At 42.1% G+C, this 103,439-nt stretch overlaps 3 protein-coding genes across 5 annotated transcripts; all 3 read right to left on the reverse strand.

Annotated features, from left to right (window-relative positions):
* Positions 1–1,449: 1,449 nt before the first annotated feature.
* apof (apolipoprotein F) lies at positions 1,450–7,123 on the reverse strand. Its single transcript, XM_062970941.1, has 2 exons — positions 6,610–7,123; positions 1,450–3,060 (listed from the first exon to the last, which is right to left on the reverse strand). Exon 2 carries the CDS (start codon positions 3,037–3,039, stop codon positions 1,954–1,956), a length of 1,086 nt encoding a protein of 361 aa, XP_062827011.1. The 5' UTR covers positions 3,040–3,060; positions 6,610–7,123; the 3' UTR covers positions 1,450–1,953.
* A 141-nt stretch (positions 7,124–7,264) lies between these two features.
* Positions 7,265–81,159, reverse strand: timeless (timeless circadian regulator). Of its 3 annotated transcripts, none has more exons than XM_016991216.2 (30): positions 81,006–81,159; positions 41,586–41,711; positions 41,057–41,210; positions 39,721–39,835; positions 39,310–39,372; positions 38,600–38,701; positions 37,372–37,527; positions 35,289–35,422; positions 34,545–34,632; positions 32,949–33,128; positions 30,848–31,065; positions 30,601–30,704; positions 29,539–29,708; positions 28,098–28,223; positions 27,278–27,429; positions 26,165–26,262; positions 25,174–25,297; positions 24,583–24,784; positions 23,762–23,910; positions 22,030–22,115; positions 20,916–21,039; positions 18,911–18,993; positions 18,038–18,180; positions 16,498–16,741; positions 15,317–15,385; positions 14,951–15,069; positions 12,388–12,496; positions 10,386–10,422; positions 9,714–9,802; positions 7,265–8,255 (listed from the first exon to the last, which is right to left on the reverse strand). In XM_016991216.2, the coding sequence occupies exons 2-30, from the start codon at positions 41,680–41,682 to the stop codon at positions 8,176–8,178; spliced, it is 3,615 nt and encodes a 1,204-aa protein (XP_016846705.1). In that variant the 5' UTR covers positions 41,683–41,711; positions 81,006–81,159; the 3' UTR covers positions 7,265–8,175. The 3 variants fall into 3 exon arrangements, with proteins under 3 accessions (XP_016846705.1, XP_062827010.1, XP_062827008.1); XM_062970940.1 differs by lacking the exon at positions 81,006–81,159 and adding an exon at positions 79,411–79,618 and having other exon boundaries at positions 16,498–16,738; XM_062970938.1 differs by lacking the exon at positions 81,006–81,159 and adding an exon at positions 79,411–79,617.
* Positions 81,160–86,014: 4,855 nt separating this feature from the next.
* Positions 86,015–100,339, reverse strand: mip (major intrinsic protein of lens fiber). Its single transcript, XM_003216939.4, has 4 exons — positions 99,862–100,339; positions 94,845–95,009; positions 93,639–93,719; positions 86,015–92,483 (listed from the first exon to the last, which is right to left on the reverse strand). The coding sequence occupies exons 1-4, from the start codon at positions 100,219–100,221 to the stop codon at positions 92,298–92,300; spliced, it is 792 nt and encodes a 263-aa protein (XP_003216987.1). The 5' UTR covers positions 100,222–100,339; the 3' UTR covers positions 86,015–92,297.
* Positions 100,340–103,439: the final 3,100 nt, after the last annotated feature.

Below are 103,439 nucleotides of genomic sequence, written 5' to 3' on the forward strand. Positions count from 1 at the left end.
TGACTTTGGGTTGCTGTGAGTTTTCTGGGCTGTATGGCCATGTTCCAGAAGCATTCTCTCCTGACGTTTTGCCCATATCTGTGGCAGGCATCCTCAGAAGTTGGGAGGTCTGTTGGAAACTAGGAAAGTGGGGTTTATGTATCTGTGGAAGGTCCAGGATGGGAGAAAGAGCACTTGTCTGCTTGAGGCAAGTGTGGATGTTGCAGTTGGCCACTTTGATGAGCATTGAATAGCCTGGCAGCTTCAAAGCCTGGCTGCCTCTTGCCTGTGGGGAGATGTTTGTTGGGAGATGTTAGCTGGCCCTGATTGTTTCCTGTCTGGAATTTCCCTGTTTCTGAGTGTTGTTCTTTATTTACTGTCCTGATTTTAGAGTTTTTAAATACTGTTAGCCAGATTTAGTTCATTTGCATGGTTTCCTCTTTTCTGTTGAAATTGTCCACATGCTTATGGATTTCAATGGCTTCGCTGTGTAGAGCCTGACATGGTGGTTGTTAGAGTGGTCCAGCATTTCATATTGTATTATAATATTTTATATTATATTCATATTATTTTGTTTTTATTCTAGTGTTTTTTTAAATTTCAGTTGAAAATTAAGTTAAAAATTCCAATAAAAATCAGACTTCAACATTGAGAAGTATAAACCAAAAGCAAACTTTTTTTTTTCAGTAGATGAGTATTTCTAGTATTACTCCCCCCTTTGAGCCAAAAATCCCATACCAGGACCAAAAATTAGACTCTGCTGCAGACACTCATCCTTGATCTAATACATAGGCCTAAAAGGAACAATAGTGAGCTTAGATACCAATTAAATGAAAAAAAAATAGTGCAATTGGGATCAAACTGTGTGCAAAATAAGCACAGTCACCATGCACTATGGCCTCATTCAGCTATCCCAGCACTCAGCTGTTAACTGATAGCTGCTTTGCACACACTCAGTCCTCGGTAGGCTATTTCTGAGACATTCAATTCCACCCAAAACCACACTCTTGTCTTTGCACTTCTGTAAACCTCTTGTGTGGAGATGGCATTCCTTGCCACAACCAAGGCACGACGTCCTGACACTGGAGATTTTAACAACAAAATTTGTATCTGTTTGCTTAGGTCTCTGCATTTAGCTGCATTTTTTTCTTGTTTTTGTAAGCCACCTTGGAGTCCCAGTATTTGCAGACAGGCAGGATGTGAATAGTAAATAGATTCATAAAGAAAACTATCATTCCAGTAATTATAGGTGCTTTGGCACTAATTCCCAAATGAATGTACTAAACATCTGAATGAAATTGCTGTCACAAAGCCTTCTTGGAAAACACCAGATAGTTCACAGATGCCTAGATTCTTGGATAGAGCTCAAATAATGGATGATCCAAAACTCCAATCAGTAGGAGCTGGTAGACTTTGAAATTTGTAACAACAACGTTAAGACAAGAATAACAGGAACTGTTATGACAAAAATTATTACTCTTTAAGATGCAGTTTTATTTCCCAGGATTATCTGCGTAACTGTACCCAAGACACTACTGTTCACATCATTCTGTTATCTTGGTGGCATGTGAGCAGAGAAGGAAGGCAGAGCAATGAAAAAAGCCTTCCCCAATCATAGGCAAAATTAGCACAACACAGTCACTTTTAATGCAATTTCCACCTGCTCTTCAGCACAGGCAGCGAAGGCTGGATTTCTGCTGCAATGAGCATACAGACAGTTTGCGGGCTCTGCCAGATATTACTGGATTACATAAAACCTGAGGTTTTGAACACAATTAGGATATGGCATTAGGAGCAGAAAACATGCATCTGGAGGAGACCAATCAAAGGTATACAGAGCAGAAATTGAAGAATTTAATTTTTTGGATTACAGTTCCCAGTATCCCAAAGCCAGTGGCCATGTGGGCTGTGAGAGTGTGGGAATTGGGCTGCAAACATTCTGCTATAGAAGTACTCAATGGTAATGAATAATAACTACATGATGATAACTGGGCCAGTGTAATTAGTGGGGACAGTGTAAGCCTCCTCTTTCTGCTGGTTGAAATAGTCTATCAGATAACGCACCCCTGCTTTCATCCCTGGTTTGAGTGCTGCAGAAACCCCAAACGCAATGCCCCCACCTGCTCCACCTGTCATAGCTACCAAGGTGTCATAGCCCAGGTCTATGGCACCGTCCAGCGCCCGGTCCTTGGCCAGGTCTGTGCAGTCTTGGGTTGCATAGTAAATGCTTGTCCCAAAGTTGTAGAAGGTACTGACACCAGGTAACCACTCCATGACTGCATGGACCCGTTGTTCTCTTTCACTAGCACAGTCATCTGGAGTGGAGCGCTGTACTCTTGCAAGCCTGTGGCACTGATGGAGCCAGGATTTGGCGCCAGGATGTGGCAGGTGGTAGCTGCCATTTCGTTCCACCACTTGGAAGGAACTTGTTCCATTGACGGACACCCCAGCACAAGAGTCACCCAGGTGGTGACAAGCTACCGCAGCAGCCAGAAACCCTCTGTGGATGCTGTGCCCCTGGCCATGCAGAAGAGCATCATTAACTTGCATTAGACCTCTGCAGCGCCTAGATTTGGTGGGTGCCAGCTGGTCCAAATTGAACTGCAAGGCAGCAGTGCTACTACTACTCTTCTCAGCGTGGTTAGCTGTACCCAGAGCATCTGCCATGGCAAACAGGAGGGCATCTGTGTCTTCCTGTCCCAGATCTTTGTAGAGTCGATGGACCAAAATTTCTGCATGCCAGTTGCAGCCTGCAGCTTGCAAAGCAAGTGCCAGTGAAGCTCGAATGAGGGTCTGGGACTTCCACGGCACATTGGCAAAATTTCCCATAGCCTCGGGCATCAAGTCTTGGCAGGAAACACCCTTTTTCTGCAACTGGAACTGTAGAGATTTGGAAGACATAGATCTGAAGAAGACATGAAGTGGGCCCTTGATTGAGCCAGAGGTCAACGGGTGGGTTTCAGCATCATTCTCTCTTGGGGACATCAAGTGACCTTCCGATTCTGGGTGCAGCAGGAAGCCAAAGAAAGCTAAGAAGGTCATGGGCAGTGGTGAGTACATGTTAAATTGTTTAATTCAGCCCTGTTGAAATGGAAAGATATTAATGAATCTAAATCCAACTTTGAAGTCTTCTAAAATATGTGCATAGTTATCCTTCTATGAAATACTTATCTCTCAGTAGCCATTTAAATGGCACAAAGTTATAACATCTATATTTAAGCTAAATCAACTTTACTCAGCCTTTTCACCCTGGAGAAACAATTGAAATGATATCCAGGTCTCAGAGTTCCAGCTAATCCAGATTGAGAAACCCTGGATTAGACAGCTTCATGAAGATTAGGTCTGTCTATGGCTGTTTGTCATTCTAGCCATATAACTCCATCTTACCCCCAAACTAAAGACCAACTACTGGTGACTGGAAGCAAACCTATTATGAGACAGAGACAATTCCCTCAGGCAAAATATGTGATGTCACCATGGTACTCCCCAATTTATTTTATTTTATTTTATTTATTTACAATAGTTATATTCCGCCCTTGAAGGGGACTCAGGGCGGATCACAATGCACACATACATGACAAACATTAAATGCCATTATTAGATATACAGCACACAGACAGATAGTAGAGGTGATTCAATATTTTTCCAACTTCCGGTTTCAATCCTTCCCTTTGAATCTTCATGCTATTTCCCACTATAGCAGTGGTTCCTAACCTATGGGCCGTGGCTCAGCAGTGATCCATAAAAACAAAAATCCGGTGAGCGAACCTCCTTCTTCTTTGTTTTATTTCCACTCCTGACCAGCCTCGCCCCTTTTGGTACTAAGGTTCGAGAGTGGTCCCTGGACAAAGTGGTCCCCGGTCAAAGTGGTCCCTGGTCAAAAAAAGGTTGGGAACCACTGCACCATAGAGTGGAGGAGTATCTGGTGTAGCTAGCCCTGTAACTTCAAAACTAGGGTGTCTACACTGTAGAGTTAATGCAGCTTTATATAACTTTAACTGCCATGGCTCAATACTATGAAACAATCGGAGTTGTGATTTTACAAAGTCTGTAGCTTTCTCTGCCAAAGAGTGCTAGTATCACAGCAGACTACAAATCTCAGAATTCCAGTGCTGAATCATAGCAGTTAAAGTAGAGTCAAACTAAATTAATTTCAGTGTAGAAATACATGCTTAGCATGCTGTCCTCAGGGGCAACAGTGAACAACAGAGCCCGTAATGCAGCAAGGTACAGTAGGCTTCTGTACATAAAACTGTAGGTGAATGTCCTGTTTGTTTCAGTCTGCAAAATGTCTGCCCCATGGCTGATAGACTTGCCTGGAAGCTGCCAGAAGCGTTCATTTAGCCATTGTGGTGTCAGCAGATCGAACCAGGTTTGACACAACCCAAAGCTTGTTTTTAGTGTCTGTGAGGTATCAGTGAAGGTTTGATACAGGTTGCTAAAGCAGAGTTTGCATGTTCAAAAGCAGTTTTAGACACATCTGTATAGGTGGCTTTGGGGGTTCCAATCACCCTAGCTAGTGTACAATTTATGTAAGTGTGGTTTTTGTGTGCCTTAAATTTATTTCCGACTTATGGTGTCCATAAAGTTAAACTATCATAGGACTTTCCTTGCAGTAGTTGTTAGAGAGGGCTTGCCATTGCCTGTGAGGCTGAGACAGTATGACCTTCCCAAAGTAACCCTGTAGGTCTCCCTGCTAGTCAAATGGGGATTCGAATCCTGATCTCCGTGTCTAGCCCAACACGCAAACCACTACACGACCAAGCATACATGTATAGGATTATATTATCCAAATAGGAACAGTATCTTCCACAAAGGAGCTCACTATTGCCTCTGTGGCCATTTGTGATATATGGGTAGTCTCTCTGTCTTAACATTTGTGTGTGGCAGAGGTAGGAGCATATTTGAATTCAGGCATTTGGACCTAGTTTTCCTTTGCACCTGATGTACTCTAACACAGGGCTATAGGACTTCTGGTGAAAATTTTTCTTTCCCTCTCCCTTCTCTTTCATATTGGGAAGTTACCTAAATAAATGGTAATATTGGGGTTCTGTTGCCAATTTCTAAACAGAGGGGCTGAAATGACCTATATGAATGTGAAGAGGGTGCTAGAGTATTTGGCACAGCTGCTAGTTTTAAGTTATCTGTGGAACCAGCCTGGCAGAGGCCAAAACAGTGAGAATGAACAGCATTTGTAATGTACAATATGTTTTAATCCAACCAAGAGAATATCCTGCAGTGCATTTCATGTTCTAATCAGGACCCCTCTTACTTTATTGACTGAATGGAATATAACTCTTTCTAGGAAGTTAATCTTTCCCACTGCTATATTGAAGATATATTGTTGATATATGGTATAAGTCCCCAGAGTACTTTCTAGAGTTATCTATAGTTTATTGTTTAAGGCCACAGGAGTTGGCAGGACATGGCCTTCCAACAGGCGTCAGCTTAATAGCTTCATACCATTAGGATAGATGAAGCCTTTTCTCCCAGTCTGACTCTTTCCTCTTTCAAGCACTTTCTTTAGTAAAGCTATTTCACTGTTTTCTCTGGAGAAAGAATATATATATATATCTCATGCATCATGCTTTGAAAAGGGAAGGATAAGGGGTTGGAGGGAAGTGAAATAGTTTTCCTCTCTGTCTGCCGGAAAAATAAACCCAAAGGGAGTATAAACCCCCAGATCAGAACTAAAAGGGCAACGGAATGAAGGGATACTGACACCGATCGATAGTTGTGGTCCAAAGGTTGGATGTACTGGAGGTCATAGTGCTACATGGAGCTGTCTGGACTAGTTTGAAAAAAAAGTTAAATACAAGCACACAGAGAAGATTCACCAAAAGCAAGAAGCTTAAGCTGTGGTGGAATGCTTCTGACCCTGTCGCTCATGAAAAAAAGCAAGTTTAACTAAAGCCTAATTTAAGCCGGCTTCTGAAGAGGAATTAAACAGCTGGGTATGGAATCTCATGATTTCTTGGATGTGGAGTTATATAACTGCATGGGAAACAGCCAGAGGTCTGATCAATGACATGTGAACTATGTATTTAAAAAACCCAAGCTATACAATTAGGGTGGCACCTTCGCTATAAGTGAATATATTAACTTGGCCCATTGAGGTGTATGAACGTTGTCTGGCCTAGTCCTTATAGATAAGGTGGAATCAAAACTGGGGAGAATGCTAGTGGGGTTCTCATTGATACAAGAAAAACCAATCTAGTAAGTGAGCACATACTTATTAGTACTCTATGCTATTTCCAGATTTTGATTCCCCAGTGTAGTAGAGGGAGCAGCCTAGTGTTTTATATATTACTTCTTCAGAATGAAATCCTCAAAAATATTTTCTTTTGAAAGGAACTGACAAAACGACCTGAGAATTCCTTGCCTAAGAATACTGCAAAAATTTAATGGGGTCACCATAAGTTGACAGTATCTTAACATACATGACAGAACTACTTTGAGTGGTTGTGAGCTTTCTAGGAAAGAAAGGAAAAGCTATATCCAATAGGCCCAAATATGGTGCAGTCCCAGATACATGGAGGAAATCCTCCTCAGATAGCTTGAGATACACTCCTCCAGAAGGTATGTCTCTCATCAGCCACTCACTCCCTGGCCAGAGAAGGATCACCTTACCTGCTTGGAAAGAAGAGATCCAAGTGTGTAAAACTTCACAATGCAAATTGAGAGCTGCTGCAAGTCAGTGCTTATGTACATATTCCAGCTGGATGCTCTTATCAGCAGAACCAATTGGAACACAGTTTCACTTACAAATTCTGGCACATTTCCTCCCTTTGCAAGGGGCCCAAATGTTGGCTCTTCCTACTAGTTCCATGTTCTTTGTACTGGCTTCCCCATTTGATTTAGCACTAGGAATTCCCAAGAATATGTCCCAGGGGCAGCTTGTGGACCAAAGATCTGGAACACTTCTCCTCACCCATTATGTCCATGAGTGGCCACTTGCAAATCCTCAGCAACAAGGCAAAAGGTTTGGAAAAGAAGCATTCAGGAGACACTATGTAGAGAGGAGGAAGCAGCTACTCCATGGTCTGTGAACCCAAAATCTAAAACCTCTGGAGTACAGTGTCCTTACTCTTGACCCAAAGTTCAAGTTGGAATATAGGTCAAATACATGGGACACTGAAAATATTTAGTTATTATGATCACCCTGCTTCTATCTAATTATCAATGTAAAAAAGGAAAAGGTCAGCAATATCACCCATTACCATGTTTTTACCCCTTACCTTTTGCAGTTCGAAGCAGCTGTGCGGGATATAAGACAAGGCAGAGGAACCTGTTTTTGTTTTAATTATCAAAAGTAGACCATACACACAGAGACATGGAAATGTTACATGGGACCTTGCCAACATGGGTTAGAGTCCTGAACAGTCAAGTGGGGACAATCCATGTAAAGGTCTCAGGCGTTGCCTCCATCTGGAACAGCCAGAACAAGAAGGCCAATAACACAATAAAGGCAACAAGAAGAAACTGCTGAAGTAATTGGTATCCACTTGAGGAGGAATCACCTGGCGCAAAAGGTGGCTTCGTCCTATGTAGCTGTAGTTTTTAAATCCATACCCCCTGCCCCCCCTCCGGTTGCCACGTTGTTCTTAACAGCTGACATGAAATGAAAACGGGAACTTCCAAGTGCAGCTGCAACTCCAAGACAACAGAGGCCAAAACAAGAACGTTTGCCAGTATTTTAAGGCAATCTGTGACTAAGCAAAGGGAACAGGTCCATGAAGTCTCAACTAGATTCCAGGAAAAAGGTGAGGTGGAGCAGGTGCCCAAAACTAGCCATGAATAGCTAGGATGACTGGCTCTGCTGTCTTGAGCGTGGCTTTCATCCACTCAGGATGGACAAATTCAGAAATGTCATTTTGGGGAGCAAGCATCACAGGATGCAAACACAGGAACGGTTTCAAAAGAGATGTCTTCCCTCATCCTAAACATATTGTAATGAAGAATAGCAATAGGGCCCTCTTCGTCCTGTGCTCCATCTCAGCCGATCACATGCTTCTTTTTTCACATTTAGACAGTCCACCTCTGTAATCCCTTTGCCCAAAGGGAAGTACTGTGTACAGGAAATATGATGATTTTGATTGTTTCCACTGCTGAAGCTGAATAATAGTTGCATCCATGGTGCTCGACAAAGGGGCAACTAGCCTTCCTGCTCCAGAAAGAGAGGGAAGCTCCAGTTTTTCAGTCTTCCTCATCTTCTTCCTCAATTCGCAGGCGCTTCCGCTTGCCTGATGGGCGGAGTTCATCTTCATCACAGGAACCTGCAGAGTCAAAGCCAGGTTTAGGATATGTATAACTTTCCCCATGCAGAGCAGTGGGAACATAAGCTCTCTGTATCCCTGCCCTTCATCTTGGGTTGAGTAACGGCCATCCATTGAAATTTTACAAGTACAAAGATTAAAATATTATTTCAAAATGCAGTATTGGCTGGGTTTGCACAACATACAAGGACAACGGGGACAGAATATGAAATGGGGTGGACAACTTTGAACTGCTTCATTCTTGCTGTATATACTTGATTATAAGCTGAGTTTTTCAGCCCCCCCCCCCCCCCCCCCGCGCTTATACTCAAGTGAGGGTCATGGTCGGCTTATATTTGGATCAGCTTATACTCGAGTATATAGGTAACCAGCATTGGACAGTCTTACCTTAAATTACAGTTTTGTGTAAATATTCAAAAACATTTAACCTACTGATGTCTCAATGAATGTAATTTTATTGGTATCGATTTTTATGTTTATTTTTCAAATTTACCAGTAGCTACTGTATTTCCCACCCTCGTCTTATACTTGAGTCAATAAGTTTTCCCTGTTTTTTGTGGTAAAATTAGGTGCCTCGGCTTATATTCGAGTTGGCTGATACTCGAGTATATACGGGTATATAAGAGCTACACTTTTCTTCCCTATGGAGGCATAATTCCTGAAGTTCTGATAAGCCAAGGCAAATGTCATTTTTACGCCTGGAAAAACTCTTTTTAATGGTATTAATACAGGGATAAAATTAACCACTCTTAGTGGAAAATTGCTTCCTTGATTTCTGCATAATTCTTGATTCCTGATTAGAAGGAGGATCAGAACAGCTACTCACACAAAGGGCAACGGCAAGCTTCTCTGGTGGGAAGTGGGGAATCTGCTATGTTCTCAATAGTAGAAATGATTGAGGACTCCAATTAGAGCTTTGCATTTTCCTCTTCTCCTTATTCCTTATTTGCTCCTTATTCTTTTTACTGTATATGATTGGTTATTCTACTTGCCTACTGCTTCCTTTCACCAGTAGCAGCACTTCATTATTTTTGGAATAAGAAAGCTATTGTCTTCTTGTTTGGTTTTAATAAAGTATAAATGATGTAGTAATGGGATGGAGGGATAAAACTACATCTGACAGGGAGAAATGGCAGGACGAGCTCCCACCCCCAGGAGATGATAAAAGGAAGAGAACAGGGCCAGCCAAGCATAAAGAATGAGTAACTTTCTCTGTCCATGGCTGGATGCTCTAGGCTCAATGAATCCTTTGAAATAATTTCACTTTATCAATCACACATTAGCCATTCCTTAAAGTACAATTGTGTGTTGTAGTACCAAATCTAGAAATTACTGTCTTGAGATCTAATGAGGCACTAGAGATGCATGGAAGAAGCATTTCATGAACTATGCAAATGTAGTGAGTGATTCATGGGACAGCAGTGATGGAAGTGACTGTACTCGAAATTTGGGTTATACCTGGGTGGTGTGATTCTTCCCCCTCTTCCTCACTGTCACTCAATAAACGGCTCCGCTTGGGGCCCTGAGGGCACTGGATGGGTTCCTCCCTGCAAGAAATACACAGAAGTGAGATATCTTTATCCTTTCTGAGAACCAAAGCCCGGGCATGCAAACAAAGCCTTACATTCTAACTTGGAGAATGCAGCTATGATGTTGTGAATTTTGTAAAAGATTTGTGTATTTACTCAATAAATTAAAGTAAAATGTGATTCTGGATGTCATGCATGTTGCTGTGTGCCTTTAAGCCCTCTTGACTTATGATGACAGCTGGGCTGTTCCATTTTGTGTTCTTAAAAAATTGAGAAAAAACAATCAGGAAAGAAAAAAAATGCATGATAAAAGTGGAAGGGGACGGTACAGCAACCACTTTCTCCCAAAATGGAACTTGAAACAGGTCTGCTGTATTCATTGTTGGCCTGCAATTTACTATTAGTTTCAACTTAAATATATCTATTGAATTAATGGGATTTGCCTAAATGTTAACTCAGTTAATGTAATGAATCGACTTTAGTTAGGACTAACTGCTAGGTTTCAGACCTTGTCTTCTCTTCCTGAATGCAGATTGCTTCTTTTGCCCTCACCCACCGCCTCCCTTTTTCATACATTTCTCACTTATCTGTAATCAAGTACCTTGGCTCCTCTGTATCAAGATGATCTTCCTCTGAAACTGAGGAGAGAAAGTGTGTGTGAGCTGAAGAAAGGTCAAGCCTCTTCTATACAGGGCTAAGGTAATTTCCTGGTGAAGTTACCTATTTCCTGCATACACAAAATCACACCATTTCAGGTGCAAAGATCTCCAAGGAAGAGAATAACAGTGTTAATTTAGTGCCTAAACTTTTTCATTTTTGGAACCCTTCAGAAGACATTTACTTTCTGGGGAACCTTAATTCTATCCCCGATTTGTTTAGACAAAATATTTCAGAATAATAAACCTAAAAGTAACTTAGTCCAACCCTCTTCTGACAGGCAGGAAGACACCACACAAGTCCTCCTGACAGATGGCCATCCAGCCTTTGATTAAAAACCTCAGGAGAAGGAGAGTCTATTTCACTCTAATATATTCTGGATCATTTTACACTAATTCAAATACTTCTCCCAATTTCCCATATAATGTCTAGGCTTTTTGAAAATAAATTTTACTCTTGATAATATGATATGAACAATATCCCAGTATCTTAAATGTCTTTTATCTCAAAAACTGGACAAGATGTTGTGTTGTCTTGTGCTGACTTTTATTTTTCCCCATAAGGGGATAAACACACATTATTGTTTGATGGTTTAGAATATGGTTTAGAATATGGGCATTGATTTCCAAATCTTTGATCCAGAAACCAGTTCTCCAAATATTCATGCTCTGCAGCCTTGCTAGAGGACTCTCCCAGGCAAGGGGCAAAACGGGATATTTACCAAGTAGGTGAAAAGTCACAGTAGACTGTGTCTATTCTTTAAAAAAACATGTTGAATATACTGTATATACTTGAGTATAAGCGAGGTTTTTCAGCCCTCTTTAGGGGTGAAAAAGCCCCCCTTGGCTTATATTTGAGTATATAGGCAATCAGAGTTGGACAGTCTCATCTTATTAATGTGTTATTATCTTAAATTAAAGTTTTATGGAAATATGCAAAAAGCATTTCATCTACTGATATCTCAATTAATGTAATTTTACAGATATCTATTTTTATTTTTGAAATTTACCAGTAGCTGCTGCATTTCCCACCCTCGCCATGTACTCGAGTCAATACGTTTTCCCAGCTTTTTGTGGTAAAATTAGTTGCCTCGGCTTTTATTCGGGTTGGCTTATATATGGTACATTATCATCATAGCTTGCTAATGGAGCAATGAGACCAGGTTTAAGTTTGTGCATCCCTAATTATTCCACAAACAAGAGGAAAGGCAAAACACACCTTTCCCTTAAACAAGAAATTTTAACTTAGTCTTCCTATTCCAGATGTGCCAGGCTACAATTTCTATCATCCCCAACATAATGGACATTGGTCATCCTGGCAGGATAGGTGGCATTGGGAGCTGTGATTTTAACCACCTTGTGGGTCACAGACTGGGAAAAGCCAACACATGGCTTATCAGAAAAGCAGTAATCAATTCCAAAAAAATTAAGAAACGAAACTGAGCAAAAGACCATACTTTAACAAAACCGCTGTATAAACATTTGAGAAAGAGCAAATAATGTCAAACGGAACTGAAAAACCAGATTGTGAAACTGATTAGTCAACAGTCTGAGGAAGTTATTTTGGGCCAGATTTTGCAATCATGGCTGAATTTGGGGATTCATATTTGGAATTTGAAAAAGCAAATATATCAAATAGTCTCTACTTTAGATGCATAACTACAGAAAGAGAGAAGGTATTCCGGAGAGCATCAATACAGTGCATCAACAATGGAGCAAGACATCTCCTGAGACATCTCAAATTGTTCACAAATGCTCAGAAGAAAGATTCAGCAATACAATAATGTAACATAAGCATACATTTGAAACAAATCTTTATCAGTGACCTTGTTATGACTATCGGCATTTGTGCAATTTAATAGGAAGAACTGTTTCAGCCAACAAGTGTTTCAGTTAGTACCAGCCAAGTGCTTGTCTTTGCTCTCTGTTTTTCTGTGCACACCTCACCTGCCAGCTGTTCTTGGGTCTCTCTCTCCACCTCTTGTAGGGAAATGGAAGCAGCTATTCGCTGCAATTGCTCTGGGCTGAGTTTGGATGGAATGCGCCAGAAAGACTCCTGAACAAGGCAGAAAGACAAGGAAATAAACAAAGGCTGCTAGCTCCTGGTTACACAGAATGATGGTCACAAGAGAACATAGTTTGCTTGTGGAACTTGTTTTCCAGAGGTACCAAATCAATTTGAACAAGAACGGAAAAAATGTGCTAATTATATAATTTCTTTTGCTTTAAAAACATTTTTCCAAGCCCTTTACTAAAGTGATTTGATACATTTTTCATAGTTGTCATCTGTACATAATATTCTGCTCCTAGCCAGCAGTGTGTTGCCACTTATAGCTCACTTTTCCTTTCCTTTTTTTTTTTTTTGGATTTGGTACATTTTGAAAACAAACTCCCCATCTCTTAAAAGCAGCTGTGCCAGCTAGGGAGGCCTACCACACATGAAAGCAATAGCCCAGTGTTTAAAAGGCACACACAGGCATAGCTCTATTAGAAAAGACATGAGATAAAACCTTAACAAAAATGACAAATGCAATGATAAAACTTCAATGTCTTCAATGAATCAACACACAAAACAAAGCAATACAATAATAACTTCCTTATATGACCCTTATAAGATACAAGATTACAAAGTGCAAACAGAATGGCTCCTAACAGAACACAAATTCTAGAATGATTTCTCCAGAAAGAGGCAATCATTTTCCACCATATCTAAGAATCAAGGTCTGAAATGAATGAACAGCTATGGTTTATTTTGCCCAGAATGTAAGGATAGATAATCCCCTTTGAATAGATCCATATGGGAAAAAGACTTAAAATGGAGTTTGAAAACATGGCCACATATTTTCAAATGGAGATAATGCCAATCACATAATGTAAAAGTAACTGCATCTTTAGGCAGAATGTGCGCATACAGCTTTTAACTGGCTTATGTCTCCTAAAAATATATTGACCCACATAGATGCAGTTACAGCAGCCAACACAAAAACTTTCCTCACAAACTATGGATATAAAAGTGTATGGCACTCCCTTCTCAATGCCCCTTGCAAAAGCCACCCATGAGCTCATGCTTCTATATTTCTGAATAAATGAGCACTGATCAACTAAAGTGACAATTGCCTGTTTGTGTTTCCCTAGAAGCCTGTCTCCCTGGAGGATGGGAGTTAGCACATACATACATACACACACACACACACACACACACACACACACACCACACACAATGTACGGCATATGCATATATGTGGGGGTGAGGGACAGAGAGAAGGGGATTCAGCTATGAATCCCAAGTAAAGCAGACCTATTAAATGGATGAGCTTGCTATATTAACATCAAAGTATGCTCAATTGATTCAATGGGTTTGCTTTAGCTGGAAGTAACAGCTGGATTAAAACACACACACATCCCTCCGAATTCCAACATGCAATTGTACAGTGTTATTTCAGTCCACAAATAACACTTTCTTTCAAGATCTCAAAGAATATACAGCTGGGCGGAAAATAATAAAAGGATTGAACCAGAGATTTTTCCTGAGTAAGACTGTGCAGAAAAATCCAGACAGCACATAATTACTGATGTTTGCTGACACATAAATCATGACTTCATTCTCAAATCTTTTAGGTCACTTTGACCATGAAGCTAAACACAAATATTTCCTAAATGAAAAATAACCCCTACAAACCCAGTCTCAATGCAAGCAGCAGGAGGGAACAGCTAAAGGCTCAGCACAGTCTTTCAGCAGAATTTACCCATAATTCTCCCGATATACTTCACAATAAATTCTACAGAAAGGAGAAAGTATCCATTGTTGCAAGGAGCCAACCAACCCTGGCCACTGCCTATTCCCTTCCCAGGCATTCAAAATTACCAGGAGTGACACAACAGCAGAGACAGTAGAAGAAGTCAGTGTTTCTTTTATGTTCTTCTGGAACCGATAAAGCTCTTGTCTTTCGCCACTCTACTCAGAGAAGGGAATGGTTCCTTTTTTGAAAAGAGTTAAGGTACAGTATGTAAACTTACCCATGGGCAAGTCAAACCAGATTTTGTGGGCTGGCTTATTGACTAAAACATAACTGTGAGCAGCACATACAGAAACCAATTACTGCCCACGAACCTCAATGCTGCAGTGGAAGTAAAGAAACTCATTCCTGTTCTAATACATCCATTATCATTTCTATGATTATATGAAACAAAGGATCTAAGGAGTGGGCATCTTGCTATAAAGGAGAATTGAAATTCCAGGTGTCTTCTCCTTCAAAAGAACTTCCTTTCTTCCATCTATCTGCTTACCTTGCCTGCTTCGCCCTCCCCTTCCTAGAGGCAGTGACTGCAATAGGGTGAAGCAGCATATGTATGTGTCTTGTCCTCGGATTTAATTGTGTGTGTGTTTTTTTTAAAGCAACCCAGATTTAAATGAGATGAAATTTCACCCAGCATGTACAAAATATATCCTTGTAAAAAGTCTTGTTACACACATCCTAGTTTCTAATTGCCTCCTAAAAGAAAGAGTTACCTGCTCATTGGCTGGTGCTCGCAACCCCATTTTCCGTAGAAGCTTCTGGAAGTTTTTGTGTTCCATGGCATCCTCATTTTCTTCAGATAGTGGCACCAAAGGCACAGGCTGGGTGCATCCTGGTGAAAAGCAATGCTATCAATTTAAGTCCTGCTAATTGTTCTAGGGAGACAAGGAAAATATTCATGTCTACATAGCTCTGGAAGGTACACTGCTCTTGCTTGAGGAGGGCAACTAGGACCCAGTGCAAAACCCCTCCCTAGTGGCATTTAATGGTACCCCAACTAAGCCAACAGGATTGGCATGAGGTCACAACTCTTCCTCTTAAGAACCCGCAACACCAGGCTCAGGTTTCACTGTACTCACCATCTTCTTCTCGATCAGCAGCTGTTCGGTTCAGGCAACTCTGGATCCATAAGAGGGGACCTGACAAACCTATGGGGACAAAAGTGGGAGGGGACGTGAATGGCCCCTTCTCTCAATATTATTGATTCAATGATGGGGAGGGGATAGATATAACAGCTTGATCTGGTTCTCCATATGGAGAAAGATTAGAACAGTGGTTCTCAACCTGTGGGTCCCCAGGTGTTTTGGCCTACAATTCCCAGAAATCCCAGCCAGTTTATCAACTGCTAGGATTTCTGGGAGTTGACGGCCAAAACATCTGGGGACCTACAGGTTGAGAACCACTGGTATAGAAAAATAGACTGAACCATTCAGAACAGAGATGGCAGGGCAGAGCATTTGTAAACATTACTCCTTACACTGCAGCATACGAAGTAAAGAGCTGATCTAGAGTATCTTGCTAACGCACTGGTTTAGTATTTGTACAGAATGTGCTAATTCACTTGTTTTCTATTTGCATGGAATGTTTACGCAGAGATGAATTTTAAAAAATCATGTTATTTGCCATCTATTGTTTTATGCTTCATTTCATTAATGCTTAGGCCAAGAAAAGGAGTTGGATAAAGGAGAAACAGGAACATACACACAGGGATATGTGTTCCGTGTAACAGTTCAATTTGTCATCAGCAAGGACGGTCCTGAACACTGATTCTCCAAACTGGAGTAATATTTATATTTGTAAACAGCATTCTGCGCAAGTCTTGATTCCTTCAGGAATTACCTGCCACTACCCATTTCCCACTGCAGCGTACAGCCCCAGAAAAGTGGTGCAGGAGCATTCAAAAGCTCATGAAAAGACATGCGGCTTCACATCAATGTCCTAGAAGATCTGGCCAGCAGTTGCCTCACCCTGCAGGTTCTGCAGCAGGCATTTGGATGAAGCTCTTCAGACTAGTGGGCAGGGAAGAAATTTCCTGAAATTAGGAAGTTTGAAAACCACCACCTGAAGACTTCACAGGCATATGTCAACAGTACCCTTAAGATATTTTGGACTACAAGCCCCATTAACCCCACCAGCAGTTAGTCATAAGGGATAAAGGGAGTTGTAGTCCAGGACATCTGGAGGTATCCCTGCAATAAATGGTGCTGCAGAGAATGCAGACAATACATGCCGGTACTCTTTTCTGCCAGCACTTTCTCACCTTCCTGCCTCAGACTCCGTACAAGTGTATTGATGCCTCTATCTGATGCAGACCCCCATTTCTTGTTAGTCTGTTTATCTTGGGACCTGTTGCCAGTGCTATTGTTGCCATCGTTCTGGGTTGGTTCTTCGTCATCCTCACTATCCAAATTATCATCTTCATCTTCTTCTTCTTCCTCTTCTTCTCCTTCATCAACCTCATCCAAGTCTAGTGCTCTAAAGTCCTTGGAGAATGCACCTTTCTTCTGAAAGAAAGATTGATTGATACCATGACAGAGCAGCAATAGACACAAACTCAATACCTCCCTCCCTCAGCAACTTAAACAAACTCTACAGAGAAATCTCATCACATTCCAAAAAGCTCAGCTTGGATCAGATTCAATGGTCTCACTACTATCAAATCCCAACAGTTCTGCATCATCAGTTTAGACCAGGGGTCCCCAAACTAAGGCCCGGGGGCCAGATGCGGCCCTCCAAGGTCATTTACCTGGCCCCTGTCCTAAACTTTAGACTTAGGGTTGACCTAAGTCTACCCGGTCTTTGGAGGTCTTTTTGCTTAGCTACGGCCTTATGAGACCATCTAGATGGCTTTTGGAGGTCACTTTCCTTATCTATGGTCCTATGAGACCTTCTAGATGGCCTTTGAGGGTCCCTTTCCTTACCTATGGCCTTATGAGACTATCTAGATGGTCTTTGGAGGTCTCTTTGCTTACCTATGATCTTATGAGATCGTCTAGATCAGGGGTCCCCAAACTAAGGCCCTCCAAGGTTATTGACCTGGCCTCTGTCATAAACTTTAGACTTAGGGTTGACCTAAGTCTGAAATAACTTGAAGGCACACAACAACAACAATCTTATTTTTAGACTATTTCATCATAGTCTGGCCCCCTAACAGTCTGAGGGACTGTGAATCGGCCCTCCACTTAAAAAGTTTGAGGACCCCTGGTTTAGACAGTGTACTTTGTCTCATAGGAGAAGAGTCACAGACAGGAAAAAAGGCTGAAACCTATGAGCTCATCCCCTTTTGCCACTTGCCAGTTCCACAAACATCCCAGGTCCAAGAGTGGGATGCCTTCAGTCATTCAGATGTTCTGGCCTATCCTTCACACATTCCCTTGTTGTGGCCATGGTGGGTTGGACGTATGTGACTTACAGACTAAAACATATTACCAAAATGCCAAAGGTCCACCCCTTGCTTCAAGCAACAACAGGAAAAAGGCTCAATTATAGTATCTATAAAGCAAAAGAATGAAAGTCTATTCAGCAAGAAAAAGAAAGTGTCATAATATGACTCAAAATGCTAGTGTTTGGTTAGCAAGAGAGCAGAGAAAGGGGACTCATGCTGGTGAAAGGGCACTTAAGGGGAATCTGGTCAACTGTTTTCTCCTTCCCTGTTCTTCAAAAAAAATCTTGCAGGCATCAGCCCAACTGCCTTAAATTCCAGTGTGTATTTGTATTATCTTACATGCAATATACATTTGTACACATGAACATGTACATACCATGGAATAAACAGACAAAACTGAGGATGGGTATCATACCGTGCCACAAGATCCAGACTTCCGCTGGCGCTTCTTGTACAGTTCCTTACGATCAGACACCAGCCCCATGCTGAGCAGTTTCTCAATAATGCGGGCCTTGGAACGTTTTGCAGTGATGTGCCTCATTACATTGGCCAGGATATCTTCAAAATAGGAAAGAGAAAGAAGTAAAGGTAATATTGAGTCAAGAAGGGAGGAAGGGATTAGCAGGACATAGCAGAGAAAAGCCAAGTAGGATGATAAACTAGTAAAAGGAATTCAGCTTACTTCTTCCCTAATCTGTTGTGTCAAAAATACATGCATCCCTCCACAATCTTTCTAGATACAATCTTTCTAGATCCCTTTTACCAAAAAAAAAAAATCAGGCAGTGGGTTAACACTGAAAAGGAACAAAAATTGTATAAAAAGTTGTCTTCCAAACACATAACATTGCTAGGATGATTTAACTTCAGAATTCCCTCAGGTACATTTTGAATCACATGATATTTTGACGACTTCTTGCAGCTCACAAGGCAACTAACTTCCCCCTCCCAGCTGGTCCAAACCCCATCTAACTTTTCTCCCTTTCCTTTCACTTTCTTCATCCCTCTTAAGCCTCTCGACTTCTCAATCTTCCTGTAGCTTTACCTGACCAAGGCAAGGAGGATGACCCTGGTCTTATCTGTCACACCATACTTCTGGGAGGTTTGTAGGAAATATTCCCCACACAGAAGCAAACATAATGTAAATGAGGCTTACAAAGGCAGCTCCAAGATAATAGTTTTGGCACTTCAATCACAGCCCACCCGTTTTTCAGTTAGCCAGTCGGAAGGGCAACTTTGTATCATTATCTGGTTGCAAACTTAGAAAGACTCTCTGGTTGCACAATCTCACCATCTGCGTTCTGGTATTCCTCAAAAAGTCGTCGAAGCTCCAGCTCCTGATCCTCTGTCCAGAGCACAATCCGTGTCCCCTTCCTGTTGAAGAAAGTGCAGCACACCAGTAATTATAGGATGCCCACCTCCTTTCACATCCCAGGATTTCTCCACAGAGGGCATGGCAGAAGGGGAGTTACGGCACAGAGAAAAGGACAAGACTCTGAAGAATGCTATGTGAATGAATCACAAAGGGAGGGAGACAGAACTGTAGACATTTCTGTACAATTCCATAGTACAAGACTTCCTTTACCTTTCAGTTCTTTAAACTTTTTTAAAACATGTGAAAAAGCACTACAGACGTGTGTGAAAATATTGGGTATCCGAAGACAGAATGCCTGATGTTGTCCTATACTACTTAAGTTAAGTGGCAATGCCTGAAAAAAAAAAAACATTTTCCTCTTGTCTGTCTATGTGTACATAAAACAAATGTGTATGTTTATTATACAAGCTTCACAGATGTCGGAAAATACAGTGACTTTTCAGGAGAAAACTGCATTTACTGAGAGTATAACTTTTATACATAGCTAAAGATACATTAAACAAAATCTATACAGACTTAATAAAATGTAAACTTGAAAGTTCTTTTTTTACACATTTACTCAAATATAATCCAATTGAATGGAACATTTTCTAAATAGGTTTTCAATTAGCTGCATTTCAAACACAAAAATTTTAAAGTAAAGATAGAAATAGGATCAACAAATTCCATGCTAGTTAGTTACAAGTGTGTGAGAGCTATTTCTGATTTGTGTTACCAAGAGTTTTGCACAAAATGCATTCAAATCCCATGCTGGGGGAAAAACTAAACATCACAAATACCTGACTATTTTTTATAATAAAACTAATCTATAATTTTCAGTGTGAAATCACAAGTTGGAAGGTGGGGTCCTCATTTAGCTTAACCAAGAATATTTTGAATGACTCAATTCATGATATTTCAGCCCCAAAACAGCCCAATGGCTGTTCTACATATTAAAAGTATAGAATGGTGAGGATATTTCAAAAGACAGATAGAAGACTCCATATGTGAAATTTCTTGAATTTACATTCATGTGAAAAAGTATTTTATTCTGTCATGTGATAGAATAGTTGGTTTACTGTCACTTTCATAGAAGAAGAGTTTTGTCCATGAGACAAAAATATGTATATAAAACACCCCATGTAAATTACATTTAACATGTTGGTGTTTGTTATTTTATCATTGTTTGCCGTGTCTTTTGCTTGCTCGATTAACACATTTAATTTACATTTCCTATTTTAAAAGATTTTTCTATTAAACACAATATTTGATATCTTAATTTGATTAGAACAATTGAGTATGTATGCTTATATTCACTGCTGTTCTGGCATCTTAACTATTTATTTTTTATATTCCATTTCCTCCTTGCATAGGATCCAAGGGGGTGGTATATATATTTGGTATATAGCAAGGGTGGGGATCAGTCAACTGTCAAGAGGTCCCTGGACTACAGTTGCTGTTAACCTTGTTCAGCACAGCTAATGATGAAGAATGCTTGGAGATGCCATTCAGCATTTAGAAGACTGCTGATCCCCAGCCTTGGTATACCTTTTGGTACAAGCGTCATTCCTGTTTTGCTGAATTAAAAAAGTAACAGGGAAGCATGACACAAAACTACCCACTCAAGTTTCTGAAGTCCTCACTAAATAGGTAGCTTCTGCATGCTACCAAATAATTTGCTGCAATCACACTTTGCTTTAAAAATCAATGTAGTGTGAAGAACAACTGCATTCTGAATTAAATACTCAGCAAAGAATGCTAGCTACACAGAAGAACAGAAGAGACATGCCACACTTGCCTTTTGCTTTTGTGAAAGACATGACTTGTCAGGCAGCCAACCCTTCTCTCCAGCCACAGCCAAAGGACACAGCTGAGTTCGCAGGGTTGTGAGACCAACCAATAGCATCATCACCAGAAAGAAGAGGCTGTGTATCCACCTTACCTCTCCTGAGGGAAGTCTCGCATACTGTTGGCCAGCCCCAAGCGCACCAGCTGCTTAGCCACCTGTTTACGGGTCCGGCTGCGATTGTTCAGGTGAGCCAAAATGTTGTTAAGGATGTCTTCACCTGGTATTGGGGATAACAGTGGGGAGAGATGTGATATAAGCATAAGGACTAGGCTAGGAGGAGCTCTCCAGCCTATTTTAAGAGCCAAAAAAGGCCCCTTTACCCAAGTTCCAGCTTATACCAGTCATTTGTATAATAAAAAAGAATCAGCTACTATAAAAGCTTTCCTCTCTGATAGCAGACTTGCCAGACTTTAAAATTTTCTGACCCAGTAGCCACCATTACTTTCAAACAGTGTTATTGAACCAAATTCAACCCCCACTCCATCATTTTTAAAAGCCTAGTATCTCACTTTTGAATTGACACAGATGATTGTAGACTTCCAGAGCTTTCTTCTGGACTGCAAGTCCCATAATCCTTCAATGTTAGCTATCCCCGCGAGGGATGCTGAGAGTTGCATGCCAAAAGCATCTAAAGAAAGAGCACAATGGCTCACTCCTGCTTTACACTGACCAGTGAGTAAAAAGGATCAATACTAATAATTTTAATTATTATTATTTTATTTCTTACCAGCCTCTCATGGCTTGAGGCGGGTTTCAGAAATACATCTATATTTCTGTGAACTAGATAAAAAAGGGTATTTTGCCTAAATAGAAACAGTTCTATCAGGTTAAAATCACCAAGATGAATACCATATTCTGCATCATAATTTAAAAATGTAAATTGTCCTCTCTTGTCCCTGGTCTTCCTTGTCTCTCTTAATCTCTATAAACAGAACTATGGAGGGTTCTATGAATTTGGTTCTACAAATTTTTTGTGGTGCTGCCATTGACATTCATTTTTACTCCCTCTGAAAGAGGAAAAAGGATCTCCAACCCTTCTCATCATATGATTCCAAATTTGGGTTGGGAGTTTTAAAATAAAAATTATGTCCAGCCAAGAGATACAATGGAGGTTCCTATAGCAAGTCTGGTTCTTATACTCTTTGCTTGTCCCCCACTCTGTGTTTTGAGCAGTGCCCTCTCCATGCATTGCAAAGTGAGCAGATACCTTCCACTTCCTTGTACTTGTAATAGAGTTCCCGCAACTCCTCGTCTTCCTCCTCAGTCCACCTTGAAGCCTTGCAAGAGTCGGAGCTGTTTGGGATGAGACATTATGCACTGAGAAGTGCTTAATAAACACTGCCCACATTCAAAAAGCTTTTTTGGGGTGGGACTAGGAGGGTATAGACAGATGGAAATGTTCTGTAAATAGAAATCTATTTGTGGAGCTTGTTTCCAAAAGGTACCAAATCAACTGAACATATTTTACAGGAATTGAAAAAAATGCTGATGGTATTGCTGTAAAAAGCAATTTTCCAAGCTCTGTACCTAAGTGATTTTATATATTCTGAAAATTTTGATCTGTACATAATATTCTACTCCTAGCCAACAATATGCTGCCACTCATAACTCGTGTTTCATTTTTTTTGAATTTGGTACTTTTTGGAAACAAATTCTGCATTTTTAAAACTGATAATGGAGAAGGTTCTTTTATAGCACTTTTTAAAATCTGAGGTCTTTAATGCATGGCCTGATGTAAAGATGCTTTCTTTAAAAATTCTTTGTCACAGAACATTGGAGGGGAATGTTTAAGTCTTGTTTAAGTCCAATTGTTGCACCATGCCTCTATGTTTGTTAATACTTCAAGGAGTCTAGTATTTAGCAGCCAGGGTCCCACTAAGATCAATTACAAGAAACTTTGCTGAAACAACTTCACTGGCAACCAGTCATTTTGTACTAGGTCTTGCCTATAAAGTCCTTCATGTCTTGAGTTTAGGCTATATGAAAAACCATTGCCTAGATTCTGTTCTCAGGTCTGGTTAAAGTTAACACAGTGATTGAACAGGTTTGTTCTATTAGTGACTAACCAACAGGTTGTATTCGTTATATGAAATTGCTGTGAATGGGATTTCTCTAAGAGTGCATCTACATTGTAGAATTAATGCAGATTCACACAATTTTAGCTCCCATGGCTCAATGCTAGGGAATCATAGGAGTTGGAGTTTTACAATGTCACTATCCAGAATGTTGGAGCCTCCCAGGATTCCACAGCATTGAGCCAAGACAGTTGAAGTAGTGTTAAACTGCATTAATTCTACACAGTTCAGATGAACCCTTCAGAATGACCCACCCTTCTCAAATATGTTTGGTGAAGAAACAGAAGATGACCTTCTATGTCAGTGTTCTTAACCTGTGGATCTCCAGATGTTTTGGCCTTCAACTTCCAGAAATTCCAGCTGCTGGTAAACTGTCTGGAATTTTTGGGAGTTGTAGGCAAAAACACCCGGGGACCCACAGGTTGAGAACCACTGTTCTAGGTGATTGTTCTTAAGACTGTGAATATTTTCCCCATGGGAGGCTGGATTGCTCCCTGCTCTTTTTATTCAAGCAGGTATTTGATGATTAACAGTGGTGTGTGTGTGTGTGTCTTTTTTTAAAGTAAGGATGATTTTTATACAACAAAAAGTTTAACTTTTTGTCAACATGTTTTAGCTCTATCTTGTTTTAACTTTATTTTATGATGAATTGGGTCCCATGTTGGGAGAAAGTTAATTTAAAAGTATGTAAAAATATGAATCTAGAGGCCTGTTTACTAAAAACAAGTGGGAAAATACAACTAGACAAGAATTCGATTGCAAAAGGGAACAGAACCTTGGCCCTTGATCAGTTTCCATGACTCATTTCTTTTTTAAAAAATGGCCTTCCAGAAAATAAGTAACTGAGGAATGCTTCTAACTCACCTTCCATCTTGCAGTGAGGAATAGCCTTCTATCATCTCGCGTACCACAGCAGTGTTTTTCCAGAACAGCAGCTCCATGTAGGCCTTCTTATTGGTGGATGCCAGTGCAAAAAACTTGCCCACAATGTATTTAGCAAAGGTCACCAACTCCTGGAGAGATGGGAAAGAGTCAAAGTAGATAAGCTTCTCCTGATAGCCAGTAAGCTGTTTTGAGTCCCATTAAGAAGAACAGAATCTAAATCAAATAAAGTTCGTTCTTAACCATTTCCTAGAGGATTTAGTAAATGCCTAGAGAGGGCATATTTTAGCAGACACGGGCAAATGAAACTGTAGGGACTGGTCCTACAGATATGAGAGTTTTGTACTGCACTGTCTTTTTCTGGATTTTTCTCTGGATTTTTTTCAAAGGGAGATTCCAAGGAAGCAGACAGGAATTATACAGCAGGGATAGGCAACAGCACCATGACAGAGGCTAAATTTTGCCCCATATCTTTGCTCAATGGGCTATACAAATGCTGAAAAGAAAACTAAGGCAAAAATGGAGGACACCTGATTTTTCCTTTAGTTTTACATTCAACTAATGTTTGGTTCTGCCTGTGTTACAAAGAGGGCAAAATTCATTGTCACTGTACTGAAACCTAGGCAACTTAGGAAAACACTTTTTTTTTTCAAAATTGTATTGCAGATATTACACATTTTGGTCAAGATATAATGCAATACAGTGGTACCATCACCAAGCAGCAAGCGCATAATGAATGGCAACTTCTGCCTTTAAATAGAGAGCAAGAGAGATAGAGAGAGACAAGCTCAAGGTTTCCTCACCTTGTAAGCTCCAGCAGCTGGGTCATTGAGGAGGCGATTGAAGAGGCAGAAGATGGAGAGCTGGAAGAGCAGGGCCTCCATCTTGAGGTCACAAGCAATGCGGTGCAACATCTTTACGATACAGTGGTTGGTGTGAGAGCTATTCTGCTGGTAGTTCTTCAAGAGCAGGATGTAGGCCTTAACCACATGGGCGCTAGCAAACCTACCCTCCCCAGAGATGTAGGTATTAAGACATGTTTAGTGTACAAGCAAGGAGAGGTATTTACAGCCAGTGTATGTGTGCATGCTGCATCTCTTCAAAAGCACAAGTACAGTTTCTAAAACAGTTTCAGATTCTGTGTGTCTGTTTTAAGAAACGTTTTAGCCCTTGGGGATGGGGTAGGGGAAAGGGTAAAAGAATGAGTAGGCAAAAGGAAGCAGAACTCTGTGATATTTGAAACAGCTCATGCCCATAGAAGATGAGAGGATAAAAACGAGAGATGGGATGTTTTTCTCATGCCTCTCAATTGTTGACTTCTCCATTGCTTTTAACTTAGTATTGTCCGATTATTGGGAGAAAGGAAGACTATTATTACTAAGAAATCTGCTTACCGCTTCATGTAGTCCAGAAAGCTGAATTCCTTTTCTGAGACATGTACAGATGCCAACTCCTCCTCGGCTACCTCCTCTTCTTCAGCTGCCTCCTCCGATTCCTCTACTTCTGGTATCATTCGCCCTGTACACATTGGAAGCGGGGAGGGAAAGGTAAACAACATGGTTCCTGGTTCTATTCAGAAACACTTATCATTGTACCAGTCTAGAAGGAGCAAAAGGGGGCAGCAAAGAAGGGTTTGTAGGGTGCCATTATTTCAAGATTAACATGTCTCACATTTTTAAGGAGAGGATGACCAGAATGACTATGCATGGAAGGTCACCAACTTGAAAACAGCATCAGCACCATTAATACTTTTCTTTTTGTCAGTCTTGTATTTGTGGAACTGTTTCACTTGAAAAGAATATCAACCATCTCTCTCCCCAGACAACCCTCTCGTTATTAGGTATACTTTCAGAGGCTTTCTTATAATTTATTATACTTTATTTTTAAACAGGGAGATTGAATTTTATATTTTCATTCCAGTTCTATCAAAACAGTTTTTATTTAGAAATGTTTTTATACTGACTATAATACCTAAAGAAGCAAATCCAATCTGATCTTGGGAACTAAGCTGGGCTAGCCATGGTATGTATTTGAATGGGAGTCTGCAAACAAATTCCAAGTACTTTATATACAGTTTAGAGGAAGCAAATGACAAAATCACCTTTGACTATTACTTGCCTAAGAAAACCCTGTGAAATTCATAGTCATCATGAGTCAACAGGCAACTTAAAGACATATACACACATATATATGCTAGGAAAAAACAGCTTTTCAAAATCCTTGAAAGACTAAATAAAATAAATCGTCTCTCTCTGTCAGTCTATGGAAAGCACCCAAGATAGCCAGATGCCTAGGAACCCGCCTTGCTCATCATCTTTGTGGCTTTAATGTGAATGAAGGCTGGTTCTAGTCCATGTGACTCCATGGCAGATGCAAGATACTCACGGGGTAGATTGGCAAAAAAAAGTTGTTTTAGCAGCTCGGTCTCTTCATCTGGATCAAGTGAGGATGATCCAAAAATGTCCCCTTCTGGCCAAACCTCCCTTAGAAAACAAAATGAAAATTAAAGAATTGGCTCCTTTACAGGTAGTATCTCCTTTACCTCTCACCTATCATCAAGCAATGAGTGATATAAGCAAAATGAAAAATATATGCATAATGTGGACACACGCACAAAAGTGTAACACTGATCAATAGCAGGTGTCCAGCAAATATTACTACTCTTGCCTTTTATATATTCATTCCAATTTTCCTTATAAATTTAGAAGTTAAATTACATAAACAGTCAGCCCTCCACATTTGTTGGGGCTAGGGGAAAAGGGATTCCTGCAAAAATGACAAAATACAAATAAAAACACTATTCTTTAACCTGATAGATTCTTTCTAGGTATCACTCCTTAACCTTGACTGTATGGTAAACGTCTGGTGGAACTTGGTAACAATTGCACTGGAGGACCTAGAAATGCCTAGAAAGAACATTTCTGATCAAATCCATAAAAGTCAAACCCACAATTGTGGTGGACTAACAGAAGCAAAGAAATAGGCCTGTATAAAGCTAGCACTCTTTGCTATGACTTAAGATGTGGGGACCATATCATGGCTATCCTCCCTTACACTATGCATACATGTACTGGTCTACTTAATCACAAGAAGCCATGTAAAAACTATCTGAAATACTTTTAAAATGGCCCTTCTTTTAACAACTAATATGTTTGGGTTTAAGATTTTAGATCACTTAACTTCTTAAATATAAATGTCCAATTTATTCTGACCCTTTATTTTAATATTTTGAGTGCACAAGGACGGGCTACAGCTCCCTCCAGATTCCATCAGAGCAGAACATGTAGAGAAACCAAGTTAAGTGGGTTTTCCATCTGAGCTGTTGCACTGTTTGCATTTATAAAAACAAAGTATTTTATTTCTACCTTATTCAAGTCCAATCCAAAGTTTTAGATATTCATTAGAAGGAATCCTGCATACTAGAAGCAGTTTATAACCCAGCAATTTTTAATCCACAAAATGTTGAAATGGTGATGCCCCCGGAAACTGCATTCTTACCGTGCTGAGCGCAAGAGGGAAAGTGCTTCGGGACCTCGACCAGCCAGGAGACTGTCTTGGATCCGCACCATGGCTTCAGCTCGCTGCTCCTCCAGTGGAACTTCTGATGCAGCATCAAAAGGGACAACATCTTCTGGAAGAGGCTCAGAATTCTGGCAGAGAAAGGAAGTGCTCTGTGAATTTCTATGTGGGCAGTTAGAAGTTTTTAGAGAAAATTTCAATGCAAGTAAAAAACGTTTTCTGGCATTTTCTACAAATGTTCATGTAATCACAGGTGCATATTAAAAAGATAAAATGCCCTTTGCAAAGAAGCCCCCACCGCTCGACTTTAAAGGAATCCAAAATGCAACACCATAAATTCACTGTCCCCATTTATCCCCTGCATACTATTTTCTTTTGCTTGCATTCCATACAACAACCTTTTTTCAAATCTTCTGAGATGAAAGTGATGGTAATGATGATGATATTTATTTATAGCAGCACAAGAACTGGATTTTGGGAGAAGAGACTGTAGCTCAGTGGAAGTGAATAAGTTCAGCCCCTGCCAGTTTCAGATAGAGGTGAAAAAATCTTCTAAATTCTTGGAAAATCCTTTCTAGTCAGCCTAGACAGTAGTGAGCTAGACAGACCTGCGGTCTGCAAGGCCAGGTTCCTGTGGTCCATTATCTTGCAAGCTGGAGAATTCAACAAAGGACAAAAACTCTGACACACTCAAGACAGCTATTCTTCCCCCACTTTGAAACAACTAGAAAACAGACCATGTTGTTCTACCTCCAGGGCCAAGCCCAAAAGTCCTTCCTTCACTACAGCATTATCCTACCTTTATACATTTACTGATTTGATCGACCAGCCGTGGCCACATCTCCTCCAATTCTTCAGAAGTACGGATCTGCACATCCGAACCAGCAGGTCGAGTCTGGCGCTTCTTCCTCTTGACCTTTTTGCTCTGCAGCAATACAAGCCACAGTGTTTTTGAGCCAGCTTTTGAGGAAAAGGGAAAGTTGATACATAAGCGTAGCATCTACAGAATATTTGATCCATAGGTGCTGTCATTTGGGGAGGGGTGACAAAGCAGCCCAAGGCTTGAAGGAGCATCCATTGCAAAGTAAACAGTCTTTAGGTTCACCAGAGTATAAACTGGAGAGGACTCCTGAACCCTTAATGGCTCTATAGAAGACGGATTTTCAACAGGTGTTGAATGGCAGACAACAAGCAATAACAGATGAAACTCCAACTTCTACAAAATCATTAAAGGTACAAGGTTCTTCTACCGTTTCCACTCCAGCAACCTTACTAATCTCAGACTATAAAAGTATTGTGAAAAGTACAATTGCCTGTACTAGTTTCACCCAGAAAACTCTGCCAGCACAATCAGGATATGGATCTTGAGCAACATTCTGCAAGATGCACCTGGGAGCCCAAGAGGCCTTCGACCAGTACCTCACAGAGTACTTAGACTAGTCTCTGCTTTCAAATGTCAAGGAAAGCCATTTGTGTGTCACAGATTTTTCACTATTTTGGTAAACTGCCTTTAATTTTAATTGCATTAGCTTGGAAAGAACCTTCTTGCAATTATTCATTTTAAAAATGGTAACCTTACTAACTGTCCAGCTAGGTGCTGTTTTGAGGAGGAGCTAATCAGGTGGAAAAGCTGTAATATATTTCCCTCTAATCAAGATTTTTAAAAGAATATAAGACTTTATGATTATAAGTGACAATTATGACTTTTTTTCAGAAATTAAGATGGAAGTTCTCTTTGAATTTATTCTTGAAAGTCTATTTAAAAACATTTTTAAAATACAAGAACTTTTTAAAATGTGCTTATTTTGGAAGTTTTAAATTTTAGAACTTTAATAGAGAAAGACACAAAGGTATGAGGAAACTAGACTATAGGAAAGGGAAAACAATTCTGATTATTCAAAACCTGGCTCCTTGCCTTGCAAAATAGTCATCCTCCAGATTGTGTGGTAAAGTGATTCAAGTGTTGGAGCAGCATCAAGAAAACAGGTTCAGTTCTCCATGAAACTCCCCACAGGATATTGGGCTGATCTCTCTCTTTTTCATCTCTAACCATCAGCATAAACCATCAGCATAAACTTGTGATAAGGAGAATAGGGGAGGATAAGATCATAAGACTACCTTTAGCTCCTTGGACAAAGTGGGCAACAAAAGCTGGGTGTCCTTGGTTAAAAGGTTCTCAAGGGGATGCATGAAAATCTGGTGAGTGGAATAGATGGGCTTTGCCCCATACACCAAGATACCTGGACCACTAAGTTGTTCCTCCCTTTGCAAAATCTTTCGAGCATCTTCAAGAAAAGGTGAGTGGTCTCCACCAGATCTTTGAGAAACGACCGAGGCTGCTTTGTCTCGTCAAACTTACGGAAGAGGGTGAGGAACAGCTCACGATATTCCATCATGTAGAAAATGTTATCTGAGGGAAGAAGGAAGTAGATTAGTTACATTACTGTTTTGTAAGAATAAAGAATAGGGATTGGAAGGACAGGTTTCTCCTGAAAACACATCTGATTCTTCTGAGTGGGTCATCAACGTTCCTGTCCATTTTCTATCTTATTAGTAAGGAAATCCTATCCATTCTCTTCAGAGAGATTGGTGATCCTTGCTGCACTGATATGTTTAAGAGGACCTATCCATTCAAACATACATGGTCCTTAGTCTTCAGCTGAGAAACATAGCAGATTAAACCAGCACTTGAGAAAACTAACTGGTTCCTAATACTCATTCAGAGGTGAAGGATAGATGCTCCCAGGATCAGGCTAACAAGGCCTAGGAAAAGGACCTTGTTGCATTACTCAGAGTTTTTCTGGGGAACACATATGGTAAGATAGCGGGACAAAACTTTTCAAATGCCTTTAAATTCGTAGTGTGTATGTGTGTCCAAGCCACCTATTGACTTAAAAACCTATGAATTTCATAGGGTTTTCTTAGGCAAGGAAAATTCAGAGATGGTTTAGTACTTCCTCCGAAATATAGCCCATGGCACCTGGGATTTGTTGGTGGTCTCCCATTCAAGTACTAAGCAAAGCTCACCAAGATGAGATAGGATATTTGGCATATTTCAAAAGTAACTAGAAAATATTGCTTGTTACACCAATAAAAAGGGTCAATTCCCACTTATTACATTATTTTTGAAATATGACTTTATTATGTCCTGTTTACAAAAAAAATCCCAAGCTTCTCACAAGTAGCTTTCCAATTCTGTTGAGGGCTGGCTCCTAACACTAACTGAAAATCTAAATCATTACCCAAGAAAATGAGTGCAGGAAATCCATTTTCCAGTTAGCTCAAAAGGTTAAAACTCTCACTTTTTAAAATATGGCTGCTGTGACGGATGGTTTCATCTTGCGAATGGTCCATTTCATGCATAGTCATCAGCAACTCCTGGTAGGCTTTGAGAGCCAGATGCATCCTGGAAGATAAAAACATGGGTGGACAAGAGGACAGAGTAACTTCAAATCCACACAGAGATGTGAGCGAAAGAGGTATTCCAAATCATATAATGCAAAGGAATAGGAAACTCACAAGACTATTTCACAGAATACTGGCTCTCACCTTCTAGACCAAGATGTTGCCTCTTTCTTATCCATAAGCAGCATTTCATAGTAGTTGGTTAGACTCTGTTCAATGAAGTGAAAGGTCCGGACCCCAACAGTCTCAGAAACCAGCTGAGGCTGGAAAGAGTAGGCCCGGTTGAAGGCCATGAAAAAAGCTATCGCCCACAAGTAATACGTCTCATCATGCTGCTGGGCTCTCTCTCTCATCAGGTGATCCTGGGGAATGGTGGGGCAGGAGATAAGAGAATAGGGATTTGTTTTCTTTTAACTGAGCCTCCTCCTCTTCATGTCTACATCCACTCTTGTGTACTTTGGCTTCTTCGGGAAAACTAGTATTTTCCCAGTTTTTACAATTCCACCTGAAACCTGACCTCACTTTTAGGTAAGAAAAACAAGCTGTTGAATCTGGAGCTTCCAGACTAGAGCCCCCACTTGGTTTGCTGGGTGTCATATTACCAGCAGCTGCCTGTGACTACAAACAAACCAGCAGCAACCATCTTCCCAGCAGCATCCATATCTGTGTTATGAAAGGACAAAGCTTCTTTCCTAGAGAAAGCTCACAACAAATTCTCCTTCAGCTATGCTAACACAACTCAAGTATTCCTGGTGATATTGAAAGCCACAGATGGTTGTGGAGCACAGTATGTAAGGAAGCTACTCTCCCTGTAAGAGATTATTTGGGGGGGGGGGGGGGGTGTTTCTATGTTCTGTCCAATACTAGGCCCAATACATTATACAGGGTTGCAGAATGATCTCTTGAGGAGATCTGGCTGCTAATACTAGCCTCAGGTCAGCATCAACAGAAAACATGACTATTCACACTTGCTTGCTGATCTGTGGGATTTGTTTTCTGTTTTGCTTGCTTGATCATCCCTTTGAGTTTTTTCAAAAAATTGCATATTTTAACAGACTACACTGTGCCCTAAGGTGGGACAGAAATCATATTCAGATTTAGTGCCAGCCCACCACAAGAGGAACTTAAATGTAGACAACAGACTATGAATAAAGATCAACCCTTGCTAGATAAGTGTACACCTTAATCCAAAAATAAACACCAACACTACTCTATATCTCCCTTTTCTAGTAGAGCTGTCAGTGAAAACGAAAGAGGGCTCCTATCCTAATAGTTGTGTGGAAGAGGGAATTTCAGCAGCTGTTGACTGTGAGGAAACCAGATAACAAGCAATCATAATCTTTTTTTTAAATCTTTTTTTATTGTTATTTTGTCATTTTATCCCACTCCCACCCTCCCACCCTCCCCTCCTTGTACATACACTTTATACAACAAACTACAGAAGTTACATTTGAAATATCAATCTCAATCTTAATTTTTCCACTCCACATCTTAGTACATTCTCTAAATAGTTCTTAACTGGTTCCCACATCCCCTTGATTATTGCAATATTTTCAATTTTATCTATATTATTCCATTTGCAATTTGTGATTTCTACATTTAACATATCAACTATATACTTATACCAATTCGTCAGAGTCCATTTTGTTTTATCTTTCCAACCGCTCACTAAAACAATTTGTGCACATGCTATTAATTTGTCAATCATTTTTTCTTTTTGTATATTCTTCACTTCTGTTATCCTTGCATGTAGTACATTTCTATTAACTATTACTATTTGTAGATTTAGCATTCTATTGATTTCTCCTTCAATCATTCTCCAGTATTCTTGCACCCGATCGCACTCCCATATCATATGATTGAACACCCCTCTTTGTTCACAACCGTGCCAACACCTATCTTTCATCCCTGGTAAAAACCGTGAAAGTTGTGCAGGAGTTCTGTACCACAAGCAATCATAATCATCATCATCATCTTATTTGTATCTCCCAAAGGGACTCAGAGTGGCTCACTGGACACTCAAGGTGCAATACACAGATACAGAAAGTGCAGAAATAATAACATAAAACAGTAACAGCCAATATAAACATCACACATCATAAAACTCTCCTAGTTAGCAATATCTACTGAAATTCCCTCTTCTATACTGGCATTAAAAGTATAGGAGCTGTCTCCAGTTTTCACCCTGGCAACTTTATTCTCTAGTGACATTCATTCCCACATTTCCTCACAGGATGATTCTCACCTTGACTAGACACATGAGGCGATTATAACAGTTCTCCAGAAACTCCACACAGAACTCTTTCAGGAAGAACCGCACATTGAGGGCTGAGCGGCGACTGGTAGACTCACTATCATGGGCAAGTTGCCGCCTCTTTGGCACCCTACGGACTTCCTTGCCCAAATCGTGGCTATAGTTCTTCACCTGCGAATACAGATGAGATGAGAGGATGAGAAATGAGAGATTCCGACAAATCTGGTGAAAACATGCTGCACAATGAGAGCACTTATCGACTTATCTTTGCCCAAGCTAAAGACAATTGGCAGCCATTCAGGGCACCTCCTTTCCACAAGAAACATACCTCTTATACTATGCTTTAAATGTCATAAACCAGAGAATATTTGGGGAAAAACAAGCCAGAAAAGGGTAGCTAAGTTCCTTACAATGCAGCTGTGACGCTGAGAAATTTCAGTGGGAGTCATATTAAGCATGTGCAGAGTATGGGAAGGAGGGCTAAAGAAATCTAGCTCTAGACATTTCTGAAGATGGTCAGAGACTACAGAGTCTACTAAGAAGTTTAGTTCTGCTACAAATGAAACTATAAGGCCCTGAACTGTAACAAACAGCTAAGGTGTAAGGAAGCTCTTTGGTTCTATCAGTTTAAGAAGCAGACAAAATAAAAACAGAACAAGAACAAAAAATCAGTGTTAACAATAGTTTTATCTCCACATTGTCAAGCAGACACAACACACTAATTCTCCTAAAACAAATTGAGAAAAAGAAAAGCAAGAACTATTGTACACTGTATTATGTAAGCATTCCTCTTACATAGGTAAAGGTTTTTCCTGACATTAAATCAGTCGTGTCTGATTCTGGGGGTTGGTGCTCATCTCCATTTCTAAGCCAAAGGTCATATGACCGGCCTGACTGCATGGAGCGTCGTTACCTTCCCACTGAAGTGGTACCTATTGATCTACTCACATTTGCATGTTTTCGAACTGCTAGGTTGTCAGAAGCTGGGGATAATAGTGGGAGCTCACCCCGCTCCCCGGATTCGAACTGCCGACCTTTCAGCCAGCAAGCTCAGCAGCTCAGCAGTTTAACCCGCTACGCCACTGGGGGCTCCTTCCTCTTACATACTTTAAAAAAATATTTTGGGGCAGTTAATATATGAAAGCATATCTTGAACATTGTTTTCATTACTATAAAAGAATATTCCATAATTATTTTTCCATTTTTCCAAAAAGGAAAGGTTTAGAAGAAAAAACAGAGAAAAATTCTCCCTAAATTTTTCTGTTATCTCTCAGGCTTACACAACACTCTCTGACACTTATTATCTTTTCATTCCAACCCATGCCCTTCAGTCTATCTGGTACTAGAAAGTTGCCTCGTAGATCCCTCACAAACTGGAAATCAGTCCCCAGGGCAGACAATGCTATCTGGAGCCATAGATTTTAGAGCAAGTAGACCAAGCAGGTGGTGTGTCCACATACAGCACCCATTCTTCCCTGTTAGTGCTTTCCCAGCTCTATTCTAGGCAAGGCAAAGCCCCCAACTTGATTGACCTGGGCATGCAAAACACATTGCAACCACTCCCAGCAGTGGCATGAACTGACTTACGTTGTGTAGACTCTTATGCATCACCACATCTCTTTCTCCAATAGATTTCAAACCCTGGATGACATAGCACCCACCAAAACGAGAGTGTCTGAAGACAGGAGAAACAGACATTACTGGATTGGAAGTGGCTGTCAGAAAAACAGCATACAGAAGCAAAAGGACACAGGAAGGAACCAAAAACCATGGCCAGGTTCTTGGGCTCAACTATCTAGATTATTTCCATTGTCAGACAGAGGAGATAATATGTGATTCCCTATAGAGAACATCTGCAATCATTTCCTTTTCTGCCCATTTCCATTGGTTTTCCTTCCTAATTTCATCAACTTGGGCTGACATCACAGACAGAAAGTGGGATGAAGGAGAAACTCCCAATGGGCTGGATATCAATGTACCAAAACACTTTCACCTGCCTACTAAATTTGAGGGACCAAAAAGGCAGTAAAGCTGCAGAACTTCAAACAGGGCTTAAACACAGGAAGTGCAATTTTAATATGTGGACTAAAAGGAAGCAGGATCTGGGACAGCAGCAGGCAGCACTTATGTACCCAATCAACGCCATCCTTGATGTGGTATTTCCTCCCCACAACAAATCTCTTGTAGGCCATCTGGGGTCCCAGGCTCAGCTGAATGCAACAAATAAGTAATTGAAAAGACCTCCTTCTAAATGTCTCATTCTGTCCCCTGGTGGGGTGGTTTGTGAAATTCGGGAAGATGACAGCCTGCTTCATAATACAACTCCCTGACCTACTGCTCCGCTGGAGAACACGGTTCTTCTTCTCTGTTAATTCCTTCTGCCTCAGGATCTCCAACTCAGCTATATCTGTGACCCTCTCCTTGGCCGAACGACCTTGCCCAGTGGCTGCCAGCTGGTCTGGTTTCTGTCAGGATAAACACAAACTTTAGTATCTTCCTCCCTGACAAAGCTTTCTTCGTCAGCTCTCCAGAATCAAACATCCTAAAATAATGTCCTGCTACATAAGAACACTGTTTCCCCCCTTCTTCCACCCTTTGCATATTCAGTCTTGAATAACATTTGTAAAAACATTAAGAGTAGATTCCTTGTCAAAGTTTAGCAAAATCGGGACTACATCTCTGACAGTAGGCAGCCAAAGGCAATTTAAGCAAATATAATTGTAAGCACTATTCTGTACTTTTGTTTCTAGTGTGCAACACATGAAGGTCTACTAGCTTCAAAAGTGTTGTTCCCAGTTTTCAGTAGTTAACAACCAATGAGTCACTCATTTTTTATCCTCCCCCTACACTTGCTTTTTACAAGACAATTTTATTAGCAACACCACTTACATTCCTTCACGAATATATCAAATCATGCATTGGGTCACAGTTATCAGATATTAATATAATAATAATAATAAAAATAATAATGCTTTATTTATAACCTGCCCTATCTCCCCGAGGGGACTCAGGGCGGTTTCCAGCAAAATAACACAGTGGCAAACATTCAGTGCCATAACAAGTAATAAATTAAACCAATGGGTAAAACAGTATCAAGAATTATAAAATAACAACTTAAATAAACAAACATAATACATTTACTACATGACAAACTTTTTTAAAAAACTTAAAAATTGGATTTAAAATATTAATATTAAAGCTAAAATTGCATATAGCTTCTAATAAGCAAAGGTAGGTGTCCAACAAGCAAGCAAAGGTATATATAAAGATGTATTAATTTCACATTTCTCAGTGAAACTGTATTTTTCATTAGTACTTGACCAAATGTAAAGGATATGGGAGACAGCCTTCACAGTGGCTGCTTTCAGGCTATGGAAGAGAGGTCTAGTTAGCTCTGCCCTGCCTTTTTTCCACCAAAAGGCTAAGACAAATTGACTTGGCTAGCGGTTGACTGAATTTTAATCATACAGCAAAACAATGTTAATAGTAGTGTGCTATGTTTTTATCTTGTGCATTTACAATTATGTTTTGAATTGCTTTCAACTAAAATATATATTTAATTGTTTGAGGGTCAAAATTATGGATTCTGATATAACCTATGGATAAATTAACTATAATTCTGAGAAGAGGGGAAAGTCCCAGTGCTGCCTCAGGGGACCAGCCATCCCCACACAGGTTTTCAAAAAGGAGTGGCATTGTGGCAGAAAGAGTAGAGGGGATCAATGCTTCTCCCAAAATATGCTTCTTGCCTTTTGCCACTCTACTTAGAGAAGGGAATGGTTCCCTTTATTTATAAAAGCCAATGTACAGTATTATTATTGTGTATTCATTTCTATGCCGCTTTTTCCTATGGGTGGGATTCAAAGAGGTGTACAAAGATTTAAAAAACTCAAATGCATATACATCAATACATAAAACATCATAAGCCAATTTAAAGAAATAATCCAATTTGAATACCCCATAACTTGAACACACCATAATAACTTACAACAAATATCATTAAAATTTTCCCTAACCTCAGGCCACTTAGGTTATTTGAAAAAAAATAAGTATTCACACTGACCCATTCATAAATCAGCTTAGATTCTGATTAAAATTTCTAGAATTCTACACAACTATATACAGCACCTGCTATTGGTGTTTAATTGTTTTAAGCTTTCTATTGTAAATCACTGTTATGCCCCCCACCCCATGAAAGGGGAAACAACAAGTATAAATTCAGTTAATCAACCTTTCTTTGTTATCACTTCTCTTCTTACAGACACATCATTTATAATCCCACAAAGATTTCTAAGAATTTGTTTCGATAGACTGGCAGCCCAATAGGTCACAGTACAGCCATTCTCAGAAGCTCCAGACTTTACTTAAGTCAGCCAGCCCATCCCGCTTTGCCCCAGCTTTCTGCCTTTCTTACCTGGTCTCGGAACATAAGGGAAATGATCTCCAAGACATGTAGGCTCCACTGTTGCTCACTCTGGGAGCTGGCCAAGAATTTGAGCAAGTCATCCATGCCACTGATATGTATGGCCCACAGCACTCGGTCATGAGTGTTGGCATCATCATCAATGTTCTATGGGAGACAAATCATGCAGGTCTGAGCAAGAGGGGACAAGGTTTCTCAGACTCAAGAAGCTTCTTCCAACGAGAAAGAGAAAAAGAACCCATTAAGCCTCATAGGGCAATGATAGATAGGTTTTAGGCTTTATTGATATTGGAATAGCTCTGGACTTTGATTTTTGGATTATGTGATTTTAATGTTTAAATTAGTATGTTTTTAACTCTATGTTTTAATGTTAATGTTATTGAGTTTTTATGATTCAATCGATAGTTGTATTTTATTATTGCTGTCTAGGCATTGAATTTTGTCATAATATGTTTGGAAACCACTTTGAGTCCCCCATCTGAGGTGAGAAAAGCGATATACAAGTGAAGTGAAGTAAATAAATAAATAAATAAATTCAACCTTTAATATTGCACTAGAATTCTGCAAAAGTGAAAAACAGCAGTGTTTCAAAAACTGAGGAATACAGTGATTCTGAGGACACATTCTGCTCAGAAGTTCATTTTTATACACCCACCTGTTTTCTTTATACTTTCCTTAATTTCAGCAGTTTATTTCAGAGGATAAGGAGATGGGTTACTATTGTTTTAAACCCCTCACTCCTATGGTTAATAGTACTTTTATGTGAGAGAAATATTCTCCAGCAACCATTTCCAAATTGCCATTACAACAAAATCTAAGGTTCTACATGACTATATTATGGTCCTTTCTTCCCTACTAAAAAGAAATACTTTTTAAAGGGCTGCAGTAGGAAGTGCATTCTAAGCAGGGTGGCAAGTGAGGTGCCCCACTGACATTTGTGGATGAGCATGAAAATCAATAACTTCCAAGATTCTTAGGCCAGAGACTTGCTGGAGGATTATGGCAGGTAACTAGGTGGCCCAACTTAGTGAAGACTGAGCCAGTACATTCTCCCATCTGCAACAAGGGAAAAATAAGATGGTGGTTTGTTGACTGCCAAAGTGGATGACACAATATAGATACAAGAGTTTGAATCTACAGGTCCTTGTTCTTTCATAGATCTTGGCACAGCCCTAGACTGGCATCAATCTAGCCACAATCAAGTATCTTACACACGTACCTTCTCCTCATCAGGATCAGCTGGAATATGTAGCACATTGCGCACCAAAAGCAGGATGCGCTCAATGAGCAGGTTATCCTCCTCCTGACGCTGTTCCCAGTCCTGGAAACAAGAGAGAAGGAAGGGAAAGCTTACCATATAACAGATCCACTGGGTGCACAGGAAAGAGCTAGTTGGAGGGACTGGCTTTTGTCACTTGTCAGCCTTTAGCCTAAAACCCCGGGACATTTCATCCCCTTCTTCAACTGGACAAATCGTTCCAGGATAATTTTTCAGCCTAAGAACATCAAAGCCCCTTTGCACATAACAACAAGCCAAGCTGTGATATGTTTTGCCACTCTAAATCTCTTTAAGAGGAAAAAAGCTACATACTACTACTACTACTACTACTACTAATAATAATAATAATAATAATAATGAACTCAGTCTTGCTGTTAACTCTAGCTCTGTCCCTATAAACAAAACATAGATTTGTCAGCCAAATGAAAACCACAAACATTTGGCTGATGAAATCCAACTTGTTTAAACTACAGCTAGTTGTTATATCTGAGTCCAGATTGGTAGATTGTCTCCCCAGCTACAAATAGAAGCTGACAAAAATAGTGAAGCTGACCACAGAAATAGAAGGAACAAACTGATTTTGTTTTGTTGTCTATTGGACACATAAATTGTGAATTTGCAGAGGAGGGGCAGCTAAAAAAGACACTTACCAGCTGAAGCAGGTTGTACAGTTTCTCACTCAGCACCCCAAATATCTTTTCATTGGCAAAGGCCTGTACGAAGGAAAGAAATTGTATTAGGAGAATGTGGTCTCAGAAAAGCAAAGTTGGTTAGATAATGTATTAGTACAAACACCAGAAAGAACCATGATTTTTCCACCATAATCCGCCCCATGTTGATCTTTGTGTTTCCATTATTCCATGATCCTTATGTTTGTCTTCTTCCCCTGAAGGATGTTAAACCATGATCTTTGGTCTGCAAATGGTAAAGCACTTCTACTAGGGAGCACTTTCACAACAGAGCACTACCCAGTGAAGCATAGTCTTACAGCTTCCTCTCCACTTAAAGGAGGACAGGAATAAGGAGAGTTGGGGGGGAAAGACAGAACATTGGCCACTCACTTCTTTGTAAGCCTGAAGGTAAGAGACAATTTGGAGAAAGTGATGACGGAAGCTGGCATCTTGGGGAAGTTTACCAAAGCAGAGGACAGCTGGTTGAGTAAGATTTACCATTAACCTTGGAATGGGAAAAGGAAAATAAAAATAAATAGAGGTTATGACAAATGTTCTGTAATAATTTCAAATCAAGTCAAATCATATCCTTGATGCTGTAAGGGTCACATGCTAGAACTCCTGGTTGGATGTTAAAGAACCAACAAATCTACTGGCTACTTGGCACTGTTGATGCAGAAAGAAGTAGTAAAATAAGGGGAGGGAACTGTACCTGTTCCACAGGCATGCAGGATAGATTCAGATACTTCCCCTTATTTTACAACTTCGGTCTTGTTGGTTCTTTCGCTTATTTCATTTTCACACAGAACAAATAATTTCATTTTTTTTCTTCATGTTTGGTGAGATTTCTGAAAACTGTGCAAAATATAAATTTTATGCAAAAACCAACACAATCCATGCTAATTGCTTTTTTTACACAAAATGTTTTTGTACAAATTACAATGGTTCTTGTGACTGTTCAAAATGACCCCCCCCCCCCCCCAAAGTCTTGTAGTGTTTTTTTCAAGGATAAGAACACGTGTGAGTTTTCTTGATCCCCATCCTTTAATCTGAGACAATGTGGAGCTAGCGTGAAACCAGTAAAGGAATACTTTCTTTGGAACTCTTAGTAAGGTCAAACAAATTCTTAGTTGAGGTGTGCATTTAAGACTTGTTCGCTTAAATCCGTGGTTCTCAACCTGTGGGTTCCCAGGTGTTTTGGCCTACAATTCCCAGAAATTCCAGCCAGTTTACCAGCTGTTAGGATTTCTGAGAGTTGAAGGACAAAACATCTGGGGACCCACAGGTTGAGAACCACCGACTTAGATCCTCAAAAGAAGGTAGATACAAAGAAATTGGATAAGGAGGCATTAGAATTCTGATTTCATTTACAAATAGTTCCTGAGTTACAGACATCTGACTTACAAAATTCAATTGTCACAGTGACAGAAAGTGAAATGAAATCTTCTTAACAGGGGCACAGACAGAAAAACAAATGCTACAAAGGTGTTAACCCTTCCCTATGTTATCCAAAACTAAAAAAAACAAAAACAAAAAACCTTTTGGCTGGAGTTACACTTAAAGTGTCCCAACTTACATACAAATTCAAGTTTAGAAGAAACCTGTAACCCAGGGACTGTCTGCATATCCTGTGTATTGATACTTCATGATCTGCTACTCAAATTCCACATTATTAAAATTATATACTGATTATAGTCAGTCACCCTCCTTCCCTGTCCCTAGATACCTGATAACAGCATCGAAAAGCTGTTTATCTTGAGGATACTGGACAATGACTGGGATCAGGTCGTTCTGTAGGATCTGAGCTGCCCCTAGCTGTTGCCGGATATCTCGAGTCTCATCTTCATGACGCAAGTAGCGGATCAGGTCCTTCACGCTCTCTGGAAGGATACGAACCAAATGGGTGAAACAATGAGCTGGTTGTGAAGGAAAATCGCACACTAGTGCACCATCAGTAGAAACAGACATTTCTATCTTGAAACAGATAGAATAATTTCTTTACTTATTTACATAAATTATATCCCACCTTTCTCTCAACATGATACTCAATGTGGTTCATAACTAAAGCTTTAAGACCATCAAAGCAAAAGAAAGCAACAGGAGGCTAAAAAGGCTGTTCTTAAAGCACCCTTCTAGTCACTCTCTTTTTTTATCTTCATGGCTTAATCAGCCCCACTTAACAAGCTGTAAAAAAAACACCTTAAGGGCCCTTATTCCCAGCATCCAAACTCACTTGCCCACCCTGGCAATCTCACCTAAGCAATCTGGTTCTTTGTGGTAAATGTCTCCTTCCAAGAAGCCGAGGGCACTGCACGTTGCCAAAAGTTCACAATTCATCATGTACAAGTCCATAAATCTCAGTCTGACTGAAAAAAAGAAGCCTGTGAGAAGAAGAGAGGTATTGGTGAGTTATGCAGGTTCTGGAGTACTCTGAAATAAGGGAATAACCATGATTAAACAAAATTGCGCCTGAAATAATGTCGCCTAAACCCGATGGCATAGTAGGAAAACGAAGTTTTTCCTGGCTTCACCTTAGTGGCAAATACTGGCAGTTCACAAGTTATGAACAAAATAGGTTCTTCTGTAAGTTTGTTCTTAAGTTCAATATGTATGTAAAAGGTACATTTTTTTGTACAATTCCAGTTACACACAAGCTTTGGATAGCATTGGGAAGAGTTACACCCTGTGGTATTTGTTTTGCTGCCTGTGCCCCTGTTCAGAAGATTTCACCTCACTTTCTATCCCTGTGACGTTAGGATTTTGAAAAAAATTTGCTTGTTGTGGAAACAAGGATTTGTGATACAGCTTCAGTGGAGACGCTTTCCCCCCATGATAACTCTTTGAGGAGTTGACTTCTCCTCAGAGGGGGAGATTTATCTCACTTCCTGTTATCTCACCCCATTCTTAACTATGAGTAATTTATACTGTGGATGTTTGTACCTCAGCGACTGCCTGTACCCATATAGGGTGAGAAGAACTTGAGACTTCCAATTTGAAGACATGTCGACTGGGCCGCATGTAAAATTCAGTGAATGGCAGGTAAATAGCCAATGAATTCAATCTGGATTTTGTCCTGGCTTAAAAAAAAAACTATCCAAATTGCCAAATCAATTCTGGGTGTTGGTTTAAACACCTGAAGTGGCTCTTTTAACATTCAAATTAAAAGACAAGAGTTATCACCAGCACGACAAACTGGAATTAGCAATTTGATTATCCTTTGTTTTTCTTAAGCACTGAAATAATACAGTGCAGGACAAGGGGAAGCCCCATCATATGCTGTGAACTCAAGAGGGGAAACAAGACAAAATATAATTATCAACAGATGGATAATACACTGAATGTCTATAGAATGAAAATGTGTAAACTCTAACAATAGATAATATTGTTTGCAATAACATTCCTAGTTTCAATAATACCTGATTTTGTTTAATTGTTTTTAAAGCAGCATGTGAATGATGCAAATAATTACACGATGAAATAATTTTCTGCTTGCCACACAACTTTTGTGAGTGATGACCATTTTTGTCACCAAGAAGAAATGCCTTTCATTTTTAAAGTCACCAAACAAGACAAAGCATCTCTTTTGAGATTTTCTCAGGCTATAACTTGAATCAATGTTATGATGCTGCCACTGTATCAATATCCTGGGACTGTTACAACACATAGACACAGACCTGCTGCTCTTCCTCTGTTCAAATGCCCTTGTAAGCCAGTGGATAGAAAAAAGGCATGTGTACTTTCCCATTATGGCAGAACTTTCCAAACATTTTATGTTGGTGCTGCCCTATTCAGACATCATAAAATCACAGAATAGTAGAGTTGGAAGAGACCTCATGGGCCATCCAGTCCAACCCCCTGCCAAGAAGCAGGAAATCTCATTCAAAGCACCCCCGACAGATAGCCATCCAGCCTCTGCTTAAAAGCCTCCAAAGAAGGAGCCTCCACCATAGTCCGGGGGAGAGAGTTCCACTGCCGAACAGCTCTCACAGTGAGGAAGTTCTTCCTGATGTTCAGGTGGAATCTCATTTTATGACACAGCAATTCAGCTTTACTAGCAAACTAGAGATTAAACCATGCATGAGCAAACTTCAGCCCTCCAGCTGTTCTGGACTTCAACTCCCACAATTCCTAACAGATAGTAAGCTGGCTGGAATTTCTAGGAGTTTAAGTCCAAAACACCTGAAGGGCCTAAGTTTGCCCATGCCTGGGTTAAATCAACCCCTTCCAAGAAAAACGGATGCATATATCAATTGTAATAATGAAAAGTATGGGGATACACATATCTCATGAAAATATTTTATTTATATTTTAAAGAAAATATGATATTTTGAATATTTCACATAGACTCATTACATTTGTGCAACACTGCTACAAATATGCTGAAGTGTTGTGACACACAGTTTGGAAAGCTCTGCTCTACGGGAACAGAAGCAAGAAAACAGAATGTCACCAATGCCTAAAGACAATGGCTGGCTCCTAACTTCAGCCAAAATAATAAAAAAACCAGCTTGGTAAAATAAATCAAATTAGGCAAAACCTTTCATAGGATCCCAAGTATCTCGCCTACTCCCCCAGGTAGAAGAGGTCTTTCCGTTTTCTGTCCATAAACACTTAAGGGAGCAGAGCAGAAAACAACTGGTAGGATAAGATTTCCCAAGGGACCATAAATAACAAAGACACTTTTTGTAAGACTTTAGTCCAGGACAATTTATAAGCCTGAAGCCAGTACAGTACAGTACCAAGAAGCACATGATAGCATAAAGAAGCATATGACAACACAGCATGTAACATTCTATCCATTCAATACTCCTCTACATGTTGCATTTTACCTGCAAAAACTTTGAGTTCCAACAACCTTCATGCATTCAAACTCCTTACACATGTGTCTTTGAGAGTGTTCCAGAACCTTGGATGGTTGTGAGAGACAGACAACCAAGCAGGACTGAAGACTCACAGGTCTGATGAGAGCTAGCAAAGCCTGACTCCTAAAAGAAGGAGCGGATTTGCTTTCTCCACCCACTCATTGTCAAGGCAGCCCCCTCCCCGGAATTACTTCATTCACACAGCTTCAAAGAAGATAACATAACCTGGTTTATATAACCAGCCCACTTACCCAGAGTGCTGTAGAGTTCTAACCTACTTTTTTGCAGTCAAGGAGGCTATGATAACCTAGGTCACTAGGCAAGGAGGGGGGAGACAAATAGCAAGCAGAATACTTTAGAAAAAAATCAATCCTTAAAGCCCAGGTCAATTTATCCAACTATCAATATGACTACTATACACTAACGTATATAAAAAAATAAGGAACCATCCCTTTCACTGAGTAGACCGGCAAAAGACAAGAGCAAGGAACATTCTACCCTTTCCATCATGGTGCTGTTCCTCGATTTTGTTGAATGTCTGGGCGGAGAAATGGCAGGGTGATTGGCCTCCTGACTTTCCACCTCATAGAATGACACTCAACTTATCCAGGTCATATCAAAATCCATAATTTTGAAACCCAAAATCTGCCTTTGACTTATACATGTAGTTGCAATATCATGAATTTATGCATGTAATATCTGAAGGGTCACTCAGAGGTTTGTTTGTTTTTTTGTTGGCATAAAATATCAAATACCTATTTTATACTAGATTCTGCAGAACAAGGCAAGTTCCACCAAGCTGTATATTCAAATAATTGTGTAATCTTTGTTGTCGCATGCCTTCAACAACAATGCATAGTCTCTCCATAAGCTGTCTCCAACTTATGGAGAACCTCTACATTTTTCTTGGCCCGATTTGTTCTGAGGGGGTTTGCCTTTGCCTTCCTCTTAGGCTGAAGGACTTCCCCAAAGTCATCCAGTTGATTTCTATGACTGAACAAGTATTCAAACCCTGATCTCCAGAGTCATAGGCCAACATTCAAATCACTACATCACACTGGCTCTCATGTAGTCTTCTATTTTGGAATTTTCACAAAAACTTGCCTAACAGAAACATGCTTAATTTCACATTTCTATTAAAAAGAAAGTGCTCAAGTCACCCTGCAGCATGGAAACCAATTGGAACAGTTGTGTCTTTGCACCTTTTCTAAAAACAGTGAAAGTAGGAACTGATTGCAACTATGAAGGGAACCTGGGGCCTATTCTTTTAGTATAAATAATACATTTTATTGTCCGTCTTTCAGCTCCTTTCTCACATGCCCATGAAGTGGGTCTACATAGCTAACAGAATTCTCACAAGGGTTTCTTCTGAAAATCTCAATGCCTAGACGGGCTCATAAAGCAAGAAACAGACACGGAAAAGCTCTGCAGCACCACATTAGCTGTGAAGACAACCTCTGTAAGAGCTGTTCCATACAGTAAGAGTCAACAAAGACATGTTAGCCAAAAGCTGCACATACAATAGGTACACAACCCAGGATCAAGGCAAAATTTAGAAGTATCCAGGTTCATCAGCAACAGCCAGGGTCACCAGTGACTGCAGTCCATATCTTGCAGTCCATATCGAAAGCACCCAAGTTACTCACCCCTGGTTAAGAATTATTGCATCTTCAGGATAAACTCCACTTCTCTAAGTCAGTGACAAACACTTCCTTACCTATTAGGTTAAGTTGAGCTTAATACTGATGCCACCTTGCTGCAAACATCTGCATAGCCTATCCTTGAGTTTCACATAGACAGTAATTTATATCCAAGCCTTATTCCCTCAAAATAAAAACACTTGGAGAAAAGGAGATTTCAACTGAACATTAGGGAGAACTTCCTAACTGTAAGAGCTGTTCAGCAGTGGAACTCTCTGCCTCAGTGTGTGGAGGAGGCTCCTTCTTTGGAGATTTCTTTGGAGACATGTGGTGGAACCTCCTTCTTTGGAGGCTAGGTGACATCTGTCAGGGGTACTTTGATTGTGCTTTTCCTGCATGGCAGGGATGGCCTAGATAGCCCATGTGGTCTCTTCCAACTCTATGATTCTATGAAGTGTGCTAATGCCACCTCATATCTTCACTGTTCTGCTTATTTTCTAGGATTTTTGGTCATGTGGAGACTCTACAGAGGGCTTCATAGTGAGGAGAACCAAAGAAGCAACATAGATTTAATATACATGTAGTTGTTTATTCGTTCAGTCGCTTCTGACTCTTTGTAACCTCTTCTTCCTTAAGGCTATTTAACACCTTATGAGTCCACGCAGTTATTCCCCCTTAGCAAGATGTTAACAGCAGATGTGATAGAATAAAGCTGGTGTCCTCTGTCAGTCCCTTCTTGAATGACCAAAGAAAAGTTGCAGAACTTGTCCACAGTGAGTTAGTGTGTGTGTACAAAAATGGCCAACACAAATTTTGCTGCCTCAAATGTTAGTCCCGTTTCTGGGTCTATTTTGACCTGATTCCAAAAATTGCAACCGTTCTCCCCCTTCAGCTATTTTTTGAGGTACAGAGCATGTGGTAAATAGCAATTGCCACCACCTCGCCCATAGAAAACCGTGATGATCATATCTAAGAAACTAGAACTTCTGCGATTCATCCAATGCAATTTTCTGAATCAGCACCCCAAATAACCCCAGGAACAAGCCTTAAAACCAAAGCACCCAAGATTTTTTCCTGTTGGGCTGTGTAATCCAATGCATATATGGAGAAGATAATGCTCCTTTTTTGATAAAGCTAGTGCCTCACAGTAGATTGCCATACTAAACCGGTTGTTCATGTATATGCAGATAATCTTGATATCTTGCATTGCCCAAGAGTCACCAGTTATCTGAGGTGAACTGAAATACATTATCACTTTACTATCGAGAACAGCTGCTTCTAGTAAAAGAAGAATTTTAAATGCTCTCTGTCTGACTCAATAGTATTGCCCTTTGATTTTGAAATAGAAGAGGCTGTTTGAAACAAAAGAGGCTGTAAGGATCAAATCAGCCTGTAAGTCATGCTACTTAATCCTAGCGGTGTTTGAGCTCAAATATGATTCCCAAAATGTTCCCAGAGTTGACCTGGAGGACCTAGCAAATTATCATAGAGGATATCTCCCTAGGTCCTCTAGAGCAACCCTATGGTATGCTGGCACTGAAAGTCTGGTAATTAATGATTTTTAGTCATAGTAAAAGTTAGGTTTTTCCCCTGACATTAAGTCTAGTTGTGTCTGACCCTGGGGGTTGGTGCTCATCTCCATTTCTAAGCTGAAGAGCCGGTGTTGTCCGTAGACACCTCCAAGGTCATGTGGCCGGCATAACTGATTGTAGCGCCATTACCTTCCCGCCAGAGCGGTACCTATTGATCTACTCACATTTGCATGTTTTCGAAATTCTAAGTTCACAAAAGCTGGGGCTAACAGTGGGAGCTCACCCTACTCCCCAGATTTGAAACGCCAACCTTTCGGTCGGCAATTTCAGCTCAGTGGTTTAACCTGCTGCACCACCAGGGGGTCCTGTTCAGTTATATCCTTCTTTAATAACAGTTTGACTAAGGATGTGTCCCCTATAGATAAAGGGATCTTGATACAAATATTATTACCAATATGTGGGTAAAGACCAAACAGAGAAAAGGATGACTATCATGGTGTAATCTAAAGATTATTTTAAGAATATAAAGAAAACCAAAGAAGATTGGTTTTTGTTGGTGGAGGAAAAATAAAGAAATAAGCTAACAAAATGCCTTTAATCTCTCAGCTTCAATTTCTGTAACATAGCTAGTAGGCTTGCTCAAATAATTCGTTTTCCCCGTTTACCGTTATTGATTCGTTTTTTTCGGATTTTTTGAATCAATATTGAATCTTGGCTGTCCACACGCCTGGATATCGCGGTTTCGAACCGCGATTGGCCGTTTTCCGTAATGGCGCCTTTTTTTTCGTTTTTAAAAAATGCTTTGTCAAATCATCCAAACTTTTTTAAGTCCACTGGGGCAATCTAGTGTGTTGTTTGCCCCTTGTAGCCAATCAGAGAGCACGTTTAACCAGGGGGAGGGGCTGGTAGGACGTGCTTAATGAAAACAGCGTGCACACGCCTCGTGGCTCAGTCGCACTGGGACTTTTGGAGAGGGTGGAAGGGTAGAGATTCATTGGTGTAGGCAGGCAGGAAACATTGCTGCGTCACAGCATGGCTGTGTGAAGACCAGGACAGGAGAAAAGGTGGGGTGGTCTGTGGCTGAGTTTGGTGGTGTGGGTCTTAGGTCTTTCTATTTCTTTTGTTGTTGCAAACTTGCAAAGGGCTGTCCTGTGGGTGTTTTTCCTGTTCAAAATACAACTCCTTTTGGGGAAAGAAAAGCTTGCCTTTGTGCCTTGCCTTCTTTGTGTGTGTGTCTGCCAGGGACGCTTTGAAAAAGAGTTGCATATCCCATCCAGTTCAAAATACAACTCCTTTTGGGGAAAGGAAAGCCTGCCTTTCTGCCTTGCCTTGTGTGTGTGTCTGCAGGGACGCTTTGAAAAAGAGTTGCATATCCCATCCACTTCAAAATACAACTCCTTTTGGGGAAAGGAAAGCCTGCCTTTCTGCCTTGCCTTGTGTGTGTGTCTGCAGGGACGCTTTGAAAAAGAGTTGCATATCCCATCCACTTCAAAATACAACTCCTTTTGGGGAAAGGAAAGCCTGCCTTTCTGCCTTGCCTTGTGTGTGTGTCTGCAGGGACGCTTTGAAAAAGAGTTGCATATCCCATCCACTTCAAAATACAACTCCTTTTGGGGAAAGGAAAGCCTGCCTTTCTGCCTTGCCTTGTGTGTGTGTCTGCAGGGACGCTTTGAAAAAGAGTTGCATATCCCATCCACTTCAAAATACAACTCCCTTTGGGGAAAGGAAAGCCTGCCTTTCTGCCTTGCCTTGTGTGTGTGTCTGCAGGGACGCTTTGAAAAAGAGTTGCATATCCCATCCACTTCAAAATACAACTCCCTTTGGGGAAAGGAAAGCCTGCCTTTCTGCCTTGCCTTGTGTGTGTGTCTGCAGGGACGCTTTGAAAAAGAGTTGCATATCCCATCCACTTCAAAATACAACTCCCTTTGGGGAAAGGAAAGCCTGCCTTTGTGGCTTGCCTTGTGTGTGTGTCTGCAGGGACGCTTTGAAAAAGAGTTGCATATCCCATCCAGTTCAAAATACAACTCCTTTTGGGGAAAGGAAAGCCTGCCTTTCTGCCTTGCCTTGTGTGTGTGTCTGCAGGGACGCTTTGAAAAAGAGTTGCATATCCCATCCACTTCAAAATACAACTCCCTTTGGGGAAAGGAAAGCCTGCCTTTCTGCCTTGCCTTGTGTGTGTGTCTGCAGGGACGCTTTGAAAAAGAGTTGCATATCCCATCCACTTCAAAATACAACTCCCTTTGGGGAAAGGAAAGCCTGCCTTTCTGCCTTGCCTTGTGTGTGTGTCTGCAGGGACGCTTTGAAAAAGAGTTGCATATCCCATCCACTTCAAAATACAACTCCCTTTGGGGAAAGGAAAGCCTGCCTTTGTGGCTTGCCTTGTGTGTGTGTCTGCAGGGACGCTTTGAAAAAGAGTTGCATATCCCATCCAGTTCAAAATACAACTCCTTTTGGGGAAAGGAAAGCCTGCCTTTCTGCCTTGCCTTGTGTGTGTGTCTGCAGGGACGCTTTGAAAAAGAGTTGCATATCCCATCCACTTCAAAATACAACTCCCTTTGGGGAAAGGAAAGCCTGCCTTTCTGCCTTGCCTTGTGTGTGTGTCTGCAGGGACGCTTTGAAAAAGAGTTGCATATCCCATCCACTTCAAAATACAACTCCCTTTGGGGAAAGGAAAGCCTGCCTTTCTGCCTTGCCTTGTGTGTGTGTCTGCAGGGACGCTTTGAAAAAGAGTTGCATATCCCATCCACTTCAAAATACAACTCCCTTTGGGGAAAGGAAAGCCTGCCTTTGTGGCTTGCCTTGTGTGTGTGTCTGCAGGGACGCTTTGAAAAAGAGTTGCATATCCCATCCAGTTCAAAATACAACTCCTTTTGGGGAAAGGAAAGCCTGCCTTTCTGCCTTGCCTTGTGTGTGTGTCTGCAGGGACGCTTTGAAAAAGAGTTGCATATCCCATCCACTTCAAAATACAACTCCCTTTGGGGAAAGGAAAGCCTGCCTTTCTGCCTTGCCTTGTGTGTGTGTCTGCAGGGACGCTTTGAAAAAGAGTTGCATATCCCATCCACTTCAAAATACAACTCCCTTTGGGGAAAGGAAAGCCTGCCTTTCTGCCTTGCCTTGTGTGTGTGTCTGCAGGGACGCTTTGAAAAAGAGTTGCATATCCCATCCACTTCAAAATACAACTCCTTTTGGGGAAAGGAAAGCCTGCCTTTCTGCCTTGCCTTGTGTGTGTGTCTGCAGGGACGCTTTGAAAAAGAGTTGCATATCCCATCCACTTCAAAATACAACTCCTTTTGGGGAAAGGAAAGCCTGCCTTTCTGCCTTGCCTTGTGTGTGTGTCTGCAGGGACGCTTTGAAAAAGAGTTGCATATCCCATCCACTTCAAAATACAACTCCCTTTGGGGAAAGGAAAGCCTGCCTTTCTGCCTTGCCTTGTGTGTGTGTCTGCAGGGACGCTTTGAAAAAGAGTTGCATATCCCATCCACTTCAAAATACAACTCCCTTTGGGGAAAGGAAAGCCTGCCTTTCTGCCTTGCCTTGTGTGTGTGTCTGCAGGGACGCTTTGAAAAAGAGTTGCATATCCCATCCACTTCAAAATACAACTCCCTTTGGGGAAAGGAAAGCCTGCCTTTCTGCCTTGCCTTGTGTGTGTGTCTGCAGGGACGCTTTGAAAAAGAGTTGCATATCCCATCCACTTCAAAATACAACTCCTTTTGGGGAAAGGAAAGCCTGCCTTTCTGCCTTGCCTTGTGTGTGTGTCTGCAGGGACGCTTTGAAAAAGAGTTGCATATCCCATCCACTTCAAAATACAACTCCTTTTGGGGAAAGGAAAGCCTGCCTTTCTGCCTTGCCTTGTGTGTGTGTCTGCAGGGACGCTTTGAAAAAGAGTTGCATATCCCATCCACTTCAAAATACAACTCCTTTTGGGGAAAGGAAAGCCTGCCTTTCTGCCTTGCCTTGTGTGTGTGTCTGCAGGGACGCTTTGAAAAAGAGTTGCATATCCCATCCACTTCAAAATACAACTCCCTTTGGGGAAAGGAAAGCCTGCCTTTGTGGCTTGCCTTGTGTGTGTGTCTGCAGGGACGCTTTGAAAAAGAGTTGCATATCCCATCCACTTCAAAATACAACTCCTTTTGGGGAAAGGAAAGCCTGCCTTTCTGCCTTGCCTTGTGTGTGTGTCTGCAGGGACGCTTTGAAAAAGAGTTGCATATCCCATCCACTTCAAAATACAACTCCTTTTGGGGAAAGGAAAGCCTGCCTTTCTGCCTTGCCTTGTGTGTGTGTCTGCAGGGACGCTTTGAAAAAGAGTTGCATATCCCATCCACTTCAAAATACAACTCCTTTTGGGGAAAGGAAAGCCTGCCTTTCTGCCTTGCCTTGTGTGTGTGTCTGCAGGGACGCTTTGAAAAAGAGTTGCATATCCCATCCACTTCAAAATACAACTCCTTTTGGGGAAAGGAAAGCCTGCCTTTCTGCCTTGCCTTGTGTGTGTGTCTGCAGGGACGCTTTGAAAAAGAGTTGCATATCCCATCCACTTCAAAATACAACTCCTTTTGGGGAAAGGAAAGCCTGCCTTTGTGGCTTGCCTTGTGTGTGTGTCTGCAGGGACGCTTTGAAAAAGAGTTGCATATCCCATCCACTTCAAAATACAACTCCTTTTGGGGAAAGGAAAGCCTGCCTTTCTGCCTTGCCTTGTGTGTGTGTCTGCAGGGACGCTTTGAAAAAGAGTTGCATATCCCATCCACTTCAAAATACAACTCCTTTTGGGGAAAGGAAAGCCTGCCTTTCTGCCTTGCCTTGTGTGTGTGTCTGCAGGGACGCTTTGAAAAAGAGTTGCATATCCCATCCACTTCAAAATACAACTCCTTTTGGGGAAAGGAAAGCCTGCCTTTCTGCCTTGCCTTGTGTGTGTGTCTGCAGGGACGCTTTGAAAAAGAGTTGCATATCCCATCCACTTCAAAATACAACTCCCTTTGGGGAAAGGAAAGCCTGCCTTTCTGCCTTGCCTTGTGTGTGTGTCTGCAGGGACGCTTTGAAAAAGAGTTGCATATCCCATCCACTTCAAAATACAACTCCTTTTGGGGAAAGGAAAGCCTGCCTTTCTGCCTTGCCTTGTGTGTGTGTCTGCAGGGACGCTTTGAAAAAGAGTTGCATATCCCATCCAGTTCAAAATACAACTCCCTTTGGGGAAAGGAAAGCCTGCCTTTCTGCCTTGCCTTGTGTGTGTGTCTGCCAGGGACGCTTCCTGATTTTCCCAAGACAACTTTGGGAAAGAGTTGCATATCCCATACTTTCCTGTAGAACTGGAAAGTACAGGTATCCCCTTGTAAATAAATAAAACTAACTAAATGTTATAGACTACGCTTTTGCAACAGTACATTGGCCAGAATATAACACGTTGCCAATCAAGATTCAACAAATATTTCCCACCAGTAACACAACACCTAACCATCATCCCTTCTGTTACCTTAAAACACTCCCCTTGACATGAAGCGCTCAGCTGTACGCGGGTCTGGGGGAGCAAGTCCTAGTAGTGGTCAAGCCACGGCCAGGACACTGTGGGGGGCCAAAAAAGTTAAGGTGGGTCCCATACGTCTGGAACGACGAACTATGGGAGTGGGTGGACTTGATGAAGAACCAGGCTGTTCTAATGCAGACAGTTCACAGGCATCCACCCGGAGCCGGCTGTCGCATGGAGCTGAGACAACTGGACGATCATTGGAACATACAGGTGTTGCCGTCCTGGAACTACAGGTGGTGGATAGTGAGGATATAGATAACCCCACCCCTCCACCCGCTACTGACAGTGAGGAGGAGGTAGAGGAGGTACTACCATCAAAACGTAGACTTCCTCATGCTGCTGAAAGGGTGCCCACGACTCCCATCTCTGAGGGCGTCGCCACAGTGGCTGTGGGGAGGCCAAGGTCATTTATTTGGGACCATTTCCATGTCCACTCTCAGAGTTCTACTTTGGCAGTTTGTAGACACTGTGGGGCAAATATCAGCAGAGGCAGAGACACGAGACATCTTGCGACCTCGGGGTTGAGCTCTCACATGAAGCGACACCATCCCTCCATTTCGCTGAGAGGGGGAACTGCAAGCCCTTCCAGTGGCAGCCTTAGCACGCAAAGTTCACCAGGTGAAGATAGTGGAAGGCGGACACAGTCCACCATGGAGGATTGGGCCATTCCATTACCCAGAAAGAAAACGGGGGAAACATTGCTCACACACCAGCAGATAACCCAAACTGTGGGAGAGATGATTGCCCTAGATCACCATCCCTTCCGCCTGGTAGAACAAGAAGGCTTTGTACGCCTTATGAAACGACTGTGCCCCCGCTACAAAATCCCCTCCCGTCACACCTTTTCCAGAAAAGTAATTCCCGGCTTGTACGAGGGCTGTAAGGAACGCATTATCCACATGTTGCGTAGCGCCATGGGAGGACACATCCATTTTACCTCTGATATTTGGTCAAGCTTGGGAGGAGGCCACTCCTACCTCTCTCTCACGGCACATTGGTGGGAGAAGGAAGGCACTATGGATACATCCCATCGTTGGGCACTCCTCGCATTGGAGGTAGTTGATCGTGATCACAAGGCAGAGACCATCTGCAACTATCTGGAAAACATGATGGGGGAATGGATGCAGTGTAGGCCGGAAGAAATGAGGAGGGGCTTTATGGTGACGGACGCAGGGAAAAATATGATCAAAGCGGTTGAAAGTGCCGGGTTTCAGAATGTGTCCTGCATGGCCCACTTGCTTCACAATACCGTCAAGGAAGGTTTAAAGAGCCAGGAAGAGCAGTCGGGCAGCAACACAAACATCTCCCTGCTGATCGAGCGCTGTAGAAAGATTGCGGGCTACTTCCACCGGAGCATCAAGGCAGCCCGGCAGCTGAGAGACAGGCAGAGCCTTGAAGGCCTCCCGCAGCACAAGCTACTCCAGGACGTCTCGACTCGGTGGAATTCAACCTTAAAAATGCTCGAACGCATGGTCGAGCAGCAGAAGGCGGTACACGGCATCTCCCTCACTTTGGTTGCGCCTGTTAGCAAGCTTGTTCCAACTAAGCAAGAGTGGGACACCATCTCCCAGCTAGTAGACGTACTAAAGCCATTCAAACATGCCACTGAGACACTTTCGGAATCAAAAGCTCTTCTGAGCCAGGCAGTGCCCATGGTCTTGAGGCTAAGGAGGCACCTAGAAAGGCTTGGTGCCGGTCGAACAATTGACTCCCTGGCTGGACCGCTGACACCGCCGGTCCTGGAGGTGGTGAGGAGGTTGTCCTTTGCTGTACGTAAACGGCTAGAGCCACTTCTTTCCAGCAAGGTCCATATGCTGGCGGCCTTGTGTGATCCACGGCTAAAGTACAACGTCTGCCCAAAAGACTTTACCATGTGGAAGGCCCAACTTGTTGACCTTGTGAGGGAGGTCTTTGCTGCCAGGGTGGAGGAAACGGGCACAGCGGCCCCTCTTCCAGAACTGCCTGTCACCCCAAGCACTAGCGCTAGTGGCGAGACGGAAAGTCCCGCGGAGCCGGTAGGGGGTTGCCGTAGGGATACGGATCTCCAGCCGCGAACAGGAAACGTTTTCTTTGCAGAGATGGTGGCCATACTTGCCTGCTCTGAAGAATCCTCTTTGCTGGCTTCTGCTCAAAAGGTAGACTCGGCCGAATGCTCGGTCAACAGGTACTTTGAGGAGCCTCCGGAGATAATTTCTTGTGATCCATTGTCCTATTGGGCTTCACGCGAACACATGTGGCCGGATCTGTCGCACGTAGCCCGCCAGTTCCTCAGCTGTCCTCCCACCAGCGTCCAGAGCGAAAGGGTCTTCAGCATAGCGGGAGATGTAGTCACGCCCCACCGCAGCTTGCTGGACCCTCAAACAGTTGAGAAACTTGTTTTCCTGAAGGCCAACCTTCCTGTGTTGAATTTCCCAGATTTGGATTTTGAGACCGACTGCTCCTAGAGCAACAGTTCTCGTCCTTTAACCAACTCTGCTTCAGAGTAACTTTGGCCAATTTTTTTGGGCGTCCGGGCGGGGGGGTGGCCCCTTTGGACTCTGTCCAACAACTCTCTCCTCTATCCTACAATGCTTTCCTCTCTCTTTTCCCTTCCTTTCTCCTCTTTTTCATCACTCGACGTTGCCCCACTGACGTTTTTGGGTTCATCCATCTCAAGGGGCCGTTTCACGAATCATGTAATCATGGAATCATAGAAAAGTAGAGTTGGAATAGAACTCATGGGCCATCGAGTTCTCCCCCAAGAAAGACGCAGGAAGTATCATTCAAAGCATCCCCGACAGATGGCCATCGAGCCTATGCTTAAAAGCTTCAAAAGAAGGGGCCTACAACACAGTCCGGGGGAGACAGTTCCACTCCCGAACAACCATCGCGGAGAGAAGTACTATCTTTCATTTGTCCCTGTTGAACTTAATATACTTTTGGCCCATCTCTGTATTCGGAAGTTACAAAACGTTTTCTCTCATGTAATACTGGCTCTGTAGAGGTTGAAGGATATTCTGTGGAAAATTAGACCATAAAAGCCAAGGTAGATAATGCTTCCTCTTTGTGTTCTGTTCGGATTTCATTCAATTCCCTTTTTATTTGGGGGGGGGGGGGGGAAATATTACCATCACGAGCCATGACTGTTTGGTCTTCTACAGATCCTCGCAGCTCCTGTACAGAAAGAGCACTGTTATATTTGATGTGGATACTTCAGATAATCATTTCAGGTGTAGGAATACGCCAGACTCTCACTTTACAGAGGTATACTATCTGTCCATCTGAACCTTTGAGGATGTCTTTATCAACTGGAATTAATACACCTCGACTTGGGACAGAACTTCTCTAAATTGTCATCTTTCAGTGTCCCATTGTCTAGAGCGGGTGTGGTTGCCGCAGTGGTCATGGGACGGCCGCCTTTGGGTCCCCTAGCCCTCTGCCCGCTTACGCGGAGGGTGCCTTTATAACTCGGAGGGGGGAATCATCAAAGACAGTGGTACTCCTCCGCCTTTGCCAGCATTTCTCCAAATGGTTGTCTAGTGTCCCTTCTCCTTTATATGCCGTGGTCTACGCTGTGGTCGTTAAACGGCCGCTTTTGGGTCCCCTCCCCCTTTGACCTGGCACGCAGAGGGTGCCGTTCCCCCTTCAGGACGTGTGCCTTGCGGCTGCTTTAGAAGTTTGGGCGCAGGTTACGCCGAGTGGAAATTGCCTTTTGCTGGCTTGTTGGGAAAACGATAGAAGAGGTACACGGCCTTCCCCTTGGGTGGTGGGGTGTTGCTGTGGGTAGAGGCTTAAATCGCAAAAACAAAAAACTTTGTGGGAGGGCCGTGCCGAATTCTCCGGGATGCATGCCGGCCAACTGCGGCCGGCTGGCTCAGGGTGGGGTCTTTGCTGCCCTTTTTTTTTCCCCTTACTTTTCTTTTCTTTTTGCTGCCTCTCGGACTACGTGACGCCAGACTCTAGAGGTATATGCCCTTCCCCCTTCAGGGCGTGTTCCTTTGCGGCTGCTTGCAATGTGTGGGCGCAGGTTACCCAGAGTGGGAACAGCCTTTTTCTGGCTTGTTGGCAGGACGATAGAAGAGGTACACGGCCTTCCCCTGGGGTGGTGGAGTGTTGCTGTGGGTAGAGGCTTAAATCGCAAAAACAAAAAACTTTGTGGGAGGGCCGTGCCGAATTCTCCGGGATGCATGCCGGCCAACTGTGGCCGGCTGGCTCAGGGTGGGGTCTTTGCTGCCCTTTGTTTTTTCCCCTTACTTTTCTTTTCTTTTTGCTGCCTCTCGGACTACGTGACGCCAGACTCTAGAGGTATATGCCCTTCCCCCTTCAGGGCGTGTTCCTTTGCGGCTGCTTGCAATGTGTGGGCGCAGGTTACCCAGAGTGGGAACTGCCTTTTGCTGGCTTGTTGGCAGGACGATAGAAGAGGTACACGGCCTTCCCCTGGGGTGGTGGAGTGTTGCTGTGGGTAGAGGTTTAAGTCACAAAAACAAAAAACTTTGTGGGAGGGCCGTGCCGAATTCTCCGGGATGCATGCCGGTCAACTGTGGCCGGCTGGCTCAGGGTGGGGTCTTTGCTGCCCTTTGTTTTTTCCCCTTACTTTTCTTTTCTTTTTGCTGCCTCTCGGACTACGTGACGCCAGACTCTAGAGGTATATGCCCTTCCCCCTTCAGGGCGTGTTCCTTTGCGGCTGCTTGCAATGTGTGGGCGCAGGTTACCCAGAGTGGGAACTGCCTTTTGCTGGCTTGTTGGCAGGACGATAGAAGAGGTACACGGCCTTCCCCTGGGGTGGTGGAGTGTTGCTGTGGGTAGAGGCTTAAGTCGGAAAAAAAAAAAACTTTGTGGGAGGGCCGTGCCGAATTCTCCGGGATGCATGCCGGCCAACTGTGGCCGGCTGGCTCAGGGTGGGGTCTTTGCTGCCCTTTGTTTTTTCCCCTTACTTTTCTTTTCTTTTTGCTGCCTCTCGGACTACGTGACGCCAGACTCTAGAGGTATATGCCCTTCCCCCTTCAGGGCGTGTTCCTTTGCGGCTGCTTGCAATGTGTGGGCGCAGGTTACCCAGAGTGGGAACTGCCTTTTGCTGGCTTGTTGGCAGGACGATAGAAGAGGTACACGGCCTTCCCCTGGGGTGGTGGAGTGTTGCTGTGGGTAGAGGCTTAAGTCGGAAAAAAAAAAAACTTTGTGGGAGGGCCGTGCCGAATTCTCCGGGATGCATGCCGGCCAACTGTGGCCGGCTGGCACAGGGTGGGGTCTTTGCTGCCCTTTGTTTTTTTCCCTTACTTTTCTTTTCTTTTTGCTGCCTCTCGGACTACGTGACGCCAGACTCTAGAGGTATATCCAATTCCCCCTTCAGGGCGTGTTCCTTTGCGGCTGCTTGCAATGTGTGGGCGCAGGTTACCCAGAGTGGGAACTGCCTTTTGCTGGCCTTTGGGTAAAACGATAGAAGAGGGTGGAATGATCAAAGACAGTGTTAGAGTCTCCCATCACCCTGAGAGGCTGTGATTGACGCTATTGCTGCGGAACGGCCGCCTTTGGTTCCCCTTGCCCACTGTCCGCGCACACGGACGTTGCCGATTGCCCGTCAGGGCGTGTGCCTTTGCGGCTGCTTTCAAGGTGTTGGCAGAACGTTTCGCCGAGTGGTAAATGTTTTTTGCTGGCCTGTGGGTAAAACAATAGAAGAGGGTGGAATGATCAAAGACAGTGTTACAGTCTCCCATCACCCTGAGAGGTTGTGATTGACGCTGTTGCTGCGGAAAGGCCGCCTTTGGTTCCCCTTGCCCACTGTCCGCGCACACGGACGTTGCCGATTGCCCGTCAGGGCGTGTGCCTTTGCGGCTGCTTTCAAGGAGTGGGCGCAAGTTCCGTCTCGTGGAAACTGTTTCTTGCTGGTCTGTTGGTAATAACGAGGGTGGAGTGATCACAGACTGTGGGACAGTGTCCCATTCACCTTAAAAGGAAGTGTACTCAACGATGTGGCGGCAGAACGGCCGCCTTTGGTTCCCCTTGCCCACTGTCCGCGCACACAGACGTTGCCGATTGCCCGTCAGGGCGTGTGCCTTTGCGGCTGCTTTCAAGGAGTGGGCGCAAGTTCCGTCTCGTGGAAACTGTTTCTTGCTGTTCCCCTCGCCCTCTGGCCGCGCACGCGGAATCACTGAAAGAAGTGGGACACCTTGGCCTTTACCACTTCTCAAAATTGTCTTCTTTTACTGTACCATTGCCTTGTGCGGGTGTAGTCGAGAGCATGTGATGATAATCTTACGCAGAGTAAGAAGTAGAGAATCAATCCACTCAGAATCTCTTATGCTATTAAAAACAATTACTTAATAATGCCTTCATGTTTCCTTTGGAATCCACATTTCTGCTTTGTTTCTACTTTGAATTACTTTCTACTACATTACACACTATATCTTTCATAATTGTACTTCCTCAAGTTTACTTAAACTGTATGTATACCAACCAACTGAAGTCATTTCCCTCTATCCAGGTCATCTGCAGGAGAACTTTAATAACCCCTGAAGAACACAGTAGTCTTACCTGCAGTGGAACTGCATGGAAACATGTGCCTAACATCAGAGCCTTAAAACCTTCCCCCTCCAAAAAGCATTATAGGTCTGTGTGGTCGTTTGTAGCCTATTTAAGAATAGCTTGACAGGCCAATAGTATTTCGCACTGTATAGTTTTTTAACTGTCAAACTACCTCCTCTTCAGTCCTCGGACTCGAGCCGTGTTTTTACACCACTGTTTTTTAAGCTGGTAATGCTGTATGCTGACTGTGACTTCAGTTATATCTTATGTCTTATTGACCCAACATGAACACAGAAGAGTCTCACTGATCAAAGCCAAACGGGCCTACCACTGCTGAAATAAGCAGATTTCTTGGATTGGACTTGTTGAAGAAAAGCATATAACACATCATATCAGGTTATTATTATCCAAATAAAGCACCATAAATGCATGTTATACAACCAAGGAGACATAAGAAGTCGTTCTATATGCTGAAATGATATGTTGCTATTGCTTACTTTATGAATTTAGCTTCAAAATATCACAATATAATGGAATCATTGACTACAGAAATGGCTAGATTTTTCCAGAGGATAGACGGTTTGCTGTTATGGAGTGTATCTTTGTGTCATGGGTTGTGGTGTGTGGGCGTGGGGCCGGCCAACGGTGGCCGGCCCCCCGGGTCTGATGGGCTTGGGCCCACATTTTGAAAGCAGACGTGAAGAAAGCATGCCCTTCCCCCTCTGGGTTCAGCGGTGTGGGCGTGGGGCCGGCCAACGGTGGCCGGCCCCCCGGGTCTGAGGGGCTTGGGCCCACATTTTGCAAGCAGACGTGAAGAAAGCATGCCCTTCCCCCTGTGGGTCCAGCGGTGTGGGCGTGGGGCCGGCCAACGGTGGCCGGCCCCCCGGGTCTGAGGGGCTTGGGCCCACATTTTGCAAGCAGACGTGAAGAAAGCATGCCCTTCCCCCTGTGGGTCCAGCGGTGTGGGCGTGGGGCCGGCCAACGGTGGCCGGCCCCCCGGGTCTGAGGGGCTTGGGCCCCCATTTTGCAATCAGACGTGAAGAAAGCCTGCCCTTCCCCGTGGGTTGCGGCGTGTGGGCGTGGGGCCGGCCAACGGTGGCCGGCCCCCCGGGTCTGAGGGGCTTGGGCCCACATTTTGCAAGCAGACGTGAAGAAAGCATGCCCTTCCCCCTGTGAGTCCAGCGGTGTGGGCGTGGGGCCGGCCAACGGTGGCCGGCCCCCCGGGTCTGAGGGGCTTGGGCCCACATTTTGCAATCAGACGTGAAGAAAGCCTGCCCTTCCCAGTGGGTTGCGGCGTGTGGGCGTGGGGCCGGCCAACGGTGGCCGGCCCCCCGGGTCTGAGGGGCTTGGGCCCACATTTTGCAAGCAGACGTGAAGAAAGCCTGCCCTTCCCCGTGGGTTGCGGCGTGTGGGCGTGGGGCCGGCCAACGGTGGCCGGCCCCCCGGGTCTGAGGGGCTTGGGCCCACATTTCCTTTTTTTTGGTCTTCTCTCTCTTTCTCTGGGAAGGGTGCCGGCCAACGGTGGCCGGCCTAGTATTTTAAAGTGTGGGCCTTTTTGGCGGTGGCTTTTTCTGTCTTTTCTTTGGTCTTTGCTGCCTCTCGGCCTACGTGGCCGAGTTTCCCCGATGTACCGCCTCTCTCTTCTCTCGCCGGCTGTCGTTCTTTAGCCCTTTATGCTATTTTGCACAGAAGCCTCCTTTGGGGCGGTGTCCTCTGGTTTTTTTTCTCTCTCTCTCTCTCTCTCAGGGATGCGTGCCGGCAAACAGTGGCCGGCCCGGCTTAATGTATGGGCCTTGTCGCCTGTGGCTTTTTTCTTTCTTTTCTTTTCTTTTCTTTTCTTTTTGCTGCCTCTCGGCCTACGTGGCCGAGTTTCCCCCGATGCACCGCCTCTCTCTTCTCTCTCGGCTGTCGTTCTTTACCCCTTTATGCGAGTTTGCACCGAAGCCTCCTTTGGGGCGGCGGCCCCTCTTTCTTCCTGTCTGGGAATCGTGCCGGCCAACGGTGGCCGGCCTAGTATTTTATAGTGTGGGCCTTTTTGGCGGTGGCTTTTTCTGTCTTTTCTTTGGTCTTTGCTGCCTCTCGGCCTACGTGGCCGAGTTTCCCCCGATGCACCGCCTCTCTCTTCTCTCTCGGCTGTCGTTCTTTACCCCTTTATGCGAGTTTGCACCGAAGCCTCCTTTGGGGCGGCGGCCCCTCTTTCTTCCTGTCTGGGAATCGTGCCGGCCAACGGTGGCCGGCCTAGTATTTTATAGTGTGGGCCTTTTTGGCGGTGGCTTTTTCTGTCTTTTCTTTGGTCTTTGCTGCCTCTCGGCCTACGTGGCCGAGTTTCCCCCGATGCACCGCCTCTCTCTTCTCTCTCGGCTGTCGTTCTTTACCCCTTTATGCGAGTTTGCACCGAAGCCTCCTTTGGGGCGGCGGCCCCTCTTTCTTCCTGTCTGGGAATCGTGCCGGCCAACGGTGGCCGGCCTAGTATTTTATAGTGTGGGCCTTTTTGGCGGTGGCTTTTTCTGTCTTTTCTTTGGTCTTTGCTGCCTCTCGGCCTACGTGGCCGAGTTTCCCCGATGTACCGCCTCTCTCTTCTCTCGCCGGCTGTCGTTCTTTAGCCCTTTATGCTATTTTGCACAGAAGCCTCCTTTGGGGCGGTGTCCTCTGGTTTTTTTTCTCTCTCTCTCTCTCTCTCAGGGATGCGTGCCGGCAAACAGTGGCCGGCCCGACTTAATGTATGGGCCTTGTCGCCTGTGGCTTTTTTCTTTCTTTTCTTTTCTTTTCTTTTTGCTGCCTCTCGGCCTACGTGGTCGGGTTTCCCATGATGCACCGCCTCTCTCTTCTCTCGCCGGCTGTCGTTCTTTAGCCCTTTATGCTATTTTGCACAGAAGCCTCCTTTGGGGCGGTGTCCTCTGGTTTTTTTTCTCTCTCTCTCTCTCTCTCAGGGATGCGTGCCGGCAAACAGTGGCCGGCCCGGCTTAATGTATGGGCCTTGTCGCCTGTGGCTTTTTTCTTTCTTTTCTTTTCTTTTCTTTTCTTTTTGCTGCCTCTCGGCCTACGTGGTCGGGTTTCCCACGATGCACCGCCTCTCTCTTCTCTCGCCGGCTGTCGTTCTTTACCCCTTTATGCGATTTTGCACAGAAGCCTCCTTTGGGGCGGCGGCCCCTCTTTCTTCCTCACAGGGAAGCGTGCCGGCCAACGGTGGCACGCCTAGTATTTCAACGTGTGGGCCTTGTCGGCCTACGTGGTCGACGTGTTTCCCACGATGCACCGCCTCTGTCTTCTCTCGCGGCTGTCGTTCTTTACCCCTTGGTGCAATCTTGCACAGAACCCTTCTTTGGGGCGGCGGCCTCTATTTCTTCCACTCAGGGAAGCTTGCCGGCCAACGATGGCCGGCCTAGTATTTCAGTGTGTGGGCCTTGCCGGATGTGGCTTATTATTTCTTTTCTTTTATTTTCATGAAATCAGCGGGGGAGGATGGGCGGGTTGTGTTTCCACAGAACACCACTCAAAGAAACAGTTAGCGGTATCCTATACTGTTCTAAATTGCTCGACAACATAATGATAGAATCATAGAAACATGGCACCAAACATCATATAATCATAAAGCTAGAAGAGACCATCCAGTCCAACGCCATTCTGCCATGCAAAAACAATATACAGTAGAGTCTCACTCATCCAACACTCGCTTATCCAATGTTCTGGATTATCCAACGCATTTTTGTAGTCAATGTTTTCAATATATTGTGATATTTTGTTGCTAAATTCGTAATTACTACGTAATATTACTGCGTATTGAACTACCTTTTCTGTCTAATTTGCTGTTAAACAAGATTTTTTGGGGCTTAATTTGAAAAATAACCTAATTTGCTGTTCAAAAGGCTTTTCCTTAATGTCTCCTTATCATCCAACATATTTGCTTATCCAACGTTCTGCTGGCCCGTTAATGTTGGATAAGCGAGACTCTACTGTATCCAGAAATATCTGGTGCTGTAACCGATATATCATTTACCGTCCCGGAATACTAGCCAGATGGCCCATGAATGGTCACAAAAGTCATAGAAATATGGTCACAGAAGTCATGGAATAATAGAAACATGGTCCCTAAAGTCATAGACTCAAAGAACCAAGTAACAGAATCATCCCAAAAGTCCTCGAATCCTAAAATGATAGAATCATAGAGTCATGGCGCCAAACATCATAGAATCATAAAGGTAGAAGAGACCATCCAGTCCAATGCTATTCTGCCATGCAAAAGCAATATAACACTCTTGCAGGCTTCATCATTACTGGATCCGTCCTTCAGGACTTTTGCAAACGTTGGATGTGCAATGTTGCTATTTCATCCAAGGCAGAAATTCAACTCATTCTTGGATGGACAAACAGAACCACAACTGCTAACGTTCCCTTAAGGCAGTGTTTCTCAACCTGTGGATCTCCAGGTGTTTTTACCTACAAGTCCCAGAAATCCCAGCCATTTTACCAGCTGTTAGGATTTCTGGGAGTTGAAGGCCAAAACATCTGGGGACCCACAAGTCGAGAACCACTGCCTCAAGGGAGAAACTGTGGCATTACCTCCGAAGTTAAAAAATTGGAAAAACCAAACTCTTCCTTGAAAAGCTGTGATTGTCTAGACATGTGGGGGTTAAATCTAGGGCAAAGGAGGGTAAAAATAGATGGGAGGGTCCAATGTGAAAGGTTTGGAACCCCTCCCCTTATATATAAAACAAAGACTCCGCCTCCAATATGTGGCATTGAGTGTGTGTCCACACCAGGGTAGAATTGGCACCATGCTCTCCAGATCAGCCATGCACGTGCCACATTATGCCCCTTCCATGTTCAGGGAGTTTGACAGATGGAAGGGCTATCTGAGCCTTGCGAAAGTGGTTACGGAGATCATCGCGGAACGCAAGAAGGTCCCATTTCCATCTCAGAGTTGGGACACAATGGAGTACGACATGCAGCTAGTCCTCAACGAGGACAACTTTGAAACAGCATCACAATGGGTTAATGGAAGCAGTTCCAGCAGCAAGAGCTCCAAAGGTAGTGCCAATGGCCAGGCTTCCCAAAACAAGGAGATTTGCAATTTCTGCAAACACAACGGGGAATCCAAGCAGGTCTATTCGTCCCACCGGCTGAAGGGGATGGACGGCACCGTGGAGTGCCCCATCTTGCGCAAATACACCTGTCCGCTCTGCGGTGCCACGGGCGAAAAGGCCCATACTTTAAAATACTGCCCACTGAGCCAAGGGAAGAGGTCGCTGTATCGCAAGTGCGGACGTAACTCGGCTGGACGCAAGGTGAGGAGATAAGAAGATCAGGAGAAGACCGAAGCATTTATTCTTAGTTTTAGTTTGACTTTGTAAAAGAACAACATTTGATTTCGAGCATCATTAACACTCTTTACATTTCCTCCCACTTTGTTTCAGGTTTGGAGAATGGAAGCCCAATTCTCTTAGACTACATTTGTGAGTCCAGAAATGTTTTTTTATGTATATTGTTGCCTTCTTTCACATTTGTTGTACCTAGGTTAATTATATTGTGTTTCTTTTAGATGTGTCAGTTGCCTAGTGTGATGACTCATGGGCCCTGCAGTCCTATTCCTGACAGTATTGTGGCAGATGAGGAGGAAAATATGGAGTTTTCCCCAGATTTCCGGTCGGAGTCAGAGCCTTGGCAGCTGCCTGAAGTTCTAGTCCAAGAACCAATTAAACCTGACCTTGGTGGGAACTCTCCCCCTTATGGGAGAAAACAGGCTTACACGACTGATAGAGGATCGAGAGAAAAATTTAGAAGTAGTGCTCGCCTTGCTGCCAAATATGCCACTGATTAGAAGTATTTCCCCTGAGAAAATACGGGGAGTCTTGCACCTGCAAGCTGGTTTCCTTCGCTCCCTGTTCTCTAGGGAAAGTGATTGTTGTTTGGGGAAACGAGACCCAATATAGGGAAATTGCGCGAAGGATTCCTTGCGGAGTCAATTCGTCAGCTCCTGGAGAGAGGTCATGTGTGTGTGGACTTCGAATCCTGTTCCTTGCCTCCTGAATCTAGTTCCAAGCCTTGTCCTCGTCTCACGGATTTACCACAGATCTTGTTCCATGCTTCAAGTTGCTTTGCCTTTAGCCACAGCTCCAGCCACGTTCCAAGTAACTTTCAGCCTTGTGTCAAGCTTCATTGGATTCAAGACTTTTTCTGTTTTCCCAACGCTTTGCTTGGCAAAGCGTGTGTTGCGGTTATTGGATTATAATCTTTGGACTCTAATATTTCATATTGGACAATAATCTGCTGGACTATATTTGGCCTCATTTGAAAGGTCTGCTTCTGAACTTTATTCTACACTTGTTTTTATTGACTTTATATATTCCTTTAATAAAGATATTAGATAGAATCTGGCCTCAGTGTATGGTTATTGGTGCCCAGCAGCCTAGATCCTGACACCTTGTATCATGCTTTTTTATACATATAATCATGTTTTTTACATATGTAATATCACGTTCCTTTGACATCTGTAATTGCCTTATATCATATTTTATATTGTGTTTTATATATGCAGTTACTTTACATGTTTCTTTTATGTATGGATGTATAATTTTTACATGTTTAATTATATTATTTGCAACTATAATTGCCTAATATCATGCTTCTTTTATATATGCAATGACATCATGTTTATTTAACGTATATAAGTGCCTTATATCATGTCCGGGTTATCATGTGTGTCTCCAGAGGGATGCAGCCCTATCCTTTGCAGGGAAAATATAGAAATATCTTCTAAATGGCTACTGTCTAGAATTTTGTTTTGTAAAGAAAGGAAAAGTTTATATGCTATTGGAAAGAAAGATACTATTTTATGTTTAAATTTTGGAAAGGAATAGAATTGGTTATTATTACTGTGGTCTAACCTTCAATTGTTTGCAAGTTGTTCTAAAGTTTGGATCGTAGAGTTTAATAAACAGAGTTTATGGTTTTGGCATCAAAACTGTTCATGTTGTGCTTAAATGGGATTGAATTTTCTTTAATTTGTGGCCCATAATAGGCTGGTTATAAGCCTGATCTGGAAGGCAGCCAAGGCAAAGACCATTGAGCTGCTGAACTTGCAGACTGAAAGGTCCCAGGTTCAAATCCCGGGAGCAGAGTGAGCGCCCGCTGTTAGCTCCAGCTTCTGCCAACCTAGCAGCTTGAAAACATGCCAATGTGAGTAGATGAATAGGTACCGCTGTGGCGGGAAGGTAATGGCACTCCATGTAGTCATGCCGACCACATGACCTTGGAGGTGTCTATGGACAACACTGGCTCTTGGGCTTAGAAATGGAGGTGAGCACAACCCCCAGAGTCAGACATGACTGAACTTAACGTCAAGGGATACCTTTACACACACACATATGCAGGGACTACACCAATTTAACAAAGTTTCAGCCACAAAAACAAAGTTTCTAAAGTAGAGCAATGACTTTCACAGTAAAGACAACCCAATTTAACAGGAAATAAGACTTTCAAACCAGGAACAGATTTCTGCAATTATTAAAAAATGGTTCATTATAAAAGCTATGAAAATTTGCCAAAAATCAGAGGATAAGGGAAACGTTCCACATTTTGGTGAGCTATCAGTGTTAAATGTGTTCTACCACTGTACCAAGTTTGAAGAAGATCACTCAAAAAATGAGGGCGGGAGAGCCCCCTAAGCCCCCCCCCCCTTCGGGCTGTTTTTGGGCCACCGCGCATGCGCGTCCGCCATTAACGAATTAATTTAGAAAATAACGAATTTTCGTTAATTTCGAAAAATTTTGGGGGCCAAATTCGTTATTACCAACAAAAACGAAAAACTGCCCCCTCTAGTTTTGAAACGAGTTTAGAATCAAATTTTTCATGGATCGATCAAGCCTAATAGCTACCTTACTGCATGTCCCTGTATGCACCACTTTCTCCAGGGCAAAGATCCATGTGACTCCTTGCTCAGCCGGTAGCTAGGACCCAGTTTCATTCAAGCTCCCTGTGAAACTGGTCACCTGTGAATGGATGGGTCAGCTAAGAGTCTATCAGAAGAAGCACGTGTGAATTACATAAGAGACCTCCTTCTTGACTACACTCCATGCAGCTATGTGAACAAAGGCAGACAAATGCCAAGAATTGGGTCAGAGAAAGCCCCCTGCTATACTTCCAGATAGGCACAAGGTTGTTCAGGAGAGGTATTGAGGCCCATCAGCTTAATTATAAGGTGGCCAAAACATTTCCCGTTGTTGTTCTAAGTACTGTGGTAAGTTCACAGGGCTGATATTCCTGGTGTGTCCTAAATCTATCTCATTTGAAAGTGTTTCTTTAACCTCTGTGTTCATACCACCAGTTCCATTTTGAACACATTTAATATAAAGATGCCTTTTCTCTTTCTAGACACATAAGACTTGTTTCAAATGTGTTCACCAGCACAGAAGAGCTTCTCCTTCCCTACAAACTCTGACATACTACTCTCTTGAACTTCAGATGAAAAAGCCATTAAGAATGTTGCTTCTTCATAAAAATGTTAAAAGTATAAAAAGAATAAGGAGGAATCTACTTTTAAGGAAGCGGTTATGTGAAGAGCCAAGACTTCTTTAAAAGAAATGATAATATAAATAGTGGTGTGGTAAGGGATATCCCCCTTTGGAACTTCTGTGCCCTTTATTAATTTTGTTAAATATTAAAATACACTTTTGGCACAGCAAGGTAATGTCACAGACTGTAATCACAGCAATAACTTCACAGAAGAGACTGGACATTTTCCAGATGGGAAATTTAATAATTAATATTCAACAGCCTAAGCAGAAGAGGCTTAGTAGATAAAGAATCGCTCAGAGATCTTTGAACACTTACAGAAGTAATCTCCATTATTATCATCATCACCACCACCAGGAACTCATTTAGAATAACATTGCAGGTGATGTTCCAGAATAGGTTCCCAGAAAAACTGGCAACTCCATGTGGTAGTTTGGCATTACATTCAATTGCAAAATGTCTCCGATTGTGACAAAATCCAAAAGCTGTTCATGCGGCAGAACCAGTATATGTTCTTATCTGCAGTGTAGGTGTAGAACATCTCCCCAGATGAAACTCAAAACCTGTCTCATAGATGTCAGAACAATATTCTAAATATAACATAATCTATTTTTTTAAAGTTAAATACAGGCTGCTGCCAAAATCAAATGCAGTTACCCATCAGGAGTTATAATTTTGCACCAATCAATCTGCTAAATTTACAAGCAGCTGTTTATGCAGCTTCATCACTACCTAAATCTATATGTTACACTTGGATGGATACACTATGAATGCCATGGCTTTAGCTCTTAAACAAAAAAAAAGGCTTTCATTACTTTGGAATGTTGTTGTTTATTCGTTCAGTCCCTTCCTACTCTTCGTGACCTCATGGACCAGCCCAGGCCAGAGTTCCCAGTCAGCCATTGCTCCTTCAAGGTAAATCCAGTCACTTCAACGATCACATCCATCCATCTTGCCCTTGGCCGACCCCTTTTCCTTTTTCCTTCCATTTTCCGCACCATCATTCTCTTCTCCAAGCTTTCCTGTCTTCTCATGATGGGGGTCAAAGTACTTCATCTTTGCCTCTAATATCCTTCCAGTGAGCAGCCGGGCATTATTTCCTGGAGGATGGACTGGTTGGATCTTCTTGCGGTCCAAGGCACTCTCAGGGTTTTCCTACAGCACCAAAGTTCAAAAGCATCTATCTTTCTTCACTCAGCCTTCCTTATGGTCCAGCTCTCACATCCATAGGTTACTACGGGGAATATCATTGCTCTAACTATGTGTTGCCAGTGAGATGTCTCTACTTTTCACTATTTTATCGGAATATTTGGAATACTAATATCAAAATGAATTTAGAGTTATACACTGACTAATTAGGTTTGGACACAAAACAGAAACACTCTGCTAATTCATATTAGCGATGTAAGCCAATTTAACAAATGAGACAGAAGCTCCTTTTTATGAAGATGTTTTTATGCCCATCCAGATCTGTTTTTCACCTAGTTCTTCTCTAGCTGGAAAGTTTTAGAGGCATCAGCAGTGAGGCAGTGTTGAATTGTTATTGCTCCAATTCATCTACTCAGTGAACCCAAAACAGTTATTCAAATAATTTTTATTTGCAAACTTTAAATGACACACACCCTTCTACTTTACAATATTGACAATCTACATCTCTTCTTCCCTGCAACACAGTTACTGACAATGTTGATTTTATTCAGTCACTCGCACATTTATTTTTTAAATGGTTTATATCCATGTTAGAATAGTTTCAGAATTTTTAATAAATTCATTCTGCTTGGGAGAATGGCAATATTTAAAAACAGGATGAACCTGCATCCTTTACCTTCAACAATAATATGGTGGAGGCAGGCCCGTAGCCAGGATTTTGATTCGGGGGGGGGGGGGGGGCTGAGTCTGAGTGAGAGAGGATCTACCCTAGCAAACCTTTTGTATCATTATCCCAATACCCCCATGCATATGGGCTATATTGAGCATGATGATCAGATCATGATATGAATAAACATAACAGTTTAAATAATAAATGTAAGGCCTTCTTGCGGACCACCCTGAGAATCGGGGGGGGGGGGGGGCTGAAGCCCCTCAAACACCCCCCCCCCCGCTACATGCCTGGGTCGAGGTAATTATAGGAGATGTGGCTTGAATAATAACCTATGCTTGCTGAAATGTATTCTTACTTTTCCTGTGGCCACCCTAGGATGAGAATGGTAGCAAGACATTCCACTGGCTTTGATTTCATTGTAGTTAAGAGTAACTAGAATATACAATAAAAATTTGTCATTAAAAAATATGCTCCTTTTCCCTCTTCTCCCAATCCTGTGTGTGTGTGTGTGTGTGTGTGTGTGTGTGTTGAGGATTTTAAAATGACTGCCAGAGAGCTAGAACTTTGTTGTTTCTTATGTTTCAACACCACTTTGGAAGCCTTCATTGACTGATAGATATGAGTTGAAAAAATAAAACAAATATTTATCCACCTCCAATGCACTTCCTTTTATAAGCCATACCAGATAGCTAGAGAAAATCTGTTTACCTTTTTTGCTGTCCTACGTTTGTAACTGGGGCCATACACACACCTCTTTACAACCTAGCAAAAATGCAAACACATTTAAAAAATAATGTTCACTCCGAAACTCACTTTCTAGACCAGACATGTTCTATATGATTTTCTAGGAAAGGAGAAGGCACATGCCTCACCCAAAGTGAACTATAATTTAACACTGGAAAGCAGAAGGCACATCTGTCTAATCCAAGTGTAAACTCACTCTGTGCTGAATGGAAGTTACATTAATAACTAAGTGCCAGTCGATATTACAAATACAAACTCAGGCAGAAGTGTTCAAAGGAGATGAAACTAAGAGCTCAGTTAAACTGACTTGCAAACACAGAGAAAGCCCATTTTAATAAATAATGAAAATTAAGCAAGCAGCAATTAAGATACATAGTAATCATATGGAGAGATAAAAAGTCATACAAGACATGGAAAAAAACCCACTTCATTTTCCAAAGGGTTGAACATGCTAAGTCTCAATGGGCAAAAGTGATATCTTGTGGTACACAAATAACAAGGAGAAATGTCAGAACATCTCACTTGATAATATTATATAATAATAATAATATAATATATTGTATATACATGTAATATTAATAATAGTATGATATAATACAGTGTAATAATTATAATTCACTATTATAATTGTATATTTATATTACATGCAATATTACTAATAATATTGCAATATAGTTGTATAATATAATATATTGTATGTACAGTAGAGTCTCACTTATCCAACATAAACGGGCCGGCAGAATGTTGGATAAGCGAATATGTTGGATAATAAGGAGGCATTAAGGAAAAGCCTATTAAACATCAAATCAGGTTATGATTTTACAAATTAAGCACCAAAACATCAGGTTATACAACAAATTTGGCAGAAAAAGTAGTTCAATACGCAGTAATGTTATGTTGTAATTACTGTATTTATGAATTTAGCACCAAAATATCACAATGTATTGAAAACACTGACTACAAAAATGCATTGGATAATCCAGAATGTTGGATAAGCGAGTGTTGGATAAGTGAGACTCTACTGTATAGGTACTTGTAAACCTTTCAGGGTGAGAAGGGCGGGATATAAATGTTGCTAATAAATAAATAATGTCATGTTGCCTCATTAACTTCCACCCAAGGAGTTAATGTGTCCTTTCTTTTTGGCCTAAGCAACTACATCCATTAAAACTGATTTCCCCTGTCCTGTATCCCTCAGTTGAAAGTAGCACTTCCAGAAAATGGATATCTTTCTAAGAATAAGCTGATCACCAAGGGTGCCCTTATGTACTGTACAATTCATGTAGTTTGACAATAATTATAGAATCATAATCGGAAGAGACCTCATGGGCCATCCAGTCCAACCCCCTGCCAAGAAGCAGGAAAATCGCATTCAAAGCACCCCCGACAGATGGCCATCTAGCCTCTGCTTAAAAGCCTCCAAAGAAGGAGCCTCCACCACACAGAGTTCCACTGCTGAACAGTGAGGAAGTTCTTCCTGAGGTTCAGGTGGAACCTCCTTCCCTGTAGTTTGAAGCCCTTGTTCCGTGTCCTAGTCTCCAGGGCAGCAGAAAACAAGCTTGCTCCCTCCTCATGACTTCCCTTCACATATTTATACATGGCTATCATGTCTCCGCTCAGCTTTCTCTTCTGCAGGCTAAACATGCCCAGCTCTTTAAGCCACTCCTCATAGGGCTTAAACCCTATGAACATTTTAGTCGGCCTCCTCTGGACACATTCCAGCTTGACATCTCCCTTCAATTGCGGTGCCCAGAATAGGGCACAGTGTGATTCCAGGTGCGGTCTGACCAAGGCAGAATACAGGGGGAACATGCCTTCCTTGGCCTTAGACACTTGAACCACTCGATTCAGTGCAATGAAATCATGGAAGTTGTCCTTTTACAAGGCCTCTAGCCTTCTCTCCAAAAGAGTGCTGGTGCCTGACCAATCTGCAAATCTCATCTTGAGGCAAGGCATATACGAGGCAGAGCCCCCTTCGCCCCCCCCTCCCTCCACCCCAAAAAAAAAACAAAACCCCGGCTGGCCACGTGGGCGGAAAGCGTTGGCAGGCTTCAGCCGACGCACGTGGAGGCTGGGGCTTGAAAGGGATTGGATGCTCCGCCAGATTCGGCATCACGTGACGCGGCCGCCCTCTCGCGGGTGAGGAAAAGCAGCCGGCGAGGCCACGTGACCGGCTCAGAGAAGCCGGCGAAGCCACGTGATGGGGATGGAAGTAAAGCTTGCCCCTCCGAACCCAAGAAACAACCACTGCCTCTTGAAAGAACCAGCGCTTCCATGCCCTGAGGTTCTAATTAAAGGAGCATTGCCTCCTGCCTCCCTTGGAGACACCTTGCGAGCTCGCGCACATTTCCAGGTTCCCTTAACACGAGTCTGGGTGCTTCTTCAGGTAGAATGATTGCAGCGGGGCATCATTTGAACGGCCATGGCAAAATGCTGTAGAACAATGGAGACTGTAGTTTTTTAAGGCGCCAGCACTCTTTGGCAGAGAAGGCAAAAGACATTGCAAAACTACAACTCCCAGGATTCCATAGCACTGCACTTTGGCAGTTCACACTGCGTCAAACTGCATCACTTCTACACTGTAGATCAGGCATGGGCAAACTTTGGCCCTCCAGGTGTTTTGGATTTCAACTCATACAATTGTGGGAGTTGAATCCGAAACACCTGGAGGGCCAAAGTTTGCCCATGCCTGGTGTTGATGCACCCCTTAACTCTTGGGCCCGCAGAACATTTGTAAACCCTCCAGCAATGCAGTTCTCCACAGAAGTGGCTCTCAGACTTCAGATTTTTGGGGGGACTTCAGCCTCCAAAAGCCCCAGCTGCCCTGGCAAACGAACAGAAATCCTGGGCACTAAAGTCCAAAAAAAATAGCCTCAAAGTTTAAAAACAGATCAGCTCTGTAGCTCTCTCACTGAAGTCAATGAGACGAAAAACTGTAGATAGGCGTAAATACTACCGGCAGTCCTGATCTCATTGGATTCTGTTTTTGTGCAGCTTTTATAACTGAATGGATCCCAACCTGTACAAGGTCTCTTTCTAACTCTGGGTTATGTGCCCCCAAATCAGTCCTGACTTAAGGCAACCCTAAGGCAAACCCTTTGCAAGGTTTTCTGAGGCTGAGAGTGTGTGACTCTCCCAAGGTCACCCAGTAGGTTCCCATGTCTGAGCAAGGAATCAAGCTCTCGATTCCAGTTGTAGCCCAATGCTCAAACAATTACACACTGTTAGTTCGCCTTCCAGTGCTACTAACACTTTTAAAATATACAGGCAGTTCCGGAGTTACAAACATCTGACTCACAAATGACTCATAGTTAAGATTTTTCAAAATCGAATAATCACAGGGACAGAAAGTGAGGTGAAATTTTACAGGGGCACAAATAGCAAAACAAACACCACAGGAATATTAACCCTTCCCTTGCTATATTATTCCAGCCAGGTGTCTTCATCCAAAACAAACAAACAAACATACATATGTGTGTGTGTGTGTGGCTGGAGTTACACTTTAAAAAAAATGTACCTGTTCCGACTTACATACAAATTTGACTTAAAAGAACAAACCTACAGAACCTTTCTTGTTCCTAACTTGGGGACTCCCTGTACTATTCACTTCAAGCACACTGTTACAAATGTATACATAAAGATCTCCATCAATGTCACTTTTAGAACCACCCTTGTTGGAGTGGGAACATTTCTCTCAATCTGCAATATATTTCTGTTCCTCTTCCTTGCCAAACATTATCTGTAGCCTAGGAACACAGAACTAAGGAAAGTATATTCACATATTTTCATAGTATATTCCATAGAGACTGGAAATAAGCAATCACTGCCACACAGAGGAAATGAAATAACAAGTGAGAGGCAGACACACAAAATGAGTTACAAGAGTTAACAGTAGCCACAAGTTCCAAGGAATACTTTATATCCCAGGTATACTAGTTGAGAGTGCCACAGGATGTGTGAAATTGTCACTATACCTATCAGCAATTGCAATTTGCCCAGACAGCATGAGAATCTAGTACCTGATACAGATAAAATTTTACTCGATGGGACTTAAAGTTTTAAGTTAGACATAAACTTCACAGTTCACTCCTATATACACATTTACTTATAAGTGCCACTGTATACCATGAAATAAACTTACTTTCCAGTAGATATAGGACAGAAACTTGAATAACTAAAATTTTGGTTAGAAAAGGTAACTGTTTAAAAAACCTGGCTTTCAGTTCAGGGGATATGAATGGACAAGCAGAGTATTCCTTCAAGTATTGGTCCAGTGTTAAAATCACTACTTTTTCTCATACATTGAGGTCCCCTGTCCACAGTGTCCCTATCACAAACAGATCCATCAGCATATTCTCAGGGATATTTGTAGCCCTGCTAGATATCCAAACCACTTCAACACTAGAAGAAACTGCAGACATTTGCTACCATGGCATTGTCATTCCTGTGTTCTGAATGCCTGTGTACTGATTTGATTAGGATTGGAAAGATGTAGGTTCATCTCCCAGTTTAACTATGAGGGACATTGGTTCAGTTATATTTTTTCAGGCAAATTATCTTAACATGATGTTGTGAAGATAATGAAAGAGAAGGCTTATAAATCACTTGAGCTCCTTGGAGGAAACATAGAATATAAGCAATGAACCATTCCTTAGGCCAGGGGTCCTCAAACTTTTAAAGCAGAGGGCCGGTCCACAATCCTTCAGACTGTTGAGGGGCCGAATTATCATTAGAAGAAGAAGAAAAAAACAAATTCCTATGCACACTGCACGTCTTATTTGTAGTGTAAAACAACAACAATAACAATGAAAGACCAATACAATATTTAAAAATGAAAATAATTTTAACCAACATAAACCTATCAGGATTTCAACAGGAAGTGTGGGCCTGCTTCTGGCCAATGAGATAGTCAGGATAATTAGGATTGTTGTTGTTGTTGTCGTGTGTCTTCAAGTCATGTCAGACTTTGGGTGAGCCTAAGTCCAAAATTATTTATTCATTCATTTACTACATTTATTTACTACATTTATATCCCGCCCTTCTCACCCCAAAGGGAACTCAGAGCAGCTGTATGTACATACAATATATTATATTATTAGCATAGCACAATATTAGCATTATATATTACTATATTGAACTATACCACTATACTGTAATATTATATGTAATATATAACATATAATTAATATTATTATATGGTAATATTATTAGTATTAATAATACTACCATACCCTGCTCTCAGTCCCGCCTGCCTCACAGGCACGGCTGGTGGGGACAAGGGACAGGGCCTTCTCGGTGGTGGCTCCCCGGCTGTGGAACACCCTCCCCAGAGAAATACGGCAAGCCCCAACCCTTTTGAGTTTTAGAAAAGCCCTGAAAACATGGCTATGTGCCCAGGCTTTTGAAGATTAAACGATAATGACGACCCGGACTGATTTACGGCTAGAGCACGAGGATTTTGGAGGAATGGATTTTAATCATATGTTTTTATATTTTTTATATTGTTTTAATTGTTTTATTGGATTTTTATAGCTGTTTTAATTATGTATAGGCATCGAATTGTTGCCAATTTTGTACGCCGCCCTGAGTCCCTTCGGGTGAGAAGGGCGGGATATAAATGTTGGAAATAAATAAATAAATAAAATGATATTATTATCAATATCATATGTATATACAATATATTATATTATTAAAACTGATATAAAAATATTATATTATAAATGAAGGCGGGAGCCAGGTAAATGACCTTGGAGGGCTGCATCCGGCTCCCGGGCCTTAGTTTGGGGACCCCTGCCTTAGGCGGTAGATTTCAACCTAGACAGGGAAGAGTTCTGTCAAAGCAATGCACATCCAGGCAAAACTTTTTATTTGTCTAATACTGTACTTGTACAGCTTCAGCATCCCTTATCTGGAACTCCAAAATCTGAAATTGTCCTTATGGGTGGCCAAGATATGACACTTCTGCTTTCTGAAGGTGCAATGTACACATACTTTATTTCATGCACAAAACCATTTAAAATACAGTATTGTGTATAGTTAGCTTCAGACTATTTGTATGAAAAATCCATCAATTCTGTGATTAGATTTGGGTTGCAACAACATATATCATTATCTACATTGATGCAAATACAGATATTTCAAAATCTGCAGAAAACCCAGAAATGGCTCCCAGGGCAAAAATCTTCCGACGGGACCAAGGAAAAGTTGTGGTCCCAATGATTGTAACAGCAAAACAACTGTTGTTTTGACTGACTTGCTTTTATGTTATTCTTAAATTACATTTGCTTTCAAAGTATATATTATTACTGTCTGTTGTGCTGAACACCACTACAGGAAGGAAAAGATCAGCTGTTGTTAACTGCTGTCAAGCTGACTTTACCTTATAGCAACATTTATCATGAGAGAGCTCCAAGGTGGGATATACATTTAATAAAACTATACTATCATCTGTCTCCAAATGATGGAAACATTAACAACTTGGGTGAACTGGGGCAGGGGAAAGAATGAAAACAATAAATCATTTTAACTTTAATAGCCAGAAGGGCTTCAGTATTGGAAGGTGGAGTGCAAATCTGCACAAAACTGCAGTGTATAGACCATAGCCCTCAGTATACTCATCTCAAACTAACTGCTAAGAGGACAGTCATAGGACTCTGCAGCAAAAGAACCATGAAGTGGCTTTGAAAATTATGAAACACCGTGAGACTATTTTTTATATTTCTCAACAATCCTCACATTAAGTCACAATCAAAATACAAAATAGTAATATAAGCTAGTACTAGTAGCTGTATCGACACTTCTAAAACTGATTCTACAAAGTATACATAGTGATGGAAGCTCTCATTTCATAGAATCATAGAATCGTAGAGTTGGAAGAGACCTCATGGGCCATTCAGTCCAACCCCCTGCAAGAGTAAAGAGAATATGTATACAGTGTAAGATAAAGGTAAAGGTTTCCCCTAACGTTAAGTCATGTCTGACTCTGGGGGTTGGTGCTCATCTCCATTTCTAAGCCGAAGAGCCGGCGTTGTCCATAGACACCTCCAAGGTCATGTGGCCGGCTTGACTACATCGAGCGCCGTTACCTTCCCGCCGGAGCGGTACCTATTGATCTACTCACATTGGCATGTTTTTGAACTGCTAGGTTGGCAGAAGCTGGAGCAACAGCGGGCGCTCACTCCGCTTCCGGGATTTGAACCTGGGACCTTTCGGTCTGCAAGTTCAGCAGCTCAGTGCTTTAACACACTTCGCCACCGGGGCTCCATGTATACAGTAGAGTCTCACTTATCCAAGCCTCCCTTATCCAAGCTTCTGGATTATCCAAGCCATTTTTGTAGTCAATGTTTTCAATATATCGTGATATTTTGGTGCTAAATTTGTAAATACAGTAATTACAAGATAACATTCCTGTGTATTGAACTACCTTTTCTGTCAAATTTGTTGTATAACATGATGTTTTGGTGCTTAATTTGTAAAATCATAACCTAATTTGATGTTTAATAGGCTTTTCCTTAATCCCTTCTTATTATTCAAGATATTCACTTATCCAAGCTTCTTCTGGCCCATTTAGCTTGGATAAGTGAGACTCTACTATACTTTGGGGAAATACAATGAAGTAGTACCTTTCAAAAAAGACATCTGGATCCTCTGAAACAAATCGGTAACTGGGAAACATTTTTTAAATGATACTGTAAGGAATCATTTAAAAAAGGAACAGATATATGTTATAGGTTAGGTAGGGGTAAAAGATTTTCCCCTGACGTTAAGTCCAGTTGTGACCGACTCTGGGGGTTGGTGTTCATCTCCATTTCTAAGCCGAAGAGCCGGCGTTGTCCATGTGGCCGGCATGACTGCATGGAGCGCCGTTACCTTCCTGCCAGAATGGTAAATATTGATCTACTCACATTGGCATGTTTTCGAACTGCTAGGTTGGCAGGAGCTGGGGCTAACAGCGGGCGCTCATTCCGCTCCTGGGATTTGAACCTGGGACCTTTCGGTCTGCAAGTTCAGCAGCTCAGCACTTTAACACACTGTGCCACCACCGGGGCCCTAGATATATGTTATATTATAATATTTAAGAAGGTAGTTATATGACTTACTTCCACTATAAAGAACAGGGAAGGAGGGGTAAGAAAATGAGTTTTGTCTTTCCTTGGAGATTAAGTGATTTATTTAAACTGGTGTAATTCACAGATTATCATCCACTTTCTCAAATCGACTGCTCCATTTATAATCCTGCATCAGGTATACATGCACAGTTGCATAATTTGGAGGAATTCAACAGAAAAAGGATACTAATGAGTACAACTGTCACACTGATACAACTACCTTCCTGCATATTTATACCTGAGGTTTTTTTTTTTATCGTGTCAGAAACTACTTAAGAACATACTGCAAAGCGCTTCTGGTGTGAGAGAATTGCCTGTCTACAGAGATGTTGCCTAGGAGACATCGGTAGGCTGTTAGGAATTGTGGAAGTCGAAGTCCAAAACATCGGGAGGGCCAAAGTTTGCCCATGCCTGGTATAGATGCATCCTTAGGATACTTGTAAAGACTTTATAGTTGCTTGTTTCCTTCCAGGAGCCCTTGAAGAATTATACAGAAGTGGAACTTTTATTTGTTGTTAAAAAATAAAAACACCCGACCTCTAGTAAATGGGCCCTTTAACCGCAATGCCTGCCACAAATAACTGCCCTCACCACAATAAACAATAATAACAATGCAGGGGGGGTATCTGGAACTTTAACCATAATGTCCCAACTTACTGCCTTCACAATAAATAATAATAAATAATATAAATAATAAATCAACAATAACAATAATGCAAGGGAGGTTATCTGACCCTTTAACCACAATACCTGCCAAAGGGACTCATTGATTCCTGAAGTAAATACCACAGCCAACATCAACAACAACGTTTCGTAAGAAGGGAGGCGGAAAGTGCTCTCCTTACCTCGAATCACCTTGCGCTCTTTCGAGTGACACCGGCAACACAGGACACCTGCGAGGTTACCCAAGTGTGTGCTTGCTCAAGGCCAATCTTTCCTCGATCTCAATGTTTGTTCAAGGCGAGCCTTTCCCTGGTCCCTCTGCAAACTGCAAGGCAAGGACTGAGGCGGGCAAGCGAAGCTGGCGCTTGAAATTGTAAGGGAGCGTCCGCTGAAGTGAAGCGGCTCCACCGCGGGAGCCAATGGGAGCGCGCCGGAAGTGACGCAAGGGGAGACCATTTTTTTAAAAACCCCAGAGGAGATCGCCTCCCTGGGAAACCAGACCTCGATCACTCATCTTTATCACTCACTTTGAATTATAAACCAGCTGACAGGCGGGAGTGGTATCACACTGTTCTGGGTTGCTGTGAGTTTTCCGGGCTGTCTGGCCATGTTCCAGAAGCATTTTCTCCTGACGTTTTGCCTGTATCTATGGCAGGCATCCTCGGAGGTTGTAAGGTCTGTTGGAAACTAGGCAAGTGGAGTTTATATATCTGTGGAAGGTCCAGGGTGGGGGAAAGAACTCTTGTCTGTTTGAGGTTGGTGTGAATGTTTCAATTGGCCACTTTGATTAGCATTTAATAGCCTTGCAGCTTCCAAGCCTGGCTGCTTAGTGCCTGGGGGAATCCCTTGTTGGAAGGATTGTTTCTGGCCCTGATTGTTTCCTCAGCTAAGCAATAATACACTACAGTGGATTATAGCAGATTTCAGTGGTTTCTCTGTGTAGTCTGACATGGTGGTTGTTAGAGCGGTCCGGTATTTCTGTGTTCCCAGATAATATGCTGTGTCCAGGTTGGTTCAGACTATACAGAGAAGCCACTGAAATCCATAAGTATGTGGACAATTTTAACAGAAAGGAGGAAACCATGAACATGTACAAAATCTGGCTACCAGTATTAAAAAAACTCTAAAATTAGGACAGTAAATAAAAAACAACACTCTGAGAACAGGGGAATGCCAGACAGGAAACAATCAGGGGCAGCTAACACCTCTCAACAATGGATTGAAGCTGCAAGGCCATTCAATGCTAATCAAGGTGGCCAATTGCAACATTCACGCTGGCCTCAAACAGACAAGAATTCATTCTCCCACCCTGGACCTTCCACAGATACATAAACCCCACTTGCCTAGTTTCCAACAGACCTCACAACCTCTGAGGATGCTTCTGGAACATGGCCATACAAGCTGGAAAACTCACAGCAACCCGTATTAAATCCAACCGGCATATTCTATTAGGGTACAGCGCAGTTTGACACCACTTGGCTCATTGCTATGGAATAATATTGAGAGCTGTAGGTTTTACAAGGACCTTTGCTTTCTCTGCCTTACAGTGCCAGTGTCTCACCAAACCCAGGATTCCATAGGCTAGGGCAGTTCAAGAGGTGTCATATTGCGTTAATTCTGCAGTGTGGCTGCAACTGAGTTGGACGTGCGTGGAGTCCATGTCTCTGCATATTACAATCAGAAGTCAGCCTTGTTGGAATTGCAGGAATCCCAGACGAATGAATTCTGGCGGAACCCCACTAACTTCCTCCCCTCCCGACCAGTTGACTATATTTACCGTCTGCGACCGGCTTCCCATGGCTTCTCCTGCCGCCTTCGCTTCGCTTTGGACTCCGTAAGGACACCAAACCCGATTCTTTCCCGCCTCTCAAACTCCGAATGGCGCCAAATGCGCCTGGGCGCCGTCTTAAAGGGGCCACGCCGCTTCATGTGGCCTTGACAAGGTTACTTCAGAGTGAGCTCATTGATCTCAAAAAGCCTTAGGTCCCTTCTGCATTGTCATAATCCAGATTATGTCGATTATCTGCTTTGATAATCTGGGTGATATGGTAGTGTAGAAGGGGCCGGAGTCCAACGCTCAAACCACTATACCACTCTGCCTCCCATACACCACTGCTTTTTTCCAATCCCAGTCCGGCGTTGCCCCTTTAAGACCCTTTCGGCTCCTTGCTAAGCCTCTGTTGCTTTTACGCATGCGCCAGGGCTCTGCAAAGCAATACTGTATTGCAGTTGATAAGAGTGAGGATGCAGTGAGAGAAGCAATCCCAGCTAGTCTTGCTTCTGGGAGCAGCAGAGGGTCAATCAACCTTGCCTCAAACTGCATTATAAGGTAGTGTAGCTACATCCAGAAAAAACATTGAAAGTTTTTTAAAAGGCCGAGAAGAACAAAATGTTTAGTGACGTCTAGAGCAGGGCTCCTCAAACTTTTTAAGTGGAGGGCCGGTTCATGGTCCCTCAGACTGTTGAGGGGCCAAATTATCATTTGAAAATAAATACGAGCCATTTCCTATGTACACTGCACATGTCTTATTTGTAGTGCAAAACAACAACAACAACAACAATGAAAGAACAATACAATATTTAAAAATAAAAACAATTTTAACCAACATAAACCTATCAGGATTTCAATGGGAAGTGTGGGCCTGCTTCTGGTCAATGAAATAGTCTCAAGTTAATTAGGATTGTTGTTGTTGTGTGCCTTCAAGTCATTTCAGACTTTGGGCAAGCCTAAGTCTAAAACTGAGGGCGGGGGCCAGGTAAATGACCTTGGAAGGCCGCATCCGGCCCCCGGGCCTTAGTTTGGGGACCCCTGGTCTAGACAATAGATGTCCAGTCTACAAGTGCATCCACACACTGTAGAACAAACGCAGTTTGACACCATTTTAACTGCCATGGCTCAATACTGTGGGATCCTGGGAGTTGTATTTTGGCGAGGTACCATCACTCCTTGGCAGAGAAGGCCAAAGACCTTACAACACAACAACCCCCACGATTCCATAGCAGTGAACCCTGACAGTTAAAGTGGTGTCAAACTACATTCATTATACAATATAGATGCACCCCATGAGGCAGAATGTGGAGGGTTTCCTCAGGCAGAGAATTTTGTCAGGAAAACAGCACTTTCTTAGTCGTTTAATATATTATAATTTTTTATTGCCAGGCGAGGGATTTCCTCCACCAGAATAATTGGCTTTAAGTACTATGTGGCAGGTTGGGTGTATTTGCTACTGTGCCTCACGTAGCAAAATGTCTTGGGCAAGTTCCTGCCATTGGGGAAAGCACCCTAAGCAAGTATTTCTCCACCACCTCTACTTAAAAGTCCCAGCACATGGAGAGAAAAAACACTATTGATAAATTCCTCATAGGGACTGTCAAGTATTTAAAATAGCAATAAAGGGACAGCTGAAATTCACGACACACAAGGCTGACAACAGCCAAAAGCAACAACCTAAATACCAAATGAAATTTTGATTGCAGAGTTTCTCTCTAAAATTAATTTAATCAATCCCAGATCTCTCCAGTATTGAACTCCTATTAGCCCTAGATTTGGGTGGTGGAAGTCAAGGGTCTGCTCCTAACTGGTTGGATGGGTCAACCTTTTTGTTGAGATGCCACTCTTCATCCCCAGACTGTGTAGTGAAGAGGTAAAGATGGTGGGAGATACAGGCTGGAAAATAGGGTGAGCCTAGTTTCTCAACATGTGGGTCCCCAGGTGTTTTGGCCTACAACTCTCAGAAATCCCAGACAGTTTACCAGCTGTTAGGATTTCTGGGGGTTCATGGCCAAAACATCCAGGGACCCACAGGTTGAGAACCATTGGGTTAGGAGGAGAGAAACGCATTTGGTCGTGTTGGGGCTCACATGACTCTCTAGATGTGGGTGAACTACAACTCCCATCAGTCCCCCCAAACTCCACAAGTTGGACATGATGAGTATGTGTGCCAGGTTTGGTCCAGAGCCATTGTTCGTGGCCATGACGCGACTCCCTGGATGTGGGTGAATTATAGCTCCAATCATCCCCCTCAATCCTCCCATTTTGAAGTTGGTCATGATGGCTATGTATACCAAATTTGGTCCAGATCCATCATCAGTGGTATTCACACAGTTCTCCAGATATGGGTGGATTACAGCTCCCATAAACCTCTATCATCACCTCCCCCTTCAAGAAAAGCCCTCAATTGTTTTAAAGTTGGACCATTATGGCTATGTGTGCCAAGTTTTGTCCCAATTCATCAAACCACATAGGAGTCTTTGTGGATCAAATATATACATAAGTAAATTTTGACTGTTAAAATATGGAGGTGGCAAAACCAAGATTTGCTTTTTGGATTTTTTAATAGGGGAAATATTTTCAAACTGTGGATTATGGGACCTGTGAATCCAGAACCTAAAGATAAGGAGGGCCAACTGTGTAAGTGTTCTAGAAACTGACACTCAGCTACTTTCTGAACTTGAAGACTCAGTGTTGTATTTTATTCTTTAGGAAACTGAACAGAGTTCTTGTGAATCACCTTGGCCCATGGAGCCAATACAAAAGTAGACTACACTACATGATCATAATAAGGAACTCTGCCCTTATCTCAGCATTTCATTCTTCCTATGGATCAGTGCAGGGTTAAAGGATACAAAGTACATTGTTGAATTGTGTGCCTGGGAGCTTCCCTAGTCATTTCCCCAGGGACACTGACAGAACTAGAAGTAGCTTGTCAGAATACAAGGAATAACAGAGACATGGTGTACAAGTGGAGTTTACAATCCAATTAATAGAGCAGGGAAATATAGTATTGGAGTAAAGATGGAGAATATGTGGGCTTCCCCGGGATGCAAACAGTCCTTGGGTTAAGAACAAGATAGATTCTGTAGGATTGTTCTTAAACTGAATTTGTGTTTAAGTTGGAACAATTAAATTTTTAAGAGTAACTCCTACCAAAGTTGTTTTTTTTTGTTTTTGTTTTTTAGTTTTGGATAGCAAAGGGGAGGGTTAACATTCTAGAACTTTTGTTTTGATGTCTGTGCCCTTTTTCACAAGCTTTCTGTCCCTGTGACAATTGGTTTTTGAAAATTTTGGCTTGTCATGGAAACAAGGATTGTTGATAAAGCTTCAGTGGAGATACCTTTTCCCATAACTCTTCCAGGAGTGAATTTCCCTTCCTAGGGGTAGATGTCCTCTCACTTCCTGTTGTCTTACCCGTTTGTAACAAGGAGTTGTATGTAAGTCAACTTTTGAGATGCAGTGTTTGTCACCCCTCACCCTTGGCTATGTTGGTTAAGGCATAAGGAAATGCAGTCTGCATGGAGGACCATATGATCTTTATCCCAGCATGAGATGATGCAGTGAAGACACAACGTTCTACTGGTGATGCCAAATTAGGATGGAAATCCTTGGATAGGAAATCATCATTTCAATAGGGTTTCTATTATCTGTGGTTTTACGTATACACACACAGTCCAGGAACATATTCACCATTATACAGGAGTCATACTACAGTCACCCTATTGCTGCAGCTAGGATTTTTCAAAGTTGGGTGTTTGAAATTAAATATTTCAAGCCCTACTAAGAGTCTCTGCTGCACCCAGAGACTAGTTTTGTTCACTGTGTGCTATACTGCTCATTTCTCAAGCTTTTGTGAATCAGAGGTATAAATATGTGCAATTAGTGATCTGGAGATACCTACCTTGAATCTATTTGCTTCAGATCGAAGTGCCTCTCAATACACGGACAGGAACAGATAGCTCTAGGGCCACAGGACAGGACCCAGTGTCAGGTTCAGTTAACAAAGCAGACAGGGAACACAATCAATTTACCATCATAAAAATAAAATTCTCCAAGCCTGACATTGTCCCTCACAGAATGTGTGAAATATGCAAAATAACCATCCCTCTATTTTTTCATACATATTTTAGTGTTGAAATCACAGATCGTCTATGATTACATAATCAGGTAAATAATTAAGATGGAGATTTATTATGCTATGGTGATAAAATTAGCTAAGGAAAACAACTGCAGGGATCAGAGGCATTTTTTCATGAGTTGAATGGTTATCTGCACCAGAGCTGTGAAGTTAGAGTCAGAAACAAATAGATGAAATTTGGTGAGTAGCAATGTACCAACTCAGTGGCACAGTGGGTTAAAGCCTTGTGCCGGCTGGGTTGCTGACCTGAAGGTTGCGATTTTGAATCCGCAAGACAAGGTGAACTCCTGTCTGTCAGCTCTTGCTTGCGGGGACATGAAAGAAGGCTCCCACAGGATGATAAAACATCTGGGTGTCCCCTGGACAACGTCCTTGCAGATGGCTAATTCTCTTACACCTGAAGCAACTTGCAGTTTCTCAAGTCGCTCCTGACATAAAAAAGCCCCAGTCTTCAAAATGAAATCTTATATTAAATGTTTCATTTGTTGCATATTTAGTTTTGTAAATACATTTTTTAAAAAAATAGGGTAGTAGAGAAGTTGGAGGTGAAGGTTTGGCCTAGCAACTCACATAGCTCTGGTTTGGGCACCCCTAATTTAATCTTTGGGAATATATATATATATATATATATATATATATATATATATATACGACTAATAGAAACTTGTTTTTTACTTGTCTCCTTTCAGCAGACTCTTAAAAATTCAGTTTTTTGAGGCTCCAGAGAGATGTAATTTGGAGGGTGATAGCCCACCCTGAAGAGTGAACTACTTTGAGAGAAGGAAGTAATGGATTTTGAACCACTTTGAGTGCAGACAGGAGGAATGAAATATAGTTGAATGAAGTTTGACAGGGTTGAAATAAAGACATGCTGTTGTTCACTGAATAGGATCTGACATTTAATGGGGAGGATTTATCCTCTGGCTTTTGAAGCCCATATGAACAAGAACCAAACATAACCAAATGTAAAACCATCCATACTACGCAAATATGAGCACTCATCGTGATAAGCATCTATGAAAAAAATCAACAACAAAGGGCACTAACACTTTACAGCACAATAATTAAGCAGAATTGGATTTTGGGTGTTGGATTTAAATCTTTGATCAACATATGGGGGACATGAGAGAAGCCTCCCACAAGAATGGTAAAAACCTCAAAAACATCTGGGTATCCCCTGGGCAACGTCCTTTCAGACGGCCAATTCTCTCACTCCAGAAGCGACTCAAGTTGCTCCTGACACGAAGAAAAAAATAAACCATAGGAAGTCATACTCTCTCAGCCTTGAAGAGCAAGGCCCCTGTAAACAAATTCTGCCAGGAAAACCCAGTGATAGAGCTGTTTTAGGATTGCCATTGATCTGAAATGGTTTAAAAGCACAAGGGAAGAAGTGTGAAAGAACACCTGGGTATCCAGAGCCCAGGAAATAAGCTGCCAACATTCTAAGCTAATCAAAGTATGAAAAGTTCATGTTTGAAAACAAAAGAATGCAAGTGATGTTCACTTAATGGTTTCTTGTTGCAATTGTTAGATATATAAATAATTGGTTGTTAGCTCTCAGGGTTAGACCTACAGTTTCAGGCTTCGATATGACATCCTTTTCTATTCTTTTCTCTGTGTCTAAGTATATTGTAATACCTGTGAGACTTAACTGGGAGAAAAAAAAATCCTACCATAAACTCATAGACTGTTTAATCAGAGATGATGTGAATTCAGTTCATGAAAGTGTAAACTATGAATTTCTTTCTCTAGCCCCATCTATTATTATTATTATTATTATTATTATATTTAATTAATTTGTTTATTTACTTTTCTCCCACGAATGAAACTCAAAGCGGCATATAAAATTGAAAAAAGACAACTACATAATACAGAGAACAATCATCACAACCACCCAGGTAGCCCCTTCTACTCTGCCATATAAAATCCGAATTATCTGCTTTGAACTGTATTATATTGCAGTGTAGACTCATACGATTCAGATTATCAAAGCAGATAATGTGGAATATCTGCGTTGATAATCTGAATTATATAGCAGTGTAGAAGGGCCCCCACACTGCCATATAAAATCCAGAATATCTGCTTTGAACTGGATTATACGGTAGTGTAGACTCAGGTAATCCCATTCTAAGCAGATAATTTGAATTATCTCCTTAGATAATCTGGATTATATGGGAGTGTAGAATGGGCCTCTGTCTCTAGGGTTCTAAAATATCCTATTGCATATTGATTCACATTAACAAAGCTGTGTTTTTTAAAAAATTGTTCTCGTTAGTGATATTCCTGTAGTCTGGATTGGGATTTAATTTTTGCATCCCTTGTGAAAATACTATTGACTTCTGTAATTTAGAAATTCATCAATCCTGATTCTTCATTACCTTGTTTTAATTATATTTCCTAGTAACTATCACAAAACTCTGGTATCCTATTCTGTGTCCTACAGATGGCAGTTGGGAGTCTGTGCGAAGTCCAAATGCGAGATGTACTTATACACACACAGAAAAAGTAGAGTTATGAATTGTCTTCAAAAACTCTACTCTTTCAAAGACTTGCTCACAGTGGGATGAAAAAAGGCTACAGTTACTCATTGCTTTCTTCAAGAATGCAGTCAATGGGGAAATTGTATCCCTGGTGTAATTTGATTAATGTTTATGTTGAAAATTTGTTCCATTATGCTCTGTGGGACTTGTTCCTTAGAAAGATTGCCTCCTTGATCCTGCAGTCCCAAAGCCCAACCGGCAAGTGGTATTTATTCCTTTGGACAGATCAGTGTGAGCAAAACCTGAATATATTGGATCAGGATTCTTTTTTTTTTTTTTTTTTTGCAGTCTACCATGAATCTCAGAGCCTATCTCATCCTTGTAAAAGCCTTTTTATAACCATGTCAAGTTACAAGACTTCCCAGATGTAGAGTTGTTACCAAAAATAAATGATAGCATTTAATTCAGGAAAGGAATCCCAACACTCGAAAATCAAATAAGCTTTTTATACCCGTGAAAGAAAAGTTAAGCTGTTAACTGGAAAGGATTACTCATCCTGCTATTATCGTGTAGAAAAATAAAAAGCAAGACGGAACAAGGAAATAATTGGCATCTCATGCACAATATGGACAGGTCTGTTTTTTATTTCAGTGTGAATCCAGGAAATCTAGCAGGGTGACCTGATTTCACCCACTTTATTCAACTGACTCTGGATTCACACCAACTATCAGCCTCTTGCCTTTGTAGCAGTGGCCATTGATACTGCTAACAATAACACTGGCTTCATCTGAGAGTGACTTCAGTTTCAGAGTAGTGAAACCCCTATTGGGGCCAAAGAAATTAATCTATTACAGAAGAGAGAGTCTACAGTCACAAGTGAAATCATCTGTTTCATGTTGGTTTATAACCCATCTGGACTAATAATGGGCCTTGGTGGTATGACTCCACTGATGGACTTTGAAATCCCACCAGTAAAAAAACCTGTTTTTACTATAAGAATTGTAGAAAGTGAGGCTTCAAAAAATCAATTCACACCAATATACCTAAAGAAAAATGATCCATCCTTAAATATGTAAACACTGCAGAAATAAACATGCTCTGAATATCAGGTGGAGAAAATCTGCGATCCCACTGCTCACCATCACTATTTCCCCCTCTTTTGAAATCACCAGTCACCAATTCTCACTTCCTAGAGTTCTTATCTGGGAAGACCTTACGAAGCACAGTTCCACTGGGAACCATATGTCTAGTATAATCTCTCACCTGGGAGATTAATAGAGAGCACAAGCATTGTCATACAGGTTAAGACCAAAGATACATCTAGCTATAAAAGAACACGACAAGAGGCTGTTGGGTTAGGCAAAGAATCTATGTAGTCTGGCTTTGCTTCCAAAATACATCAGTCTAATTGATTCTGGGAAACCTATAAGCAAGGCACAAAGGTAGCACTCTTTCACTTATTATGTTCAGAGGCATGCTTCCTCTCCTTACATGGCAGTTTCATTGAACTTACCATACTTGGTAGCCATCTTTGGGAATGTGCCTAATCTTCAAACCATCTAAGCCAGTGATCAGGATCATTACATTCTTTTAATTGAGTTGTGTAAAATATGCTGTATGTCCTGAATTGACTAGTCTCTAGTTTCACTGCATAACCTCATGTTCTGATATTGCAAGGGAGACATGCTTCTTGCTGTGTACTTCTTTTACATAGTTCACCAACCTCTTCCAAGCTGGTGCTCTCCGTGTGTATTGATCTACATCTCCTTTCATGGCCATGGTGGCAGGGATTGATGGAAGCTCTAGATCAGTGGTTTGCAACCTGGGGTCCCCAGATGTTTTTGACCTACAACTCCCAGAAACCCCAGCCAGTTTACCACCTGTTAGGATTTCTGGGAGTTGAAGGCCAAAAACATCTGGGGGGCCCAGGTTATGAACCGCTTCTCTAGATAGAATCATGATTTTATAAATCACTTTTGCTATTCTTAAATAGCCCAAAGTCCCAAGATTCAGACTTTCCTTGTTGAGAATGTGTTTCAGCCCTTTACCCCCAAAATAAGACAGGGTCTTATATTAAATTATGCTCCAAAAGATGCTTTAGAGCTTGTTTTCAGGGGCAGTCTTATTTTTCCAAATTGACTTTTTAAATGAACTATATCTAGGGCTTATTTTTGAAATAAGGCTTATATTTAAAACATCCTCAGAAATGCTGAAAAATCATGATAGGTCTTATTTTGGGGGTTGGTCTTATTTTGGGGGAAACGGCATAACATTAGATAATTATCTGATGAGATGGGACTTCGCTTTGTAAAAGCCATGCTAATTCTTCTTCACCGAGGCTTGTTCTTTTCTATACTTGATAAATCTAGTTTAAACAATTTGAGATGTAAGTTAGATCAATAGGCTCCCAATATTCTGGCTCTTTTATATCCATATTTTTCTGGAATGTCCGGCTTCAGTGACAGCAGTGAATTAGAAGGCCGGTCAATAATTTTCTGGATTCTGACTAAAGAGAAAGAAATAGGTCTAATTGTAAAAATATACTCTAGTAAGGTGCTTATTTTAAGGGCCAGTTGCAAATTTTATTACAGAATCAACAATTTCTTTTTTGCATTCTTTAAAATAAGGACCTATTATTTCTAATTGCAGGAGTTGGGTAGAGAAGAAATAAGCAAATCTGAAATATGTCTGTTGAAAAGTAGGGAGGTTTGAGGTCTGGCTAAAAATAAGTTAGATTGCATCCTAGCACTATCTTACTTAATTTTTAGCACTGGGATAGATTAATAGGGTAAAGAAGACAAAAAGAGTACATTATGGAAGAAAGACAGCACACACATTAGATACACAAAAGCAATAAATTAAAAAAGCCAAAAGCTATTCTTCTCAAGAAACACGCTTGGTTTGAAGGCTGGCCCAAGGAACAGCACTTTGCCATGATGGGTCTCCAGCTACCATTTTAAATTTCCATCAGTATTCCAGAGATGCCCAATGTAGTGTTGCCCAGGGCATTGTGAGAAATGTGATATAGTAAGAAACTTCCCATCTCATCTGTCTAACCAGCTTTAGTTTCTAGCTCTAGTCTATAAATCAAGAATGAAGAATGATTTGCTCCTTTCTTTTAACTGGAAAGCTACATACAGTACAATGTTTAAAATTGCCATATCTGGGATTGTTGCCTTTTCCCTGTATCAGCTCAAGGTATGATGGGGCTGTAGGCAAAACATATTCAACTGGGTTCCTCTCTGTTGACCTTTGGAGGCTCGGTCTGTGGCAGGGACAGGCGATCACGCACCGAGATACCATTTTAATATCACACAACACCTTAAAGCAGGAGTCCTCAAACTTAGGCCTGCGGGCTGGATGCAGTTCTCCAAGGTCATTTACCCGGCCCCTGCCCTAGAACTTTAGACTTAGAGCCAACTTAAAGGCACACAACAGCAACAATCCTAATTAACTTGACTCTCTGATCAGCCCAAATCAGGCCCACACTTTCCATTGAAATACTGTTAAGTTTATGTTGATTAAAATTATTCTTCATTTTAAATTTTATATTGTTTTTTCACTTTTTTGCACAACAAATATGATATGTGCAGTGTGCATAAGAATTTGTTCAATTTTTTTTCCAGACTGTCTGATCCCCCAGTTGTGAATCGGACCCAGTCTTAAAAAGTTTGAGGAGCTCTGCCTTAGAACAACACTACATTGGGGCACGGTTGAAAATTAAAATTGTGATTAAAACCAGATTCTCTGGCTCCTCAGAATACAGGTCAAGAAGGAAATAATTTCGGGGAACTCAGCATAGGCATCAACAGCTGGCTTTCTAGGTTGCAGACATTGGCCCTGCTCTTCCTTTCCCTATAATTCACTCACGTACATACACTTATGTACGCACAATAAAGAAGCAAGTATACAAACCACTTATCCTCACATATAAACAAAGGTCCCATTGTCTCCCCTTCCCCATAAAATACACGTCTGTCTGTTTCTATATAACTTCTCCAAAGAGGAAGCTTCTCCACTGGGAATGAATAGGAAAGGGGCATGCCACCTTTTCACCTCTCCTGTGTCTTCTAATTCAATCCCCCTAATCCACTTGTTAGTCAGCTGCTGGGACAACCCACAGAGATGGGGATGGAGTCAAGTGTTTTAGAAGCAACAGGGAGAGGCAAAGCATGGTGGAGCTTGATTTGGTCTTCCAGTCCTGTCCTAGACAAAATGCTGCCTCCAACAATATTAATTGCAGTACACAATCCTAGTCATGATTTCTCCAGGAGGTTCTGGGGTTGATTGTGGCAGCTGACTGGAGAGATATAAAAGGAATACAAAGGTTGTTCAGAGGCTTCCTTTGCATTATAAAGTTCACACATATATGCACAAATATGCCCCCACACATTGTGCACCCAACTGGCAAGGATTCTACATGTACACACAGTGGCAGCTCTGAAATTTCCTAGAACTTCAAAATAGAAGGTCATGAGGAATTCTTTGCCCTACAACTTCCCCGTGCCATAAAACTTGTGTCCAAGAGTTTTCACTGCAAAAGAAATTATTTAAAAATCAGGCAATGACATCATTTTCATCCACTCCCCACCCCGCCCATTCTCCCCATTCTATTGTCCCAAGTTTGTTGTAGGGGGTTGCCTTTTTTTTTTTGAGATAGAGGCTGAATCACAATATTTATAACGCTTGCGTTGTCAGCTCAATAGGTTCTCCAGGAGGTTCTGGGGGTGCATTGGTTTCAAGTTGGTGTTCTCCTTTGAGGATAGACAAGCGCTCTGAGATTCCACGCATCCGAGGGCAGAGGATGAAGTCATACAAGAAGCCTCCCAGCACACCACCAATGACTGGTCCGACCCAATACACCTAGAAAAGAGAAAGAAGCACTTGGATGAAGCCACGAGACAAGTAGGCCATTGGGATCTGCTGGAGTTTGGACTTCCCGTGGGTACCAAAATCCATGGTTGCTCAAGTGTCATTGTATATAGTGGCCTAGTTAAATTGCTTCCCTTATATTAAGTGGCAAAATCCAGTTGTGCTCTTTAATTCATTTTTAAAAATATTTTTAGCCACAGATGGTTGAATCCATCCATGGATGAAGGGTCTATGGAAGCAAAGAGCCAGGCCTGTGAGCAGGGTTGGGGGGGTGTCTTAGGGCCCTTCCACACAGCCCTTTATCACAGTATATCAAGGCAGAAAATCCCACATTATCTGAGTGTGGATTTAGATAACCCAGTTCAAAACAGATATTGTGGGATTTTCTGCCTTGATATACTGGGATAAAGGGCTGTGTGGAAGGGCCCTTAGTCAACAGAGAATGAGAACAGACAGCCACATCATTTTTGTTCTGCTTGTGTCAGCAGCTCTATTCAAAATCATTAGATTTTCAATCTGCTATCCTTACAGGTCTTTTGATTTGTTAATGTGGTCTCTATTTCATTTGTGGTAGCACAGAAGTGTGAAAGCCATCATGGTGTCGCGGTTTCAGTGTTGCACTATGACTCTAGAGACCAGCATTCAAATCATTGCTCTGTCGTAGAAACCGAGTGAGTGGCTGTGGTCAAGTCATGCTCTCTCAGCCTCAGAGGGGTTGCAATGGTAAAGCCCTGCTGGCCAAGAAAACCCTGTGTCGGTTCACCTCAGGCTCACTGTAAATCAGAAATGAATTTTAAGGCACACAACAGCCACAAAAAATAGAACTGTAGGATGCTTTCATATCAGCACTAATCCAAATTATTCCTTAAAGCAAATATAATTTAAACTTTTCTCATAGTCTGACATTTGTATCTATATACATCTGCCATATGATTTACTTCCTCAGTAAAATCAGTCAGTAATATTGAGTTCCATGTTTTCTGTGCTTGAAAGAGGCTTCCCCGGTACATGATGGGTGTCGGCTTGGTCACATATGATCACATATGATCAGCTTGATGCTTTCTCCAACAACTCTTATCTTAGACATGTTACTAAACACCTGGTTATGTCAGCCTACTTTCCTATCCCTGGAAACCTCCTCCTTACCCAGTGGTTGACGAAGTTACGGGTGATGATAGCTGGTGCAAAAGAACGAGCGGGATTCATGCCAGCTCCAGTGTAGTGCATCTGCAGGAGAAGAGGGTTAGGTTGGATAAACTATTTTTCCCTGGGCGTCAGGCACCCCTTACTAAAGACACAGTGGGATTTTTAGGCATGTGTGAGTTTTGCAAACTAAATGAAGAATAGTCACATAAGTTAGTATTAAGTGTAAGGAAGATCATTCTAGAAGCAAGGTAGATTTAGGGCAGTACATGTATAAATTGTTTAGCTTTGCAGACATATTGCAGCTGATACCATGTCTATGTTTCTGTTACACTACCACTGGAGGAATCCTGTCCATTGGATGGCCTGGAGGTCTACCAACCAAATATAGAAAAGCAGGCTATGTCATACAGAAATGGTTTGGGGCATATCAGGAGAAACCTTGGCCCTTGTGGGAGATAGCAGGTGGAACTTCTTTTCAGGATGCTGACAACTTCTATTCTGAAGCAAAGGTAGGTGTTGAGCCACTGCCTAGTCCTAAGGAAAATTGAGACCTAGTACCATCTTCTGAAGCTCATGCAATTATGCCATTATATTACTATAATTCCACTTTAACTGCAACAATTGCATCCTATGAAATCCTGAGAAATGTAGTTTAAGGAGGGACCTTTAGAACTCCTCCAGGATCTCACAGGATGGAACCATGGCAGTTAAAATATTATAATAATAATAATAACAACAACAACAACAACAACAACAACAACAACAACAACGCTAGAACTGTGCACTGCAAATGGACCCCAGGACCATGAACTGCCAATGAGCAATTAATTTCCCCATTACTACACAATTCCTAAGGCCCAACTTGGCAAAAACTGTTGGGACTTGCAGTCCAGAAGCATGCTTCCCGCTTCTGGTCTAGAACTTTGATTGACCTTCCTGAGCTAGTTCTCAGTACTCATGCTGGCCAAGGACACCATGCTTGTATTAGATCAGTGGTTCTCAACCTGTGGGTCCTCAAATGTTTTGGCCTTCAACTCCCAGAAATCCTAACAGCTGGTAAACTGACTGGGATTTGTGGGAGTTGTAGGCCAAAACACCTGGGGACCCACAGGTTGAGAACCACTGTATTAGATCCTACTAATACTTAGCTGTTATGTCTGCATACTGCCAAAAGGAAGGCAGCTTATTGTAAACTGAATCCATTACCCCAAAGAGGTGTCCAAGAGTCAGGGAGAGTCCCACAGCCAGTGCCACGGATCCCATGCGGTGGTTACGTCTCTCGTCATAGGTAGCGAAGATGCAGAGGACAAACTGCAGGGTCAGGAAGATCTCCACAAGGATGGCTTGGCCTACATTTACACTGGGGTGCAACTGCAACCAAGGAGACACACACAAAGACGGAATGGTGAGGAAACAACAGAGACAACTCTTCATTTCATCTACATCAGACTTGCCTCATATACCTTGCCTTATTTGCTCAGAAATTCACCTGGGTGGCATATCTGATGAAGGCTGATTAAAATTTGGGTGTGGACTTTTGAATGAAATATTTAATTACAGTAGGTCCTTGCTATTTGCTAGGATTTTGTTCCAGGATCCCTCATAGATACCAAAATCAATGGATGCTCAAGTCCCAATGTTGTATACAATAGCATAGTAAACTGTGTCTCTTATACAAAATAGCAATGGAGGTTTGCCTTCTGGGAGTTTAAGAAATATACATTTAAACTATGGATTGGTGAAGCAATGGGTGCAGGATCTGTGGCTATGAAGGGCTGACTGCATTGTGGTTTGAAATCAAAGGCTGCACCAAGCTAGGGTCAGCCCTAGTTTACATTTCTGGCTGCATATATTGGGGTATAGCAATACTCCTTAATTGTTCTTCCTGACTAACTCAGCCATTCTCTCCCAACAGAGGAAAGATCTCACTGTGCTACATACAGAGATTTGAAGTTGGGTGGATTTTTTTTCTGAAAAAAAATTGAAATTTGCTGAACTTTTTAAAAATACGATATTAACTAATTAAAAGTCCTTTTGTTACTTTAGGAATACAAAATGTATGATTTGGCATAAAATTATATGTTTGAAATTTTAAAAGAACAATTTATACAGACAATAGCAACCAACTAAGTTCTTTTTGATAAAAATGTTACAAGTGATCTTAAACTGCACGGAGCCTCTTTGGTTTTGCTATCTTAGTTACGAACTGGGAAAAGGCAATAAGAACAGAAGAAACCTTCAACATTAATTAAAGAAAATTACTTTGTCTCAACAAACACCCATTCTCAAAGAAAGAACAAAACAAAAGGAAACTAGGACCAGAAACTAGAATGATCACACAGTCATGGCCCCTTCTACACTGCCATATAATCCAAAGCAGGTAATCCAAAGCAGGTATTAGGAGCCCTTTTATAGAGCACAGTTATAGTGCTATGATTCTGTTTCAAGGACCATGATAATATTGTAGTAGGGAATTGGCAGTAGAGGGAGGCTCCCACCAGACTACAAGCCCTAGGTCAGTGGTTCTCAATCTGTGGGTCCCCAGATATTTTGGCTTTCAACTCCCAGAAATACCAACAGCTGGTAAACTGGGAGTTGTAGTCCAAAACACCTGGGGACCTACAGGTTGAGAACCACTGCCCTAGGGGTTGCCATAGGATGTTGTTGTGGCTGTTGAAGTGGAATCATAGCATTATTACTGTGTAGTTTGAAAGGGTCCCTAATTAGAGATAAGAATCACAAGGTTTTCTTGGAAGTAGAGAGGCCTCAAGAAAATGTAACAAGATATTTTTTATTGTGATAGCTCTTTGCATTCCTTTTTTTTTTTTTTTTGGAAAGGCAATTAAAGCAAAAAATATAGCAACAGCCAGAAGATGGGATCCACATTATCTGCTTTGAAGTGGTTTATATGGGTCTACACTGCCATATAATCCACTTCAAAGCAGATAGTCTGGATTTTTTTTCTGGCAGTGTAGAAGGAGCCCTAGACTCCATCTACACTGCTATATAATCCAGTATCTGAATCCAGATGATCTGCACTGAGCCATATGGCACTGTAGACTCATATAATACAGTTCAAAACAGATGTGGATTCAAAAATTGGATTATATGGCAGTACAGATCCAGCCTTCTGCCCCTTCTACACTGCCATATAAAATCCAGATTATTTTCTTTGAACTGGATTATATGGCAGAGTAGACTCATATAACCCAGTTGAAAGCAGAGAACGTGGATCCCATCTTCTGGCTGTTGCTATATTTTTTGCTTTAATTGCCTTTCCAAAAAAAAAAAAAAAAGGAATGCAAAGAGCTATCACAATAAAAAATATCTTGTTACATTTTCTTGAGGCCTCTCTACTTCCAAGAAAACCTTGTGATTCTTATCTCTAATTAGGGACCCTTTCAAACTACACAGTAATAATGCTATGATTCCACTTCAACAGCCACAACAACATCCTATGGCAACCCCTAGGGCAGTGGTTCTCAACCTGTAGGTCCCCAGGTGTTTTGGACTACAACTCCCAGTTTACCAGCTGTTGGTATTTCTGGGAGTTGAAAGCCAAAATATCTGGGGACCCACAGATTGAGAACCACTGACCTAGGGCTTGTAGTCTGGTGGGAGCCTCCCTCTACTGCCAATTCCCTACTACAATATTATCATGGTCCTTGAAACAGAATCATAGCACTATAACTGTGCTCTATAAAAGGGCTCCTAATACAAAGAAGCCCTGGGCAAAATGCACTGTAGTCAGATCCTTTCCTCAATTGGCAGCTGTAGTTATCTGAGCAAAATTGAAGCATAATGAGAAATTAAAATGGTTGTATTTAAGCCTGCCTTTCAGAGAGACACTGTATCATACCATTGCGGTCCTGGAGAAAGGATAAGCTAAGATATAGTTAGCTCTGTGGCTAACTAGGTGTATGACTTCAGGTCTACTAAGCCAGCTAGTATAATGGTATAATGGTTTCCGTGGTGGACCAGGACACTGAAAGGCCAAGGTCTGAATCCCTGCTGGACCATGGAAGCCTTTTGGGTAACTTTGGGCAAGTCACATTCTCTAGCCTCAGAGAAAGGTAAAAGCAAGGTCTTTTAAAATAAATTCTGCCAGAAAAAAATCCAGACATAACTCGAAGGCACACAAAAGCAACAACTATACAGTAAAAACTCAACACACTTGGTGTTGCTCCATGATAGCACAGCCCAAATCCTGATGAATGAATATAACAATTTCTATGAGAAGAGTGAGGCCAGACAATCCCAGTGGAAAAACACTGCTTTGTCAAGAGATGCTGCTCAGCAATTCTAAACCCAACAGTAGGCAGGCAATCAAATGCAGAAATGGGGTAAACAACAATGCGATGAGGTCCCAGTTCTTCAAACATAGAGTATATTTTAATTTAGGTAAATAGAAGGACGCTAAAGCACACTAACACAATTAGGAAGTTAGGGAACTCAATTTTACTCAGCCTATGATTGTATTCAAAATTTTAGTACATAATTGTAGTTTGCTAAAAATTAGAATTTTTATGCAGATAACATATATTTACATGGTTCAAATTTGCAGCACAAATTCGAGATTTGCAGAGTCAAGATTAAAGCAACAATAAGAATCCTGTTGATTAGTCCCAGTTAGAGGAAAACCACAATACATACATAAATCCCACTGATTCAAGGGGACTAATAATTCAAACCCAGAGTTGCAAACATAGTAGAAATTGCGATATCGCTTCCTCTTCCACTGGTGGATATACCCTAAAGTTAGTTTCTCTGAACTCTCCACATCTACTGATGGGTATAATAGAAAAATCCTCCTATTCTATTGACCCAAAATTGTGAACATTATTTAAATCCAGCTAGGTGAGGTACCAGTATAATTAACAACTGCATAGTCAATTCATGAAGAGAAATGTTAGGAACACTTGCCCAAAAATGCAGATAGTAGTGAAACCATTTCCCTTGAGTGAAACAAACTATCCAACACATAATGCAAAGTTCAGGAGCACCACTGGGGAAAAAAGACTCTTGATCCCATAAAACTAAGGGAAGCACTAATGCAAGAGACTTTTTATTTCTTTTTTTCAAAACACAGCATAGCAAAGCTTTCAGGTATGATCCTACATGGTTAACATACTGGTGAATTTTGTTCAGCTCAAGGAGATTTACTTTGCAATAAGCAGTGTATTGCTGCAGTGATAGTGAAGTGGAATCTACAAGGCATCCTACCAAGAAGCCAGCCCAGCAACAAATCAAGGCAAACCCTTGGATTTTGAAAGAGATACATGTTATGAAGCTAGCATATCACACGTGGGCTTGCATCATGAGATGGAACGTGTTTTCACACATGAAAGATTTCCTTCTATCTATCTGTAATCTAAAACACGAATTGGTTGTAGCAGGCATAAAGTAAGTGTGGGCCACGTGTCGCCCCAACATCCTTTATGGTTTCCCATCCTCAGTTGCTATGGGATTAAGCCTTGCCTTTCCACATTATGTCTGACAATAACAATGCTTTCAGGGCATTGTTCTATTGGCAGGCAGGAGACAAAAAGGCTTTCCCTGGATTTGTGAAAAACCTCTCACACAGCAAAACATTGTGCACAAAAAAACAGAGCTCTTTGTCTTAAATTTTAGTAGGATTATTATGGAATAGATTGAATGTAATCAAAATGGTACTGTAATGATCTCATAAATACCACTGATAACCCCACAAGAGAAATTTCCCTCTGAGTGAGTTATCTTCTCATTTTTCTCTCCACAGTATACAGTACATACACGCTGGCATGGCAAAAAAGGAAGGGAAGGAAAGGAAAAACCATATATACAATCAGGTTATTCTCTGCTTTCAATCCCAACATCTATGTCGTTCAACCACTATCAATCCCAGAAAATATCTGGGACAGAAGCACGTTCACATCTCTTATGGAAGCACATAGATTTTACTTGTTTCAAGCTCTAGGCTGTAGAGTTTGTCCTAAATTTGGGGACTCCCTGACAAGCAATGCTCAAAAACAACACCGCTCTTCCTTCTGTTGTTACTTCTAGCATAGTCACTAGTACTTCAAGTTTTGCCAAACACTCTTATTATCCTTTAGTGGGTTTTCTGCACACAGCAAATACTCTCTTAATATCACTCAGCTGCAGGTTGCAAGCCTACTCAAAGAGCTCCAACAACCAAAAGAAAGAAAACACCACACACCCCAGCACCCCTGCCTGATCCAATTACCGTGTTGAGGGCCAAGTTACCCCTCAATGCCACCGGCGTAATTCCATAAAGCACAGCCGCGCCGGCCACTCCTCCCAGCACCTGGGCAGCCACGTAGAAGACCGCGCGGAAGAGGGAAAGCTGAGCGCTCAGGAGGAAGGCCACGGTGACAGCCGGGTTGATATGGGCCCCGCTCACATGGCCGAGAGACTGCACCATAGTGGCTGCCACCAAACCAAAGGCCAGGGCCACTTGCAGAATGTTCAAGGGGCCCATGACCGAACGCAGCGAGACCCCCAGGCCAAAAAGTACATAGATCAGGGTGCCAAAAAACTCAGCGAAGATAGCCCTCCAGAAGGAGGATGAGCGTGCCTCCCACATGGCCAGGCAGGAGAGGGTGGTCTGCAGTACCGGCAGGACAGTCCTCAGCCTTACGCCTGCTCCATTCACACACTTAAACCCACCACTCTGTTTTTGGGGCTGGGAGCTTTATAAGGCTCCCTAGACTAGCTCAGCCCAGGAGGTGGGAACTTCACTCCACTGACTGAACCCTCTTAACTCTTGACTAACCAGATAGGGAAACTGCAAGGCCCTTATAAAGGGCTGGGGGAGCATGAGGGTACCCAGAATCTTCTACTGCCATTGAAGCATTGATCCTGTCCAGCTTTCCCAGAAGGCCATCCATCTCTCAATTAAGAGTCTTCATTCTAGGGTTCCTTGTTAGTGTTGGTTGGATGCATCCATATCCCTAAGAATGTTTTAGCAAATTCTGTGTTGGGGGAGCAGTGTGTTATCTGATGTGTAAGTATTTGGGGAAATATATTATAGGGAAGGGAACCTCCATTCTGCTACCTGTATAGAGAGAATTTCGGAAAGGGATTTTAACAAAGTTCAAATGGTCCTATGGCATTGTGGAGATGCATCTGAAACTACTTTTTGCATTGTTGTCACTACCCTATAAAAGTAATGGGATATTTTGAGCCGTGTTGGTTGAATCTGTAGATGCAGATATCTTGAATATAGAGGGCTGACTATAGGTGTTTTTAAGTGCTTGTTGACTTGTAGCAATACCATGAATTTCATAGGGCTTTCTTAGGTAATGAATCATCAGAAATGGTTTTATCTTTTTCAAAGTCTCTTTTGAGGATTCCTACAGGTATGTACCTCCAAGTACTAACCAGAGCTGAACCTGCTTAGCTTATAAGACTAGACAGGGAATGTTACCTTTGGGGTATTTAGGCCACTTCTTTTAGATGAAATTTTCCCCAAAGCCCCTGGCCAGCAAAGATACTGGCTGAGGAATTAATTAAATTGTAGTTCAAAACAAGAAATTTTCTAAGTTCTGGTTAGCGATGCCTGGGCAACTAGATATGGTTCAGAATACAGATGATGGCCTTTAGACTGACAGTGACAGCAATCTCTCTGGCCTCCTCAGATTGCCCAAACTCTAAAGAAAGTATTGTATAGAAAAGGTAGTTTTGCATTCTTCATTCACAATCTGGAAGCAAATCAAGCTGGTAAGAGAGATGCTAGCTATATCCTGCTACTAAACTCACAGGGATTGTTGGCTCCACTCCTGAAATACTCAGGTTTGCCGTCAATGGAACTTAAGATATTATCAAGCCACAACTAACATGTCCTATTTATTTCAAGGGGTCTGCTTTGGACATGACTGTGCAACATGAGAAGCAATGCTCATTGTTGCTGAGGTCGATGATTTCCCATTAGACTTGGTTTTATTGTATCAGCCTAATTTTTATAGCAAGACTACACTTCCTGAAGGATGTACCCAGCCTGACCTCTTTCTGTCTACAACAGGAAATGTGGAACTTTGTATTGCAGGTAAGAAACACGCCTTGGAAGGTAGACATGATCTATATTGGGGGTGCAGGAGATACACTGGAATCCAGCGGTGATCCCATGGGAGGAAGCATGGAGCGCATATGGAGCACACAGCTTCCTCCCCATGGATTCCAATGGCAACATGGGAATCTTTTTGTGTTGCCGTGGTGTGGGCATGTGCTGGCTCCACCCTACAGAGTCCTACCGGCATCATTTGATGGAAGCCAGTAAGCTCCGTGTTTGACCTGGACTAAACTGGTACATGCCACCAATTATAGTCCTGTGTGAAGAGGTCCTAGATCTGTAAGTTCCTTTCTTATAGTTCATGATGCTTCTTCTGCTTTAATTGTGCATAGTTCGTCTCAGGTCAATCCTATCATGGGGTTTTGTTGGCAATATCTATTCAGGAGTGGCTTGCCTTTGCCTTCTCCAGAGGTCCTAGAGAGTTTAAGTGTGGATTCAAACCCTGTTTGCCAGAGCCTAGTCCAATATTCAGACCACTACATCATGCGGGATAGGTAGAACGTTGGTAGAATGTAAAGCATACTTCTCCATGCCACACATAGGTGCACACGGGAATACAAAGGACACTCAGCAGAGCAGCCTTGGCACACCATTATGTTGGGGCACTCAAATGCTCATTCCATCTAAATTTCCTGTGATAGCTGCCTGCAGCTCTGAATATTTCGAACTGCAGCAGCTATTAGTCCTAGCCAGCATCATCCAAAGATCATTTGCACTTCTCACATCCTGGACTCTCCACAGATATATATTAACCTTCCTTGCCTAGTTTCTCCATGCCTCACAACCTCTGAGGATGCCTGCCATAGATGTGGGCGAAACGTCAGGAGAGAATACTTCTAGAACATGGCCATACAGCCCAGAATACATACAACAACACTATCATTTGCACTCTTTTGCCAAATTCAGAGCCATGAGTTATCTGAAAAAAGTGATCAGTCAATGTGTCTAATTATAATGTACACTATTTTATAAGCAAGCATGTTCCTCACAAATTTTAATAGCGCTCTCTGGATTGAAGCTGTTAATCCATTCCAGGTCCTACAGTAATCTATAGTAGAGGTACTGGGATACACAAACACCCTCACCATACCGTATCCCAGGGACACCTCAATTTTGCCACCTATTTCTTTTTTATAGTTGTTGTCTAAAAAAATGTGACCTGAGTTAGCCCTATCATTTGACAGGGCAATGCATAACGCCCCTCATCAGGTGTGAGGGAACCATTAGGAAGGGTAGCAATATGTCACTTATGTTTAATAGGTGCCAATGTATCCTGGAAGCATCGACTCCAGGTACCAACACACAATGGATAATTTCCAACTATGTAGCTACCTATATTGATGACCTATCTTCTGGATGTTCATATGTGTGTTTTCTACAATGCTTGGATGTGGAATCTGGACACCTCTGTTAAATGAAACAAAAATAAAAACAGGGCACAACCCACAAGTTGCATTGGTGGTCCTCTTGCCTGGCATTAGAGCAAGCAGCAAAACCCCAGCAAACAAACCAAGAGATTTCATAACACAGTATGGTCTAGAGCAAGGATCCCCAAACTAAGGCCCGGGGGCCGGATGCGGCCCTCCAAGGTCATTTACCTGGCCCCCGCCCTCAGTTTTATAGTATAATATTTTTATATCATTTTAAATAATATAATATATTGTATATAAATATAATATTGATAATAATATGTTATACAATATAATACTAATAATACCATATAATAATATTAA

The sequence above is a fragment of the Anolis carolinensis genome, chromosome 2 (genome assembly GCF_035594765.1).
Source record: "Anolis carolinensis isolate JA03-04 chromosome 2, rAnoCar3.1.pri, whole genome shotgun sequence".
Taxonomy (NCBI): domain Eukaryota; kingdom Metazoa; phylum Chordata; class Lepidosauria; order Squamata; family Dactyloidae; genus Anolis; species Anolis carolinensis.

Excerpts from the sequence above, each read along its gene's own strand:
- mip (XM_003216939.4), bottom strand. The coding sequence starts at position 100,221 with ATGTGGGAGGCACGCTCATCCTCCTTCTGGAGGGCTATCTTCGCTGAG. Across the intron at positions 95,010-99,861 it reads GTAACTTGGCCCTCAACACG|TTGCACCCCAGTGTAAATGT; the intron begins GTAATTGGATCA and ends CCTTGGTTGCAG. Across the intron at positions 93,720-94,844 it reads CTCTTGGACACCTCTTTGGG|ATGCACTACACTGGAGCTGG; the intron begins GTAATGGATTCA and ends CTTCTCCTGCAG.
- apof (XM_062970941.1), bottom strand. The coding sequence starts at position 3,039 with ATGTACTCACCACTGCCCATGACCTTCTTAGCTTTCTTTGGCTTCCTG.
- timeless (XM_016991216.2), bottom strand. The coding sequence starts at position 41,682 with ATGGACTTGTACATGATGAATTGTGAACTTTTGGCAACGTGCAGTGCC. Across the intron at positions 22,116-23,761 it reads TCCTCACTGCAAGATGGAAG|CTCCGACTCTTGCAAGGCTT; the intron begins GTGAGTTAGAAG and ends CATCCCAAACAG. Across the intron at positions 16,742-18,037 it reads AGTCTGGATCTTGTGGCACG|AAGAAAGGTGCATTCTCCAA; the intron begins GTATGATACCCA and ends TCTTTCTTTCAG.